Here is a 142,279-nt window from a genome sequence, read left to right on the forward strand (position 1 = left end):
ATGGGTATACTAGTATATTTTTTAAGCAGACCTGGGAAATAGTCAAGACTGATGTATGTGGGGCTGTTTTGAATTTCTTTGAAACAGGTAAGCTTTTAAAGCAAATAAATACTACTTCTCTTACTTTAGTCCCTAAGATGGCTAGTGCAGTTGCTGTTACTCAATATCGACCTATAGCCTACTGTAATGTGATATATAAGATCATTTCTAAGATGATATGTACCAGACTAAAGGAAATCCTTCCTGATATCATTAGTGAAGAGCAGGGGGCTCTTATTTCTGGCAGAGCTATCATTGATAACATCATGATCTGTCAGGACCTTCTTAAGGATTACAAAAATCAGAGAAAGGCTCCTAGATGTATAATAAAGGTGGATACTAGGAAGGCTTATGATTCTTTGAAATGGAAATTTATTAAGAGAATGTTAAAGGCTCTTGGTTTTCTCCTCAATTTGTTGGATGGATAATGACTTGTGTTTCTTCCCCCTCATATTCAATAATGATCAATGGGGGTAGTAATGGGTTCTTTAGAGGTGCTAGAGGGATTAGACAGGGGGATCCTCTCTCTCCCCTATTGTTTTTTATCTGCATGGAATACTTGATTAGACTTCTCAAGAAGATTGAGCAGAAAAGGAGCTTCAAGTTTCATCACAGATGCAATCCTCTAAAGCTAAACCATCTGATTTTTGCTGATGATTTGATGCTTTTCTCTCATGGTGATAGGGCTTCCGTGTCTTTGCTAGTAAGAGCTTTGAAAACTTTTCACTTGGTTTCGGGGGTGCAAGCAAATGAGGACAAAACAGCCATCTATTTTGGGAATGTGAATGAGGATATAAAACAGGATATTCTGTCTTTTTCTGGATTTATTGAGGGAGATTTTCCTTTTAGGTATTTAGGAATTCCTTTAAATTCCAAATATCTTAGAGATAGTGATTTTGATGTGCTCATAGACAAAATGATGGCTAGTATTACTTGTTGGTCAAGTAGGAATCTATCATATGTTGGCAGGGTGGTGCTCATAAACTCAGTTTTGATTAGTTTATACTCTTATTGGGCTCAGTGTGTTCTTTTGCCTAAAAGTGTTGTTGATAGGATTAATCAATTTTGTAGGGCATATTTGTGGGATGGGAGCATATCTCTGTCCAAAGCTCCCCCTATTTCCTGGGATTGGGTGTGTAAACCTAGAAAGATGGGTGGTATGGGAATTAGGAACTGCATTGCTTGGAATAAAGCAGCCTTGGGCAAGTATGTTTGGAAGGTAGCTTGTAAAAAGGATTCTTTATGGGTAAAATGGGTGCACTCAGTATATATCAAACATACTCCAAGTAAATGGGCAGGCTGGGCATGGAAGAAAATTTGCAGGATTAAAGAGGAAATGAGAGCTGGTTTTATCAGTAATAAATGGACAGAAGATGCTTATACTATTGCTACAGGTTATAGTTGGATTCTTGGAAGCATGCCTACAGTTAGCTGGACAAAATGGATCTGGAATAGGTTTAATGTCCCCAAACACACATTTATTGCTTGGCTTGCTGCCCATGATAGACTCAGGCTGAGAATTAAACTGTACAGAATTGGAGTGAGTAAGACTCATCAGTGTTTACTATGTGGTACAGCTCCTGAATCTTTATAGCATCTGTTTTTTGAGTGTTGTTACAGTCAGGCTTGTCTAAATTGTATCTGCCCCTGGATTGGAATTAAGCACAGAAGACTTGCAATAGATACAGCCTGGAAATAATGGAAGAGAGTGTTTGCAGACTCAGTTCAACAGAAAGTAAGACTATCTGTTCTTATTGGCCTTGTTTACCACATATGGCTTGCTAGAAATCATGTCTTGTGGCACAAAGCTGTGATCCGGCCAGAGAAGATCTGTAAAGCAGTGTGTATGGAAGTAATGGACAGATACCATCAACTTATCAATGTTTCTTGGTCAAGAAAGCAAGCTAAATGGCTGTTTAATCTCAGGAACAGTATACCCTGTAACTAATTCTTCTAGTGGTCTGTTTTCTGGGTTTGGTTTTATTGTCTGGTTGTTTTGACATGATTAAGTTGTAAAGGTTTAGATTGATGTAGGCTTGTACTTTATCTCCTGTTTTGGTGTTTGTTTAGCCTTTTGGCTCTTGTAGTTTGGGTGAGGTTTTTTCCTCCTTCTCTTTTTGGTAATAAAAGCTTCTTACTTACCACAAAAAAAAAAAAAAAAAAAAAAAAAAAAAAAAAAACAAATTCAGTTGCTATCATTGAACTAACCAAGCATATTTTTGTAACAAAGGAACCAATAGCAGTCTTCAGATCTCCATCCAAAAAGACATAGTAAACCAAATTTTCTAGATTAGAAAAGTTAAAAGATAGAAAGACCAGATGAGCAAGATAGGGTCATCTACAATCAGATCCTGTTAAATCTATAAAGCAATATAGAGAAACACAATGCACTTCAAGTATAAACTTTGAAGCCTTCAATGGTTTGCTATTCTTGCAGATTCCTATTGCTTCTTGACTTTTGTAGAATGGGTTGTCATTAAGTCTGCCACAATTACATGGGTTCTTAATTATTCCAGCAATAAAATGATCATATAGATACCAACAAACAGCTGAATCAATTCAAGATTAAGACAAACCAAAAGCAATGTATACAGTAGTACTTATAGAATGTTGTGACTGTATCCTCCTAAAATAAGTTCTTCAATAAAATTATTCGCAAATCTATGAGGCGAAGCTCACTACTGAAGCCGATCCCAATATTGACAGTGCCATTGAGTAGGTTGTTTCTTATTAGTAACCTGTTGTCAGACACATAGAATTAATTTATTAGTAAAATTACAATCACTTTGTTGATTAATTTCACATTTAGCTTCTGAGACAAAATCACCAAAGTAAGGTAAAAAAAAGAAGCAAAAGGTTAAAAAAAATGAGAGCGATAATCATACACGGTTTGCAAATTGGATTGGTTGAACACAACTGCAGGTAGTTTCCCACTTAAGCTAGAGTTTTCCATCCTTCTATGCAACCTCAACCAGTAAATTAAATCTACACAAAAGGGTGAGAAAGAAACAGAAACAATATACAAAATACAATCTACATATCCCGTCTTTGATCATGATATTCTTGAATTTTGTGAAATGGAAAGAAAAATGAGAAAGCAATTCAGAATCAGCATAAGCTTGCAATGAACACTTTTTGTCCTTTGTCAATAGATTTATAGTTCTAATGACATATGAACCTATTCAGTATTTTCCCTTGGAAAATCAATCATTTCTCTTTGAAGCTCATAATTTCACCTTATTCAAGTTGCAAAAGACGAGCTTAGCAATCTCATGAATTATGAATGGCAGTGTCTACCATTGTCATATCCAGAGACAAGTAATTTCACTAACAACAAGGATAGACTCAAGCTAGTCTGTGTTAAGGATCTTATATCTACCATTGTCACTGGTCAACATGAATTGCAAATATATATTTTTGGCAGTGTCTTTTCTCTGTTGATCATCTCTGTTGAATATGACTAACATAGCAATCACACACGAACCAAAATTCAATAACGGAATTTATACTAAAAAACAGCACCACCAATGAAACTCACCTCCCCTGCTAATCCCCTGTTCCACCATTCACACCAATATACCTCCCCTGCTCCTCTCAATTACTCACACAGCACCACTTCACGCCCCCACAGCGCCACCACCATTTCAATTAACGAGCAGCTTTCCACCTCACCGCATCACCAACTCTAACTCCCACGCATTCGCACACCCAATTAACAAAACTAACCAGCTTAAACCATATTAAATAAAACAACAAAGGACTAACTAATGCATATTCATTACCCAATTGAAACTCAAATATTGCTCAGTAAAATTGAAAAACACAACTTAAACCAAAGTCATTAAGTTAAGACATGCAAATCAGTAATCCTTAGCTTAACCTCAATCAAAAATCGATCATCAATTATGTACAATTGATACTTACCTTCTTTGTTCGTCGTTAACATGTTGAAGAATGAGTTTAACATCCCACATTACATCCTCTTCTCTACAACCACTCTCAAAATTCACCCAACCAACCACCGGAAACTCGCACCGGTGCTTTGGCACCTTCATCGCATACACTGTCGCCATAAGGTACACCGGCGATTCCACGAACATCCGCGAAATCTCATCGTTCTCATACATCAAATCTATGACATCGCAACAAACCTCGATGCTCACCATCTCACCAACCTTAGCCACCTTTCTAAGCTTCATCATTAATTCTTCAATCACCAAAAACACCGAATTCTTCATGGTTCCGACCTCGAAACTCAGGGATTGCAAAAACAGTATTTCGGCGTCTAAGAAATCGGTTTTTGTGAAATGCTAATCTTTGATGCATTGATCACCGATTGATTTTAGGGTTTTGAGAGAAAGAAGGGGAGAATCGTAGGTTTTTCTTGAAATCTAGAGGAAGATGAAAGAAAATAGCTACAATTGAGGGAAATTCATGGGTTTCTTCAGCAATGATGATGAAGGAGGAGAAAGAAAACGCTTGATTTTTTTTTTTTGAAATTATGTTTGACCGGGATAAACGTTAGCCATTGGATACAATTGATCCAACGGTTGTAATATGTCCTCACATATACCAGGTTCTCACATAAGGGATGTGGTCTCCTATGATCCCATATATATATATATATATAAAGCCCGTACGATGCACGGTTTGTTTATATTTTTTTCAAATAAAATATTTCACTTTGAAATGAATTGTTAATTTTATTTCTCATATATCTTGAAAAAACTCTTTTTTATGTAAACATTTATCATAATGTTGGTTCATTAATCACCCAAATAAATCATTTAATTTTTTTTCATGATAATTATTAAAAATTAATAATGTGTCACTCTGATTTTTTTTTATTATTATTATAATCCTACTTAGTGTTTTAAAAAAAAACTAATCTGATGTGGCATACTCCTATTGTAGCGTTTTTAAAATATTAATCTTACGTGTCTCTTTTTTTTATTATAATCCTACGTAGCAATATTAATATTCGAAAACTTTTGTTCACGGATCATAAAAGGCAACCACGATTAAGGAACAACGAAAAGTAACAACAATTGACCCGTGAAGGTTACACCCCATTCATAATTCATGAGATTACTAACTCTATATGGTTCGGAACCACGAAAGGAGGATCGGGGATGATGGTTCGAAGTGAGTCACGTTGTCACGTTCGCCCGTATTGGCCTCTACTCGATTCTTATTACGAAAAGTATTCCTGCAATCTCAAAGGCATGCAAACAAAGATTCAATTTGCTCCAAACTATTATTAGGCTAAATTGGTTGAATGTTAATGCAACACATAATTCTAATTATTAGTGATCACTTCAATTAACAAAAAGATTAAAAAGGAACGTAAACCGATCGTCCAAATTATCTTATTAAGCGTTATTCAACTACATATTCCCTTTAACATGCAATATGGTGATCATAAATATAACAAAATAAACATCAACATTGGAAGCAATTTAACCATAAATCCAACAATTAATATATGACAAACAAAATAAAAATCGTTAGAGATATAATAAGAACAAAAGGAACATAATTCCTTACTTTGATTGCGTTTGCTTGCAACTATAAAACAATAAACGTGTTAGTAACTTCAAGGAAAATAATAAACAATAATGGAAATTATATTAAATTAAAGTTATTGATTTGAGGCCAAACCCTCAAACAGTTCTACCTTTCACGTCTTGGTTTAAGTGTGGAATTTCGGGTAAAGTATGGACTCCGGGGAGTGCTTAGGGTATGTATGGTGGAAGAATAGGGTAGGCTAGTGTTTAGGCTAGAGCATAAGAGAGAGAAGAGAGAATGATTTGGTGCCCTGAAACTGAGAAATCAACCTCGTATTTATAGAGGAAATGAACAGGGTGATGCACAAAACCCTAAAAATAAAATGCGCCGCGGAGGGAACCCTAGAAATTGCCGCGTCACGACAGGATTTGTCGCAACACGGCGCCGTTTGCCGTGACACGGCAAGATTTTCCGTTGCACGACATTTCTGTCGTGACACGGCAAATCTGTTTTCCAGATTTCCGTCCAAATTCATTTCTTAATCATTAAGTACATGATAATTTAAGCGTCGTTTCAGCTGTTCCGGGCTTATTTCAGGTTTAGGCTTTTGTTATTTTATTAATCGGGCTCAACACGAAATGAATTAAAAAGGGTTTGGGCTAAATGAGAGTTGGACTGAGTTTGCATAAATATTTGGACTGATCTGTTGACTGATTTGCATGCTTATGTTCGATTGAATGTGGACTTTTAAGTACTCCCGAGATTAAATACTCGACCCGACCAATAATGGCGGTGAAAGGTTGTTCATCATCGGGTTTGGTTTTGGGGAGACATTTTTAGATGTCTACAGAAATGAATTTTATGATAGAAATAAAACCGAGTCATAGGATATTTATTAAAATTTATGATTAATTTTGTATATATAAAATATTAGAAGTATAGTGATGATAAAACTCTATGCAATATTTTTATCTTAAAAAAATCTATCCAAAAATCGCTTATTTATCTTCACGTGTGTCACAATAATACCTATTTGTCGCCTACGTGGTGTAACACTTGGTGAAAAATTGGAATGACAAGTGTCGTTGTCTCGTGATCTGGCTGTGAGACCGACTTTATATATTAGTGATATGATATTAGATTAGATTGTATATGATACCAAGTAAGCGAATATTAGATAGATTTTCTAAGATAAAAATATTGTATAAAGTTTTATTATCGATATACTTCTAATATTTCATATATACAAAATTAATCCTAACTTTTCCTATAACTTGGTTCTAAATCCATTATAAAATTCGTTTTGAAAAGTTTGTAAAACAAGATCCATTTAGTAGTATAATATATTTAATTTATTTAAAAAATAATAGAGAACTAGTAAAAATAATTTTTAATTAATAAAAATAACTTCAAGTACACAATAACATAGATATCTATATACAAACAAAACTACAAAAATTACACTATTATATAAATAAGCGATATCTTCTTTCTTTTCTCTCTCCTCTGTTCTTCATCTTCCACCCCAATATTCTCTCTCTTCTCCCGATCTGCATCTTTATTTTTTTCTTCTCGCTACTGTGCCCCATCTCTCTTCTTCTTCGCTAAACTAGGCTAGGTATATTTGATCTTATCCCTATTTCTCTCCTCATATTCTCTGATTTGGGCTCTCTACTACAAGCAAGAGTTATTCGATCTGTCATCAACCGAGTCTCAAATCATGAAGAATATGTTCCCATAAGGTTCACAAAAAAAAATCTAAATCTGGGGAGAAAGAACTCATATCTGACCATCCTATTGACGAAGATGAATTTGATCCTTTGTACTGATTAAGCTTTCAGAGAAATTAAATATAGCAGAAGAAATAACCAAAATGATTAGAAAGTTGTTCTCATAAGGTTTAAATTTTGCTTTGCTTCCCTGGAAACAAAATTTCAGACCTTACTTTACTCATATTACCCGTGTTGATCAATGGGTTAAAATCCATTTAGTAAAGTAAGGGGAAAGTGAAAGGAAAAAAAAAGAGCTGACTCTAATGCTTCTAAGTTAATTCAAGAAGAAGAAAAAAAAGAAAGGTGGACCCAAAGATTATAAAGGCAAATTGATTCAAAAAAAAAATTGATCGTATTTAACATTCAAACCAAAAAGTTTATTATAAAATTTTATCAATAATCTTGACATCGTAGCACAAAACTAGTAATTATATATATGTCAACAATGTGTAATATAATATAATATAATGTAGTTTCACGTAATTTGTTAATTTATGAATAATGTTAATATAATTATATATGTGTGTGTTATCGTTCACGCCTTCAAAGAGATGAAAAATTCTTTTTTCACCCATTTTATTCCTATTCCCACGTCACTTTTCAGTTTTCCAACTTTTCGCACCTTGACGTTACTTCCATTAGCTAATCTTTACCCCTTTGGTGGTTGTCTTCTGAGACATGTCTTGATTTCTCCTACTAAGATGACAAAACCAATGATGTAAAAAATATATCGGTTGAGTTTCCCAATTATCAACGCAATAGCGATTTTTAATTTCGGACAAAGTGAAAGTTTGGAGATTTAGTGGCTGTACAGGTTGCTTTTCATCAATGTTGGGCCACTCTCCTCCACAATCAACATAGTTTTTTAAATCTTTGAACAATTGATCAACTTGATCACGATACCCTAAAAAACTGTAAGACTTAAACATAAAACAGGATGATGTTTAGGCTAAGTTAACAAGTGGGGTTTTCAAGCAATTGACGTATATTTTGTGATTTATTTTTTTCTTTTTTATATTGAAAAAAATAAATGCATAGAAGGAAGCACTAGAGCAGAAAAATAGAGAGGAAGTAGATGGAGATGAGAGTTGTGAGAGATGAGCGGTGGAATGAAATTAGGGGATTTTGTTTTGGATCATTGAGTAAAGGAGAAGCCAGAAAAAATAATATAGGGTTTAGAGTAAGGAAGAAGCTGGTTGTGGCCCAAGTCCAATCCGACAGTCTATCAAGGGCCTTATTGATGATGGGTAGATTATTAGGTACCAAATACCAATAATGAATAATATACCACTAGATTAGGTGCGGTTAGCACTGTCAAAAACCGAACCGAACTGGTGAAATCGAATCGTTTCAACCGATCCGAATGAGAACCGAATCGATTAAAAATCAATTTTATGAAACCGAAAACTGACCCGAACCGCATGTTAGTAAAACCGAAACCGAACCGATCCGAGTAAACGTTAAACCGTTTAAGAACCGAACCAAATCTAAACCGAACCGTTTCTAACCCGAAACCGTTTAAACTGGCATAAAAACCGTTTACACCGAACCGTTAACAAATTGCAACCCGTTTGCACTGAACCGTTTATAAACCAAACCGCTAATAAACCGAACCGTTTATGAACCGAATCGCTTATAATTCAAACCGTTTACAAACCACTTCCTACTAGGAGTATTTTGAACGACTCGATAAAAATCCGATTTTTTTAAATCAAAAACAGACCCGAACCGTAATTTAGTAAACCTAAAATAAAACTGATCCAATTAATGTTAAATCGTATAAGAACCGAACTCGTTAGCAAACCGAACCAGTTATAAATCGAACTAAAATAAAACTGAACTAAAAAAGAATCGAACCGTTTCTAACCGGGATAAAAACCATTAACAAACCGCAACCCGTCTGCACCGAACCGTTTACTACCCGGACCGTTTACAACCCGAACCGAATTTAAACCGGGATAAAAACCGTTTTCACCGAACCGTTAACAAACCGCAACCCGTTTGCACCGAACCGTTTACTACCCAAACCGAATTTAAACCGTTCAAGAATAAACCGAAACCGAATCGAACCGATAATTATTTAAACCGAACTGAAACCGACCCGTAAGACATTTGAACCGATTTCAAACTGACCCGATTTCAAACCAAACCGAAACCGAACTGTCAAACCGTTTTGACAGTACTAGGTGCGGTGGATTAGTTGAGGTTTCAATCTCTAACTTTGCAAACGGTTGGTTTATTATTAATAAGTTTACAAACCCTATTGATAAAGCAAAATTTTGGGACAATAGACCTTGGTTTGTGCAGGGTTTAAATTTTGCTTTGCTTCTGTAGGCGTCATTCGAAGCGCGCCTACTTAAGCATGTTGTGAATATGCTTGGTACTCATAGGAAGTGGGAATTGACATACAATTAGGGACACGATTAGAGACCAAGCAAACTAGGGAGCCGCCAACAAGTTTTTAAGGAACTTGTAAATCGTTCACGGATCATTTAAGGCAACTACGATTAAGGAACAACGATTGACCCGTGAAGGTTACACCTCATTCATAATCCATGAGATTGCTAACTCCATATGATTTGGAACCACGAAAGGAGGATCGGGAATGATGGTACGAAGTGAGTCATGGAGTCACATTCGCTCGTATTAATTACTCACGATACTAATACAATAACGTTAGTCAAATTATAACATAATAATAATAATATTAGCAATAAGAATAACAATAATAATAGTAATTAAGTGAATTAATTACTCACATTCCACGCTTCTTTAAATTGCTACATCATGAAATAAAACGTTAGTAACTTCAATAAAAATATAAATTAAATTGAAATTAAATTAAATAAAAGTAAAGTTGATTTGGTCCAAATCCTCAGTCCGTTCTACCTTTTACGCCTTGATTTAAGTATAGAATTTCGAGTGTTGTATGAACTCCGGGGAGTGCTTAGGGAATGAATGATGAAAGAATAATAACTAGGAGAATAGATTTAAGGCTTAAAATAAGAGAGAGAGGAATTAGAATGTGTGTTAGTTAGTGCATAAGAGAGAAAGAGAGAATTATTTGGTGCCCCGAAACTGTGAAAATCAGCTTCATATTTATAGAGGAAATGTGAGGGGGTGAGGTACGAAACCCTAGAATTGAAGCGCCGTGGATAAATAAACCCTAGAAATTGCCGTGACATGGCAATGTCTGCCGTGTCACGGTATTTTTACCATGGCGCGGTAATTTCCAGTTTTTACTCGTTTTTAAATCTTCTATAACTTTTGATCCGTAACTTGAAATAAGGCATATAATATATCGTTGGAAAGATATTTAAGAATAATTTCCAACCCAATTAGAATCAAGTAAAAATTATTTTGTATATTTTAAGATATGGCCGTTTTAGTGCAAGGTTGTCGGTTTTGGGCCGAGGTTTAGTGTTTTGCTCATATCTTCTTTGTTTTAAATCGGAATTGGGCTTATGATATACCGTTGGAAAAATTATTTCAAGGAATATCCAACAAAATATTATTTGGATAAAAATTATAGGGCCACAAAATCATTTTAGCTCAGTTTTGTGATGTGGATACGAAAAGTGGAAAATAAGTTATGGTTTGGGGAAATGGGATAAGAATTGGGTTGGTTTATGAAATGTATTAGATTTAATATGGATTTAAGCATTCCAAAGATTAAATACTCAACCCCACCAATAATGGTGGTGAAAGGTTGTTCATCATCGGGTTTGGTTTTGGGGAGACATTTTTAGGTGTCTACAGCTTCCTTGAAAACAAAATTTCAGACCTTACTTTACTCATATTACCCGTGTTGATCAGTGGGTTAAAATCCCTTTTTTGCCTAATGAGTATTGATCCTGAGTTAACTAGTTGTATTGGTAAGTTTGTTAAGCTTGATAAATTCACTACCCAAAATGATGGGAAAGCTCAATTTGCTCGTGTCTACTGTTTGAACATCAAGATAGGTTTTTTTTTCCTTGTCTTATGAGGGTGTGCATGAGGTTTGTCCCTTGTGTGGTAACAAGGACCATTCTCTAGGCTCTTATCCGAAAAAAACCTTCTTCTTGCTTGGATTTAGTGATTGCTCAGTTTGAAGCTCGCAACTTAAACTCCACTGTTAATCACTCTCCCTCTCATCCGAATGAATACATTTATGTCAAGCCTCAAAGAAAAGGTAGAGTCTTCTTTGCTGGTCGAGGTGGTAGGGGTAGGGAGAGGCGTGGCTCTCATTATTCCCCGGCCCTAACAAAACTACCCCTCAACCAGAGGAGGCTTTTCCGGTGTTTCTGGTTCTGCTCATGTGTCTCCAACACATGCTATTAGCAATAGCACTTCTTCTGCTTCTGATGCAATGGTTCATGTCTCTAATGCCTTCGCCACTCTTGGTGAATTTCAAATTACTGATGGTCATCCCATTACTTTGATGCCCCCGCCTTCCACATCCAATGATATTCTGGAAAATGATATTGATGCTTCTGGAGATGACCTGGATGATGCTTTTTTTTCTTTCTCAGTTTTGATGTTGAAATGATTGTGTCCTCTCCTGTAGCAGAGGTCTCTACTTCTGATTTTGAGCTCGGCCTTGTCTTATACACCAACTATTCAAGATCAAGTAATCAACGTCATTGTTGTAAATCGTCGAGGTGCCATGTTTATCAATTCCGACGAGTTCAATGGTGTGGAGAAAACATGGGTAGTCATAGCTGATTATTTGCTCAAAGTAATTGAAGAGATTGGCCCCTCAAATGTTCTCCAAGTTGTGACAGACAATGCCAAAAATTGTATCGCCACCGGAAGAGAAATTGAAAAGGTACATAAGCACATATTCTGGTTTCCATGTATGTGTCATACTTTAAAAAAATTAAGTGAAAAATTTGAGCAATCTTTATTCTTGTTGTAAAACCGATCACAAATTATTTTAATAATACAATTTTTTATTTATAGTTGCCCAAAATTTTTTAAGAAAGATTTATGAAATATATATATATATATATATATATATATATATATATATATATAATATTATTCTTGTAAATGATTTGTTTCCTTAATTAATAGGTTTTTTTAAAAATTAAAAAAAAATTAAAAAAAAAAAAACTAAACACACTCCAGGAGATAAAACGTGCCATGGCTGGTGTGTTTTTTAGTATATTATTATTATTATTATTATTATTATTATTATTATTATTATTATTATTATTATTATTATTATTATTATTGATATTGATTATTGATTATTGATTTTTCATCAATATATAAACATGGCAGAATTGAATATAGGAAAAATTTCAGGAACTACTTACTTAACAGGTCAATTTGTTAACAACTACTCGCTAAAATGTTTTTTTTAAAAAAAAAAAAAAATACCCCCTAAATTTAAAAAGTTTGAGTAGCAATACCCATTTTCATTTTCCGGCAACTAATTCCGGCGAGTGGGGCCCATTTGTTATTTTCTCTCCAAAAAAACATCTCACCCTCGTATATATTAAGGGTGAGCAAAGATCCAGGGTACCCGGTACAGGACCCGGAACCGATTAGGACTCGCCGGGTCCGGACCCAGAACTGGTCTCACCGGTTCCGGGACCGGGTCCAAAATTTCGGACCCGGATGTAACCGGTTTCGGTTCCAAATCCTAAAATTTTGGACCCGGTACCCACTGGGTACCCGGTTGTATATGATATAGTATGTGGATTGTTTGTATTTTTAAGAAACTAAAGAGTTATGTACAACCCAATTTAATTTCTAAGCTCAATTGCTTATAAAACTCTCAACCCACTATCAAACAAAACCCTAAAACTTCTAGATTTTTCTCTCCGCTCTACTATACCGGTTACCCAACATATATTGTACAAAATATATTTAAAAAAACAAAAATATGTTGAACGTAACTAATTAGTAGAATAAAAAAATATATTAATATTTAATATAATTAAAATAGCTTAATGTATATAAAAATATAAGTATTAAACGCTAAAAGTATAAATAAACCAAAAAAAAATTATGATTTGTATTATATTTCAACACTTATATAGATAAGTGAGTACCCGGAATCGGAACCAGTACCCGGTGGAACCAATTCTTTAAATTAATTGGTGATTTTCACAAAGATTTGGTTTTTTAGATTGAATCTTTGCAAAGAAGAGGAGGGTTGGTCAATATATACGAGGGTGTTATTTTTTTGAAAAAAAAAATAACAAGGGCCTCGCTTGCTGAAATTAATTGCCGGGAAATAAAAAAAGGTAGTGCTACCCAAACTTTTTAAATTTAGGGGTAGTTTTTTTATAAAACTTTTTAGCAAATAGTTGTTCACAAATTGACATGTTAAGCGGGTAGCTCCTAACAATATTTCTTTTAATATATTGTAAAGTAATTAATTTTAAAATTACTACACTCGTTGTGTGCATAAGATGCTAGTATTGTATAAGCCAGTAGCTAACATGTTAGTGTCCACATAAAAGGTCAATTTATACATAATCTCAATGACTTAACTTGAGATTTGATTTTCACCAGAAAATGATAATAACTTGAATTCGACCTAAAACTTTAATTAACCTAACTTGAGTTGAATCCAACTCAATTTTAAACTTGAAATCAGCTCGACCCGAACTTGCTCTGACTTGAATTCGACCTGATTCAAAATAAACTCGATTAGGTGATGACCTAATTTAACTCTAAATAACTCTAAACAAAATTGATCAAATACTAAAAAATAATAACTATCGTCTAAAACAACCTTGTACCAAATTATCCCTTAAACAACAAATAATTTCTTTGGTTTTTATTTTTATTTTTACTAGCAAAACTTTTTTATTTCACGCTTGTTTCTTCAATGCATAATTTCAATTGTCAACATCTTTAATTACCAATATGTAAAATTATAAAGATTTAATATTGGGATAAAATAAATCGAGACAAATCTAACAAAAATATATGGCTATTTTAAAAAAAAAAATTATAAATCATCAAATTTAGTCAAAATAGAGTAGAAGAGTAATGACAAAGTCCAAATGTTAATGTTGCAAATTAAATAAAAGAATTTCCTAAATATATATATATATATATATATATATATATATATATATATATATATATATATATATATATATATAAAGAAAAAAGTATAGTACTCCTTTTAATTTTTTAAGTGAACCAATTTGACTTTTTGCACTATTCATCTAATCCACTTTAACTAATGTTAGTGATTTACACACATAATATATAGTATTGTAACTATTTGTTGGAATTAACATGCAATTGTTATAATTTTTACTCATTAATAATTAAAGAAATTGTTGTTCAAAGTTTTGCATTTGCATACATGCACAAAAGAAAAGTTTCACTTACAAAAACGGGGGGAGAATATTTATATGATATCATGAATATTTCATTTTTAATTCACCTGCCCTATAGGCTTGAAATCACTCACAAAGTCAATTTGACACTTTGATGGTAAAGATTTCCTTTAAACTTCCACCAATTTTAATTTTTTTTTTTATTATTATTTTATTTTATTTTTACGGACCCTTCCCTCTGCTTTAATTTGAGAGTTAGTAGGGAAGAAAGGTTAGAGAAATCCTAGAGGTAATCAATAATGGCCTAGCTCACTAGCCCGGCCCAAAAATATGGCGAACTTGGACAAGCCTAAAATGCATTTTTAGTTAAAAACCCGAACAGTTAGCATTGGCTGGACTCGCGCCCAGCTAGAGCTAGCTGGTCCTGCGACCAAAAATGAACATTTACTATAACGAAAATGAACATTTTCTACCTGAAAATATTTTACAATTTTGTTCATAATAAAATCAATATATATTCATTCTCATATGTTTTATGCTCACTTGTGAATAATTTACTATTGAAGAGTATATTAATAATGTTCAAGTTAATATTAGCAAAATGTTCATAATCATAAAACTGTATGTTTATTTGTATATCACGTTAATAAAAAAAATTATATATATATTTATTTCAATTTTCAAAAATATGAAATTAGATGTTCATTTGCATTACGGATGTTTTTTATTTCTCAATAATTAGATGTTCATTTTCATGCAGTATGATATTCATTCTTATAAAATAAATATTCATTTTCATGCAGTATGATTTCACTTGAAACTTAAAAAAATGTTGATTATTAAGCAACAACATTATATGTTCATTTTTACTTACAACTAAAATGTTCAATTATATAATATTAGATATACAATTTTATTTTTATTTTCTGTTTTATAGTCTCTTGATTTTACTCTTATGTTATAAATATTCATTTTTATATATTGCAATGTTAATTTCAAGTTTTAGATATTTCTTTCTTTAAATTTGGAATTCATTTTTCATTAAAAAAGTGTTCATTTTTATTTATCGAAATATTCATCTCAATTGTCTGATATACATTTGCAGTTGTAATGTTAATTTTCAAATATGTTCAATTACTAAATGTCCATGCATTCCAATATATATATATATATATATATATATATATATATATATATATATATATATTACTAAATGTTCAATTTTTTTTTTAATTTCTAGTAAATGTTCATTTTTGTTGGGGAGGACCAGCCACTTTCAAATATGTTCAATTACTAAATGTTTATTTATTTTTTATAGTAAATGTTCATTTCTGGTCGCGGGACCAACTAGCTCTGGTTGGGCGCGAGTCCAACTTAAATTTTGCAAAACTCAAACCCTGCCCGAAAAAAATCGAAAAGTCCGCTTTGGCCCAACAAGCCTGCTACTTTTTTGAGGGTTTGGGCACGAGATATGATTTAAGACCCGGCCCGATTTTTAGATCATCTCTTGGAAATCCCTACCTTCAAAGTGTTTGTAGTGGGGATTGTACTCTTAACCTCAAGGTTGAAAAACTTAACTCTACTCATTATGAGAGATTAGCGTACCAAATACTTCGTATCAAAATTTAGTTTTTTCTCGTCTTATACTCAATCTTAATGGATAATTAATTGCATAAGTGTGTGATAAATTTTATTATGTTTCAATACTAGATTAATATCCATGTGACGCACTGATTAATTTTTATGTAAAAATGTAGGTTTGTCTTTTAAAAAAAGTTGTAATTATTGTGGAATTGAAAGGTATGATGGTAAAAGAGAGATTACACCTTTCTAATCAAACAAGATCTCATATCAAGAGACTACTTAGATTTCAATGGTAATGGAATACACAAAGATATCACAAATATCAATCACATAAAAACAATAACAAAAATCATAATCATTACAGATTTTGGGACTTTTTTTTACAACAACAAAACCTATCAACCTTAACAAATTTTTTAAAAAAATAATTAGAAAAGGAAAGAAATCAGAATCAAATTAAAAATAAACTAGATAAAAGCCTGTGCGATGCACGATTTTTCATACATATATCTCAAGAAAAGATATTTTCTTATATACTCTAATTTTTTTTTTTCTTTTTATATAATTATTTGATTTATTTTACAATTTAATAATTTCAGACAAAAGAAAAAACCAAATAATAATTTAATTAAAATGATATTGTCAATTACAAAAGTATAATTTTTTTAATGTAATTTATAATGCGACTTAATTTATTGTTATTTTGTATTTTATTCATTGTTGTTAGTTATATGAAAATAATATGATCTTTCAAAAAAAAAATTGTAAATATGATATTTCATTGATTAAATATTAGGATAAAATCTTTAATGTGAAAAGATAATAATTTTTTATTTTTGATATAATTTAAATTCTAAATCATTATTCGTTTTTTTTACACTTAAAATTAAACTCTCAAATCTATGTATCATTTTGTATATTTCCGATTTCTTGATCTCTAACAACTTATCTGTCTTTTTAATTTTTTTGACATAAAATGTTAAAAGAAGGTAAAGTTTTTTTTTTATTGCGTTATAAGTTTTAAATTTTTTTTATGAAAAAAACATCTTATTAATCGGGTATTTAGATAAAACTATTAATTTGCTTGGTTTGGTTTTGTATTGATACGAAATTTTTTTGGTATCATATGATGCGTCAATTTATAATGGTAAATGTCATAAATTTTAATTTAATTTTAATTAAGGGATAATTTTTATTTCTTATCATAAACACTATCAAAATTTATCTTATAATAGTAGGTATGTAAATCCTATATTTAAAGATGATTATTTTAAAAGATAATTTTTAGTTTTTTAAATAAATTAAATCCTAATAAATCAATATTCGTTGTTTTTACTTACGTGGCAAAATTCTTAAATCTCATTCGTCACTTTTGTTTAGGTGCAAACGAATTTTTTAATTCCAAAATAAAATAGAAATCTAATTTTTAATTGGTCGAAAATATACCTTTGCTTATGTGGCGCTCCGAACGCTCTCCAAATATGCCTACTTTATATATATATATATATATATATATATTAGATTTGTTGATTTGTTACCTTAATTAAAATGAAAAGAGAAAGAAGCAATAAAAAAGGAAACAGATCCAAAATTCCCAACAAAACAGATTGTAACTGCCATTGCTGTTCGTTAGTTGTTGAGTGTACGTCACACACTCTCTCTCTTTCTCTCTCACACACTTTTAAACATTATTTTCAGTCAAGAGACCAAACAAAACGCAAAGATACGCCACGTCATCATTCTTAAAATCCTCAAAAATAATCAAATGATTATTAAAAAAAAAAAAAAAAACAAAACAAAAAATCACTTTTTCTTTTAAAAAATATATCCCCTAATTCGAAACGCCCACGTTTCGGAAAGCTCAATACTATAAATTAGACTCAAATTTTCCTGACTAATTCCACCTTCTGTTTTATTTCTTCCTCCTTTTTTTTCCTTTTTTTTTTAATTAAAAAAACCAAAAAAAATTGGTGGAAGAAAAATTCTTTCTTTAATCTTCCATCATTCCTTAATTAACTGGTCCAAACCCCAGAAATTTTTCAGCCATATATCAGAAAACCCTGACTCATAATTCTAAAATTCTTGATAAATTTTGATCATAATATTTTTTTGTATTGTAAGTGATTTAATATAATTTAGATGGAGACGGCAGTAGGAACCCAAAACCAACCCTCATCACCCGTCGTCGTAGCCGGTCAGGGAACAACCCCGGTAGCGAATACCGAGGTGGGGGGAGTGTTTGGGAATCTGTCATTGTATGTAGGTGACTTGGATGCAACTGTGAATGAAAGTCAGTTGTATGAACTGTTTAATCAAGTTGCTCCTATTGTGTCTGTAAGGGTTTGTAGGGATCAGAACAAACGATCCCTTGGTTATGCTTATGTCAATTTCTCTTCGCCTCAAGATGGTTTGTTTATCTTAATCTCTTGTTTACATTGCCCTTAATTTTACCAAGTATTTTTTTTTAGATTTTGTGTTTTTTAATTATTTGTTGTAGATTGGATTTTGAGTTTATTATGAATTTATTATTTGGGTTGTGTAAATCGTGTTAGTATGTATTATTGATACAATGTGATAAAATTCTCTGTTTTGATTTTGTTGGATTGATTAAATTTTATCCTTTTAAGGGTAAAGGGAAAGTATAAAAGTTGAATCGAATTCCTTTATTCAATCTGTTGTTAGCTCTAGCTGTAATGTTGTTTCTTTCACACAGTATACTTGTTGAATGTAGATCATGGCGTCGGAAAAGTGACAAACACTAGATGATATGATAAGGGATCCAAATCAAAAAGACCAAATTTTATAATGTACCATCGTAAGCATTTAGTAGAGGAGAAGATTAGATGATTTGTATGATTATCATTCTCATAATATATTTTTTAAGAGAATTATATTGTTTATAAGAATGTCTATTTCTAAAATTTTCCAAGTCTCCTTGTGCCCATCTAACTTTTCCTGTGGTCCTGTCCTGTCCTGTCCCTGATTTGTCTTTCTCCAACAATGCGGCCGTATCATGGTTTATCATCACTGCCCGAATCAAGCCTGACATTCCTTTACTTTAACTCACTTCCGCGATTCTTATTATAATTAACTATGTGAAACTATAAACTTTGTAGAAAGGGCAGTAGGAAAGTGTATTGTAGATACTTCAAATCATTGTTATTAAATTGAGCTACTTTATTATGTTATATACTTATATCCCTCCCTTTCCCCCCTCCTCAAGACAAAAAACATAATAATGTTGATAAATAAAATAAACAAAATGATGTTGCTATTTTTTTCTGTTGCTTCATTTGGAATTTCTTTATGCAGCTGCAAGTGCCATGGAGGTTTTGAATTTCACGCCTGTAAATGGCAGGCCTATTCGGATTATGTATTCTCATCGAGATCCTAGCCTGCGAAAGAGTGGATTTGCTAATGTTTTTATCAAGAATTTGGATTCCTCTATTGATAACAAAGCACTGCATGACACATTTGCTGCTTTTGGTGCCATACTTTCCTGCAAGGTAGCTATTGATAGCAGTGGCCAATCTAGAGGATATGGATTTGTACAATTTGACCGAGAGGAAGCTGCACAGAAGGCAATCAATAGTTTGAATGGCATGTTGTTGAATGACAAACAAGTGTATGTTGGATCTTTTGTTCGGCGTCAGGAAAGAAACGGAGATGGATCACAAAAATTTACTAATGTTTATGTGAAGAATTTATCTGAAAATTATACTGATGAGGACCTTATGAAAGCTTTCAGCCCATTTGGTTCCATCACAAGTGCTGTTGTGATGAAGGATTCGAGTGGAAAATCCAGATGTTTTGGTTTTGTGAACTTCCAAAGTCCTGAATCTGCAGCAACTGCTGTTGAAAAGTTGAATGGAACGGTTCAGGATGACAAGACTTGGTATGTAGGGAGAGCTCAAAGGAAATCAGAGAGGGAAGCAGACTTGAAAGCTAAATTTGAACAAGAAAGAATCAGTCGCTATGAAAAGCTGCAGGCTGCTAATTTGTATTTGAAAAATCTTGATGATAGCATAAATGAAGAAAACCTGAAGGAATTGTTTTCTGAGTTTGGAACTATAACATCATGCAAGGTATCTCTAAGCTAAAATTATATATCGTTAATATTTTTCCTTTTGTTGAGTTTGCTAATTTTCGGGTTTATACTGTTATTGCTGTAGATCATGCTTAATCCTCATGGTGTTAGCAAGGGCTCTGGTTTCATTTCGTTCTCAACCCCAGAGGAAGCAACAAAAGCAGTATTCATCTCGTCTTTCATTTCACTCAGTTTGATTTTAGAAGTTTGGATATTTAAACTCAGTTCTCAACCCAAGGCTCAGGATATTAACATGTTTTTTCTAATCTTTTCAGTTAAATGAAATGAATGGTAAGATGATAGGAAAGAAGCCTATATTTGTTGCTATTGCCCAACGCAAAGAAGAACGGAAAGCAAGGTTGCAGGTAAATCTGTTTGCATGACCACTTGCTTGAAATTTTCAATGAACATCTTTGTTTTTGGTTCAAAATTATGGACAGATGCACAGTTAAAATTATTAAGAATATATGCAGCTGTGTTTTAAATTAACATATTATCTCATTTTTGAGATTCTGTGACTCAAGCCCATACATTATTTGATGTGTGCTAGAGGAGCTGAAATTTCTTTATTCTTAGGAGAGATGGTTTGGGACAAACTGCAAACTGTTTGGAGCTTATAGAAAGGCAATACTTTTTTTTTACACAAGTATTGTATTCCCGTTAGCTAGAATTGCTGATAGTGCAGCAGTTGCTTATACTTTAAATGAGCTTAATAATTAGCTTGGATGTGCATATACTTCTCTGGCCGTTCTCCCTATTCTCTGTTTAAGTTAAGCATTCTAAGTTGACCTGTTTATTAAGTTATTATGTTTATACTTAATTTGGTTAATATATATCCCTTTAAATTGGCATCAGAAATAACTCACCTCTCCTTTTTCAGGCTCACTTTGCTCAAGCTCATCTGCACGGAGGAATGGCACCCCTGCCGACTGGGATGCATGGATTCTATCCTGGGTCACCTAGACTTGCTCCTCAACAGCTTTATTTTGGCCAAGGTGCTCCAGGTATGCTTTCCCCTCACCCTGCAGGATATGGGTTCCAGCAGCAAATCTTGTCAGGGATCCGTCCAGGAGTTCCCCCAAACTTTGTGATGCCTTTCCCCGTCCAGAGACATGGGCAACCTGGACAACGTGTAGGTGGAAGGAGAGGTGGTAATGCTCATCAGTTGCGGCAAGAGCAACAGGTGCTTTTATCCCTTCTTTTTTTCTCTTTTTAATCATGTCATTCTTCAGTCTTTAGAAGGCATCAGTTTTACGCCATTATTTCTGGGTGATTGTAGACTGCAAATCGCAATGGTGGTCAGAGTTTCAGATATATGGCTAATGGACGAAATGGCCTTGATTCGCCTGTGGCTCCTCAAGGTCTGGGAAGGCCATTGATGCCAATGACCTTGGATGTTTCTGGAATGCCCTTAAATGCTGCTGATTTTGCAAGATCTGGCTCACTGTCAGTGCCAACACTTGCTTCTGCCCTGGCTGCTGCATCTCCTGACAGTCAGCGTATGGTATGCTTTTAAATAACTGCTAATGTTTGAGTTTAATGATATTTTCTATTGGCACATCTTTCCTCCTAAAGTCATTATCACTTTCTTCCATTGAACTTTTACATGAGTTGCTTCAAACTTTTACATTGTATTCTTTGTTCATAAAGTTGCTTTGACATCGTCACAGATGCTAGGGGAACAATTGTATCCATTGGTGGACCGTCTTGAGCATGATTATGCAGGAAAAGTCACTGGCATGCTGTTAGAGATGGACCAGACAGAAGTACTGCACCTTATTGAGTCTCCTGATGCTCTCAAGAAGAAAGTTTCTGAGGCCATGGATGTTCTCCACTCATCTACCTTAGGTTCTGAAGCCGGTGACCAACTTGGCTCACTTTCAGTTACTGATTGAGCCATTCATAATCTTCTCATTGATACTCTTTTGCTGGGAAGGCCCATATTTTTGAGGGCAGGTTGAACTGTCAGTTATGGGCTGTACTTTAAGAATATCTTTGAGATGTTAGACTAATTAGGATTTCATTTAGGTTGCTTAACTCATTATAGCACAGGATTTGCTTCTTTTAAACTGTTTTTTTCAGAACACAGTTGACAGAAGGTTATTCTGGTTATTATAACTTGGGATTTTTGGATATTGTCATTTTAGTTTCATGGGGATATCATAGTTTAGGTTTCCTCATGGTCATTTTGGATTTTTGATATGAGGATATCATTATTGGGGTTTTGGATTTTATTTTTTTTATTGATAAATTTTAGTGATGGGATTTTTCTAAATGCTGTTTCAGAGCTGCAATATTTTAAATTTTGACACTTTCGTGTGAAGTTTGCTAATACTCTCTGCTTTATACATGGCTGTGAGTTTGTGACCTGTGAGCCTCATAATTTCTGCATGGAGGCATAAGGCCTTTATGATCTGATGATGAGTTTGTAATGGTTGATCAGACCTACATGTTTTCTGAGGCTAAGAAGAGGAAGGGGATGATTTATTTCATCTATTATCGTTAAATATGTGCTTTCTTCATTATATGCAATTAGATCATGTTGATAAGAGATGTGCAAAAAACTCGTATATGTCACAGTCAAAGCATTTTGACAAGGCACTTTCTATGCAAAGTTGATATTGGTTGGTAAAAGGTCTCATTTTTCTTTGCCATACTTGACCTAAAAAAGTCACATGTATTGATTCTTTTGTCATTCTTTCAGATTTTGGATCAAACAATTGTGCTTAGGGACTTGGGGTTTTAATTGGGCAGGCTCATATCATGTTTTTAGGTTATGGAAAAATGTTGCCAGTTACTCGTAAGCAATCCACCTATTTCATGATGCATGATTCCTTTGCACTTAAGAACAAACTAGTGAGTAGCTCGGGTGTTGTCCCGGGTTACTACTTTTATAGTTGTGCAATTGCTAATTTATAAGAGCATTTAATAGTTTGTATATAATGTGTCTTCAATACTTTGTAGTATAATATTATTTATTGTATAATGTTAAAGCATAATTAACAATTAGCCTAGATGGTTATACAGTAATTTTTCTTCTAAGAGGTCAAGTGTTCGAACCTTTCGCCTTTTAATATATTAATATAGATTTGACAATCAAAATCACATGTTGCTTAGGAGAATTCTTTTTGCAAAAAATGCTAATTATTTCTACAGTCTAAATTTTCGAGCAGAAATTAAGACTACAAGAAAGTTTTTTTTTTTACAGTTCAAAGATCTCCCAATAACATTTCTTTCTATGCACTTTTCAAAATATCTATCTACATACACTTGAATCAGAAAATATCCATCAGCATATAACTGTAACAGACTAACAGCCAAATAAACATATTTCTGAAATCTGGAAAGTTACCTTCATCCTCCAATTTACGAGACATATTGAATGATTGAACAACACTACGAACATCTTTGGCTTGGTAACTTTGAGCATAGATCTTCGTTACCGATTGCTTTTGATTGCAGACCACACAATTCCATTTATTGCTGCTCTTCTTCTGCTGCTTCACCTAATTTACAAAAAATAAAAAAATAAAATAAAAAAAATTATTTCATTTTCAGCGAAATTTGATCGTCTAAAAAATGTACAACTATGAGAGCAAGAGAGTACCTGCATTGTGGAGCAATGGCAGCATTTGACGGCGATGAATAGCGTAGACTTGAACATCGCGGCAGCGGCAAAGCGAAGGTCCGGCAAAGATTGGAGGAGTTTTGAAATTGAAATTTATAATTGAGTTGTTTTTTGAAATTTCTTGATTATTTGAATAATTTTTGGCGCCTTTTTAAAATTGGTGTTTGGGGAAAAATGGACTTTTATAAGGGGCCTGGCCCAGCTTTGATAATTTACCATCTAGCTAGAAATCTTGATACGCTGATATTCACTCTAATCCACCCCAAAAAATGAATAAATAAATAAATAAAATAAACTAATGTATAGTCTGGCATTCTGGTAATACCCCAAATGTACTCCCTCCACCCCATTATTAAGTGTTCGTTTCTCTTTTTTTTTTTACGGGTTTTAATGCAAATGAAAGAAACATAAAAAGCATGTGTGAAGTACATTGCGAATAATTATAAAAGGTATAGTATTTTGTTTTTAAGTGGAGACTGAAAAAACATTTATGAAATACATGTGAGCACCCATTATAAAGGATATTTAGGGAATTTTATTATGTTAAAAAGGTATAAAGTGAGGGTATGTAGGTAATTATACATAAACAAAATAGAAATATGCACTTAATTTTGGGACACCCAATTATAAAAACAGACACTTAATAATGGGACGGGGGGAGTAGTAAACAATTTGTTCCGTAAGAACTAATGAGAAAAACAAAATACTCTCTCTGTTCCTATATAGTTGACACCCTTCTTTTTCGTCCATTTTTTAATAATTGACACATTACTAAAAATGACAATGACCTACTAATATTTAATTATTTTTCTATTTTACACCATGGCCCACCATTTTTAAAGTTTATACCAAAATAATCCCCACCCTCCACTCAAATATTCCACTAACTTCACTTTACAATGGCCCATGCTCTATTTTTATGAATAAACTAACATCTCACTAACACCAATTTACAATAAACAGTTTAATAAAACTACTATACTAGAACATTTCTCAAAATTCCGTGTTCATTTCAATGTGTCAATTAAATAGGAACGTAGAGAGTATAAAATATACCTCCTCAGTCAAAATTAGATATGTTTTGGGGTTTTCTGGATGTCCCATGAGAGTTTACAACACTAAATTTAGCCCATCGGATGTGATGTACCTGCAAAATAACGAAAATTAAACTGCGGTTTATCGGAGTTTCACCTCTGACAATTGAGTTAATTAGTATTGAAAAGAGGGTTGTAATAACTAGAAAGTAAAAGATCATAGTAATTTCCTCTATTTTCATGTGAATGTAATAATTATGTAATGTATATAGTTCATAAATGAACAGTAGGGAGCCTTTATTAAATGAATAGTAGGGAGCATTCATTTTCCTTTATAAAATTTGATCATTTTCCTTCCCCTTACCCCCTTCTAACTTGCTCTTTCATGGTTTTGTATATCACATAAATTACTTAATATGTTTTTTCCATGAAACAAATCATAATCTAACAATGTCTTTTAGTAAAAAACACTCAATGTTTTCTATGCAAATTTATCTTTAAGATAATCATAAGAGTGTTTTTCCTTTTATCATTCTTTTTCTTTTTTTTTTTTTTTAAAGTTTGTTGGTCTATAATGATATATAAAGAAAATAGGTGTTTTGGGTGATACATTTCACTATTCTAAATTACCACGTTTCAAACTTTTTTTAAGAAGAAAAAAATCTATTATCCTATCCTATTTTTCAACATAGTACAATTTATCAACCCTTTCAAATTTATCAATAAAAAAGCAATCCATCACTTCATCAACAGCTTCATTTTTTTTTTTTCTTTTTCATTTTTTAAAAAATTCTTGTTTACTAATATTTATTAATCTTAAATTAATCAACAGTTTTAAAATTTCGCACGCATTGCGTGTATTCTTGGCTTGTATTATAATGTCAATTCTTACTACAATTCCCACCTCCTTTAGTCCTTGTTATCTCTCCCTCCCTCTTCATTGTCTACTATCATCTTTCTCATATTTTCTCCCTCTTCCCTATCACAAATCTCCTTTCTATCCCTCTCCCCCCTACCCTGTTCTCTCATCCTCCCTCCCTACAACTTTTTTTTTATAAGCTCAACATTTTAGTAATCCTAATCCTATTGCCCCCCGTCCCCCATTTATATATAGTAAGTTCTTTTTAAGTGTTACATCCTCAACTCTAGAGATAACTCTTAAAAACAATCATGGCGGTTACTTTATAAAGACCTCGTTAGCTATACTACGAGAAATTTCAGGTTAAGGATGGTTTATAGATCATGAAATTCCCACAAATGGAATCGACTAAGCTCCGGCAAATATCTTTGCTGATTAATGTAACAAAGGCAAAAGGTTACATCTTCTCTGATATCTGAACACTAATACAAGTATAAGATCAATTTTCATAACAGTATAGTCCTCAAACTAAGTTCAATGAGTTGGTCGATTTCTGTTGCTGCTGCATATCTAACAATAATCAGCTATCCAGTAAATAGGGACTTCCCTTTTTCGACAGGATGATCACAAGTAACAAATTACTTTCCCGTTTCAACAACATACACACAGCTAGCATATTTAGATTGTACAAGCAAGAAGTGAGCAAAACAATCCCAGTATTATTATGTCGCAGTTAGTTTAACATACAAGATGTGAGATATATGATTGACAATTTCCAAGTATTAACCTTAAGGTAGCAAAAATTCTATTTGATGAAATCGAACAAATTATCATTTCATATCTACAAACTACTTCGCACAAAAGTGCACCAGTGTCATTTACTAAAAATAACATCTTCAAGCATTGAAGAGGCTCCAATCATTGACTTTGAAGCTAGAAACAGAAAGCTTGAAGACCTCAGCCATTGGCATACATCCAGATTGTTCAGCGGGCGATACTACTCCAGCGCCAACAATACCAGCACTCTCACTGAACGGACCGAAATATTGAAAATTAAAATTTCTTGTCAGTTACAACAAACCCCCAGATAACTAGTTAAGATACAGTTATTGTCTTAATTTTGGTAGAGGGCAGTGAAGGAGGTGAGATTTGGCCCATTTGGGTGTACTACCTCCCAATATAACTAGTAGCTAGTACCTTCAAGATACTATTTTTGTAAACCCCTGAAAGTCTGAAACCAGTATATATGAAGTTCCATCCAACAAAAAATCAAAAGAAAGCACAGTACAGCACAGTACAGTGTTATCTGCTTGGATGATTTGGATATAAGGCATGGCTGTTGAGGTTTGTTGAGAAGTATCAGTATATATCGGAGAGCATATCTTGTTCAGGAGTTCAGCAAAGGATGGTGTTTGCCTGATTTTGGAGCTAAGTAGATAAGCTCAGATGCAGCTAAAAGAGTAAAAGAGATTGGGTGCTGCTGCCAGAGTGTGGAAGAATAGGAAAAAAAATAAAATAAATATACAATGAAGGTTTGCCAAGCTTACCTAATAACAACTGGCTCATAGGCAGTGATCAAGATATCTGTGCCAACTTCCTTAAGCCGCAGATTGGCCAAATAAACCTGAATTGGCCACAGCACCACACAATGAATAGTCAATAATTTATGAATTGTAGATCTGTGCTGACATTAAACAAAAAAATAAACTATAATAATAGAATCCCTTACCCTTACTATATTTTGTGCCTCTCTTCCTTGACGCCCCTTAGAAATGGCCTGCAAAATCATGACAAAACTAGAAATTAGTAACCTAGATCTTAGAGATTACAAAGTCTGTCTTTCATTTTCAGCAACACAAGAAGGGCTTCACATTAACAATCACCAAAACAACTTGAATCTGAATATTGCAGCCCATGATCCTAAATCATAAAAACATCCCAGTTAAATACGATAATGCAATAACAATGAAGCTCAAAAGTTCTATCCAAAGTTTTTCAGATCTAAAATCAAAACTAGGCAAGCAGGAGATCAATGCAAATTTCCCATCAGATATTTTCAGACACTATAAATAGCATGTAAAACTAAGCATATAAAAGTACCAATGGAATGAGGTCCTGAACCAAATGTAAAACACAGTGTTACTTAATATTTGAAGATTGTCCTACAAACGAAGACATCATTTCTAAAACTAAAAAATGGAAGCAAAGTGAATAAAGTAATAAATTAATTGCACACCATTTGACCAACAGCACTGGTGACGACAGCAGGTGTGCTTCTGTAGCACAATCCCGGAACCTCCAAGACTCCTGATTGCTCAATCAACTGCACTTGACACAAGATCAATCATCAACATATTTTGTTAGTTTCGAATAATGGAAATTTAACAATAACTTTCAAAATTTTAGGAAAACAAAGATTAAATGATGATAAACCAAAAAAACAAAATGAACAAGCCACTAATGCCATTTTGAGGAATTAACTAGCGGAATCGAATAATGCCAGAACCACTGAAACCTTTGGCACTATTGAACTAAAACTTGCATGAATTCCTTATACTCAAAGATCAAACAATTCAATTCAAAGACTATATTAAGGAGGCATAGACTGCTCAAGAGCACATATCAGTATCAGTTACATGCACATAAGACTTTGTGCCATAAGCAACTCATCTGCATGGCCCAGCATATTTCACTAGCAAAATTTTAAGACAGGAATTAGATAAGTAATGGTGATATGATGATATCTACTTTAAACACCTGATTCTCCCTAACAAAGAAATTAATGAGCTACTTCGTCATTCTTTAAGTGGCTTCAATAATGTTAAAGAGCGCTGCAATGTGGAAAGTATTCCCCCTCCTACTTGGATTTTCTAATTGCAGGTCAGATCTAAAACCCATCTTTCATAAACTTCAATGCAATATACTACGGCAAATTTTGGACAGCTAAGTTGCCAGCTTCGGATTCCTTGCATATTCCAGTCCATAAATCCAAGTGACGTATCTAGCATCATTAACAACTATAGCTTCTAATGTCACTAAATTCATCATGAATCTATATTCATAGATATAATCAAAGGAATTTCTCGCACCCACTAATCCTAATTCACTTTCAAAAACAACAAATCCATCATAGGCCAACTTTCAAATTTCACGAAACTTGACAAACTCACCATACCGCCTTCGGCATCCTGTTCCCTAGCAAGGTCTTGAAGGAACCACACAGCACTACCTTCATCAGCAACCTCCTGCTTCAACTCTAACAATTCAACAATGAGACTTTCGTCTCGACTAGGATCAGCAAACGCTTCCTATACACAGAAACAAAATCCACATTGACCCTTCCATTAATTTGTAAACACCCACAAAACCTATCACAACAAATAATTTAGAACTCCTAAAAAACAATAAAAAAAAAAATAATTAGAACTCAACCTGATGATCAGGAACTTCCCGTACATTGCTCAAATCCTATATATATAAACCAAAATTGCACACAACAATAATCCAAAATATTGTTAATTTCCCACAAATATAACTTAAATAAAAAGCAAGAAATTGGGAAATTTGGCATGTTAAACCTGGAATCTAGCAGGAAAGGTCATTGATATAGCACCACCAAATAAAGGATGCTCAGTACATGCAGTTTCCACCATTTTTAAGCAAAAAACTGCATTTCAAACAAAAAGAATACACAAAAATCAACGAATTTAAAGGGAAGATGATGAATTAAACCAAAAAACTGAATATAAAAATTGTTATTTGCTCACCTTGGATATGATAAAATGTTCTAAAAACTCCAGAAATTTGAAGAAGCGAGGATGAAAGGTAGAGAAAAATATGGGTTTTTCATTTGGAGCGAAGCAAAACACTTATTTTGAAAGAACAAAAAAGGGACTTGTTATTCATCGCCCGCAAATCTCTACATAAAGCCCACATTTTATAATTTTTTGACAAATTTGCCCTTTTTATAATTTTAACGGAAGATAAATTTTTCGCACTAAAAAAATGTGGAGCAGCACCGGATCGCCGAGGATCACCGGAGAATCGCCGTCGTCATCGGAAAACGAGGTTCGTAACGCATCGTAAGGACGAAATGGTGGCTGGCGCCTAGCCAAAAGGCCATGCCGTGGTTGTGGCGCCTAGCCAGGACGCCGCCACTGTGGTCACGGCGCCTGGTGGAGAAGCCTCGACCATAGTAGTGGCGCGTGGCCAGGACGCCGCAGCCACGGCCAAAGCGCCTGGCCACCACGCCGCCACCATGGCGGCGGCGTCCTGACCAGGCGCCCCGGCCGTGGCTCCGGCGTCCTGGCCAGGCGCCAGTAGGGGAATTTTTTTTTTTTTTTTTTTTTTTTTTATTTTTTTTTTAATTTAATCCCCTTTTTTTTTTTTTTGTTTGTTTTTGTTAATTTAATCTTAATGTAATTATATTTATACGTTATATGTTATTGTTACAGGATTATGGTGGAGACGGAAATGATTACAGTGGGATTTTTGTACATGATGGCCTGTTCGAAGATGCTCAACAAGCGATTGATTGGGCAAAACAGGTTGCAATTAGATCAGGCTTTTGTTTAGTAGTAGCAACTCATAAATCTCAACGGGATGGTAGAATGGATCGCATTTTGAGATGCGACCGTTATCGCAAAAGAGAAGAACGAGATTTCAGTAAAGCGATTCGGTTTGACTCAAAGCGGAAAGGTTGTGGGTGTCAGTTCCGAGTTAAGGTTCGACAACATCAAAGGCGTGACGGTTGGGAAGTGAAGGGTTACGACAAATGGGGATATCACAACCATGAGCTGATAGCATACAAAGTGGGGCATCGGCAGTTAAGCGGCCTAAGTCCAGCTGCGAAACTAGTTGTAAAAGAAATGAGTGATGCTCAAGTGAAGCCCGCTAAAATATTAGCGTCTGTGTTAGAGAAATTCCCCGAAGACCAGCCAAACCGAAGACACATCTACAACGTCAGACAGAAATTGAGGTTTGAACGGTCAGAGGGAAGGAACCCTATACAGCAGCTTCTGCACCAGGCACAAGCACGTGGTTACCTTTACTGGTTTGAATCTGACGAAGACACATCGGAGGTAACTCATTTGTTCCTTGTCCATCCTGATTGTGCTGATATGATTTCGTCTTGGCCATCTGTGATTTTGATCGATTCAACGTACAAGACAAACAAGTACAAGTTCCCACTGGTTGAGATGGTTGGGATGGCTCCAACGAACCAGAACTTTCTGATTGGTTATGCAGTCATGAAGGATGAGACGGCTGCGAGTTACCGTTGGGTGTTGGAAAAGTTGAGAAACTACATCGGCCCAAATGTACAGCCATCGGCCATCGTAAGTGATTGTGAGGGAGGTCTTTTTGCCCCTATAGCGGAGCTGTTTCCGGAGTCGAGCCATTTACTGTGCACATGGCACATCAACAACTGCGTGAAAGTCAAAGCCTACAACCTTTTCAACAAGAACTTAGATTCAGCAGAGAGATTGGTAAATGGTAAGTGGCGGAAGATCCTGCAAGCTACCACGGAGGCAGAGTACGATCGAGCCTTGGAAAACTTAAAGGATGCGTACAAGTGGTGCCCGCCAATCGTAGACTATGTGATGCATCAGTGGGTACCTCAGAGGGAAAAGTTTGTCAAATATTGGACGAACCAAGTTCTTCATTTTGGGAACACTACGACATGCAGAGTCGAGAGCGCTCATAGAGCTTTGAAGGACTGGATTGATTCTTCCACGGCTGCTCTGGATACACTGTTCGAGAGAATAAACAAGGCTATTGATACTCAGAGGAACGGCATCAAGAACTATCTCGAGGACTCCAGACGACGACATGGCATGTTGTATGGCCATTTCATATTTAAGATTCTCCACGGTCGTGTGTCACACCACTGTTTGGGGTTGATTCTGAGCGAGTATACCAGGATGAGGGAGTTGGGCGATGAAGTGGCTATTCGGTGCGGATGTGCTATATCAATGACTCATGGATTACCTTGTGCATGCACCATTCACCGCGTAATTACGCAAGACAGGGCGTCGTTACATGTCGATCAGGTTCATCCATTCTGGCGGACGCTCGTTATCGGAGAGCATGCTGTTCCGCATACGGTTCACCGTGAACAGGAGGAGTTGGAGCAGTTTCAGATGATGTTTGACCAAGTGTCCTCCAGTCACCCTTCGATCATTCGTAGTGCTACACACATACTTCATGACATGTTCAATACATCGTGTTTGGATACCGAGGAACCGGAAGGGGTCGAGCGACCTAGGGGTCGACAACCACGGCGGAACAAGAGTGCGTTTGAGTACATTCGCGGTCGTGGCCGTGGCCGTGGTCGTACATCCTCATCAAGTGGCAGCCAATCATCGTCGTCGGTGAATATGCCCGGCACCGGTAAGACATTCGACTTCAATTTCTTTTGTTGACTGTTTGATTAGTTTACTGTTGACTTGTTTATTGTGTTTATTGATGTGTGTAACAGGGAGAATGGACATTGAACATTTTCCATATAAGGACAGGATCCCTAATATCATGATGCCATTCTTGGACGGGTGGAATGATGTCATTGCAGATGGTAACTGCGGATTTCGGGTTGTGGCGGATGTGTTTCAAATGGGTGAAGACAACTACGGTTTAGTGCGGCAGTTGATGTACAGTGAAATCGCATCAAACCGAGATGTGTATGGCCATGTGTACGGCGAGGACTTGGATAGGTCTCTGCAGCGTATCCGGTGGGGAGGGGGACCTTGCGGTCAAAATCATTGGTTCGATGCGCCACTTGATCTCTTTGCCGTTGCAAACATCTACAAGTGTGCAGTCATGCATTTCGGCCTTGGTTTACATAGTCGAGCCTATTATCCATGTACAACGGTTCTGCCCTGGTGTTCGCGCGAGACCGTCACCAGACCGGTAAGGGACGTTGCTATTGGATTTCTTGGGCCGTCATACAGACATTTTATCCGATTAGACATGTCACCCGATTTTCCGGTCCCAAATATCATACCGAAGTGGTATGAAATTCGTAGAGCAAGCGTGGAGGGTTGGGATGCTTTGTACCATGCTCGCGTGCAACAGTGGAACAATTTAATTGCCATGTAGTTTTTGTTGATGTACACCTACCTTTTACTATGAGGCCTTGTATTGTCAATACTATGTCATTTCTATGTGTTCATTTTTAAAAGATAATGTTTCATTTTAAAAACTAACAACAATAATTTCAAATATTACAAACTAAAATGATAATATTGAATTTTAAAAACTAAGAACAATAATGTCAAATATTACAAACTAAAAAGATAATGTCTAATTTCAAATATCAGTAATCCCTCTGTGACGCCCACTGCCACTGCTCAAGGGTCCGTTCCAGATCGTCAATAACAGCTCTGCCTGATGCACTCGTCATGCAGTCCCTTTCCTCAAAAAGTCGGTGTCCCAACTGCATAATCTTGCCCATCCACTACACAAAACAAAAAACATGAAACGACGTATTATACATATATATATTAAAATAAGAGAACAACAAATAAAAGATGAGACGTACCGCATAAGAGGCAGTGGCAGGTGGCACATCGTCATCATCTGCGTCGTCGATGTCTTTGATCAACCTCGGGTGCGAGTGCCGGATGTACCATTCCATGTAGTGCTGGTCACACATGGCAGTCACCCCACTTGGCGGCCGCTGCAGCTCCGCCGTCCATAGGCGGGCAACCATCGGAAACTGCTCCCACATGGATATCATGTTTGACGGCCATTGGACGACGTACTCCTTCGACGACGCAGATCGTACCGCCTTACTGGGCCATGCCGGTGGAGGTGGGACAACTTGGACAAATCCAAGCTGGCGAAGACAGCGCTGCGGCATGTACGCCTCTACGATCTCGCGATACTGAATCAGTCCAGTGTAGAGGGTCCTGGGTACCCTATTACTAGGGTTCTGGCCGAAAGGCATCCAGTTCACTTGCACATTATTTAAAATCAGTAACAGTCATAAAATAAAGCATCAGATTGTAAAAGTAGAAATAATTTAATCACTGTACCTCTAAGGGGGACATCCTGTCAAGCGATAACCGTATGGAGCGCAGGCGGTCAACGGACTTCTTCTCGACACGCGGACTCCACGCACAGGCACGTGGCTGGCCATCACCAATGGGAACCGGGTCGCGGTGTGGTCGAAACGCAGGAAAATACTCGTATATCCAAGTCTGTAACAACGTCAGACATCCAGTGATACCTGCTGCATCAGCCCGGCTCGAGAATCCTAACTGGCGATACAGATACGCCAGCGTAGCCGACCCCCAAGAAAACTGGCCTACTCTGTCGGGCTCACACGCGTCAACTATGTCGCGTGGCCTGAGCTTGTTCCCGCTCTTATCCGGAAACAAGGTACACCCGAGAAGAAGAAAAACATATGCAGCCAGCTGTGTGTCCTGCGTCCTACGTGCCGTAGGGTGCAAACATCGCTGCAAGACGGCTGCGATCTTAACGCCGCCGTGATCCCACACACCAAGTGCCGATGTGTACAGCGCAGCCCTATCCACCGCCAACAGCTCCGCTAGTAAATCTGCCTGATCCGCATCAGTGACGACAGATGCTCGGTTTCCCTCCACGGGAATCCCAAGGATGGCCTCGACGTCATGCAACATGATCGTCATCTCACCGAACGGAAGGTGGAACGAGTTCGTATCCGGCTGCCATCGCTCAACGAAAGCCGTGATCAGCGTCCAGTCAATCCTATCGTGCATGGTGGCAGGAAGGTGACTCACTCTAGTGGCCCTCAATCGCCCGACCATCTCGCTCTCCTCCGGCCAAGCATCAGCCCAGCTACACAAAAACCTACAAGTCTTTTCCCGGGTTTGGCATTTTAAAATGCCTGTATCCAAAGCCCTCTCCTGGTCCTCCCAAATACGGGTAGCGATGTGTCCTAAAAAGCTAGGAATCACACTCCCGTCTATAGGTCCCCCGGCCACCTCACCCCTCACCATCCAAGAATCATTAACGGCCCTCGACCGTTTTCTGCTACCCGCAGACACAGTGGACGCAGATGATGTGCCAGATCTACTAACAAACCTACCATCTCGACCCTTACGCACATCTACCCTATGCGTCTCATACGTATCATCAAGTCTCTGACTGAATGGACCGTAATCATCATATGGTCCACTCTGATCGTCGACATCCTCATCTGCATCATCCTCGTCCTCGAACTCCTCCTCCTCGACCTCCTCCTCCTCCTCCTCATCATCATCATCATCATCTTGATCGTCCGCAGAACAGTGCACCCGTTCTCTGCGGGCCGAGGCCGAAATACCACGGGATCTAACGTGTCTGGGCCCCGAGCTCTCCATTGAGTAGATCGTACTCCTCACGACGTCAATACTCTTCCCCGCACCAGGTCTAAATTGCGATGCCTAACTCCAAGTAAATAACGAAACATAATAACGAAAACAAATTAAAAAAAGTCGAAAATAAACACAAAAGCAAATAAACAAGTCACGGAAATAAAATTATAAACATAAAAAATATAAAATTAAAACAAATAAAAAAACAAAATTTAAAAAAAAAAAGATAAAAAAAAAAGGGAACATACAATTTAAAAAAAAGAAAAACAAATTTTTTAAAAAAAAAAAAAAAAAAATCGAAAATAAAATTTAAAATTAAAAAAAAAAACAAAAAAAAAATTTAAAAAAAAAAAAAAAGAACGAAGCGCCTAGGCAAGGCGCCTGTACGGTGGTGTCGGCGCCTAGCCCAGACGCCACTACCACGGCCGTGGCGCGTAGCCTCTGCGCCGCCGCCGTGGTAGTGGCGTCTGGGCTAGGCGCCGCCACCACCGTACGGGCGCCTTGCCTAGGCGCTTCCGCCGTGGTGGTGGCGTCTCGCCTTGGCGCCCCACCGTCGCCGGAGGTTTTTTTTTTAAAAAAAAATTACAAAAATTAAAAAATTTACCTTCTGGCCGGCAAACCGCCTTCCGCCCACCGCCGGTGCCGCCACTTCCTTGCCGGGCCGCCTCGACATAGCTTTGGAAATAATTTAGAGAGAGAAAGTGGAAGTAGAGAGTAGAGAGAGAAATTGTGTGTTTTTTAGTATGAGGGCAAAAGTGTCATTTCACTCTTATTTTGTGGGCTTTATGTAGGAATTTGCGGGCGATGTTTAACAGTTCACAAAAAGAAATACTCCCCTCTGTCCAGAATACTTAACACAATCAACAATGCAGATATGAAAATGCACTGATCTGACTTTATAGTATGAAACTTTATATTAATACTTATTTAACAACATATTTTATGATATATGAATAGTGAAAAAATGTCCAATGTCTCTTGTATTTTGGGGCGAAGGGACTACATAGTAATTGAAATAACAATTGTAGTTATTCACTTACTACGTATTTGTAATGGGCACTTCTCTGTTGGTTACAAAGAATTCGGTCAAATTCATTTGACTTTACTATTTGTATCGGACATAAGCTGCCGGATACAAATAATTAGTTATTTGTAACGAATAATTAGTTATTTGTAATGGTCACTTCTTTGCCCGTTACAAATACTTCTTTTCCTACGCAATTTACCCGCTTTTTTGTAATGGACATTGATTTTGCCCGTTGCAAATAATGTTATTGTAACGGTCAATCACTTGTCCATTACAAATGAGCTTTTTTCCACTAGTGTAACTTCATTTTAATAAAATGGCTCATGCTCTATTTTTAATAATAAAATAACATTCTACTAACTTCCCTTTACAATTCAATAAAATTACTCTACTAATTAATACATGTCTTAAAACTCCGTATCCATTACAATGTGTCAATTAAATGGGAATAGAGAGAGTACAAAATAAACCCATCGATCAAAGCTAGATGTTTAATAATTATTATACATTTGTTGTAAAATTGTCCTAAAATGATTAAAAGTTACTCAAATTATATAAATAAAAGTTACCTTTGTTTAAATGAATGTAAAAAATGAGTCTTAGTGAGTAAAAGCAAATACATCACTCTTATAAAACTTATTTCATTGTTCATATACTTTAAAATCATACTAAGTTAAAAATTACCTGAAAACTGTTTGATGTACACCGATATTATTTGTGAATCGGGGATACACAACATTTGTTGTGTATTTAATCAAAGTTAATTTTTTAAAAAATTAATCAAATTATGGTAGTAAACTACTCCTGTAATCATTCTTCGCTAATCACTACTCCCTTCCTTTTCCTACCTTTTAAAAAGTATGAGATAACTTTATGAATAGTGTTTAGACAATTATAACCCCTAAAATGTTTATTTTACTTAATTGCCCCCATTAATGGTAATTAGCTCTTATTTAAAGCTCTTAAGAATTGTGTGTGGATATTCATACCCCTAAAAATATTTGTTTACATATTTTTATTCATTAATCCTACTAACAAATAATGTTATTACGTAAGACCAAACTGAAATAGCTTCCCGAGTATTGCTAGCTATAGTGCGTACATCGCGTGCGTTAGTCACACTAGTTTTTTTTAAAAGCTAGAGTTGAGTTTGTACGGAGTTTTTGGAGGTTTAATGTAATAAGATGTTAATGGGGTAGATAAGGTTATTATTTTATTGAAAAGTAAAGTGGTATAAGAAAGAGTGGAGACCATTGGAGAAGTGCGAAATGATAAAATAAGAGGGAGTATTAAAATATAAATATATAAAAAAAAAAGTATAGCTTTATTCAAAAAAACGAACGAAGATAGCAAGTGTAACTTTTAAAAAAGACGGAGGGAGCACTATAGAATTTTCAATCATAAAATACAAAAACTTTTGTACATTTATATCAGGGTAACTTATATATATGAAGTAAATTTTATTCATTACATGGTAACTTTTGATCATTTTAAGGCAATCTTATATATTTTTTTATTTTTTCTTAATTTTTTGATAAGTAACCTTATATCAAATGTACATATTTTATTGTATTTCTGATTTTTTTTTAAATGTTTGTCTATAAAGTAAGTTTACTATTCTCTCCATGTTTTAATAAGTGTTACACTTAATAAATCCAGTCGTGTTTTAATAAGTGTTACACTTATTTGCATTTAAATATGATATATCTCTCCACCTATGATCACCACGTAAACCTACTACTATATTTTTTTATTATATATTTTCTCTCACATTTATTACTTGTTAACAAATTATTAATCCTATTATCTTTCTTTTATAATTTATTTAATAATTTAACTACTCTACTTACCTCTTATTGTATTTAAATCAATTAAATTATGTACTGATCAGAGTGTAACTTATTAAAATAAAAAGGGAGTAGTTTAGGAGGTTGGAATCATTTATTTATTCATCAAATATTGACATCCCCACAAAACCACAATACACTTTCGGTTGCGGCAAACCTCTTCCAAGAGTCCACGACCCCACTCTCTCTTTCTCTCTTCTAAACACAGATTGAAGGCTTTTCAATGGAGGATGACATTGATAAAATACTATGGACTTCCGAAGATATTTCAAACAGAGTCTCCGAACTCGCTGCTCAACTCACCCACGACATCTCTGCCACCGAATTGCCGGTCTTCGTCGGCGTTGCTACCGGTTGTTTCGTCTTTTTAGCCGATTTAGTCCGACGAGTATCGTTACCGGTTTCCATCGATTTAGTTCGTGTTAGCTCTTATGGCGCCGGTACTCTCTCTAATGGCTCCCCTTCTATCTCTTCTGACTTGAAGCTCGATGTCACCGACAAACACGTTGTTTTGGTACTTTCTATTTTTTTTTTAATTTATTTTACTTCCTTTGTTTGTTTTATCGTTGCAATGTTTAATGTTTGTCATTTCGTAATTTCAATCAACAATGACTTTAGTTGGTAACAAATTATAAATTGGGAAAGAATAATTTCAATCTCTCATTATTAATATGAGTGAGAAAGTTTTGGTATTGTAAAATTATAAATTGGGGCGAATAGTGTAGAAGTCAAACTGTAACAATTGTAACAATATCAAGACTTCCAACACGTTTGTTCATACATAACTTTAATATTACCGACTACTTTTAAGCATCTAATAATGGTATCACGTATTGTTATGATTAATGTTTGAGTAAGACATTTTACAATGTTATTACACTTTTGGCTCTTTTGCAACTCTTATCTTTATTCTTTGAATGGAGCTGTCAAGGGATTTTCCAACACGTCTATCATAATCTGAAACAAACACAAGTATAACACGACACAACGCACATGTCTCCTATAATATACTACGCATATGGATAATAATTCCCGTGTAGGTGAAGAATTTAAGTGCCATCCACTCACTAATCACTATGGATAATAAAAGAATATACAAGTATATGTTTAATATGAATTTGGGTCTATTTTTATGCAGTTTTTTTTTTTTTTTTTTTTTTTATTATTATTTTTTTTTTTTTTTAGAATGACTCCTAAACAATTAGTTGATTCCATTTTTAGGATAATATGCATATATGTGTGTGTAAAGTGAGAGAAAAATGTATGCTACTATAATCCATTAAATAGTTGTAAATACTGTTTTTATGCTTCTCGATGGAAGTTTTGTCATTAAATTAGTCCATATGTATTGTAACTCTGTTGATTGGACTAAATTAGTGATAATATTTTTGCAACACCATTTTTTGTAAATATGATAGTTTGGTCAGAATAATATAAATCTGGTTTAGTTTGGTCTGATTTCATCTCCACTTTTGACTCTATTTGTTATCGAGTGGAGTCTTGTTAGATTTGTCTTAATGTGTTTTTTTTCAAATATCTAAGTTAGAACTTTAATTAATATGACGATTCGTATATTTGGCAGTAAGCATACGCCAATAAGGTCTAGTTAAGTCTCGTTTGATCTGATTTGGTTGATTCGTTCCTACAAAATAAGAAATAAAGTTCCAGAGTATATGGCCTAAGCTACATTACTCGGACTCGGGTACCCATGTCCGACACGGGTATGTGTCCAAGTGTCCGACTCGGCTATTTTGTGAAAAAATTCTATGATTTTGAACTAAAATGAAGTGTCCAAGTGTCATACCCACGTCCGAGTGTCGAGGGTCCGACACGGGTACTCGAGGTAAAATAAAGAGTCCGAGTAACGTAGGGCCTAAGTCAACTAATGAGCGTATTATTAGGATACCTTATACAACATAGTTTGACTTACCTCATTCTTTGAATGGAATAATTCTAGCAAAATCCTGTTTATGTTGTTGAATGTTGTAGTTTTGTATGGTGAGACTTCTTTTTGAAGATTTTTTTTTTTTGGGAATAAAACTTAATGATCTCTAGCATTTAGTTTTCAAATTTTCACTTGAAATTGATGGGTTTTTGCTTTCGTCTCCCACTCTCCCCCCAAGCATTATAATTCCGATTGATAGAGGGTGATTGATTCTGTATTTTTGATCTTTAACATCGCCCTAGGATTTTATAAACTGTAGAGACATCTCAACAGATATATTTCTAAAGGCAAAGATGAAACAAAGATGCATCATAGTGTGAAAGTAATTGACTACCAAGGATTTTTAACCAAATTCATCAGTGTACATAATTTCTTTGCTTATGTGTTCCGCATTCTTCCATTGGATTCAGGTTGAAGACATTGTGGATACAGGAAACACCTTATGTCGGCTCATTGAACATTTGAAATCGAAGGGAGCATCTTCTGTGTCAGTATGTACCTTCCTTGATAAGCCATCAAGGCGGAAGGTTAACGTAGAGCTGGTGGGGAATGGAAAGTTCTATCGAGGCTTTGAGGTAATATTGCTTTGGTGTTTGGTTTTCCTAGGTATCTCTGAAAGATTGCTTGTGGTAAACAAAATAATTGTTATTCAATTTTTTATGCATATGGTGTAAATTCCTGAAATTGAATCAAATTTATCAAAGTTGAAGGCTACAACCAACCAAATTGTCTTCCTTTTAACATCTTAATTTAGAGTGCATTGATATGGTCCAGATGATGACTGTTACCTAAACAGAAATGATGACCTAACCAGATCAGGAAGGTACTATAAACCTTTTGAAAAGTGATAAACGATCTGGTTCATCTCAGGTCTCTCCAAGGTTAACGGAGTTCCACCAAAGCTATTGCTCTATTCTTGTAGCTAATTTTTGTGGTTTTAGAATCAATGCATGCAGCTGGCAATTGCTGCAAGTGCAGTGCGTTTGATGCATTGTCCAATTATCAGTATTATGAAAACAAATCGTCAAATAAAGAAAAGCTTATCATTATTTTCTTTTTGTCTAAATCTTTATTTGATTCTTAAACCTTAGTTGATTCAGTATCTATGTGAATATTCTGGTCACTTAAATACTTAATCAGAGGAAGTAATTCAAGTCATTGTTTGATTAGATTTCACTTAACTCAGTGGTATTAGTTTGACTAGGCAAGATAATACTGATTAAAGTCATCACTTTGTTTGACTAGGACAGTAAAGCTCATTCCGTTTATTCATTTGAAACTTATAATACTGATTAAAGTCATCACTTTGTTTTTTCCTAAGTTGTTCATGGTGCATTGATATTGAAGTTTTATTGTCTCTATTGTGCTGTGTAAATTTTGAACTCAATTGAATTTGATCACTAATATTAGGACCACAATATTAAATTGCTTGGTTGTATGGGGCTGCTGCCTGCTAGTCTTGTGGTTGTTTCACCAGAATGCTCAATATTGAAAGGCTGTGGCCTATTGTTTATGAGAAGATGCTCCTATAGTTTATAACCATCCTGGCTCTTATTAATATAACCGGTGAATTAACTCTTAAAAACTAAAACGATGAAAGTTATGTTCTTTACTTCTTTAAAGATGCTTGAGGCTGTTAGTGTCGTAATGTTCCTACTATGAATTAGAAGAATTATTTTTGATTCACCAAAGATTAAATGATCAACTTTCGGCATTCAAGATAATTCACCATATGATTTTAGTTAAAATTGTGACTGCTTAAATTTAGGATATGATGTCTAACAGTCTTAGTTTTGGCAGTGTCCAGATTATTTTGTGGTAGGCTATGGAATGGACTTTGCTGAGCTTTATAGAAACCTGCCATATGTGGGCGTTCTGAAGCCCAGATGTTACCAAGGAGTCAAAGAGGAACTTCCAAAGAACTGAGGCTAGAAAGTTGTATGTCTACATTGTTAACAAAGAGATAGTATATACATACGTCTGCAATTCCTTGCTGGATGTTTTGAACATCAGCATTGTGTCTATTCTCTTGCTGTAAGTTGTAAATGCCTTCCTAGTTGAATAAAAGTGCAATTCTTCTTACCATTCTTGTGCAAATGATGATCATTGACATCTGTTTGAGTTAAACGTACATAGAATTCATACTTGACTGTGAATTAGCACATTCTTAATTGTGTTGGAAGATCATACACCCTACGTCACAAAATAACAGTCTGGGACCGTTTTAGGAAATATAGCTATTTAACTTCAACCATAACTTTCCTTCGTTATTCAAATTTTAAAATCCACCATACATATATACAGCACTTCTCTTTGGAAATTCATGTATCATCAAGGATAATATGAGAAAGCCTTAACTATTTGCAATAGGTATCTAACCAAGGACTCGAAGATCGCTGAACTGCAAGATGTGGCATAGCAGTTAGATGCATATCAATTTCCAGGGTTCCAAAGTTGGTTTAGTTTAGGGGTAAAACTTATGTCCCATTGTATATCAAATCTTATCTAGGATTAGCTAGTTACCATAGCGGCGTAGCAAGCTCATTAGCAAGGGGCATATCAGTTTTCCACATGTATGCTGGAGATATGATAGACATAACAAATTCATATAAGCATTCTCATATATTACTATAATAATTTCGGGCTAAATGATTAAATTTTGAAAAATTTGTTAGAAAGGTCCTTTTAAATAGGTTTTTTTGTTGTAAAGGTACTTTTATAAAAAAAAGGTGGCATAAAAGGTCCTATTTTGTGAAAAAAAAACAATTATCAAACTCCAATTCTAGTGCCTCACCTTAAAATTGAAGGCAGTTGAAGACAAATCGAACCTGGTCAGAGGGTAAAGGGGGGAAAAAGGATTTTAAGTGGTGCATGTGACTTTTTTTGGTCTGAAAAAAAGAAGTCAATACCGGTCAAAGGACCTTCGCCGCAACCAAAGTGCAATAAAAGGACCTTTTGTGTCATCTTTTTTATAAAAGAAACTTTGCAACAAAAATGGCTACTTAAAAGGACCTTTCTGACAAATTTTCCTTAAAATTTAGCTAGCTAAAAAGAGACAAAACTACTCTTACAATTTGTGTTAGCTCTTCATGTTGTGAAGATTTTACTGACGAAACGACTCTTACCAGTTTGTGTTGGCTCTTCATGTTGTGAAGACTTTACTAGTCTGGGTTCCTGTATAGCGTATCTTTTGTAGTTGTACAAGGATGTGATTTATATTCTGCTCATTTGTAGCTCTCCAAATGAGTAAATGGGGTAATAATGGATTTTGTACTTATCGTATGAATTGATGACAAAAAAATTATTACTTTTTTTCCCTTATTGATGAAATTGAATAATGTTATACATAAAATACCTGACCAACGTTTAACAGACTCTCATGCGGGACATTAAAGATCACGCTATGCTCTCTACAAATCTTCCTAAGAAACGCATAAATATAATCAACAGCAATCTTTTTATACAACCTTGAATCTTTTCTTGCTTTCACCACAGTGTTGCCCAATATATGCACCACCCCAGCATCTCTACAACTATTCAAGAACTCCAATTCATCAATTTCATTTTGGCTGCTAGTCTGCCCGGACGACCTTGGCCTAAATTGTAGTAGTCGCAAAGGAGAATTGACAGGCATAATGGAATCTCCTGATTCAATTGTGTGCTCGAATTCAGTCATTATTGTTGTGCCATTATCCAACAGGCAGTCTCTAGACTCAGCTGTTTGCTGACCATATATACTGCTGTACTCTTCAGAATCAGTACACCCCTCCATCATAGACTCAAGGCGAACAAACGTGAAGAGATTATGAAAGAGCTTCTTCTCAAAATCATCATCTTTCTTATGGAGATCCTTGTAACCATACCTCGCAACACAACGGAACATATGGAAGTTCTTAGGTCCAATCCGCTTCACAAGAAATCTCTCATCTTCTGTGACTGTATACACTGGAAGGTATTTTACACATACAAAAACAACTACTGAATGGATGGCCGGCAAGTTGGTGATGAAGTGAGAAAAAATACTGGGGACACCACTGGCTAGCTCGGTGTACACAAGTCCAATTCCTGGTACCCTTACCAACCCTAAGCTAGGGCCAAGGCCAAGAATCCAAGCCATCGAGACCTTACTATGCATTTCAAACTCATAGCGCTTCACAGTTCCATAGTGCCAAACCACCATGACAATGAGAAAGGCAGCTGCAATGACAAGGGGGACCCATCCACCTTGATCAATTTTGAAGAGAACAGCTGAGAAGTAGGTTAATTCCACCAGTAATGACAAAGCAGTGAAGATCAAGACGAGTATCCAGTGCCACCGCCAAACCAGCAACATGATTAGAATCATGAGGAATGTGGTGGCTAACATGACTATCACAACTGCTGTACCTGTCAACACATGAAGATGCACCAAGTTTAAAGTTACTTTGATGAGAGACTGGAAGACTGAAAAGCACTATTCTGTTCAGGTGCAGCAATATTGTCAAAAACAGAACTTTTACAGAAAACAGAATGACATATAGCTATCAATGTATCCAGTCTTCTGGAAATTCCCGATCACATTTTACAAAATTTTGATTCTCAACAATTAAAGAAGATGCTGAGATGCTGATACCAAAATGCATAGATTTTATATGGTGACACAGATTAATTTAACACCCCTTACATTATATAAAAGTTGGAAAGATACAGAAATTTCAGCTGGCTATCAGCCAGAATTATTCTAGCTCAATCATGGTCAAAGCACTGTTAGACATTAGAGAAAATGTCTAGCACACCTCCACAGGGTAGGCAATAATCTTGAAGATATTGAAACTTACATTACCACAAAGCCTGACATCAGAATTCAAGAGAATTAAATTGTTGATTCTTATTGACAGTAAAGATGCCAGTAATTTATCTAAAAGCTTTTGAAAAGATACTCAGTATATTTTCTAGTAGTCCATTAACCACTCAAGGATTAGCTAAAGGAGTTTTCCTAATATTATTTAGCATATTATTTGTTACAGTTTGTGATAAGAAATGACTTATGTTTATTTGTCATCCCTAATACGCAGAACGATATTTGCTAGCTTATTATGTTAAATTAGTCCAAAGTGTTCCACCAAACCAGTATGTGTGTTCCATTATCAGAGTATTAGATAACACTGGTCATCTCATTTACAGTTAAGTGGAATTTTCCTGAATCGTCAATAAGTTAGATTTAGAACCGAGGCAATGCAAAAATAATTCCCTACAAGGAAAAGCCAATGGAAAAGAGAAGCCACAAGCACACAATAACTTCATAACAAATGCAAAAAAGGGACAAAAGACAAAAGAATCAAACTCACCATAAGCATTTCCAATCTGATTTTGGTTCCTAAATCCAGCAGTTACAGCTATGCAAAGGACCATAAGAATCCAGTTGATATCTGGAATGTATACTTGCCCGAGAAATTTCTTGGAAGTGTGTACTACTTTAACTCTTGGAAAACATCCTAAAGCAAGAGCCTGCTTTATAATTGAAAACGTTGCAGATATGGTTGCCTGACTTGCAACGATGGCGGCCAAAGTTGCTATGACGAAGACTGGCCAGTAGATGCTATCTGCAATTTAAAAAAATATCTCAAGCATGACAATCAAGAAAGACAACTGTATCTTTATTATATCACAGACCTCATTTGAATAACACAAATTAGTTTATTTCCAGTTGATTGCGATTTTACACTTGTCTAGTTGTCTTGATATTTACAATCATAGTCCGAACCCATGGAACGACACCCAATTACCCAATAATAACTAAAGAACCTGTAATGGTCTTTTATTCTCTCCCCTCATGTTCTTTTACAGAAGTCAATCCTTCTAAAAGTTACCAAACTATGTGTCCAGGCTTGGTAAATTGCTGTTTTTCAGATTTGGGACAATCATTGTCACACCCTGACACTCATATCTACTATTAGCATAAATTCATTAACATAGTATATAGATACATAGGCATCCTATGTATGGCAACTCAGGACTACTATTACAAAAGACAATCATTTTTTAAATGTTCTCTTCATATGTCAGCCAAACTACTTTATTAAAAACACCTTTCTTTTCTTTCTAAAGTGCACTATCAGCCCATTAATAATAATTGTGCTAATTGGATATGCAAAGTCCCTTGTGAATATCTAAAGGTCATGCACGTCCTTTAGAAAAATATTTGTTTTCCATTATCACTCAAATCTCTAAATGTCAATAATTAATTATAAAAAGAAAAAAGACAAGTTAATTATAATTGAAATTCTAACTTTATGCCACTCCCTTTATTTCTAATTTAAACTTAACCAAATTAATATAGTTGTAGTTACTATATGCAAGTATAGTTGTAGTTACTATATCCTGGTCCTTTGAGTTGTACGTATATAACCCCACAAACTGGCAACTTCACAAAATTGTGGAACCCGCCCCCTACATCAATCCCCTTCATCCTTACATTTAATTTTTTAGGTTATATAATCTGATATTATTATTTGCAAATGTATATGAACGGGAAGAAGAAAGGTCGAGCTGAGTAAACCTGGTATTGAGTGATAGAATGCATCTACCACATGGTCTTGATGATTTACTAGATAAGCAGCTTGTCCTGAATATGCTAGAAGAAGGCAGGGGAATACAATTACTGTGAATGCTATTTGTACAGCCAACACCGGAAAGTGAGCCAAGTCAGCAAACAGTGCTTCTGTCCCTGTCATTTTTACAATTGAGGATTGAACAGCAAATCTTGTATTAAATTTTGAATCTTTGCTATCAATTTAAAAAAGCATGAAGACATAGCAACAACTTTTTAATGAGATAATTTGCAAAGCAAGGGTTTTTTTTTTTTTTTTTTTTGGTAGTTTCTTACCAGTTATACTTAACATGATTCCTCCTAAAGAGGTCCATCCATCTTTTCCCCCTCCTTTGAGATAGCGATACAGATAGACTGGAGAAAAAGCTTTCAGTACACTGCTATCATATTTCCATATGTTGAATGCACCAATGCCTCCAATCATGAGAAACCAGAGTAGCACAATTGGTGCAAAAAGCCACCCAACTTTATCAGTACCATAATGTTGCAAGCTGAACAAACCCACCAGTATCACAACAGCAACAAGCACAACCACATCTGCAAACCAGAAAAAAAATGTAAAAATCTGGAAATAATTGCTGCTCAACATTTTTCCATAAAGATCACATTAAAAGAAATACTAAACAAGTCAAAGAGAGGAAGAGGGGACAACCGTTACTCAAATTGGGGTGGGCAACCTTAATCCCACCAGAAGCTGAAAGAACTACAAACAGAAAAAGATTTAGTGGATGAATATATTCGTAGAAGAGTGTAAAGATGCTATAAAATGTCTTTGACAACGTTGATAAATCTTAAAGGAATTGATTTTACGGTAATATGTAGAAACTAAGAAAACTATATGAATCCACATTTAGTAAAATAAGTTGGAAAGATTTAATAATTTTTTTATTCAATAAACTTAATAAACACAAGCCCAAGAAGAAAACATATAAACATTTATGACTTCCTGACAGATTTCTTTCTATTCTGCTGCGCATCCTGCTCCATAAACACCTTTATAATCATAGTTCCCAGAATAATATCTTTTTAGTTTTTAAACCATTAAGATATCCTTCTCCCCTCCCCCCTGTTTCTATTTTTCATTGTGAGTTCTAAAGGGGAAATAGCAAGGATAACATGGGACAAAGTTGATGCCAAATAGATGGTTGAAGTAAATCTTAGGCTTTTGACAGCTTCATGTAGTGTTCTTCAGGCAAAAGAGGGGAATTGATGAGTCATCATCATCAGTGACTTGCATCATCTAATAGCAATAACTACATACAAAATACAATGGCTGAGGTCACAATGTCACATCTATTTTGGTCAAGGACTAGTTTATTAAAAAGGGAAATCCAGTCTCAGGAAGTCACGAGAGGTGTTGAAAGTATGTGCCAGCAAGTCCAGCAAGTAAAAAAAGATCATATATGAGATGTCATTTGAACATTCAAGATTCAACCCAAGAAAACTTTAATTTCACAAATTCAACACCTCTGTCGTTGAAATTAGTCCACAATTTCAGTTATATGATTTCATAGCCTCTCAAGTCTCAAACCCTATAGTGCATTAGCTGTCAGGTCAACAACTGCATCTTTCAAAGAGAAAGAGCGTAGTGAGGTAGACTACATAATCAACCATTTATTCTCCATTACTCGCTTATATCTCAACATGCATTAGTATACGTTCTTGGCGGCATTGGATTTATATCCTTACACTTAACATGTAAATATAAAATATCCAGAATGCAATGGTGTGTTAGGAGTTCAGCATATACCTGATATTGCTGGAGTGAGGATTCCATCTCCAATTACCATGCAAGTACCAACAAGAACAAGGAGAAGTAGAGTATTTTTTCTGGATGAATATTTCTCTAGCCATTGCCTGGTTTTTGAGGCAAATGATTTTTCTTGGAGCTTAAAGCGACTATATGTAGTTAAATCTTCATCTGTTCTATGCCGGTTCGGAATTGTATTTACATCAGCATGTCTACATAGCAATGAATAAAGAGCAAATGTACCCCCTGCACCAGATAAATAAATATTCCTTATCAATATTAGATGAATAGAGCAGAAATTATAAATTATATCAAGTAATCAGTCCCTCGATACTATTACTGGCTTACTGCCACTAAGTACACCTTTGACATGCAGAGTAGTGGACCCCCAGTTCTCAAGAAAGCGCTTATAATATGCACCAGTAACATCAACAAAATCATAGCCTTATACCCAAACTTATAATATATGCAGCTTAGATGAAATAATCACAATAACATTCAATAGGGTAACACAAACACATATTATTGCACAGTTACACTTGTCCCTACTGGAGAAAAAGAACATATCAGGTATTTGCTGCAAATGTTTTAGGCATCTCAATTGGAGTTTAGAACCAACATTATCTCAATAGAAACATAAACGATTGATTCTATAATATAATTCCTATACGTCGTAAGACTCATAACTATCAATCTTAGCATGTTTTACATATTGAATAGATTTAAAAGTAAAGTATAGATTATGACTGAGAATTCCAATAGTAAATACCAGAGTAAGAGAAATATGCTGCAAGGACCTAGACATATTGGGCAATGGATTTGCAAGCTGCAATTTAGGTTAAGTACTTGAGATTTATGAATATAGTAAATAGCATTTAGTTGTCTGTGAGGGCAATCCACATTAGTAGTACCACACTACCACATATCCAATAAGTAGTGTCATGAAACTAAAGTGATAGTATAAAATGTCGAGAAAAGAGACGGATTGTGAAAATATAACTAAGAACATTTGGCATCTTCCTTTGAGTATTAAATTCAGCAACCCCATATTAATAACATTACAAGAACTAGATATGTCTTGTCACTGTGCAAAGCGTGTCTACATTTGTAGCATTACAATATGAGAAGACAATCAAAGTAGCTTTAAACAAAAGTATGAGATGCGTATTGTGCATGAATGTCATCACTTCAGCAATTTATGACTTAAATCATAATAAAATGAAAGCCACAGAGAGGTTTGATTAGTACCTTGACCATTATCATTTGCTCTGCAGACAATGAAAACATACTTCAACAGTGGGACAAGGGTGAGGGAGTATATTATCAACGAAAGTGCACCGATCACGTCATCATGATGTTTCACTCCATGCGGAAATGTATTGTAGAAAACATACAACGGGGATGTGCCCAAGTCTCCATACACTACCCCAAGACTTTGGAATGCCAACCGTAGAAGCACTAGCGTTGAAAATTTCTGCAACAACACTTCATATTTCATAAGGTCTTGCAGTAAGAAGATACCACACAGTTATTTACTTGGTCTAGGTAAACATCTGCCATCCAAGTATACATGAAATTGCTATGTAAAACTTCATATAAATCATGAAAACAAGCATACAAGACCTTTAGTGAGGTAACAATCTCATTTAAAAGTACTGCAACATATGCTCTATCATACCTTTTCTCGGTATGCATTCTTAAGCTTTCCTGCCTCTTCATCCATGGGCTGATCGAGGGTCTGATCCAAATCCCACATACTCCCTTTATTCTCGGTATCCTCATTAACCGAAGCCATTGATTAGTACTAGTACCTAACAATCTTAATACCCCTCTTGAATTGTGTATAAGATGTTGTTGCTGCCCCAACTTCCTCAGCAAGTACTAGTACCTAACAATCTCAATACCCCTCTTGAATGGTGTATAAGCTGCTGTAGTAGCCCCAACTTCCTCAGCACAATCGCGAAAGACCGAAAGTCCAAAATAAATACCAAAGGACAATGGAAAACCAGCAACTATAGTGGCAATGGACAGCAACTTTCACAATATGCTTCTATATACAATTATACATGCTTCTCCAATTCTGCAACATTCAAACAACTTATAAACAAACCTACACACAAGCTCAGCCTCGAATTCGACTCGAAAACAAATACCAAGTATCAATGTTCAAGTTGGCAACAGCTATAATTGCATGAATTCAGTTCAAAGATGCTCAGAACACTTCAATCCAATCATTGAGAATTTGAGATCAACTACAGTAGCAAGTTCGAACATAATTCAAGTATATACAAACTATACTCCAAAATCCAAATTTAACTCACATCAATAATTGCACGAATCAGTTCCAAAATTTCTAAAGAGATTTGGAAACAAAGAAATTCCAAAAGCTCAAAAAATAGTGCAAAACAAAATAATTATACTTCCATATCCAAAACAGATAGAATTAATATAGATCACAATATTTTTTTCTTATTGCGTAATAACAATTCTCAACCACAAAACTTAAATAACCCAGATATTTTTTTCCTTTTTTCTACATATAAATAAAACCCAGAATTTTATTTTTATAAAATCAATTTTTCTTCACATACCCATCAATGAAGGCGGCTAAAGAATTCTCCTAGAAGTTGCAAAATTCCATTTTGAGCTCTTCAAATGATCTTGAATCACAAAAAAATTGAGCAAAATTTAGAGTTTCTAACCCAACAAAATAAACTATTTAAGCAACTTAAATAGTTAAGATTTGAGAAAGAAAGATAACAGGTCTAATTTGACAACCAACTTTGTACAGTTCTGCTATACAAGAGTGTTTTTTTTTTTTTTTTTTTTTTTTTCCAACTACAAGACAGAGTTAAGCTCTGAGATACTGCCAGCAGACAACTACTGATACCTTTTTTAAGAGAGAGAAATCGAAACGAACGGTTAATTTTTTTACTCCCTAAAATTTCTATTTTAGATTTCCCAACACTTTGATTGGTACATAGCACATAATGCCTTATTTAATTGACAACATAAAATGTGGGAAGTAAAAATTTATGGTTTTTAATAAATTAAGGAATTGTTTGGTCGATACAAAAAGGCAAAAATGAGGGACGTAGAAATTCATGGGAATTTCAACTTTCACAAAATAAGGGAAATAAATTACCTAGCCTCCCCTAGATCAATCAAAATTTATGGAATTTCTAAATTTCCACATTGTCAACTAAATAAATTTAAGAAATTCCTAGGAATTTCATTAGGAAAATAACTTTCCATGAAATGCAATTTCCTATGAGAATTTAATTCATATATCAACCAAACAAGGCCTAAGTTAATATGCAACTATGACCATTAACTTTTGCATAATATAAAAGTTGATATATAAAATTTTACTTAAAGATTAGTCCAAAGTCATTTTATATACCATTAATAGTTTTTTGGTATATTGGTATACAATATACTCCGCAATCAAGTAGTTATATGAACACTTAAACAGTATAAAAATCAAACTTGCGATTAATCTGAACTAGAGATTATATTACGATTATACTTTTATTACTGAGTATTAATATTACAATTGCTAATTAGTAAGAAAAAAAATAAATTATTTAAGTAATATTTATTGAAATACTCTGTAGTTTATTAGAGATCTTTCAAAAAAAAGGTCAATGAAAAATAAGTGAATATACAAAAGTCAAATTAAATTTAGTAAAAATAAACATACGAATCTTTAAAGTTTGAAAGTATTACTCACCTAATACTAAAAATTGAATTTCATATACACCGCTTTTAAAGTTAATATTTACAGTTTTATTTTCCACTTATAAAGTTATGTTAAAATGTAAAGATATTTTTTTGTGTATAAAGTCGTTTTAAGGATTTAATTTAATTGAGTTATCACTTAAAAAAAAGTCTCTTAAAGTATACATGCAGATTTACAAATAAATCAATATTTAATAGTACAACATGTAGAATTAAGGGGAAGTCATACATGTAGGTAAGAAATTAATTTTTAATCAAGGAATGATTGAGATCTAGGATACTCTAATTAATATTATGGCTGCTTATAATAATAAAGTATAAATATGGTGGACCCCAGAACTGATTAGAGTCTGTGTAGTAATCTATATTCTGTGCATCACACAATCACACATCAGTTATACAACTCTTTTTTTCTTTCTCTTTTTTTTTTTTTTTTTTTTTTTATGGTATAAAAAACAATTATTGTTTTTTATTACTTAGATTAGATTTAGGCCATGTGTGCCTAAATCGTGAATGAATCAAACTAATGCTCCGTACTTTCCTCTCCAAAGACATAACCCAATTAGCAAGAATACAAATTCATTATTGATTATAGGATTGGAGGAAGGTGAGTGGTCAATTTGTGTACATCAAGCAAGTCTTAGTGCTCACATGTAGAGCTCTAACGTTAATTCCTTCCTACTTCCTAGAGGTATTAAACCGGCATGAGAAACATTCGTTATAAGAGTCCACTTTATAAGTCCAATAAGGTTTCACCTCAATATTATACGGCGACTCTCCTGGCCTTATAAGGTGAACATAACTTTTACTTTTCTTCAAGATATCATGTTAAACAGGTTTAGGTCACATCCGTCACTAGATTCCTCTTTATTAGTCCAAGATGGTTCCTCCTAGCTTTAAAAATAATGTGTACATAACTTTCTCTTTTAATTTATTCTATGTGGGATACACATTCCAATACTCTATATTTCTTTTACGTTCTCTTAATGTGAGACAACACTTTTCATTCATATGTCGGTTTGTTCATGGACTCAATAGTTTTATGTATAAATCTTGGTCAAGTGAGAGATTTTGAGGTAGACTTTTTTTTGTTGGACATGGTATTCTATGTATATAGAGTTTGTGTTAAAGGTACTTCGTATGAATCTTATCAATTAGTGTATTGAGAGATAAACCTAGTTATTAAAAGGATGATCGAATGTGTATACGGTTTGAGTTAAAGTAAAGAGTTTTTGTTAGACAAGGTCAAAATGATACAGTAGCTTAATTTGATGAATATAGGCATTTATCTATACTAATATATTAAAAGGCGTTCCTAAGAAAGTATATGTGTCACGTATACCCTTTCAATTACGTCACGTCACCTACTCAATCTCTCATTATGCCACATCATTACTCAATCAACCCTAATCATTATGCCACGACATTATTACTCCATATAAAAGCATTAGGCTAAGTAGATTTGAACACCTAACCTCCTGTAAGGAAAGATGGTTATTTAACCATCTATGCCAATTAGCAACCATGTTATAAATATGAAAATAAATGTATATAAGTGCAAGTCACAAGGACTAATAAAAATGGAACAAAAAAAAAAGACACCAAAAAAGTTGAATATATATAATCACAAGTTTAATTAAAGTAGCAAACTGGTAAACGCCCGAGCCACACACTAGTTGTTAATTAAAAAATAGCATGTATAATTTAGTAGTGTTATACACGTGTACTCACTTTTTTCTCTTAGTCTCTCTCCTTCACATTTTGTTTACTTGCTCATTTATAGGTCCACTTATCAAATTAAACCATGACTTGGATTAATACAAAAGTGACCCTCTTTTGACCCTACCTATTTTCAACCCACATTGGCCCTAATTCAATATGCCCAATAACTACGTACAACCTACGTACTTGGAGGTGATGATCTTCTTAACCCTCCCTCTTACTTCCAAGTTTGTGGCCTACGAATATTGGACCAAAAAAATCATGAGGTTTGAGATATGGCTATGGTTTTTCTTAGGATGTGTTATATTCACCTGATTTTTACTTATTTGAACTTATTTGATCTTATATGAATTTATCTGATCTTATCTAAACTTATTAGACCTTATTAAAAACTTATTTTAGTTGTAAATTGAACTTAGGCAACCCTTATCATAACTTATTTTTCTTGAACTAAGCTTATTAGACCTGAAATAAGTGAAAATAAGGTGAACATACCAGACCCTTATTTATGAAATGTGGTTAATTTACACGAGTTTATTTTTAAATAAAATCATAGTAATTTAAAATTTTGCAATAAATATTCAAAAGTTTGAAATTTTATGTAATTTGAAAATCCAATATTAAAAATTTGGTAGGTGTATTAAATAGTGTCAAAAGTTATACAAAGTATTTGTTAACATTCATCGTTGTGCTTCCTTGAAGAAAAAAGGTCCCCTCCATGTGATCCTATCCTACTATCCTATTCAAACATTATAGCATATCATATTTTCAAATTATAATTAAATGAAAATATTTTAGTAACTCCATTTAAGGAAATCATTTTTGTGTATATCATGCAACGCTTTAATTTTGAAAAGCATTGCAATGGTCACGACTAATAAGCAAGTCATACAAAATGAAAATGTTGTTCTTTTGGTAAATAACCCTGAATCAAACAAATAGTCAAATAGGTGCTCAACTTCCGAAGGCTCATTTCAAAAAGAACGTATTCAAATACAAGCTAGTTCAACATGGTGTAAAATTCGTCCAAGGCTTACATTTGACAAATTATCCAATTATTAGCCCATAAAAGCTTGTAAGAGTTTGTATTTGCCTTTATCAAACTTGTATAATTTAAAACTTAATTAAATTACCCCAAACTTAATCGGGATAGATATAGGATCAAGTTCCAATGAGAACCAATTCTAAAATGAGAATTTCGAACCAAATTCATACGTTAAAAGTAAAACAAAATATTATTAAAATAAATTATTTTACTTCAAAAGTAAATACCTATCTTTCCAAAAAAAAAGAACCTAATTATCCAAATCCCTTGCACAACTTAATTTTACTTTTAATGAATAATAAAATATATTGATTATCATCAAGTAACAACTTTGATAACAAAATTTAATTTCAATCTCAATGCATGATTAAAGAATTGTTTTGCATAAATTTTCATTAATTTAATGTTAAAAGAAAATGAAAAATAAGTAAAAGTAAATGAAATTGCTTTAAAAGTGAATAAACGGTAAAAAAAGTTTGAAAAACTGCAGAATTACGAAAATGTCATTAATGAGCCAGGGAACACCTTATCCACTCGGTTATGATGATCTAAGGGTCCATATTGATTCCTTGTTCTCATTTTAATATTAGGTTCTCACATGATTTTTTTTTTTAAAAAAAAAAAAAAGTAACAATAGAAGAGTTTAATTGCTTGAATTTGAGTTTTCATATGAAACACGATTCAAACATGATAATACTCATTTAATTGATGTACCTTTATGGCTTCATGTGATGAGAAGAAAGATTGAAATTAGTGGGTTCAATTAAATATTTCAAGATTGAAATTAGTGGGTTCAATCAAACACTCTGTACATATAAATAAATGAATTTACGGTTTTTAATGCCACTAATCAAGGATTCGTTTGGCATTGTTTTTTGTTTTCAGTTTTTTGTTTTTTAAAAACTGAAAACTGATTTCAGTTTTTTATTGTTTGTTTTTTGAAACTATTTCTATTCCAGCAGTTTTGAGTTTGCAATTAACTCTTATATACTACCTACTTCTATTTTATATAGGTATTACTTCAATCAACTATTATTATTATAGAAGAACCACTGTTAACCTTGAGAAAAGAATCCATGAAAAAATAATTACAGAGTAAAATAAAAAGTTCCAAATTCAAAAACAATAACCCCTGCTTTTACACGTCGTGCAAAAGCCAGAATCACCATTTTCTATCCCCTCTCTTCAGTCCCTCTACTTAATAAAACTTAGTCACCATTAAAACTTAGTCACCATTAACAATGGTAATAGTAAGAAGATTAAATAATTGCCCGTATTCGAAAATTTACAATGGCGATAGTACCAACTATAAAAAATTTCCAGTGGTGATGAGATTAAAAATTCATACCTTCTCAAGAACCAAATCTCATCACCACTTAGGCGATTTTATTCAATGGCAATAGTACTGAACTTTTATGAACCCAAATACAATAATCCAAAATTTGTATAAAAATTATACAAAGAACAATTAAAAATTCAGAAAAAATTAAGAACAAAGATAAACAATTTTGATCAAAGAAATTCAATTCAACCAATTTCACCAACAAAACACATAGTAAGAACAATGGGGAGAAACGTATGGTAATTACAAAGGAAATTAAGATAAAAGAGAGAGAAGGCTCCGTAATTGATTGCTCCTTGAATCTAGAGAATAATTAGGGTTTGAGGAAGAAAGATGAAATATTGAAGGAGATATGAGCGTGGGTTTTGATAGTGTTTAATTTTTTTTTAAAACAGAACCTCCAAAACTGCTTTGAGATTTTTTAGGTTTACCGTTTTAGTTTCTCCAAAATAAGTGTAACGTTGTTTTCTAAGCTATTTTACCAAACATTGTTTTGTTTTATTTTGGGAGAAAAAAACAAAAAACGGCAATGATGCCAAACACACCCCAAGTTAATGGTTTTCATTTGCCTCAATTAAAAAAAAAAAAAAGACGCAATTCAATAGCTGACAACCTAGCATGGTCTCTATTTAAATGAATTATTATTATTATTTTTTTTTTTTTTTGTATTGTATATGTTTTGATTAGTGCATCACTTCGACTTATGCATGGTTTACTAACTAGCTTTGACTTTTGAGTATGTAACTATTATTGGATTAATCCCAAATTTTAAGTGCATTTTATAAATTATAACATCAATTCTTTTTTTTTGGGTGATACTCAACACCCGTGATCAAATATTTTTTTTTGGGGGGGGGTGTTAAATACCGCCAACAATTTTTATCAAAATCACCAACATTTAAGGTGAATGGACACCAATACCCTTACTATACCCCCACCCCATCTTCCTCTTCCTCTTTTATTTTTTTCTCTCTCATCACCCATAAGGGCCACAACCACCACATCCAAACCACCATCAACCACAAATAGCAGTTGTACATCAGAGGTGAAGAGAAGCGACGACCGAATGTTGGAGGTGGAAGGATAGCGGCGACGAGGATTGGAGGTGATGAACCGGCATCACGATGATTGGAATTGAAAAACAAGTTCGTCACTTTGCTCTGATCTTTTTTTTTTTTTAATAATCTCCGGCGTTCACCGTGGTCAATCGGCGTGTTAAACTGGTCACCTGAGACGGTAACCGGTTTTGGACGCTGGTCTACCGTGGTCAATCGGCGTGCAAAACCAGTCACCCGGGATGGTAATCGGTTATGGACGCCGGTTACCATGGTCAACCGACGCTGGAAAACGATTATCGTTCCGGGTGACCGGTTTTGCGCACCGGTTGTGCAAGTCGCCGGATTTAAAAGACAATCGCCACCCTCCCGCCGACGAGGGAAGGTGGTGGGTCGTATTTCCGATGACTGATGATTGTTGTTGGTTCTTTTGGGATTTCAACAACAAAAAAGAAATCTGGCACCTCTTGGTGCAGTGGTTGTGGGCAGTGATGGTGGGTGGTGGTGGTCTTGGTTGTAGTGGCGTGGGTGGTGGTCGTGGTGGTGTGAGTGGTGGTGGCAATGGTGGTTGCTTTTGTGGTGGTTGAGTTTGAGGCTTGATGCACTTAGGAGAGAGAAAGCAAAGTGGGGATGAATAAGGGTAATTTTGTCTCTTCATCACTTTTGTTGGTGGTTTGATAAAAAACGTTGGCGGTATTTAGCAATCCACAATATTTTTACTCCCTCCGTCCCTTATTTACATACCTATTTTTCTTGTTGGGGTTTCAAAATTACATGCCTATTTCTATTTAAAGAATGTACTTTTTGACTATATTCCCCTTTTTTATGAGTTGTCATTAACTTTTTTCTTTTTTTTGTATTTTTGATATCATTTTCCAATACTTTATCTCTCCGTCTCTTCAATGATTACCAATTACCTTTTCTTTCTCCCTATATCTCTCTAACCCCACATGCATATTTGTACTTTCCAATAATGACTTTTAAGTTCCTTAATTCTCGTGTAAGATGAGAAGTAGGCATGTAAAAGGGACGGTGGAAGTACATGATTGCTCTTACCGCTCTTAAACTTTAAAACTAGGTTAAATAAGGTCAAAGTTCTAGGAGTAAAAATGTAAAATGATGTATTGGTCTAAAAAAAAAAATATGAAGAATTGGTGAAGGGATGACAAAGAAAAAGCTCACTCTTAGCTCTCATCTATAGTATCATCGATTCATCGTGGTACACATAATCCTCAACCTGCAAACGAGGAAGAAGCAAACATGGGAGGAACAGGAAGAACCATTCTCACACTTTCTCTCTCCTCCAATCTATTATCTCGCTCCCTTTTCTCTTTAACATCTAAACATTGTTGCTCACTTCGCAAACTCACTTACCCTCACAGGGTTTTACTAGGGTTTAGGCCTCTTTGCTCCTCTTCTTCTTCTTCCATTACCACTGTTGAAGCTGCTTCAGAACTCTCTAACCCCACCAAACAATCGATCCTTCTTGAAAAGTTAAGGGTTAGACACCTCAAGGATGTCCCTAAAACCCCAGAAATCAAAACCCCATCTCCAAAATCTGCTTCTAATTTGGTTAATAATGGTGAATTTGAAGAGGGTTTTAACCAAAATTCAAAGAAAAAAGGGGGTGGTGCTAATAGTTTGGCTTCAAATTTTAGTGAGTTGGGGTTGAGTGAAGAGGTAATTGCTGCTTTGGAAGAAATGGGTATTTCTGTTCCTACTGAAATTCAATGTATTGGTATTCCTGCTGTTCTTGAAGGGAATAGTGTGGTTTTAGGGTCTCATACTGGGTCTGGCAAGACTTTGGCTTATATGTTGCCCATTGTTCAGGTGAAGATTTTAAGCTCAATTTTTAGTTTCTTTGATTGTTCTATTGGTAATTTGATGTGGGTATTACTCGAAATGATGTGTTTGATTATTGTACGGTTTACAACGGGTGTATTGCTTACTACAAAATTAGCCACACCCCTATTTATATAGAAATCACCTCCTCTGTGAGGTTTAGTTTATGTGAATTGGGAATATTGTATGAAGTATAATACACCTGTTGTATTACTCTAAGTTTTTGCTATTTGTTTAATGTGCAGTCATAGAGAATTCGGAATGTCATAGTTAGTAATTTTTATAGTCCTAATTCTCTTAGTTTAGTACAGTGGACGGTTATATTTGATGGTGTCATGGTGCTATTTGTTAGAATTGTGAAACTCATTAATTGGAGTGTATTGTTAGATATATAAATACTATATCTGTAACAAGAATAGCTTATGATTTTGGGGGGGGGGGGGGTGGGGGGGGGGTGGGTGGGAGCAGAGGGCAGAGAGGAGGTCTCATACTTTGTATTAGTTTCTTTACAATGCTTTCAGTAGGTAGATTTGTATTTGGGTTTGATGAGACAACAGCAAACACTAAATTGATAAACCCAATATTTGGGGTTTTGATGACACCTTTTCACAACTTTTTTAAAACAGAATTTTGTTACCTTTCTAAATGGCTTGGTACCAATACCAAGATTTGACTACTCGTTATCCTTGATTATAAACTTTTTTGACCCACAGTATATCTGTATCTTTTTCATGTTACCGAGAGTTTTTCTAATTCTGCATTATGCTGACCAGAAGTCATATTTGCTTCAATTTGTGAATTATGATGCAAGTTTAGCTGTTTAGTCCAATTTTTTTTTTTTCAGCTAAAGTGCTACATGCTTTATGCTATTATTGGCTAATGATACTAAAACTTATTAGCTATTGAGGCGAGATGAAGATATCTCAGGCATCCGGATTAAACCCAGGCGTCCACGAGCTGTTGTCCTTAGTCCTACAAGGGAGCTTTCTGAACAGGTACTTCATTCTCTAACATTCAGAATTTTTGATCACTAAACTAGATTTTGAATGATATATCTGTTCTTATGAGTATGGACTTTTATTCTAGACCTTGGGTTGGTTTTACAGGTATTCCGTGTGGCAAAGTCCATCAGTCATCATGCTCGTTTCAGGTCTATTATGGTAAGTGGTGGTGGTCGTTTACGACCCCAGGAAGACTCACTTAATGTCCCCATAGATATGGTAGTTGGCACCCCAGGGAGGATTTTACAACATATTGAGGATGGTAATATGGTCTATGGTGATATCAAATATGTGGTAAGTATATTTATATAAATGAATTATTGACTTCCTTGAGTTTAGACTCGCTTATAACAATGACTTTAACAAATATGTCAGGTTTTGGATGAGGCAGACACCATGTTTGATCATGGCTTCGGTCCTGATATTCGTAAGTTTCTTGCCCCGCTCAAGAATCGTGCATCTAAACCTAATGACCCTGGGTTTCAAACCGTCTTAGTTGCTGCAACAATGACAAAGGTATGTTCTTTATTGATGTTACTGGGTTTGTTAAAAGTTCCACTGTTCACTTTTTCCTTTTGGTTATTGATGTTTTCCTCTGATGCATGGAAAATTAATGTTGATATCTTAATAATAATAAAAAAAAGGAGTTCAAATGATTAAGATATCATGTAAAAGCAGCCAAGATAGTTTTGTGAAAATTGCTTTGCTATCCCAACAACGTCAATACGCCATAGTGTTAGTGTACCTTCCTTGACTCTGGATGATTGCTGCGTTAAAGTTTGACTATATTGTTGGTTGAGTTTTGTTACAATGTCTACTTTCTGGAATTTGTTTGGGGATACACAAGTTAACAGCAAGTTATGCAACCTTTAGATTCATATTGTTTCGCTACTAATAAGTTATTGGATTAAAGGCAGTTCAAACGCTGGTTGATGAGGAATTTCAAGGCGTTACACATTTGCGCACTTCAACGCTACATAAAAAGGTTGCATCTGCTCGTCATGATTTTATAAGACTTGCAGGAGCTGAGAACAAGCTGGAAGCGCTGTTACAGGTTTGTTTTTTCATGTGATATTACCTCCCTCTTGATGATATTAATTCTGCATCTTGCTTTATATAAGGTTATATAACTTATGTTAGTATTCCTACATTTTTTTTGGGGTTTTGTCTCTCAAAATTATGCATCCCACTGGCTTGCTGTAAATATCAACATATGTTTTTTTTGATCCTTTTGTTTCCGAAGAATAAGCTGTTTTAACATTCTTTGGACTTCCCTGCAAAAATGTGATCATGGAAGCCCAGCTAACTTTATGTGTAAACAAACTTCAAATTAGTTCCTGGATTTGGAAGACTTGGGTTGCTCTATCTAAAGCAATGACATCCCTTGAGCTCTTAGTGATCACTTAAGTTTTTGCAAATTAAAAAACCTAGGGGTATACTGTTTTTTCAGACTTAAACCTCTGTAGGAGGTGCTACTTGGAGTCTCAGATTCTTCACTTGGCAGAGGGTCTTGCGCATGGTACTTATGGGATATGACGTTTTGGCTGTATTTGGCATGATGCCCTAGATTCTGAGGTCTGGGAGAGAAAAAAAGACAGCGCGAAATGTAGTACCTGAACTCCAATTATGAGTGAGGCATGTTGTCAGGTGGCATAATGGGAAAGGATTTAAATTTTGACCTTCAAGTCTATTCTAGGAAGACTTTAAGATGTAGAAAATCCAAAGTTGGGCCCAGTTATGATAGGTTTTATCCATGTAAACCTAAAGAATTATTTTTATTAATTATTGAGTTACAAAAAATTTTGGGACTAAGGCTTTGTTGTTGTAAATATCATTTTAGGAATTTGATTCTTTCATTCTTTATGTTAGGAACAATATGTCGTTATTTTATCTAGTTTATCTTGGTTTAGGGAACGTTTTATAATAACTAAATCATTTAAATGATTGCACGAAGGTTATTGTTAGGTTAGAGGTACCACGATACCACCCAAAAAAAAAAACACTGTGATAGGCTAATAGCTAAAAGTTTGCGTAGTTAAAACAAATTTGAAATTGAGATTTCTTCAGGTTCATGCCGTACATTTCATTGTTTGTAGCTCACTTATTTATGTGCAGTTTTCCATTTGGTCTTACTTTGCTTGTGATTTACTTGCTTTCTGCTTTTTTAGTGCATCAATCTGCTTTATGAGGTCTATAAATGTGAATCAATTTGAGCTTGTGTAATGCATTTCTTTTGATTGTGTAATCATGAACAATGACCTCAAGTGCCCTATGGTGGCTGATGACAATGACCCTAATTTGATTTCATTCTATTATTCTTGCTTTGAACATGATAATCCCTTTCCACATACTTATAATTGTTTCTGATGTTATTGTTACAAACATGTCCCATATGTCCAAAAACCCACCTGCCCAAAGCCACACAAAAGTATTCAATGTATGTGCATGCATTGCTTGCTGTAGATTTAAATTCTAGGTGGGTGGAACCTGGAAGCATGTGAATGCTCAAAAGCCAAATATCATTTCCATCTTGCCAGTTTGAGCGCTAAAAAAACCCGGCATGGATTAGATCTCGTTGGGGTTAGTCTTGTACACACTTTTGTTTCTTTGTGGCCTATGTCTAGTGGGCACTAGTGAAAGTTTGAGAGGGAAATTGAAAGGGGCTAATATGTGAGAGTTGAGTTTGAATACATCAAAGTCACAAGCTGATAGGAAGGCATAGATTTGATCAAAGATCATATCTTAGTTGATTAAATGGTGACTGGTAAAGAAGCTTAACTTGGATGTGAAGGCTAAGTAAAGAGGCTTATTTGATGTTATAAAGCATGGTGCAAGAATTGCTTCAAGGTGCAACAATCATTATGTTAGAAAATTGATCTATGTCACTCTTAAAGGTCACCGTGCGAACAAGCATGACTAAAACTAAAAGGCCTAAGAAACATTAAAAATTTTACGAAGTAGATAGGGCACTAGACTAAGAATTTATCACCCGTTTTTCAGCTTACATTTTTTGATTTAGTGAGATTTGTTTTTTTTTTTTTTTTTCCCACTGAATAATTTGTAACAGAAGGGAAACTTTTGTTGTTCATTTTCCTCTGAAATGGAGGATTACAAGTAGCCAAAGTAGGTCTCATGACTCATGATGACTTCAAATTTCATCATCTATCAAGTGCCTTTTTGGCTATTATGCTCTTGATCATGCTTCCCTAGAGTAAACTTTATGGCGTTCATGCAATAATTTCAATCCTTTAGGTGTAAGATGTTAGCATTTAACCTTTTTTTCTACTTCCAAGTGAATGAAATAACAGATTTTTTTTTTTTTCGGAAGATAGGCCAGCACAATGATTCTTAGAATAGCTGAAGAAAGGAGATTTTTCACTAGAGGATAGCCTATTTTCCTGCTTACCAGCTGGCCTGCCTTTATTTTTTCTCTTGGATTTTACTGCTCTTATGTAAAGACCTCAAAGGAATAAACTATTTGAGAATTTTTGGGCCTTTTGTGGGGATGGGATCTTAAGTGCTTAGTTGTATATCTGATACCACATCTAATTCATCTGAATTCAGAAGTGTTGTAATGGATTGCACTCATTTTTCGTTTTATTGTCAATGCAGGTTCTTGAACCTAGCCTGTCCAAAGGAAATAAAGTCATGGTCTTCTGTAATACTTTGGATTCAAGTCGTGCTGTCGATCACTTCCTTCGTGAAAATCAAATCTATACAGTTAATTATCATGGAGAAGTCCCTGCAGAACAAAGGTAAGGCAAACAGTTCTAACTTTGGAGTAGATATTTGTAATTAATGGAAGTGCATCATCATATGACTAAACATGAAAAGAAAAAACCTTAGGTTCTATCTTAATTAATAGCAGTTTTCATAAGTGTCAGTTTCTTTTAGTGTATCAAGTGGTTGATTGTATGACTTTGTCATGAGTTTGCTGGAAGCTCCTTTCTGGAGCATCTCTATGTGGCCAAATTGTCCATATTCCAGCATAATACAGATGGAATTAATTTTCTGAAGCCTATTTTAGTGATTATGCTCTTGTTCCACTTCATTGGGTTTATTGAATCATTTGATGAGAATCTAAAGCTGAAAATCGCTTGCTACACCAATACTTTGGGACAATGTTTACAATCTGGGGATATAAACAAGACATGCTGCAACCAGAAAATTTCTTTGCTTGTTCCTCCCATATTTAATTTTTTAGGGAGGGGTGGATTTAGAATGGCAAGTAATGCAAATATTTTTTTGGGAATCATTTTTGCGCACACTTGGAAGGCTTGATATTCACAGAAAAATAGTGCTAGTTCTACCTTTTTTCCTGAATATTGTATATGCTTTCCTTGAATGCATTGTCTAGGTCTCTAGGAGGGAACTGTTTATTCTTAGAGGCATTGTGATATTGACTGCTGAAAAAAATATGCTTTTTATGGAAGAATCTAAATTCAAATGTTCTTTGGATTCTTATTTTAGGCAACCCAAACTAGCCTACCATTGCTCATCACGATACATGTATAGTTGTTAGACTCAGTTATTTCATGAAAAAATTGTATGTTTGGGCCCATGATGAAGTGTCCATACTTGTGTCAATTCCCCACCCACAATTATATTTCTTGCTTCCAGTTTTAGAACTGCCATGTTAAACTCGTACATTAATTGGATTATTCACTCATTTCTTTGATTCTTGATCTAGGGTTGAGAATCTCAAAAAATTTAAAGATGAAGATGGTGATTGTCCCACTTTGGTCTGCACTGATCTGGCTGCTAGGGGACTGGACTTGGATGTGGACCATGTTATCATGTTTGACTTTCCTAAGAATTCTGTGAGTATGAGAGCATAGTGTTTGCTTTCTATTTGTTATTTGGAGTCTCTCTTCCCTTCCAAATTATTTAATCTCAATCAACAATTGTGCAGGTTGATTATCTCCATCGCACTGGAAGAACTGCACGTATGGGTGCAAAAGGTACCTAAAAACTGTAACTGAAATTGATAATTGATTTTCCAATTTGATGAATGTTTTGCCTAAACGTGGAAAGGCCTGTTCTCTTGTATATATCTTAGTATTGATTTTCATTCATGTTGTTACTAGTAATATCTGTTTAGTTGGATGTGTGAAATACATAGGGGAAGGCCTTTAATCATATGGCCTTTCAATATTGTGGATCTGTTGCTAGCAGGTAATGACCAGAGGTCAGTTCTTATTGTCTATGACCATTTGGATGGGGATTGAGGGATGCTGCTTCTAATTGTTTGGTCTTTCAAGCCGGAGGGGTCCAGCCTAAAGATTTTTTGTAGGTCTCTGGCTGACCTGACTTGGCCACAGGCTTCCCACGAAGCTGTCAAGTACACATGTTTTCTTTTAGAAAGAGAAAAAAATAATAGCTAAGGACAAACCACCTTTGAGTCCAAACACCATCTTAACAATTACGTAGTATATAGTGGATTAAGTTTTACTGCTTTTGAGTGAATAATTGAATATTGGGTCTTCAGTTAGCTTTATCCCTTTATTGTTTGGTTTAGTTTTAGCCCTTTATTGGAGAATGTGCCTGATTCTCTGCTGTCATTTCAGATTGTTTTGGGTTTAGCTTTTTGTCCAGCACAACAAATTTGTAGTGGAATTATAAAAATATAAATTTTGAAACTTGAAAGTTGGAGCTAACTATGGCAATCATGGCCTAAAAAAAGGACCTTTTAGAGGACTTGTGTTCTTTATATCGTTGTACTTGGTACTCTTGTAAACAGATTTTCCTCCGTTCTCTTGTAATCTATAAATTAACTTTTTTAAATCTAAAAATAATTATGAAACCAATGGCCAACGCTCTACTTCATCGTTACATGCACTCAACCACAATAGTGGTGTTTGGACTGTCCTATTTTCTTTTGGGTTCAGCTAAGTATCGAAGTGATCCACATTACATAATTAAAAATTTAACAAGGGTATCTGAGGTTAAACATGGTGCTGCATCAAGCAGTCCATGCCATATTCGTTAGTGTCCTATGAGTAAGAAGCTCAATGCATGGTTTTAAGGTGTGCCTTACTTGAAGGGGCTGAGTTTTAAATGATCATTAGATTAGGCATTCTATTGGATAGTGTAGAAGTACAATCAGTGGTTCTTGTCTTTTGGATTGCTCAATATTTGATATATGGCTTGATTTTCCTACGACTGTTGCAAGGACTTGACAGAACCTAGAAAGTGTGATCTTGATATGAATTTATAAACTTGCTTTGCTTATGTTGTTATGTGGATACCTGGATATTAATTGTAGTCAATTATCTGATTTGCTGATGAATACTCTTGCGTTCATCCCTTGTTATCACGGTAAGATATTCTCTCTCTTGCTTTGTGTGTGTGACTGTGTGAGTATGTTCAATATAACCTTGATGATGATTGATCTCATTCTTATTTTGTACATTTTCTTATTAGGGAAAGTAACCAGTTTGGTTGCCAAGAGGGATGTGCCATTGGCCACGCGAATTGAGGAGGCTATCAAGAAAAATGAGTGCTTGGAATCCCTCAGTGTAGATAGCGTAAGGAGGGATATTGCTAGGACGCGTATAAGTCAACAGCTAGGAAGTAATGTGAAGGTCATTAGGACTTCTGCTTTGAAAAGCAGAGGCCGAGCTGCTCCAGAAAAATCCACAGGTCCTGGCAAAAACAGTAGTAGAGCTGCTCCAGCAAAGTCCACAGTTGTGCCTGGTAAAAGCAGTAGTAGACCTGCTTCTGCAAAATCCTCCGGTATGGCGGGAAAAAGGTTTGCTACTCAGGCATCTGAAAGGAAAAGCTCCGGTGGAAAATTCGGAAAAGCAGCTATTCAGTCTAAAGGAAAATATGAAAAAGCAACAAGTCAGTCGAAACCAAAATCTGGTAAAGTAGTTGGTCAGTTCAAACCTACAAAGAAAGCTGTCAAGGGTTCAAAGTTTACAAGCGCAACTACCTCAAACAGACCCTCTAAGATAAGTGTTGTTGGATTTCGAGGACGAAGTTCTTCCTAGGTGACAAAAATTTGATTGAAATTTTGTTAACTGTAACTTTTTGGTTGAGAGACAGGGGGTGGGGGGGGGGGGGTTAAGGTAGTTATAATGTTATTTGTAAATTAGAAGAATTATTGTCAAGTTATGGGTTAGAGTTTGCAACATACTTCTAGCAATTCGCTATATAATACAGAGTATTGGTTCAACACTAATCGATATATAGATTATATCAGCGTAAAATGATTTATTGCTGATGCGGCTATTTTTTAACATCAAGAACAGCTTGTAAATAAATACAGAAGAGATTTCTGGGTGAAATGAAATACAGAGTTTCAGTGTTAAATGAAATTGATTAGCATGCACATCAAGTCTCATCAGTTTACAAAGTTGATAGCAAACGTTTACTTCCAAGTTAGAGCAAGTCGAGCAGGCTTGTTTGGTGTGACGGTATTTCCAGCAGAGTCGTAAATGATGACCCCAGAATAATCAGGTAACTGGCATTTGCCTCCCATGAGTATGTTCTTTTGCCAAACAGGTCCTGATACATATTGGTTCTCCCCTGCCTCTGTGGGACTATATATCATCCCTTCATTGTGAAGCTGCTGTATAACAGGCTCATTGCCCCTGTTCGTGTAGCAAGCACTCCACCGTCGCCACCTCCTGGAGTGAGATGCACACATAAAAAGCGTAAAGGCACAGAAGAAAAGGGTGAGAGCAGCAAATCCAGTTTGAGGCATACTGAAGGAAAAATTCACTGCTGAGAGAAGGCGAGCCATGACTAAGTCTAAGAGGGTAGAGGTGTATCATATGTCAAGTTTATGAGTTTCTTATTTATAATGATGGGTGAATCAGAGGTTCCATATGCATATAGTATTGTGGCGTAGTTGCTATTTTTAAAAACCAACAAGTGGGTTTGTTGAAGTATTAGGAGTTTGGATAAACCTAACTAATTTAAGATCAAACTTTGTTATTTATTTTTTTGTTTGTTTATTTATGTGGATTAAGTTCCTATGAAGAGTGGTTTTGGTACAAGGTTTTGGATTTGTTGCTAATCACCTAACCACGCTAGATAAAGGGTGAGTGTACAAGGTTTGGATTTGTTGAATATGATAGAAAAGATTGATAACAAGATATACACAAAAACATACATAATTTTCTATGATGGATATCAAAACAAACATATCACATACCAGATATCACCATCCTTTCTAGTATTTTTTTTTTTCCCTCTTTTCTTTTTTTTTTTTGAAGAATTTTTTCCCCCTCTTTCTAAACATCAATATCACATATTACCAAAAAAAAAAAAAAAAGGTGGGGAAAAGAAAAAGAGAATGTCCGGCAATAGGAATCGATCTGGAGACAACATACTCATGTGTTGGTGTATGGCAGCACAGCCGTGTTGAAATAATAATCAATGATCAAGGAAACAGAACGACACCATCTTGTGTTGCTTTCAATCAAACCCAACGTCTTGTTGGCGAGGCTGCTAAAAATCAGGCTACTTCTAATCCTATTAATACTATTTTTGGTTCGTTTTTACTATCATGTATTCATGTTACAATTTAATTTTGCTTCGTTTTGATGAACTTTTGAACATTAGTTTTGGTTACGGTTGATTTTCTTAACGTGTGCAATGTGCCAAATATATGAATAGCATGATTATTGTTGAAATTATTTTCATTAAAATTTTTTTAGGGAATTATTTTCATTAAATAAATACAAATAAATATTTAATGTACACTAGCATTACTAAACAATCCATAATTATGTTTTACTAGACTGATTTTCTAATGTGTGCCCTTATGTCAATAGCATGCATTTTAGAATAAACTAATTAATAACAGTTGATTTTTGTTGAGGGTAAATAATCTTAATTATTATTGTTGATTAACTGAAACTTATTGTTGTTGATTATAGCTAATATTATTTATTGTACACTAGCACTACTGCACGTATAATCTATATGTTGATTTTTCTAATATGTGCCCAATGTATGTAATATCATCTACGTTAAATCAAACTAACCCAAGTTAACAATCAGACGATCTGTAATGGGTGAGAAGTGACATATACTCTAAAAAGCACATTAACTACTTGTGTATTGTTACAAAAGTTTATACTTTTCTCCGTTTCATAAATATTGCAACAAAAGCTCTCACATTTTGTCAAAGTTTTGCAATTTTTTTTTTTTTGAAGACAGTTTTGAATTTATTTTGATACAAACGAAGTATTTCAAATATTGATGCAATAGCTGTGATTATATTTGTCAATTTCTAATATATATTTCACTGAAATAAATTACAGATGCAAAGAGGCTTATTGGCAGAAGATTCACTGATGAAGTAGTGCAGAATGACATGAAACTCTGGTCTTTTAAGGTTATTTCCGCGTCTGAAGACAACAAACCTGTAATTGTAGTCACCTATAGAGGCGAAGAAAAGCAGTTTGCTGCTGAGGAGATCTCTTCAATGGTCCTGATGAAGATGAAACAGACTGCAGAGACCTACCTTGGCTCGGAAGTGAAAAATGCTGTTGTCACTGTCCCTGCTTATTTCAATGATTCCCAGCGTCAGGCAACAAGAGATGCCGGTACCATTGCTGGACTCAACGTCATGCGCATTATCAATGAACCAACGGCTGCTGCCATTGCCTATGGTCTTGACAAGATGGGCAGTGATAAGAAAGAGACGGCTAAGAATGTGTTAGTTTTTGATCTTGGAGGTGGGACATTTGATGTATCTTTGGTTAGAATTGGTAAACAGGCTTGTGAAGTGAAAGCAGTTAACGGAGACACCCATCTTGGTGGTGAGGATTTTGACAGTAGAATGGTTGATTACTTTGTGTCTCAATTTAAAAGAAAACATAACAAGGACATTAGTGGAGATCGCAGAGCTATTGGGAGGTTGAGATCTGCTTGTGAGAGGGCGAAAAGGATGTTGTCATCAACTACCGAGACTAGTGTTGATGTTGATTGTCTCTACGAGGGTATTGATTTTTATTCGACCATCTCCCGTGCCAGGTTTGAAAGGTTGAACCTGGATTTGTTTACTAATTGTATAAATCCTGTTAAGAAATGTCTGGAAGACGCCAAGATGAAAAAGACTAGTGTTGATGATGTTGTTCTTGTTGGTGGGTCATGTAGGATTCCAAAGGTTCAGGAATTATTGAAAGATTTCTTCAATGGGAAGGAGTTTTGCCAAAGCATTAACCCGGATGAGGCTGTTGCATATGGTGCTGCGGTTCAAGCTGCAATCTTGAGCGGTACACATAACAATAGGGACTTTACTCTAGTAGATGTAACTCCTTTGTCCCTTGGGGTTAAGCTTTATTATGGTGAGATGTGTATTTTGATCCCAAGAAATTCTAGCATTCCAGTGAAAAAGTCGACTACTCTTTACAATGCAGATAACGATACAACCGTTCATGTTCGTGTATTCGAAGGTGAGAGACCCATCGCCTTAGACAACAACTTCTTAGGTATGTTTGAACTGCACAATATCCCTTCAGCACGGATAGGTAGCCAAAAATTTGATGTCTGCTTTGAAATGGACAATGATGGTATCCTTACAGTGTCAGCGCAGCATATAGGCACTATCAAGCAGGAGAGTGAGACCCAGAAATGCATGTTAATAGTCTTGTTTAATGCCAACAATCTAAAAAGACCGAAAACATACTTTCAGAAAATTAATCTGTAACTACTGATTCATCTATATGTGCACCGCGCACGGCCATAGACAGAAGATTATACATGCATGTTAAGTGTAGTCACTCGCTTGCCATCACAATCTAACATATCAAAGCTAATGATTTAGAGACCTAACGAGTAACAACATGAAATAACATGGAAGCAATTCACATTTATAGGAAAATAATTTCTTAATTATAGACAAAACAGATCAGTCCTTTCTGACCACACCATCAATTACTTCAATAAGAAAAAATAAGCTTAAAATCCGCAAATATCCTTAAAAATTCAAGCACAATAACACTAAATATGATATATAAATACCATCTTAAGCACTTTTTATAGCCATGTCAATAGATTGGGGGTTGATTACAGTATCTCTTGCTGGTAGCAGCACCTTTGTCAAGGCATGTCTCCAATTATAGGGTCCAGAATGGTCTTGAGCTCATTCAACTTTTCCTCATATTCAGAGACTCGAGTGAGATTGAAATTCCAGTCGAGCCACTGGATTGTCTTCTCAATTGCATCCTTCATCTTTTTAGCATCCTCCTCTCGAAACTTGTTCCAACAAACTTCCACCATATCCCACATACTTTCAGCATACTTCTGTAATGCAAGCTTGGCGTTAACAACTTTTTTGTGCTCCTTGTCCTCTGCCTAGTACTTGTTAGCCTTCTCTACCACTCGATCAATCTCTTCTTTGGATAACCTACCACTGTAATTTGTAATACTAATTTGGTTTTTGTTATTAGTGCCTATATGTTGCGCTGACACCGTAAGGATACCATCATTGTCGATTTCAAAGCAGACATCAAATTCTTCGTGACCTTCCGGTGCTGCGGCAGGGATATTGTACAGATCAAACTTACCTAGCAGGTTGTTCTCTAAGGCAATGGGACTCTCACCTTCGAATACATTAAATGACACCTCTGTCTGATTGTGCACTGCAGTACACATCATTTTTGACACATTCACTGGAATGGTAGAATTTCTTGGGATGAAAATGGCCATCTCACCACCAGTATTAATCTCAACTCCAAGGGACAAAGGAGTGATGTCTACTAGTGTAAACTCTTTATTGTTACGTACACCGCTCAAGATTGCAGCTTGAATCGCAGCACCATACGCAACAGCCTCGTCCGGGTTAATGCCTTGGCAAAGCTCCTTCCCATCGAAGAAATCTTTTAACAATTCTTGAACTTTTGGAATCCTGGTTGACCCACCAACTAGAACAACATCATCAACATTAGTCTTTTTTATCTTGGCGTCTTCCAAACATTTCTCAACAGGATTGATGCAATTAGTAAACTAATCCAGGTTCAACTTTTCGAACCTTGCACGGGAGATGGTCGAATAAAAATCAATACCCTCAAAGAGAATCTACATTAACACTAGTCTCGGTTGTTTTTTGTTGTTAGTGCCTATATGCTGCGCTGACACTGTAAGGATACCATCATTGTCCATTTCAAAGCAGACATCAAATTTTTGGCTACCTATCCGTGCTGAAGGGATATTGTGCAGTTCAAACATACCTAAGAAGTTGTTGTCTAAGGCGATGGGTCTCTCACCTTCGAATACACGAACATGAACGGTTGTATCGTTATCTGCATTGTAAAGAGTAGTCGACTTTTTCACTGGAATGCTAGAATTTCTTGGGATCAAAATACACATCTCACCATAATAAAGCTTAACCCCAAGGGACAAAGGAGTTACATCTACTAGAGTAAAGTCCCTATTGTTATGTGTACCGCTCAAGATTGCAGCTTGAACCGCAGCACCATATGCAACAGCCTCATCCGGGTTAATGCTTTGGCAAAACTCCTTCCCATTGAAGAAATCTTTCAATAATTCCTGAACCTTTGGAATCCTACATGACCCACCAACAAGAACAACATCATCAACACTAGTCTTTTTCATCTTGGCGTCTTCCAGACATTTCTTAACAGGATTTATACAATTAGTAAACAAATCCAGGTTCAACCTTTCAAACCTGGCACGGGAGATGGTCGAATAAAAATCAATACCCTCGTAGAGACAATCAACATCAACACTAGTCTCGGTAGTTGATGACAACATCCTTTTCGCCCTCTCACAAGCAGATCTCAACCTCCCAATAGCTCTGCGATCTCCACTAATGTCCTTGTTATGTTTTCTTTTAAATTGAGACACAAAGTAATCAACCATTCTACTGTCAAAATCCTCACCACCAAGATGGGTGTCTCCGTTAACTGCTTTCACTTCACAAGCCTGTTTACCAATTCTAACCAAAGATACATCAAATGTCCCACCTCCAAGATCAAAAACTAACACATTCTTAGCCGTCTCTTTCTTATCACTGCCCATCTTGTCAAGACCATAGGCAATGGCAGCAGCCGTTGGTTCATTGATAATGCGCATGACGTTGAGTCCAGCAATGGTACCGGCATCTCTTGTTGCCTGACGCTGGGAATCATTGAAATAAGCAGGGACAGTGACAACAGCATTTTTCACTTCCGAGCCAAGGTAGGTCTCTGCAGTCTGTTTCATCTTCATCAGGACCATTGAAGAGATCTCCTCAGCAGCAAACTGCTTTTCTTCGCCTCTATAGGTGACTACAATTACAGGTTTGTTGTCTTCAGACGCGGAAATAACCTTAAAAGACCAGAGTTTCATGTCATTCTGCACTACTTCATCAGTGAATCTTCTGCCAATAAGCCTCTTTGCATCTGTAATTTATTTCAGTGAATAAGAAACTAAATATAAGTAATTGACTAATATAATGATAGCAACTGCATCAAATTTTGAAATCCAAAGTATAAACTTTTTCTAGAATATTGTCACATAGTAACAGTTAATGTGCTATACTCTTAAGACTTATGGTGTAATGTGTATATCTCATTCATTACAGATCGATCATCCTATTGTTTAGCCACCCTTTATTACATCAATAACGCGTATTCAAGTATTTACCACTTTTGTATATTATACTTACTAGATTATTACAAGTACAATGCTATCTTCTCATGAGAGTCTGAACTCCAACATTAACTTTTCCACATATAAATATGGTGTGATTTGTGTATCAAACCTATTTGTCTATGTTATCTTTACCGAAAAGGGCAAATATTGATAATTTTAATCTATAAAAAAATCTAATCTATAAATATATGTTCACAGAGTAAAAATTACAAGTTGTGTCGTTTATATCAATCAGTAATCATTCCTGTTGTTTTATCCCACCAAAACTCCCCCTGCCTTTTTTTTTTTTTTTTTTCCTATTTTTAGTTTTATTTTTGTCAATGCCATCAACTACCTAAAATAAATTATGTACAAAATTTTCAACAAGTCATATTATTATGATATTTTTTTATTCACATATTTACCTAATCTATCTTAAAATATTTTCCATATCTATTAATTCTCAACTATAAATATTACTCCATATATTACATACAATACATCATATACAATACTGGTGGGTCGGATATAAGGTTATTATTGTGTTTATAGATTTGCTGAATCAACCGGTAAAACATGTATCAAATAACTTAAATTACTATTTAAATTACAATCCTTTATTTTTGTATCAATCATTAGCAAATAAGCCCTTCATTAATAATTGAATTATATTTGTTTTTTTCCTACTAAATTAATAATTTGATTTATAAACCGTGCATCGCACGGGTACTATGCTAGTTATTAACTTATAATGAAACGTAATTGTGGATTATTATAAGGTAGTGTTAGACAATTAGTGTACCACAAATACAAGTATTAGTATTAATCCACAACAATAAGTTTTAATTAATCAACATTAATATTAATTGTAAAAATTACTTTTAACTTATTAGTTGGGTGAGTTTGATTTAACATAGACTCTATTTACATAACCATTACCAAATAAATGTTGCAGAAGTAGTTGTCATATAAGAAAACGAAGCAAAATTAAATTGTAACATGATAAAAATTATATGAAGATAGGAGGATAGAGAAAACGAACCAAAAACGGTATTAATAGGATTAGAAGTAGCCTGATTTTTAGCAGCCTCGCCAACAAGACGTTGGGTTTGATTGAAAGCAACACAAGATGGTGTCGTTCTGTTTCCTTGATCATTGATTATTATCTCAACACGGTTGTGCTGCCATACTCCTACGCAAGAGTATGTTGTCCCGAGATCGATTCCTATTGCCGGCATTCTTTTTTCCCTTCTTCCACCTTTAAAGCCCCAAAGAAAATTGTTTTTTCTTGGTGATATTGCTGTTTAGAAAGAGTGGTAAGGGTGTTTGTTTGAAGGAATTTATTACTTCGATTGGCAAAATAAATTATGGGAATTGAAATTTCGAGTGAAAAGTAAAGCAATTACAGGGAGATCCGACAGAGTAGACTATTAAGGATATTTTTTTAGGAAATAGAAAGTGTAGACTACTTAGGATTTTCTATTTTACTAAAGTATTTCATGCAAGTAACCACTCAAGTATCAAATTCGTCGACAAAACCTAAGCTTATAAACATAGAATAATCTTTCTAAAAGATATACTATCACAACCATATATCCTAAATATATATTAACTAGATAATCACAAACTCTTATATGAAAAAATATCTTAACATAAATAATCTAAATATATTATTTTCATAATATATAATATCAATATAGAAAATATATCACACTTATATTTATCTCGTTACAACTCTTTAAAAGTGAACAATTCACGGAACTGTTCCTTATGAACAGTAGGACAGTGTTCTTCCGGAATTACCGGTTTTGTCCTTTTTCCCCTTTTCTTCTGTCCTTTTCTCTCTCTTCTTCTTTACTCATTCTATCCTTCTTTTCTTTGTCTGAGCTGTTCCCACGCACGCAGAACGGGCTCCCCCACGACGCATAAAATCCAGATCCAGAAAGACGAAGGGCCGGTGGTGGGAAAAGGCCATTGAAGCTTATATTAAGTGTGAATCTTCTGAAATTTTGGTTTGAGCTTCATAATTTGAGTTTTGAATTTCGATGTTATTGATGTTGGTTTTTACTGATTTCGATTGTGTTAAGGTCTCTGTTCATTTTTCATTTCTGAAGTTTTGTGATTGATTTTTATATCAATTATGTGTTTTTTGATGGAGTGAATTTGGGTAATTTTGTTTTGCTTTTGAATCTTGGTGTCCTGTTGGTTTAATTATTTTTTGCATGTGATATTAGGCGAGTTTGATTGGTTTCGTTTGTTGCTTGAATTCGTTAAGTGAGCTTGATTGGGTTCGTAAAGTGTATTTTTGGGCTTAACATGTTTTATTTAGCTGTGTTTTATTTAGTTGGTGGATGTTCTGTCTGTATTAAACCGGCGTTATGCTTAAATCTTGCAACTTTATTCTCACTACTTGCATGTTTAAGAAACGCTAGGCAAGTAAAATTAAGTATACCTGCCAAGAAAATTCATTTTGTTTTGGGGTTTTGCAGCTTTTACTTGTACTGTTATTGTTTTTGTTATTGTTCAGGTGATATTTGATTTGCATTTGTTTATTGTGGTAAGATTATCCTATAAACCCTAATTATTTATATGGTTCAACCACTAATTATTTTCGGGATTTTAATTTGTTCAATATTCTCCTCGACTATGTTCAGAGGTGGTGGAGGTCTTCAATTATTTGCTCCATTAGGTAAGATGTTATTTTAAAAGTTGTTTTTTAAAATTTTCCTGCATTTAAAATTTTGTTTTATGCTGCTCTTTAACCCATTTCCCTTTTCATCATTCTTCAATTAAACATTAGAAATTGACATTTTATTCATTTTTAAAAATGTTGGTATATTGAGTAGAAATTTTCTGGGTCGTTGAGTTTTAATTCCGATTCGATGAATAGAGCTGTAGAAACTCAGATTTCACTCTAAATTATCTTACTGTTTTCTTTGTTGCTTGTATTTTCTGCATGTTATTTACTTGACTTTTGATGAAATTTAGGATATAATTTAGCATATGTTGGCTAAAAAAATGAAATTGGATTCTATCATATTAAGCCATTGGCTTTTTTAGAGAGCAATTATTTTGGGGTTTATGATGAGTGATTTTTTTTTATTTGTTCCTGCTTTCTGAGTTTTGCATTTTTCTAATTGGTTTCTGTGGATTTGAGGAATTTTGGGTACTACTATTTTATTAATAACTTATGTTACTGGAACTCATTTTAAGTCATACTCACAGGAGGTTACATTATACCTCTGGATTTAGTTCTTCATCTGTTCTTTTTGTTGGACATTAGATATTATATTATTAATACATATATCTGCTTGATTATTTCATAATGCTTCATTGGTAGCAAAAAATCCAATCTTTTGAGCTACGCATAAAAAACTATTAATAACAAATGCCAAGATTATAATGGAGTTTGATGAGGGGCTCACTCGAGGTCTATACAATTATCATGTGTAGCACAAAGATTTCTTAATTATTTTTGAACTTTCATTGTGGTTTATATTTGGAATTTAGTTTATATAATGTAATAAATTGGTTTTAATGATGTTCATGCTGCTCTATTCTTTTGCAAATTTGCAAATGTTTGATGTGATATATCGTGTCTGGTTTTGAACTGTAATTTTAACAGATTGCAAATATTATACGAATGGTCTTATTGATTGTGTTTTGAATTGTTAAATTGTTATTTTGGCCTGTAATTTTGTTTATGTTTATGTATTCAATTAGACTGAAATTATGGCCAAAGAAAACAAACAACTGTCATGCAAGCAGATATTTAGTTTGGCCAAACCATGAGATTGCTTTTGTTTATGTTTATGTATTCAATTAGACTGAAATTATGTTAATGGATACTGTTAGATTTCTGGTTTGAGTGGGAAAAAAAATTGAATTTACTTTGTAATTAGATTAGATCCAAAAATGGTCTTTGTAGTTTTTACTCGGATATTTAAATCTGATTTCCTTTTGATGTCTTTATTCTCCATGGTATTAGTGAAATTTGGGGAAACGATTACTCATACTTTACTGACCATTAACTAAAATTAGTTTAACCTTGAATTGAGAATTGGAATTTATTCTTTTGCTTTTGCAATTTCAGTGAAGTCGATGAGGAGAGAGAAGCTGTGGAAGCAAGAGAAGGAAGAAGATCAGAAAAATAGTGCACTGTCAGATTTTAAGTTATTTGCTAATGTGGGATATTGTAAGAAATTTGGGTAGCATACAATTGGTCCTCATTACCAAGCCATTTTCCCATGAGATAATGTAATGTTTTAATTTTTTTTGTTTTGTATCTTACATGTTCATATACTCCGTAGGATACTTTTAAACTACCAACAATATTTATTTTCCGCCTTGCTTTAAGGTTTTTTCCCATCAATCACGCACAAATTTTCAACGTAGGAATTATGAACAACAGCAACATTACGCGCAAAGAGGGATGATGCAAAATCATCATCAGCTACAACATCAGTTTCAACGGCAGCAACAGACAGCAGCAACATCAACAACATTTTCAGCATCATCAGCAACAATTGCAGCAGATACAACAGCAACAGAATCAGCAGCAGAAGCAGATGCAGCAGCAGCAACAACAACAGCAGCAATGGCTTAGGAGGGGTCAGTTAGGGGGTATAACGGTGGCCGGTGTTGACGAGGTTGAGAAGACAGTGCAGTCCGAAGCAATTGACACGAGGTATTGAGAATATTTAGTTTCTTTTTATGGTTGTATTGGTTGTTACTATATTATTTTTGGTTGTTGATGTTTGTATTAGTCGAATGTTAGGATTTTTTCTACACATTATTCAAGAGAGGGAAAAGAATTGAGGTTTATCTTTTGAAATTTTTGGAGAATGCCGGTTTTAGCTACGGTGTCAGGAATGCTTTTTTTGCCTTATTTCCGTGGAAATCTAGCTAAAAAAAAGGGTTCAAATATGAACTTTTAGAAGAATTTGTATTAGTAGAAAAGGAAGATACTTAATGTTAACAGAAAATCCCACATAAAAGAAGTGTTGGGACGTTCTTACTATTCAATCCATATACATTGATACCACTAGATTTGACCATAAGCCATTTAATAAATTGAAACCTAGAAATTTATGTGGGCTGGGGTTTGAAAGAGTGTTGTTTGAAGATTGTAGATTGATAGTTGAAACCTGTGCCATTAAATGCTTGGGAATCTGGAAATTTTAGTCAGATTTACAAATGGTAAGTCTTTTGCATACCCATGATATAGTCGAGCTTTTTCAATGTGACATTATAAATTAGGTGTTGATGTGATTAGTTGTTTAGGATATTGATACATCAGGTTAAATTGAATGTGATATCGAAATTGAAAGGTTTGTTTTCAATTTTCACTTTTCTTTCTAGCTTTAGAGTTTTTGTTTCTGGGTTTTTGATTTGAAAATTTGGGTTTTGATTTGGAATTATGGGTTGTTGTAGGGTGAAGGGTGTATGAATGCCCAAGCAATTTTGTGGAGGAGAATCAGAAATTGGCGGCTAAATGTGTGAATTTAGTGAATCAGTGTTTGATTATTCATGCTCTTTCAAATGTGAGATGCATTGATTTGGAATTATGGGTTGTTGTAGGTTGAGGCCTGTATCAGTGTTCGAATTTAGCGAATCAGTGTTGGATAACTACAGTCATCAATGTGAGATGCTTTCGGTAAGTATTTCTCCTCAATTTCAGTCCATGCTCTTTTAAATTCATCCTCTTTCATTTTGATTTTTCGACTGAGATAGTCCAAGGAGGAGTAATTCAGGGGAATGTGAGAAAAAAAAAAACCTAAGGATTAACATAAGTTAGCGCGCTAAATTACTGACAAACAATCCCATAGCCTATTGTTCTGTTTTCTCTTATTTTATAAAAAAATTTGTGAAAAGTTATTTTTTTCATGGAAATTGCATTTTTTGATAGATACTACTGATTTTACTGGAGTTGGAGTAAATTAGGTCACAGGGAGTTGGAAAATAGACAATTATGAGTTATGAATGAGATTTATAGGTTTGATCCTACCTTTCCATGTAATTTTTATTATAACATCCACTCCTAAAGTTATACAATTATTGCTTATTTATAGAACGAAAGAAATCGAGCGATAAGATGCAAACTCTTTTATTCCGATTCTATAAATTCAGCATTCTTCATTGAAGCTCAAAGTTCTGTACAATATTGATACTCATGTTTATCTCTTTTCGGATTATTATTATTAATTGAATGACTTGGTCGTATTTATGAACTCATGAGAACATGATTCTAGGCTTTCTCGATTATACTTAGTTAGAAATCGGTAATTATGATAGTTGTGAACCCTTGTGCCGAAGGAGTTAAAAGCAGCCGGGTGGTTCTTTCTGTTTCCTGTAACCAACATATGAGGTATCTTATCTTCTTAGTTCTTGTTCTCATGTTGTTTATGTATTAAAGTGATCTTGTCAAGGTATAATATTTCTTTCTTATTTTTGATTTGGAGTGCTGATATTAATTTCAGATGCATTGAAATATATATATTTTCTGATTTTTAATTGAATTCATCTTATGGAATTTATATGTTAGACAAAGTAATTAACTATTTTGCTTTTGGATTTTGTAAAATTTGCTAATTTCTATGGGAAATACTACGTATATGATCGTTGTGGGCAATTGTATCTTTGTACTGGGGCACGTCAAATATATGATCATTGTGGGCAATTTGCCCTGTTCCATTTCCTTTTCAATTCCTATATCTTTTATCTAAATTTTCAATTAGTTTCTTCCTCCGCACCTAATCTAAAGAGAATAATAAATCTTTGCCACAATGTTAGTTTGACCAGTTACTTGAATTGCCAAAAAAAAAAATGTAATAGTTTGGAACATGATTTGGGAGATTTTTGGGAGAATCGAAGGTGGGTGTTTGGTATGATTGGCTTAAATGTACATCTAATACCTAACATTGCCTATTATAATAATATAGTTGTTAAGGGCTGTTAAAGTACAAATTCTAACTGTTATATTTTGTTGTTTGATGGGTTTTTAGTATGAGAACTTTATAGCTTAGATACATTAATATGCTCTTTTTTCCTCTTTTTCTGGTAACCAATTATCAGTAACACCCTCCATTATTGTATAGAATTGAACGGAAAAAAATGCTTTGGGGGCTCTGAACTTTTAAAGTTTCTCCTCACAAGTATTTCCAACTCTGTGAGTAATTACTGGTTTTTTTAATTGTGTTTTGGAAGATATGCGAGCTCTCGACGAGTTGAGGAAGCTGAAATTGTTCTTTAAGGATGAGAGCAGCCATGGTCTTACAGTTTCGGATGTCTATGAACTTATTCAGCATGCTGACAATGTGTTACCGAGGCTGTAATGTCTATGAACTTATAGGTGACTACAATTACAGGGTTGTTGTATTCAGACGCGGAAATAACCTTAAAAGGCCAGAGTTTCATGTCATTCTGCACTACTTCATCAGTGAATCTTCTGCCAATAAGCCTCTTTCCATCTGTAATTTATTTCAGTGAATAAGAAACTAAATATAAGTGATTGACAAATATAATAATAGCAACTGCATCAAATTTTGAAATCCAAAGTATAAACGTTTTCAAGAATATTGTCACATAGTAACAGTTAATGTGCTATACTCTTAAGACTTATGGTGTAATGTGTATATCTCATTCATTACAGATCGATCATCCTATTGTTTAGCCACCCTTTATTACATCAATAACGCGTATTCAAGTATTTACCACTTTTGTATATTATACTTACTAGATTATTACAAGTACAATGCTATCTTCTCATGAGAGTCTGAACTCCAACATTAACTTTTCCACATAAATATGGTGTGATTTGTGTATCAAACCTATTTGTCTATGTTATCTTTACCGAAAAGGGCAAATATTGATAATTTTAATCTACTACCTCCGTTAACTATTATCTGCAACATTTACCCGAAAGGGGTGCTACCTATTATTTGCAACAAACTGATTTCTTTCTTTTTTTAGTAACTTTTTTAAGTGTGAAATTACCAAAATACCCTTAAAAAAACTGATTTTAAAATAACCATATTTTTAACAACACTTCATTAAACCTAAAATAAATCCATCTACCATAATCATTCCCACCAAAAAAACCTACCCTATTCCAATTTTCTCAAAAAAATCAGAAACCTTTCATCTCCTCAACTACCCCATTCAATGTTCTTCCACCCACCACCATTAATGATGGCTCTTCATCTAGGTTGCTTCCAGAAACAACACAGATTTATTCTGTGTTTTCCCTTTCCCCTCACGCACTCTCTCTCTTCTCAGGAAAATTCACCCCTTCACCTCACTCTCTCTCCTACTTGAAACCCTAACTTTTCTAGATCTGGCTGTTGTACTTCGTATTTGTTTGAAAACCCTTCAAAAATGAGTTCCCCTAACCCAAAAAAGCCAGATCTAGGCGTTGTTGCGACGTACAAGTGCCAGAAATGCACCGGAAAATGCGATTAATTGGTACGCGTACTGCGATGTACCTTGATATGAAGCGTAGGGGAGGCTATGGTGCAAAGCTTACTCCTTGCTCCTCTGATGAGGATCCTGGTGAGGTTTTGAAGCCAGATCTGGCCAAAAATGTTGAGGGTTCCATCACAAAACCTCCTGAAATCGTGATTCTAGACAGCGATGATGAAGAAACCCCAGTTGCGGCCCCGTTGGTGGCGAAATCCGTTGAGCAGGTGGTGGATTATGGTGGATCTGGGTCTACAAAAGTTGTGGCTGGGAAAAAACGCCACAGATCTGAGTCCCCTATGCCTGACGATGTTGAAGGTGAAGGGGATTACAACCCTTTCACCTCTCGCTCCCACTAATCTCGCAGCGTAAAACATTTCTAACCCTAGATTTACTTCAGTGTTCTTTTTCATGTTTTCTGAAACCCTAATGTTACTAGTGGCTTGATTGTTATCCTAATTTGAGTTTTCATGGTTGATATGCTTTGCCTTGATTCTCCTTGTTTGCATGCCGATTCCATGTGTTGGATCTGTTTCTTATACTGACAAATTTTGCTTCTAATTGTTGGTTGTTGTTTGAAGAATATGTGAAGTTGATGTGATTTTGTGACTTTGTTGCCTTAATTATGCTGTGTATGCTATGTTCACATCTGTTGAGAGTTATTTTATGCTGGTGATAGTTGCCCTATTCATAGTGTATGTTGATGGCCCTATTGGTATTGTATGCTGGTTGCCCTATTGATAGTGTATGCTAGTTGGCCTATTGAGACTGAGTTTGCTATGTTAATACTTGGTGGGAGTTACCGTGTGTGTGTTGATGGTGGGAGAAGCCATATCTGGGAGTTACTTGTATGGTTGTAGGCCTATTTAGGCTGCGTTTGTTTTCTTGAAACTGGTGAACACACTATGTATGTTGTTGTATGTGTATGGTTGGTTTGAGGTGAATGCTGTCTTGTTTGAACTTATTTGGTTGCCCTATTGATACTATATTCTGTGTTGGCCTATTGAGACTGAGTTTGCTATGTTAAAACTTCCTGGGAGTTACTGTGTGTGTGTTGATGGATGGAGAGGTTGGCTGGGAGTTACTTGTATGGTTCTAGGCCTGTTTAGGTTGTTTATTGTTGTATGTGTATGGTTGGGTTGATGTGAATGCTGTATTGTTTGAACTTATTTAGTTGCTGGATACCCTATTCTGTCTTTGGGTTTGTATGTGTTAAGTTGTGGTTGTGTGGCTGAATTACTTCAATTCAGTTCACAGACTGGTTGTCCCTAGATTGTGTTTTGTGTTGGTGTACTTGGATCTTGAACAAGTTAGGCATTTGGCATTGGGGTTTGTGCAATGGTGAATGATGATCAACTTGTGGCATGCATGTCTGTTACTGTGTGAGTCCCACTTTGTGATATGTGTCCCTAGGTGAAGTAAGAGTCCCTAACTTTCTTGTGTGTGCCTGGAAAATCCATGTGATGAAGGGACTCATTTGATACATAACATTGTGTAATTGGTATTTCTCCAACAACTCCTTATGTGAGTTGTTGTTGAGGGAACCAATTATGTATTGTCTGTGAAAAAAAAATAAACCCTCTAATGGATTCACGTGTTAGTCTGTTTGCATAGTAACCTCATTTAAATTTACACTACTTGTAAATAAAACAGCCACATTTGATTTCATAAACTGAACCAAAAACTTGTACATTTTCTAATTAGAAGTTGTTAAGGCTGCCTTACAATATCAGTAGCCATCATCTTAAACAAAATACACCTAACCAATGATTGTCATACTATAAATAAAAAACAAACCAGAAAACATGACATACTATGTTGCATGCTGCTTCCTTGCTGTTCATTGGTTATGTGTGGCAGTCTCACAAAAATCTTGTTCACATGTCTGACTTGTGCTCAGTCTGCATCTACTTGCATGCCTTCATCTTCTTCAGTCCCTTCACATGTTGAAAGGAATATAGAGTTGAGATAATCAACAACTTGTTGAACCACATTCTTGTCCACCTCTAGTTAATCCTCTCAAGCCTTTTTTTGCCTTTGTGGGGTGGGGTAAAGTTGTTCCCTCCTAGGTGTTTTAGTATTTCCTCCATGCAACACTGTAAAGTTATCCAACAGTGCTTGTTTGACAGTGGGTTGAACAAGGCATAAGCCTCTTTCACTTTTTCAATGAGTTCCAATAGATTCTTGGGGAAAGATTGGTTTTGTATGGATTGAATTACATTGAACAGCCCTAGATCAAGGACATTTAAGTCTGGGGACTGAGCTGGCTGGTAAATGAATTGAATGTTGAATCCACCTGAGTGACAGGCTGTTTCAAATTCCTCATCCCTTGGAATTTGGTGAGGTCTGGCATTATCCCATTGAATCCATATGTCCTTAGGGAGATGGGAAGGCCATTTTGATTTGATGCCTGGAATGACATTATGCAGTAGCATTGTCCTGATTGCTTCTTTGTTTACATTCTGTGTTGCCTTGATTTCCACAACCCCAGCCTCCCTATTTTTGCTTTTCTTTTTGGCTGTTCTTTCATACACAAATGGAAAAATACCATACTTTCCATCATGTAATACCACTCCATGGGGGTCAAAATGGGCTTCCCTATGGCACCCATGAACATCCCTTTCACTTTGAACCTCTTGGACTGTTGGCACCTATATGGGTTAGGTTCATTTGGTATGAGGTAGAACTTCTTAGTTTCTGGGTTCAAAAAGAACCATTTCTCATCAATGTGAACAACTTGTTGCATGTCCATAAATTTTGGGTTCCCATTCTCTGTGGCAGGAAGTAGATGGTTTAAAACCTATTTCAACCTTGCTAACTTGTGGTTGGCTGTGAGTACTGGGTGATTTGTGCTTGTATGTGTTCTGAGTCTACCTTGTTTCTTCAGCTTATGTATGGTGACATGTGAGATGTTGAGAGCAGCTCCATAGCTTATCTTAGTTCCCCTTTTGTACAAAGGAGCTGATTGCAGGAATTCATCTGTGTATTCTCTGGGTTTGGGACCAGTTGTTGCTTCTTCTAGAAGTTCTTGGGATGCATTTTTTGTGGCTTCTCTTGGAAGCTTTAGATGGGAAATCTTGTGGTAAACAAGTGATCAAGTGAGGCAGCTAGGAGCTGGGCATACACAGACAAAAATTAGAGAGAGAGTTAGTGTTCTTTCTTTTACAAGAGCTTCCAACTTCGGAGTTTTCTCGGCAGCCTTCATAAAACTGGTTGTTGCCGGAGTTTTCACTGTTGGATCGTGCTCAAATTTTGGTAGCTTGTTCCTGACATCAAGGCTTCATTTTGGACGGTTGGATCGTCGTTTTGAGCTCTGGTTTGGTCGCAATCGTCTTTAGACAGAACTGTTGTTTTTTGGGTGAATTCTACTCTTTTGCTCTCTAATTTTCGATCTCGTATTGTTGTTGTTGGTGGGTTGTAAATTGTTGTGAACTATATTGAGTTCATTTTACCCTCAATTTTATTATCAATAAGAGAATATTAAGGGTGGACTCCTCAAGAGGTCCCGTGATTTTTATCCTTCACATCGAAGGGGTTTTCCATGTATAATCCGTGTGTGTTGCTTGTATTTTATTCCGCTTATTATTGATGCTTTGTGAGTGAAATATTACTCTCCATATTTCATATTCTTGTTGTGTGATATTTTGGGTTGATTGGTTTGGATATTTGGTTGATTGTCTTGAGTTGGTGATTTAGTGAGTGTCATAGTGACCTCTTCCGATCCCTACGCCAAAAACGATATTAATAGTATTAGAAGTAGCCTGATTTTAGCAGCCTCGCCAACAAGACGTTGGGTTTGATTGAAAGCAACACAATATGGTGTCGTTTTGTTTCCTTAATTATTGATTATTATCTCAACACGGCTGTGCTGCCATACTCCTACGCAAGAGCATGTTGTCCCGAGATCGATTCCTATTGCCGACATTCTTTTTTCCCTTCTCCCACCTTTAAATCCCCAAAGGAAATTGTTTTTTCTTGGTGATATTGTTGTTTAGAAAGAGTGGTAAGGGTGTTTTTTTGAAGCAATTTATTAGTTCGATTGGCAAAATAAATAACGGGAATTAAAATTTCGAGTGAAAAGTAAAGCAATTACAGGGAGGTCTGACGAAGTAGACTACTAAGGATATTTTTTTAGGAAATAGAAAGTGTAGACTACTTAGGATTTTCTATTTTACTAAAGTATTTCATGCAAGTAACCACTCAAGTGTCAAATTCGTCAACAAAACCTAAGCTTATAAAGATAGAATAATCTTTCTAAAAGATATACTATCACAAGTTCACAACTATATCCTAAATATATATTAACTAGATAATCATAAACTTTCATATGAAAAAATATCTTAACATAAATAATCCTAAATATATTATTCTCATAGTATATAATATCAATATGGAAAATATATCACACATATATTTTCCGATATGATTGATCTCATATCTCTAACCTTTGTACTAAAACACTCTAGCTATAGTCAAAGCCTTTCAATTATAGGCTCTTTTAAGAAAATAATAATAATAATAATAAAAAAAATCCTAGTTTGGTTTGTCTAGTTAGCTAATTGTATAAGTTGTTTATATAGATGTGTTTGGTAAATATTTTTATAAAATAAAAAAGTACTCCTATCGTTTTGTAGTTATCGTAACACTAGTAGCACGACTTGCACAAAATTTTAGAAAACTTATAGGATAAGGAATATAGGGTGAATTTATAATATAAAATATAGTTAGTCAATGTGATGAGTAGGATAGTGGGAGAGAGAAATAATAAAGTTATAGTGGTTCATCTATACTCATAAATTAAACGACGTTTATAAAAACGTCCATGTGTCACGTAGATTCTTTTAAATTATGCCACATCACTTCACAAATACTTCATGATGCCACATCACCTATCCAACATCTCTTTATGCCACACCATCACTGAATTAATCTTAATCGTTACGCACTTACGCCACATCACTCAAGCAACCCACATTACTTCATATAAAAATATATATATGGTTAGGGGATTCGAACACCCAACTACTTATAACAAAGTTGGCTATTTTACCATCTTACCCATTATCAAGCATGTGATAAATATGAAAAAGAAATGTACATAAATTTAAACTACATGATTTAATTATTAAATAAATACACATTCAATAATATCGATTTCAGATTTCAAAATCCTTAAAAAAACCCCCAATTGCACGATTACAAAAGTAGCAACCCGGGGGAACGCCCGGACTACTCACAAGTTATCATATTAAGGGAACGGTTGTAATTGTAATAAAAGCTTTTTAAAAATAATGTTGGAGTTATTACAAAACGGTGGGAGTATTATTTGGTAAATATTAAAAAATTGGACATTTAAAGTTCTTACTGTGCATGTTTTTCATGTACTTTCGCCATATATATTTTAATTAACTTACTAATAAAAAAGTATAGCAATTAAATATTACTAAACTAGATTGAAACATGTGTATGTGTTACACGATTTGCCCATATTTTTTAAAATCTAACATCTTTTATATTTAATAAGGTGGCTAACGTGCGTGATACATACATGTGCCATAGCTAATCATATCTGGGGAGCTCTTTCAGTTGTTGGTAACATAATAAAGGAAAATATGTAAACAAATATGTTAGGAAAAAATGTCAAGAATAAAATGACCTTTTAGTAGTCTTCCAAAAAATAAAACGACGTTTTGATTATTTCATAATAAAACGACATTTGATAACCATATGCCAAAAGTAGAACGCTAGTGGTTGACAACCTATTGAACAAGTTAATGTGACACGTGTCGCAATGTAAATAGGTTGGTTTTCTTTTATTTTATTTTATTTTTATTTTTTTGTTTTTGTTTTTTTATAATTTTCTTTTTTTTAACTAATAATTTATAAAAAAAATCACCACCCCCTTGTCATGAACCCAGCCTCCACACCTTGCCACGGTCAGTGAACCCAACCCCAGCCAATCAGCCCTAGCCCCCTATCGTCGTCGCGAGCCCAACCTAGCCCCATCCCCCAGTCCCCCACCCATACCGTCGTCGACGAAAACTTAGCTTGTCCCACACCAGTGTATAAATCGGTGAACCGCACTCCAACCCCACCATTGTTTGCTTGGGATTAACAACCGGGGTTTGGGTTGGTTAGTGGGGTTATTTCGAAGTGTGTGAGGGGTTTTGAGGCGGTTTGGAAAGTGGGTTAAGGACTTAAGGTGTGGCTATAAGGACGATTTCAAGGGGTGTGGAATTGGTGAGGGGGTTTAAGGCGTGACAGTGGTCGAGGGGGTGGTTGCGGGGATGATTTCGGGGGTGTGGGGTGGATTTAGGGTGGTTACAAGGTGGGGTCTTCACTGTCGTGGATGGTTGAGTAGTGGGTGGGGGGAAGCGGAGGGGCGGTAGGGGTGGCTAAGGGAATGGAAAAATCAAATAGGGATGGGCTATGGTGGTGTTGTGGGTGGTAGGCTAACTAGGAGGGGGAAGGGATGAGACATAATTTTTTTTAATTTTTTAAAGGAAAAATTGTAAAAAATAATCTCAACTTACTGTATTTGTTTTAATAATCTCAACTTTCTTCAATCTCAATTACCGGTAACCGGTTAAATGGGTTAATTTTTTGTATTTAAGTGACACGTGTCACAAGTTTATTGGTTAAAATAACTTCAAAAACACAAAAAAAAACAGCCACAAACCCTTGACGCCAGCCGGCCACCCCAACTGCGCCAGTTTCCGCCTCCCCTCGCTAGATCGTCGTCCACCCTTTCCCCTCCTCCCGCCGGCCAATTGCCCCCGGCCACAAAACTCCTATTCATTTTCTCTCCTCTCAATTGCCCTTCCAGCCACGAAATTTGGCCACCTTTACGCCGGCGGTTGCTGCTTTTCCCCATCCCCCCCTGTGCCGCTAATTCCCCTCCCCATGCGCTGGTATCCTCCCTCCCCTTGCGTCGGTGCTACGACCTCCCCTGAAACCTCCATTTTCCTTCCCCGACTTTGAAATACCCAGAGAAGCGTTGCTGTGGGGAAGTGTGGGTCTTCGAATTTGAGGATGAAATCGGTATTGTGGTGAAGTTTAGGGGGGCCGGTGGAGGAAGGGGAGGGTGGCTGGATTTTTTATTTTTTTTTCTTACCAATTAGGACTTGACACGTGTTAAGTGACCTAATATGATAGGTCATTGACTTTTGTTGACCGGCTTGGGATTGAATAAACTAAACAACCCCTAAAGTTCGGATTATTCCAAAATAATCCAAAGTTAGGATAATTAAAAGAAAATACAGCAAAGTTGAGATTAATTTTTTTTAAAATAAATCAATTCTGTAAAAAGAAAATTGAAAAAGTAATCCTAGCCAATTGTTGTACAACACATGTTCGAGTTTAACCCTTTAAGCAGGTTATCGGTTTTTATTCTATTTTGAGCAAATGCATGTCAAAGGTCGTTTTATTATGAAAAAAAATCAAAAAGTCGTTTTATTTTTCACCCAAAGTTCATTTTATTTTTGACAAATTTTCCATTTTATTGGTAAATGAGACTAAAGGTAAAAATCGTGTCGTGCCAGGAGGTGGGTCATGTCGAGCCTGGGCATTGGCCGGGCCTCGAGTAGCCTTTAATTTTTTTCCTTGATATATTTTTTAAATAAAATAATAATGTATATTTATGTTCTTTTTATTATTAAATTATAATAGTTTATTGTTTTTTTTTTTTTTTATTATTATTATTATTATTATTATTATTATTATTATTATTATTATTATTATTATTATAGTTCTATATTATTATTTACGTTATTTTTATTATTATAATTACTTTTATTTTATATTATTATAATTTTATTAATTGTGTTGGCGAGCCGTGCCGCAGGAAATAAAGATTCGTGCCGCCAAGGCCTCGTGTCGTGCTTGGGCCAAAATTTTCGATTTGTGTTCACGGCACATCACGCTGCCCACTCTTCGGTCTTCATGCCTTGCCGGGGCGCTTGCGGGCTCGTGTCGTGCCCGTGCCGCCCTCGGGCCGGCTCGATCCATGCCCAACTCTAGATGAGACTGCTACTACTAATTGAAAAAATGGCATTTACAGCGTACTATTTACAACACACCCATGTCAATTCGGATAACCAAATGGAGTTTGGGTCGGGTCTATTCGGGTCGGGTCTGTTCGGGTCAAAATAATTCTTTTAACTCGGATCGGGTTGGGTCAAATTCGGGTCATGGTCTATCGAGTCCAGGTCGGATATGGGTCCGGTAAATTCCAGATCGGTTCATGTTCGGTTCGGATAAATTCGAATCGGGTTCAAAACGGGTTTGACCGGATTAATTCCGGGACGGATGAATTTGGTTCGGGTTGATTTTGGTTCATATGATTTCGGTTCGGTCAAGTTCGGTTTGATTAAGATAAAGTTGATTTAGTATTTGGTCAATTCCAATTCAAATTATTTCCGTGTTTATCTAGATTTTGGCCGAGTTGACCAAATTCAATATCCAAATAAGGTCCTTTTTAAACTAGAGTAATTATTGAATTTTTCCCTGATTATTGGGTCGATATCAAGTCATTCATGTGTCATTTCTCATATTGCGTGGTAAACTATTACGAAATGCGAAAAATTAGTTCTCTCACTCAATCAATTCTTATGTAATATTTATCTTGGAGCCAAATTTAAATTGAATAATTATCAATGACTTATCATACCTACGTACGTAAGTGAGACAAATAGTAATGAACTAGTGATAGACCGATAGATTGATAGATGATAGTCACATATGGTAATATACAAAAAATAATGTCCTCTTTTTAAGGTACTACTGTTCAATTGTTTAATCTCATGAGGCAATGACCTATGAGTACTATTAGTTTGTTTTATTACTAATTCAATTTGTATAAGATATTTGTTAGAGTTTTAGACTTTCTAACTTACCAATAATTAGTAAATTTGTAAATATATAGTAGTATAAGAACTTGAAAAAAAAAGTCAATAGTTATAGGTTAGGTTTAAAATTATGGCTGGGTTAAAATTGGATCAGGTTAAAATCGGGTCGGGTTAATATCAGTTCGGGATAAAACAGATCAGATTAAATCGATTATTTTCGGGTCATTTTCGGATTGGGTCGAGTCAAATCGAGTCAAATCGATTCGGTTTGAGTTCAAGTCGGGTCATATCGGGTTTGAGTTGAGTTCAAGTCTGGATAAATTGTTACCGAGTTAAGTTCAGATCGGGTTAAATTCAGATTCGGATTAAGTTCGGGTCAGGTACAGATCAAATTGAATTGGTTACATTTCAAATGGATAATTTTTTTTTCGAATGGGTTCGGCTTTGACACCTCTAGCTACAAACAACGCGGGTAAAAAGTTTAGTGAATTAATTGCAGCATTCTCAGTTTCTCACTCTCCCCTATTCGCTCTCCTTCTTTTCTCTCCCATTCTCGGTTTCTCACTCTCCCTCTTCGCTCTCCCATTCTCAGTTTCTCACTCCCCCGCTTCGCCTCACTCTTTCTCAATTCAAGGTTCTCCTTGTCGCCGGAATAGAGGTACCGCCAGGTCGCCGCTGGTAAAGAGCTCCGCGTCGCTCTTCCTTCATCTTCTCTTGTTGCCGTGTGTAATTCAACCTTTACTTAAGGTACTTTTTTCTTCAATTTCTTCTGACATTTTTTTGTCGTTTGAAGTTCCTCAGTTTGCATTATATTCAAGATTTGTTTGGATTTTCTTTTCTTTTTTCTGGGTTCTTGTGTTTTTTTTTTCTGGAATCTTCCCATCATGAAGTATGTATATTTTACCCAAGTTATTTCTTGTAATTTAATCCATATGCATTGTTGAATTTTAAGGTGATTTGGATGATTTTGTTATATGGGTTTGTTTTTGTTAGGATTTTTGGTGATGGGTTTGTGATTTTTTATCAAGATTTGATTGATATTGAAATATTTGTTGTGATTGTTCTAAATCTTTATTTGATTACAAGTATATGATAAGCTGTAAATGTCTGATTAAAACAGCTTAATTTGTTTGAAAATGCTGGTGTATGAATGTTAATTCCACTGTTCTTTGTATGATTCTGGGGATTTGTATCTAATTTTTTCTACCATTTGGAATTGCTGAGAACACACCAAACAATTTGTAATGCTGAGAACACACTCAACGAATATTTATCTTGTTCTGTTGCGAATTTCTTCTGTGCAAGTTTCGATGAAATTTAATTCCAAAATAAATATCTGTTGTGAAACTTTTAGCAAACTGGAATAACAGTATGTGTGTAGCCTTGTCCTGCCTAGAGTTTCGTAGTATAATATTGCTCCAGTTGATCTTGGTAGGCAGGGCTGTAGGGTAGAAAGATTAGATACTTCTTTTTGCCTTTGAGTGATGATAATGATAAAGCTCTAAGGAGTAGGCTGATGACTTTATCTTTTACATTGGGTGCTCTGCATTGCATCGATTGTTTTTTGACTTTAATGTTGGCTCTCTATTTATTTGATTACTAAACATGTGTAATTCGTAAGCATAGCTCCTTAGCTTCTTACTAATCACCTGATAACCTTGGATATAATGCTTAAAAATATAGCATCAGACTAACACAAACTTAATTTAGACTTGATGTTGATTATATGTAAATATTGGAAATGTCGGGAATAGATGATGGTTGTTAATAAAGGGGGGAATAGCTTCCCTAGTCTGGAGCGGGGGAGTGATAAGTTGGTCGGTGATGGTGGGAGTATGGTGGGTGAGTTTAGAGATGATTGGTTCAGAGGCGCTAGGGCTGCAATTTTTGAGTAGTGGTTCGAAAGTTGGGTGTTGACAAAGCTTCGAAGGAGAGTTCTCCTCATGCTCTTGCGATTTTCCTCCGAGCGACTTGGGGAAAGTGGAGATTGATTTGTCATTGTTAGCTGACAAAACAGGAAGGCTAGAACTAATAGGTTTTGAGGTTGAAGGAGAAGGCAGTAAGAAAGAGGGATTTAAATTGAATTATTAGTTGAATGCTTCTGCTTAAGAGAGGGGCTAAGCCTAGGAGCCTGGCTAAATTCATAAGTATTCCTTCCCGAAGCCATGCTCCTCTCTGTGCTATTAATTCTCTAAATTTTTTTTCCATAAGATTTGTATTCTTTCTAGTAATTTATTTCCCGAGGTGCCTAATTCTTTTTCTTCCAAAGCTAAGACATTCCATTTATTATTATTCTAATTCTGATAATTACGGCTTCCTTCCTCCCCTTGCCTTTTCCCTTTTCTGTTGGTGCTTTTTGGAATACTCTAATTCTTCCCATTTTTGTTTCTTTCATCCCTTTTGAAGTTGTTAAATCTTTTTCTCCAGCCGCCAAACTCCAGGGCCCATATTCTTCCAACTCCTCTTTATTGCTTTTTACTGTCTCTTCCTCTCCTTTTACAGGGCTAGAAACAGAGGGCTATATCCCCCCCCCCCCCCCCCTACAATAGCCTCCCTGAATGATACCCTCCCTTTAGCCTTACTGAGACCTTCTTCATTGTTGGCGCTGTTTTCAGCTTAATCTATGCGCTCTTATCTCCATGTCTTCTAGCTGAACCTCTGCATTTCTGGGCTTATTACTAGATGGAGCTTCCACACCAAGTTGTATGCCCTGCTGGATGCTCTGACTGTCATCATATTGACTGACCTTTCTAACAAATCCAACTCTTGCGTGGATACAATGTCCATGTCTGATGATGCTTCCATTTGAACTTAATACTAATCACTTAATGAACTAGATGAGCAATGAAAACAAGAAAGACTAAATGAATGAGCTTCTTACTAATGAAGAAGAGGCTCATAAAGAGACCACCTCGCTCTGACTAAGAGTAAGCTCCTAGAGCCCCTATCACCAAGGTGATGGGGTTATTCTCCGATGGCTAGACTTCTAGAGAGAGAGAGAAATATTATGATTCTTAGTCGATTAGCATGTTTGTAAAGCCTATATAAGGGCTAATAGGTTTGTTTTATTTGCATCAGCAAATAAATAATTTGAGCATTATGACTTGATAATCATTAAAATATTTGTTTAATAGCTTGAATTTCCTAGTACTGAGCTGTAATTTGCAATCAAATTCCATGACTTTTATGATGATTAGGTAGAGTAATAAACCTTAAATTAATTGCTATTTGCTTTGAAATTGTAGGTAAACTTAAGACATGGCTGATCCAGGTGGTGGTTGGTGGTCTTGGGTCAGAGGTATTTTGGACAAAATTGTATCATGGATACTCACTGGAAATGTAAGTGATAATTCTGTCAAAATCGCTCGGTTTGTGTTTCTTGGGTTGCTCTATTGGAGCTTTATGATGGCTTTGTTGGTGTACATGATGGGTTTTAGTGGGAAAACTGTGATTTTATCTCCATTCACATTTCAATTTAATAACTTGGGCTATAATTCTGAGACAAGTTCAAGTGGGAGATATGTAAGGTATAGTGACATCAGTGGAGAAGTTACTAAGGTTTACAAGGGCTTTGATGGAGTTGTTGGTATGGGAATTTCATGGAGTAAGACTGATTTGACAGAAAATTTACAGAACAAGGTTTTTCTTGAGGAGAAGTGTGCAGAAGCTAATATGATGAAGACTTATGATGCTGATAATATAGTAAAATGCTACCAGTCTTTAATTGATTATGAGGGAAGAGTAATCCATATGATTACTGAATTTTTTCCTTTAGGGAATTTGGTACAGTATCTTAGCCAATATAACTCTGAAGGCTATACTGCAATCAAGAATTGGTGTAGTCTGCTTATGGAGGGGATTAAATTTGTTCACAGCAACCTATTGCTTTATCATTGTGACATTAATGGTGATAACATGGTAATCACTGGGAAAACAGCAAGGGTCGTTATTGGAAAATTTGGCTTCTCATTATATGTGGAACAAGGGAGCTGTCTAAAACATTATGGCTCATACACTTTTGGAATGTGCATACTAGAGAGGGTAACCAGGGAGCCACTGTACAGTGAATGCACTACCAAACTTGAATTTTTGGCACACTTCAAGTCTCGTGCAAAGCATCTTGTGTTAAATAATGTGACATCGACAAAAATTCTCCAAGTCTTGAGCGAATGCTTGACTACAACATCGGAAAGATCTAGTATTTGAGCCTGGAATATAGCTGCATAGTACTGAAATATAGCTGCATAGTACTGTGGGAAACAGTGTAATTGATCAAATGTTTGAGTACAACATCGGAAATGATTGTATGTACATACATAGCTTGAATGTTTTAGATCCAGTGACAACTATCTTCTTGTGGAACTGTCGATATTTTTTTGTGTTCCTAATACTGTGGGAAACAGAGTACTTGATAAGTACGAAATGTATCATATATCCTGCGAATTTTTTTTTTCTTTTTTTTTTCCCTCATATTTGGGGTACATTTAGGGTCGTTCGGGATTAGCCTGGTCAATTAAGAGGAAGATTAGGAATAGACGCCTGAAATTGGACCAGGTAATCCATTTCTGGAGAGTGGTCAAGTATTTCTGTTATAAACAGTGACTTCTTTCTCCATCAGAATCCTTTCTGTGAAATCTGAAGGGATGTAAGTTTAATAAGCTTAAAAGTAAGGATTGTTAATATGGAGTATATATTGCCAATGACTGGTGATATCAATGGTATATAGATATCCTTGGGAAGAAATGTGTTGAACTGAGCTCATTCTAAGTTTGGGTTTAGCTTGAAGTTCACTGAACCTCAATAGCTTTAACCTAGATTCAGACTGGTCATTTATAACTCAGCTGGAAGTGTTAAGTAATTTATTGAGTCGGTCTTTTCTGACATCTATTGTGGAAAAACTGAATGAGTATACAAAATGTGATTCAATCATTGTGGAAAAACAGAATGAGTATGCTTCTTGCAAGTGGAGATATTCTATCTTGGTGTTTCAGCTTCAGTCACTTCTTTTGCCATACTGCGGATTTAAAGCCATAATAGCAACATTATTAATCTGAATGTAGCGACATTGCTAGATTAGGTCATTAGGACGATCTTGGTGTAGGGTTTTTATTTTTTTTTATTATTATTTTTTTTCATATTTGGGGTACATCAAGGGCCGTTCAGGGTTTTCCTGATCAATTAAGAGGCGGATTAGGAATAGATGCCTGAAATTGGATCAGATAATCCATTCCTGCAGAGTGGTCAAGTTTATAATCCTATATGTGAATTCTAAAGGGATGTAAGTTTATAAGCATAAAGCAGGGATTGTTAGCAAACTATGGAGTATATATTGCCAATGACTGGTGACATCAATGGTATAGATATCCTTGGGAAGAAATGTGCTAAACTGAGCTCATTCTCAGTTTGGGCTTAGCTTGAAGTTCACTGAACCTCAATAGCTTTAACTGAGACTCGGACTAGTAACTTGTTACTCAGCTGAAATCGTTAAGTGATCTATTGAGTTGGGTCTTTTCTGACTTCTCTGGCCGATCATCTACACATTGGGTTGTGACAGTTTGGTTCAGGCTTGGGGCTAGGGTTGGCTCAGGCTTTGGTCAATCTGAGCATTTTTTTTAGTCAGTCATATACATACAGTTCATGGAGCATTTTTTGGCAACCTATCCTTATCCTTTACCGGGAGTACTCTAACTGCAACAATATATACTTCACATGCAAAGTTCAATACTCAGTTGTGCTATTAACTGTACTTTAAAATTTCTGAATCTCTTGTTTCAAAAAAAAATAAAAAATAAAAAAAAATTAAAAAATTAAAAAAAAAAATAATTCCTAATGTCTGTCATCCCAACTATCCTATTTTTTTTTTTTTTACGAGACCAACTATCCTACTTTATTCTTCCATCAATCCCACTATGTTTATATTTTATTACTTTCTACGAAATTCTATTTATCAAACTTTGCACATATAAAATTGAACAAAGTAATAATTTATAGAGGGTGTTATATGTTCCGTATAACTTTACGCAATATTTTTTGGTTACACCCGTGTATCACATTGACACTAATCTAGTCTTCTTATGAATTAGGTCATCTTCCTCCCTTTGTTCTTACATTCTCTTTTGCACCCAAATTTTTGAATTCAAAAAATCATGCATAAAAAATCATCGATTTCGATCTACAACCTACTTCGCAAAAACCCTTTTACCCAATCTACAAAACCCAATTTTTTTTCTCTTTTCAAATCACTTGCACCAATTTCTATTCACAAATGTTCACTCTCAAAACCCACAATTTCTTCCAAACCCACTTCAACTTTCCCCCATTTCAACCACCCATCATCCTTAATTTCTCAATTGAGGAGTTACAGTGGAGATTCAGCTGATAATTTTGACAAAAATAAGATAGTGGATGAAATTAATTTGAAATTTGCTGAAGCAAGGGAGGAAATTGAGGCAGCTATGGAGTCTAAAGAGACTGTTTATTTTAATGAGGAAGCTGAGTGTGCTAGAGCTGCTGTTAAGGAAGTGTTGGACATGTTTCACGGCTTGTTGGGGAGGTTGAAGGATCAGGAGAGAGAAGCTTTGCAAAGGTCTATGGGACTCAAGATTGAGCAGCTTAAGGCTGAGCTTCAGCAGTTGGATGATTGATTTCGATTTGATTTTCGAGGTTCGAGTTTTTTTTTTTCATTTCTCAATGACAGTCTTAATTTTGTTGAGATAAACATTTTAGTGTTAGTTATATTGAGTATAATACTGCAAGGACTTATTTCAGTAGCTGAGGAAATTGTAGTATGATCCTCATCTCTTATGTTGCAGTTTTAATAAGGAATGTTGTGGAACATAAACAGTTTTGTGCTGTATATCATTGATACAGAATTGATGATGTTTAGTTTAACAGAGTCTACTGAATTTTTTTTATTGTGTACTTGTTTAGTTGATGTTGGTATATCATTGGTTTCGATGGCTGGTTCGAATAGATTTAAGTCTTGAGCGCTCGTGTTTTTTTATAGTCTTAACACGCTCTTGGGATTGATAATTTTGACATTTGAGGGAAGACATCATGATTTTTTGTTGAATGTGTTCTGATTCGAGCTTATGCTTTCGGATAATATGTCATTTCTATATGACGTCTTAAGTTTCCATAAATTTTTATCCTTGGGTTTACTATTAGTGGTTCACTCTGATTGTCACCATAGTCATGAATTAAAGTAACAAATCCTAGTATATTTATGTGCTGGAATTTGATGGGATCCTCAAGAGCTCCCTCAGTTTAAGTTCATCTGAATTTCAAAGTTACACTTTATTTAGACTGTAGTTACCAGTCAAAATGATACATTCAGTGGTAATTTTATGACAGTGCTTATGATCCAAATTGTAGTTAGTCATCTGATATGTAGTGGCTAGTGCCATTGTATTTTTGAAAATAAATTATATCTTTCCCAGCCATTAATACTTCATATCTCTGAGTTATCTTTGCAATCCAACATCATCTTGAAGGACTACCAACCTCTAATATATTGACATCACTCTTTTCTAGTTGTTGTTACCTACTGATGGGCTGAAGTGATCATGTTAATTCTTTAGTTGTTCAAGATTGGACAATTGTGATATTAGGAAGTGAACAACTTTACTTCGGTATGAATAAAACCGGTAGATCCTATGTTCATGAGGTACATATTCCTCTTCCGTCAATATAACTTTCTGATATGATCTAGGTAATATTATATGACTGATTGATCACTTGCTCGTTGATATGAGAATAAAAAACCAACCATCTTGTGCAACTCTTGGCAGAAGAAATAATTGTATATGCATAGCTTGAATTGTTTATATCCAGTGACAACATTATCTTCTAGTGGAACTGCTGTTGATATTTCTTGTGTTCCTGATACTGTGGGAAACAGGGTACTTGATAAGTAGGTAATGTATCATATATTCTGCTATAATTATTTGCCTAATCTTCCATATCTCTGCATAGCCTGCAATGTTTTTGAGCTCTCTACCTGTAGGGTTCCTTCTTGGATTTTCAGTTTTGTAATGGAGTTTGATGAAAATAAGGGTTGTGCTTTATTGATGGAGGAAAAGAGAGGGAGTGAAGATAAAAGACAGCTACCAGTTAAAAAGCTGTTAATTTGGATTAGAAGATTAGAAACACCCTTCCTCTTGTTCTTCCTTTCTATCTGTGCTCCATAACCACCACCTCCTCGATTTAAACTGTCAACTGACCACTCTTATAAGTGCCCTTAGCTTACCATTTTCTCACCTAGTGTTGCCTTTTCTTCTAAGTAAGTGATGCTCTTAAAGTCCGTCAGTTGTAAACTGGCAATGGCTTGAATATGTATACAAAATGTGATTCAGTCATTGTGGAAAAACAGAATGAGTATGCTTCTTGCAAGTGGAGATATTCTATCTTGGTGTCCAGCTTCAGTCACTTCTTTTGCCACACTGTGGATTTAAAGCCATAATAGCAAAGTTATTTACCTGAATGTAGAGACATTGCTAGATTAGTTCATTAGGACAATCTTGGTGTAGGTTTATTTTTTATTTTTATTTTATTTATTTTTTTTTTTTTTTTCATATTTGGGGTACACCAAGGGCCATTCAGGGTTTTCCTGATCAATTAAGAGGCGGATTAGGAATAGACGCCTGAAATCGGATCAGATAATCCATTCCTGGAGAGTGGTCAAGTATTTCTGTCTTCAACAGTGACTCCCTTCTCCCTTAGAATCCTATATGTGTATTCTGAATGGATGTAAGTTTATAAGCATAAAGTAGGGATTGTTAGCAAACTATGGAGTATATATTGCCAATGACTGGTGACATCAATGTTATATAGATATCCTTGGGAAGAAATGTGCTGAACTGAGCTCATTCTCAGTTTGGGCTTAGCTTGAAGTTCACTGAACCTCAATAGCTTTAACTGAGACTCGGACTAGTCACTTGTTACTCAGCTGGAATCGTTAAGTGATCTATTGAGTCGGTCTTTTCTGACTTCTCTGGCTGATCATCTACACATTGGGTTGTGACAGTTTGGTTCAGCTTGGGGCTAGGGTTGGCTCAGGCTTTGGTTTGGTCAATCTGAGCATTTTTCTTAGTCAGTCACATACATACAGTTCCTGGAGCATTTTTTGGCAACCTATCCTCATCCTTCACCACCTATCAAATTAGCCTTTTGGATCTCACTGGCACCATTTCCAAATTTATTAAATATTTCCTTTGTTTCCATTAAATTGCAAAATATGAGTTGTATTTATCATTTATGAGTGCTAAATTTAATTTGACCCACGTATTTCTTACTAAAATGTACTTAAAATTGTTTTAATTTTTTTTTTTTAAAAAAGGTCTTTCTGAAAAGATGTTGATTTGGTCTCTATTTTTACTTTCAATGTATCAATGTTTAAAATGTTTACTAAGTAGTTCAACATAACAATGGTCACGAAAATTGTGCATTATTGACAAATGTGTTGGTGAAGTAGTAATTTTAAGAAATTGGAGGAAAGTATAAATCAACACAAATTTGAGTAACATCATCCCATGAAGGATGCTCAAAATCTTGATCCTTGATTACCAAAATTTAACATGTAAAACAAGTTTTACCGTCTTTTTTTAACTTAAAAATCACAACTGCCATTATTCAGTAGGTCAGAATGAGATGCAACAACCGTTTGAAGTTTACCTCTCCCCTTTCACCAAAGTCCTTTCCATGTCATAAAAGTCCATCTTTACTTGGTATATAAACACATCTACATAGCTTTGATATCCTAACCAGAAGAAAAATGGCTAATCTAAGGTGTGTTTGCATGCTATATGGCATGTTTCTTGCCATAGCACTAGCAGAAGCACAAGCGCCAGCAATGTCACCAACAAATGCATCACCAGCACCACCCATACCTCCGTCAAACCCGACAACTACAACACCTCCAATACCCTTGTCTACTCCACCAGTGTCAAATCCAACTTCCCCACCACCTCCCACAGCTCCTTTAGTTAGTCCACCACCCCCACCTGCATCAGTATCGCAGTCACCACCACCTGCACCGGTATCGCAGTCACCACCACCACCTGCACCAGTATCGCAGTCACCACCACCTGCACCAGTAAACCAGTCACCACCACCTGCACCGGTATCCCATTCACCGCCACCATCTTCCCCAATAACCCAGTCACCCCCACCTGCACCAGTATCACAGTCACCGCCACCACCTGCTCCGGTACCCCAGTCACCACCACCACCTGCACCAGTACCCCAGTCACCACCACCACCTGCACCAGTACCCCAGTCACCACCACCACCTGCACCAGTACCCCAGTCACCACCACCACCTGCACCAGTACCCCAGTCACCACCACCACCTGCACCAGTAACCCAGCCTCCACCGCCACCTGCACCAGTAGCCCAGTCACCACCACCACCTGCACCAGTACCCCAGTCACCACCACCACCTGCACCAGTACCTCAGTCACCACCACCACCTGCACCAGTAACCCAGCCTCCACCGCCACCTCCACCCGTAACCCAGCCGCCACCACCAGTACAACAGGCAATTCAACCACCAGCCCAATCGCCAGCTCAAGGATGAAAAATTGGAAGGACTTATTAGCTGCTCTGCTTCCTGTATTGCAATCTCCGCTTCGGATTATATATAAACAACGGATTCCTTTCCTTTCATCTATTTTTACTGGCCTTTTTTTATGAGATGAGAGTTCTGAGGAGTTTTCAGTTATCATTAAAGAGAGGCAATTTAGATGATTCTCATGAATTGTTCTAGTTCAAAAGCCATCCTCTTCTAGCCAGTTTTATAACCATTTTTGCTACATTCTGGTCTATATCTGCAGTTTTCAATGTTTCTTTCGCGCTGTATTTTCTCACTCTTCTGTTATTTTGGAATTATGACCTTATGGTCTTATAAGGTTTGATCCTTCTTGTGTAATACATGCTCCTTTGTCGTTTTAAAATAAAATATACAAGTAATTGAGTACTTAAATACACCAAAAATTATTTCAATTACATGCAAATTCTTATCATGAAATAATTATTTCAATACATACAAAACATTCATCCTAATCTTCTTAGTATCATTCCGAAAGTCATACTCAACCAAAAGAGCGAGGTTGTCAACTAGATTTGTGATGCTGGAGACACCCTGCACACTGATGAAAGCAGGTCTAATAATTGACGAATCAGCGAAAAAATACAGGAGTATTTGACATTTACAGTTTATGCTCTGATTTCACGAAGCTTTCTGAATCGTGAAATCATGGTAGAAGCTGAGTACATACTAGATGACAATGTAGAAGCTGAATACAGACTTAAACCTTTCACATTTACTATTACAGACATTACTAAAAAAAACTATGTCTCACTAAACACAAGTTCAAATAATGAAGAACAAGACACCTACGTATTGTTGTTGCTTTTCCATATGTAAATGAAAATTGGTATACTTTTAAACAAATTATGTTCACACAGTAATCCTCAACAAAATACACAGCTATCTTGGAAATATAAATTTGTTCAAGATGCCTGGACGAATGCAGTTCCTCGTTCATAGACTCGACTATTTCAGTCATTTTGTTCCTTCACCATAAACATCACCTAGGGCGCTGCATGCATACTTGGTTTACATCAAAGAGATGACCTTGATCATAAGAAGCATAAGTAGATCTAGTAATGGTTACAGTCTACCAAAAGATGAAGCACCGGTATCATTTTCATTTCAATAAGAAATGAGATCACGACAGTAAACCTTTATGACTAATGTCGAAATCAAATTAAGTTCTCCGTCTTCCTCCTAGATCGGTTCCAACTTACAGCCCAAAGTGGATAGCTACATTTAAGAAACAACCAATTTATAGATATGTCTAATGACTGGTTTGAACATTCTCCTTGGTTAGATATTAAAGCTTCCTTGTAAGAGTTTGTACACTTTTATCACATCATGCAACAATAAACCCAGCTTGTCACTGGAATAGCTATCAAGAAACTGTCAAAACTTCTTCAGAGAAGTGCTTATATACCACACACGAGATGAACTCGTTGACATACATTCGGAAGTCAAATCACAGAACCATATTTCGTTCACAAAACCTTATTTCATATTATCTAGTAGAGACTTGACGTTTATTATGTAAAGAGATTTTGAACGGCTTGAAGAGAGAGAATTGTCCTTTTAAGTGATTTTTGGCTTGGACTTGTGCAGTATATATAAAAGCTTTTGTTCCGGCCTAAGTCAGCTTGAGTTTTGAAATTCCTAGAGAGAAAATGAGAGAACACAGTTAGGTTTTTGTAAATAACGAAGACTTAGGGAAAATAGTTCCGAGTTCTATTAAGTTTGATTGACAGTAAGATCACTTAAGACTCGAATAAAAAATTGGCAGGACCCTATGATGATGATCAGCCCAGATAGGCAAGAATCTGCTATTAGTTCGAAGAACAAATTCCTCAAATATCCAAAAAAAGTTCTCCATCCTCCGATAAGGTAGGCATCAAAAAGCTCAAAACAAAAAGAAAGAAAGAAAGGACATCAATTAGGTATACGAGATGCCTGAAGAAGTTTTACAAAAATACATCAGTGTCATAACACTAGCAACATCCCTCTTAATACTCTGCTACTCGTGTCATAAAGCAGCATAAATACGAACATTGAAAACAAAATTGAAAGAGTAAACTCTGAGAATGGCCATTTGCCACAAAGAAGTTTCAAAGGAACAAAAACCATGCACGGTCTGGACTGTCTGATTGCAACAGAAGTGGTCAGAGAGCTTAAGAACCCCGAGCACGAATTGATGACCAAATGGGCCTTGAACAACCCACACTCTTAGCCACACGGATCATCACCAAGTGGGCCTTGAACTGCCCCCACCTGAACCACGGCGATCAGTACTTCGCCACCTATCAGCAGTTGGAGCTGGGGCTGGCACAGCAGCGTTCTCCCGCAAGTGTCTAGGAACATATCTTGTAGGTGCTGGAGCAGCAGCGGCAGCAGCTGGAGCAGCAGAAGATGCTGCTGCTGAAGCAGGTACAGCCTCTGCCTGAGGCCTGGCAAGAGGAGAAGCCTCAGAAGACCGAGCAGCCTCACCAGCAAGAATCTTCTGTCTTCTCAACCTCTCCTTTTCTTCAAGTTCCCGCTCTCGTTGCCGTTGCTTCTCTGCAATTTCATCCAGCTTAGCTTGGTGCTCAGCATCTTCCTTTCTTCTTCTCTCAGCCTCTGCAGGTTTGAATGCCAAAAATGGTAAATATATAAGCAACAAGTGGTCAGTATATACATATATTGACAAGGTACTAGGTTAGCAAGAAATTAAAGGGTTGTAAGCTGACAGAAAATTGTTATGCCATTAAAGCTGTTCAGACCTTCACGCTTCCGTGCATCCTCCTCTTCGCGCAGCCTGTTCAATTTTTCCTCTTCTGATCTCAAATAGAAAAGCATCTTCCGCTGAGCTACCCTTTCCTGTTTACGTGCCTCGCGAATTTGATGGAAATGCTCCTCCCGTTCTTGTCTCAATCTTTCGAATTCAGACTGGCGGTGACTCACCACTCTTTCTTGGAAAATTTTCTGAGGATAAGAGGGATGGTGAGAACAATCATAAACCTCATATAACATAAATGACAATACAAGACAAGCAACATCTCATCTACTTCAATAATTCTTCCTCCTTTTTATTTAGTAGCCACAGTTTTAACTTTTGCATTATTCACAGTCCACTTTAACTCTATAACTCTATTTAAAGATTACAACTTAAGGAAAAATATAATCATGTGGGGTCTTGAAAGATTCAATTTACGCTCTCCTAATATCAAATTTTCATGATTTTCACACACTGATAATTAGAGATAGAAGTTATTGAAATTATGCATTAGAAAACATGAAATGTGAAACCTTGCAAAAAAAAAAAAACCAGAAAAAAAAAAGAGGAACTGAGGAAGTATCTAAGGGCAAAACCAAGTTTGCCTGATAAGTGATAACAAGCAGAGAACAAATAAATCAATTGTATTTATTATGATGAGCTACTAACCTTGTTTTCCATTACACGAGCAAGTCTATTCTTCTCCTGAAGGTCACCATCATGACGCTGCCTGCTGAGCTCAACCTCAAGCTGTAACATTAAATTCAAGACTGATTAGATTATCTGAAACTGGCCAAAATAGCACATGCCCTTTAAGCGGTAAAGAAGAATTAAATATAGTAAGACAACTAAGTAATTTCCTGGGCATCTTAGCATATAGATATCAAAAGTCTCCAAGCCTGGTGTGGCACACTAACTAAAATTGAAGATATGGACTGAAAGAACACAGTTGAATATCTGTCCCATACTAAACAACATATATTCCCATGATCACAGTTTTTAACCAAAGGAGGATAAAAACTAAGTACCAGAAGACCTGTGTTTTTAAGGAATAAAGAGAGCAGCATAAGCATTTCATAACTATGACTATGACAAACATGTGATATATCTATACGGTGATATACATGTCTGCTGAGCACATAAATAGACATGGCAAAACGGACTCATACCTGACCCAAGACCCGAACTCTACCCGAAATTACTGTTTCTCCCTGACCTATACCCAATCCAAGCTGATAATGAATGTTTCTAAAAAAAAATTATTATATTAAAATAAGCATATTGGCAATAGAACCGAAAATGAGCTGACCCGAACCTGAGATCTACCGGAAAGTCATACCGAAGAAAATCACCCAACCTGAATTAGACCCAAATGCCACATAAACTCATCGTTCAGTGTAAATCTTAGCTTCAACTTATCCCCCCCTACTCACTACCACCATACTACAAATAGGTACAAGGCCTACATGCTCCCCAAAATGTTTGTTGCCTACGCACCAACTATTAATCTGCTTGCAATCTCTTGAATTCTTGGAAAAAAAGGTTTAAAAGTAATCACAAGAGAATTAAAAATAAAATAAAATAAAAAAGAGAATAATTATATTGAAGATCAAAATTGACAGAGATGGTGGCACCCAAAAGATAATTTTAACCCCCAACACAGGTGAAAGTTACACTGTGAAGTTTAGAAACAAAAATAAGAAACCATGTATTAAAGCAGGTCGCATACAGCGATTCCAGGCACAGAATGTGCAAGGACTTGCAATACAATATCTAAATTGATGTTAACACAGGATAGGCCCCTATGTCCAGACTTAAGTGTCCAAAATGAAAAGCCAGAGTTTGTTCAAATTCAAAAGATATTTGATGCTAACATGTACATACATATTCCAAAACTTTATTTAAAAGTAGTTTAAGGAAACACTGCTTTCATAATTTTGAATTATTAAGTAAAAATGAGACACCCAAATCCAGACACAATATTCATTAATTGATGTCTTTTTTTTTAGTAGTTCATTAATTGATTTCTCATGCTATGCTTCATGTCATGGTAATTTTCAAAAGGAAAATATGTTAGCTAATAGGCAGTTAATTCTAATTAGGGGGTGAGCTATAGGTCTGTGCAAAATTATCCGAGAATTCGAAAATCCAATCCGATTTTTTGGATATCCGATCTGAAATTTCGGATCAGATTGGATATCTGATCCATAAAAACGGATATCGGATGCGGATTCGGATATTGATTTTCAAATTTTCGGATATACAATATCCGAAAAAAAAAAATAGGACATCGAATATCAAAACCGATATCCAAAATATTAAGCCTTGAATATATAAAATTTTCAATAGAATTGTCATTTGATGATGATTGAACTTAAGGACTTTATTATGTATTATCTACTGCCTACTAGACTTCATGTAACAATTGGATGGTCATTTGATGATTTTTTTTTTTTTTTTAATTGCAAAAAGACTTATTTTGTTAAAATATCATGTGCAACTTAGCAATAAAAAGTGATAAAATTAGAAAATAATCATTAAGTATTTAAGTTATTAACTAATTGTAATTAATAATTTATATCTGCAATATCCAATCCGAAAAATTTCAGATATCGGATATCAGAAATTTTCAGATTGGATTTGGATCAGTTTCTGATATCCGAACTGAAATCACATTTCAATTCATATATCCGATCCATGCACAGGCCTAGTGAGCTATGTATCTACATAATACAGTGCCAAGTATGTAGAAAGAATTCAAGTTAAAATCTACCTGTTGCTCACGCTCATGAAGAAGCTGTTCCTCAACCAAGCGTTGTTGATATGCAGATTCAATTAGTGGAGCTGCCTCCTCCCTCTTAGCTCTCTCAAAATAATCCATCTGCTTGCTCAACTTCTGCAATTTTTTCTCCATTTCTTGTTTCTCCTTCAGCTGCTCATTGAGAGCCAACTCCATCAATTGTTGTTTTGTCAAATTATCCTGAAATAGAGTACATAAAACACAAATTAAACACCAATTTGCACAGAATATCAAGAAGTATTATCAGGGGGAAAAAAACTCACCCCTTCAATAAGTGGTTTCTTCTTATTTTTGGAGAATTTTTCCTGAATCAGAGCTTTTGTTTCTTCTTTCTCACGTTCTTCAATTTCCTTTTGGATGCGCTGAATTTTCCTCTTCTCCAATTCAATAGCAAGCCTTTTCTGTTCAGCTTCCTCATTATTTTTCTGCTGCTGTAGTCTCTTTAACTCTTCCTCACGCTCCTATTAAGACACCAAATATATCAGTTCTAAAACAGGACTGCATATTACAAAGTACAGCAATTAATGAACATACCTTCTCCAAAAGCTGGCGTTCTTGTTCCTCTTTGCGCTGCTCAATGATTGTTTTACGAGCAAGAAGCTTCTTATGTTCCTTCTCCACAACCTCAGCTAAACCAGGTAAAGAATCTCCAATTTTTGATGCTCTATTAAGGGGAGGATATATCATGGACCTTGCTTTATTCAATGATTCAGCAAGCACTGTAAGGTGATTTCTCAAGGTATCAGATTCAAGATCCTGCATTAAACATCATGATTGGTCAAACTATTTACCAGGAGACCCTAAATATCTGGACACTAAAATCTTAACTGAGGCAAAAGGCCTAAAAGAACATCAAAAAATCTGAACGTTCAACAACTCAAAAGCCCTCAACAAGTAATCAATCAAAAAGTAGGATAAAGGTTCATAGTTTACTGGAGATAAGAATACCTGAACTGGCTATGCACAATATAGGTAGATGTTATTCAGCTTAGTCACATATCAATCAACTTAGGGTCAAAATCAGATCTAAAAATCAGAGCAAGGATAACAGTAGTTCTGAACATCCTGAACGACATTTCTTAATAATAGTGATTTATCTTATGGTAAAATGATATCACATGAAAACCGATCAGACAGTTATGCACTCTACCTAACAGTTATTTTATTCAGCTTAATCAGACATAAAGTAACTTAGGGTCAAGATAAGATCGAAAATTTAGAGTACAAAATTCGTTTCAAATTTCTAGACCTGATTGTTAACAAAACCCCCATTTTATATTTCACGTTTGGGGTTCTACTTAGTTACTATAGATACTCCCCCCAACCGCAAATAAATTTTTAAATTGCCTTTTGCACATGTTTTAAAGAGTATGAATAAAACATATGTGAGGTTTGGTTGATTAAAACGTGAATATAATAACAACATAGTGGGATTTAGTTGATTAAAAGTGAATAAAAAAAGAGATACAAGGGTTTAATTAATTAAAAGTAAATAAATATATAAAGGTAAAATGGGAATTATATTTACAATTTAAGATTTATCTTTTATTTTTTTTGTGAAATGTAACTTTATTAAGGATAGAGAAATACAAGCTTTCTACTTAAAGAAAAATAATAAACAAAAAATCTTATCTAAAACAATTTTTATCAAAGGGAATTAAAAGTTTCTTGTTAATGTTACTATTTGATGATTATCAATGTGTTTTCTTCTTTAAAAGTCTATAATTCAAGCATAGAGAGATCTAAATTGGATTGGATATTTACTTTTGGATCAATTTATTAATTCATTTACTTCAATGTATTTTTGTTTTACTTATAGGGGACGGACAAAATCAGTTCTCGATTCACAGTTCTCGTTCTAGAATCAGTTCTCATTGCACACACGACCGCACACACACAAATTCTAAAAAAGCTAATGGACATAACGTATAGATGCTAGACATGAGAGCTTACCAGAATATTAAACGAAACAGCACCATTCATATGATCAACCTTCATATTTATAAACCTATGTTTAACAGCATCTACAGAGATCTTTTCCACAGCAGAAAAATCAAAAAATGGAATCATTTGGGATAAACTCTCAATAGTCATTGTCTGGTATACTTGGGAAGCCTGCAACGTCAAAAGTAGGACATCAAATTATCAATGACACTGAAGGCAGCTATGTCATAGTTTACCATGGTACATTTGCAAAATACACTTGGTAGAGATGCAAAATATTATAAATGATGCACCTGCTGTAGCAATCTCAGAGTTGCTAGCTTTTCCAAGGCAAGACTATACTTTGACAATTGCACTTCTGGTACAGAAGAAGCTGAAGCAAGTTTCCCACCAAGCTTAGAAATTTTGTTCAACAAGGGCTGAACTTTTAGAGACAAATCCAAGGGGAGAAACTCGTGCTCTAGAAGATGATAAAGATCTTTCACTTCTGGAAGTACACAAGACATAACACCTTTGGAAACCTGCCAATTACATAAAAGAACTCAGGTTGAGCTGATGTAAAAGAGACTGAATTACTGCCACAAAATCTCTTTTGTTTTCAATACTAAATATTTGAAACAATGAGCAGTTGGGGGTCATACCAGTTCCAAAAGAAGAGCTGAGCGTGAGAGCTGTAAAAGTTTAAAACAATAGAACTATAAGAGAGGCAAAAAGTAGATATACACATATTAACAAAAACAAAACAAACTAATGGATAAGCAATCAATTACCACTTCTCTGCTCTCGGGTTTGGAATCAAGATTAAAATTAATAAGATTAGACATCCTCATATTACGCTCTTTCTCATTTTCAAGTTCCAAATGAGATGCACCACGCTTATGGTCATAAGGAGGAACAGAGAGGGCAGCCAAAACCACAGATGATGCTATCGTCTGCAAATCCTTTTGGCTTAAGTTCTTGTTAAAGTTCTTCTGAAGCAAGAAAAGCTTGAGCCAAGCATATGCATGATACAGATGGCTACCAGAAATCCAAAATATTTCAGTGAGCTTGGCATAGTAAACAACCATCAACGAAGGCTTAGGTGTCTTCTTAACCATACACATCAAGCCATGGATATCTTCAACCGAGCGAAATGCTTCCTGAAGGAGAAACAAATGCCTTATTAGGAAAAAATAAATAAATAATCTCCAATAGAAGACCAATATGAAATGAGAGCACAAAAACTTTTGTACATACATGCAGTAACTACTAATAAGCAAATAAAGGAAAATGACTCTTAAACTGTGCTGTGAAATAAAACACAGTAGTTGCAGTTTGATTAATAACCTAATGAAAACAAATCTATCCAATATTGTAGGTCTAAGATTGCATACAACTCAACCTTGTTGCGTCACCCATAGTACCAACCCCAACAGAGGCAGTGGTCTGATGTTTATGATATGCAAAATCACCAACTGCCTTTCCACTTTATCAATAATTAGTAAATAATCTGGAAAAAGGTGACAAAAAAATTTCATTCTTCAATTTGTAAAACCATCAAATATGAGTCAAAATCTATGTTATTTAGACTCCTCATTTTAACTCAAGTACCTATGTTAGAACCTTGACACTCGAACAAGGGTAGGAAACTTCAACCCTTCATTTTGGAATAAATTATGGAAAATTTTCAGAAATAGTGGAGTCTAGCAACATAGGTCAAAATTGCAAAAGTTAAGCTTTCTTTTAAGCAATTTTCTAATAAACCCTTAGAATTCACCAGCAATCACATAGGGAGACAGTGCTTAAAGAGACAACCAACTGTTATGTTTAACATTAAAGATACGATATCGTGACTCAGAAACCAGGCATATAATTCTAAACAAATTTAGTAGCTAAAAAACCTTTTTCTGCCACAGGAAATTCCTTGGCCATTGTCTCACCTGCCAAAGTTCAAGTTCAGTGGCAATCTTTAGTTGCTCAAATCTCGTGTCAAGATACAATTGCAGGCTTTCTGGAGCTGTCAGATCAGGCCTGTCTCGTTGGTCTTTGTATTTATTCAAATTTGACAAATGGTTTCGGATTATTTCACAGAGTCTTCGAAATTCTGTAGTCCGTTTGTATTGCTTGCAGAATTGAAAAGCGCGATGTGCTGTCATCTGCAAAACAATAGAGCAAAATTTAAGCCCCTAAGTAGTTCATGTAATACATACACATAAAAATATAGATATCATTACTGAGGCATCATAAGTCAGAACAAAGCACGAGATTCCTACTTATAAGCATAACTCAAATTTAATAATAATGGATCAAGAGAAGACATCCTTGTTATTTTATAGGATTACAAATTCCTTTAATTAAAGAAATCAAAGAATACATTGCATGGAATACAGCAAGTGTGATGTATGCAACGTCACAGAAAAGTTAAGTGCCAACACTAACAAAAACAATTTTCAACACATACACACCTTATAAGGCAAACTGGTATAGAAACAACCATCAAATCCCCTGGTCAATTACATTTATAGCATACTATCATGAATATTAGTCACTTAGCCCTCCCTTCAATCAATAGATGTATTTTTGTTCTAAAGCAAGAAAAAGAAGGCGTCCCATAAAAAAGGATTAAAACCAAGGGACCCAGTGTTCAGACCTTTTCCTAGATTATTTTACAAGTTGGACCCAACCTAAGTTAAACCCATAATTCAAAGAGCTTCACATCTGTGCTACATAGCACAAATAAAGAAGAGAAAAGGGTAAAAATGGGAAAAGAGGGAACAGCAAGTACGTTCAACAGTTATAGACGCTATAATTACACTCAACATAGTTTGCATTGCGGTCATATAGTTTCAAGCTATACATCAAATTAATCAAGGAAAAAAAAATTAACCCTTACTCAGAATGATTGATCAACAACCAGGACTCATATAATTCCATCCCAAATATACCATAATTATAAATCTCTGAAGCACATCAATTATATAGCATTGTTGTGCTTTGCAAATAAAAACAAGGCAAGCATAATACAATGTCAAAAAAAAAAAAAAAAAAAAAAAATTATTGAAATAAATAGATACTTACTGCATAAAGATTCTCCAATTTTGAATTATTACGTAATATTTCCAAAACAGTTCTGTATGTCTCCCACAAAAATTTGAACCAAGGTGTAACAAGTTCACGGTCAGACCTGTCTTTTCCCTTCTCTCCGCTAACATAGCTTAGCATTAGATCCTCAGGACGCTTATCTGCCTCAAGATCTTCAACATCAAGTGCTTCTTCTAATGCTTCTTGAGCTTGATTACGAGCAAGCTCAGCTTTCTCAGTTGATAAGTGCATGAAATGCTTAATTACTTCCTCTAAAGAATTCACATTCACTTGTTGGCATACAATTCGATATTGGATTAAACCGTCTTTGGCATACCTACCCTTCCTCATTTCAACACAGAGATCTATGTATTTGAACATGATCTTTTCCAACGTTTTTTGCCATGCTCTGTACCTTTTGGAGGTAATAAGGTCATGAAGAGCCTGCAGGGCATCTTGCTTCTGACCAACATTGATCAGCTCTACAATAAATGTAAGTAAAAAAAATGATATGAGAACCACGAAAAACAGCATAATACACCAGATAAACAAAACACATTTTGCACATTACGGGAATGAAATAATGCCCAAGAATCAAAGAGATGCATGCACATGTGCCAAAGAAAGACGGAAGGGAAGCTAATAAAAGGATTAATTTAACAGCAATTAGTTAATCAGATAATAAGATTCCAAAAACAAGAAATATAATATAGTATATAATACAGTATAATATAGAAGTAATAAATATAAGGCCATATGAATTGATGATAGGCAACCTCAGGTAGCAGAAATGGCCTTACATTCAGTGATAGAAGAACTTAAGGGTTATCATAAGAAACTATAGAGTCATAGAACAACTAAAGCAATAAATTATATCCCTAGGGTGAGAGTGCAATAGCTAGAAAACGCTATTTATTCCCCATCTATCTATATAATTAGTTAACAGAAAAAGTATACTAAATAGTCCGTACATCTTTAAACTTAACACCATAGCAACTGCAGGTTCTATCAAGACAAATCAGATCCAGCAGAGGAAGGCTGATAGTTCAAGTTATAACTATTGTAAGTGCTTGTTTAGTTAAATCTTAGTTGTGGAAAGTATTGCTTCCTATGAAGTTGTAATGCCCCATGAAGTTTTACTTACTAAGAACTGCCAGATTTTGCGTTGCTTAACATAGGAAGTTCTAATTCCCATGGGATATGTGGGGACTACTTGAGTGAATTCCTCTATTTTGTGGGGGGTAGAACTTCCAAGGATGTGCTACTTCCTATTTTAGTGTTAACCAAACAATTGCACATATATTTACATCCTAAGAAATCATCCACCCAAATATCCATATGACAACCAATAAATTAAGCGCACATGTTAAAAGGAAGCATCTTGAGTAATGGCAACTTCTAGAAGTGGGTCAAGAGGAGGCACACATCAAAGCAAACAAACAGGGGAAAAAGGGAAGAGGCACAGAGAAAACAATAATATTAAAAGTTACCAACCTTCCGCTCGCTTCAAAGCATTTTCTGGTTTCGCAAAGGTAGACATGTTGATCAACGGGTGCCTGCCTCTGCACAAGAAACGATTCGCTATGAATACAACAAGTAAATAATACGGTGATAGGTTATGTAAACTCCTACTTATGATCATGCAAATTTACAAAGAAGCTAAGTCAACAAACAAAATGTTAAACATATGCTCTTTACATAATGTCGCTCGGTCAGTCTTGCATTTTGTTTGGCACAGTTTAAATTCAGGCCCGACCCTGAGCCAGGGCACGTAGGGCGCCCAGAGAAAAGATCCAATTTCATAGTCCCATCTTAACATTAGAGGTAAATTTGATTCAATTATCAACTTAGCCACGAAAAAACACAAATTTTAGGGAGAGAAAGTCAAATTTCATAGTCCCATCTTAACATTAGAGATAAATTTAATTTACTTACCAATTTAGCCCCGAAAAATCACAAATTTTAGGGAGAAAAGGTCAAATATCACAGTTGCATCCTAACATTGACGGCAATCTATATTCAATTATCAAATTAGGCTTGAAAAATCACATAAATTTCTTCTCTATCAACAAAATCGCTGGTTATAATCTTTCATAACCTTAGTAATTATAACCCCAAGAGTTCAATGATCGACTTTATATGAACCTAGATTGAGCATACTGAGGATTAACTTAACGATAAACCCTAGATTCTAAAATTGATATTCGATGACTACAAAAAGAGAACAGCATCTTACCTCAGAAGCTGCTTCAATGGAGAATGGAAATATCAGAAATCGCTTCAATGGATTGAAATTAGGAAGTGAATGAATGAAAGAATAACAAAGTTTGAGTCTTTGAGAATCAACGACTCAAATTGTAGGGTTTGTGAGTTCGAGGGAAGAGATGAGAGTTGGATGATTTTTTTTATTATTAGGATGTTTTTTTTAACTACTTTTACCACTTTAACAGTATTATATATATATACATATATATATATATATTTTAAGTATTATTTTTAATTTGAGTATGATTAAAAAACGGAGTATTAGGATTTGTTTTTTTACTACTCTTACCACTTTAACAGTATTAAAGATTTTTTTTTAAGTATTATTTTTAATTTGAGTATGATTAAGATTTTTTTTCAACTTTTACCACATTTACAAAAACACAATGGTCTTGTTTGGTAATTAGCTGTTAGGTGGTTAATATAACTGATTATATTAAGTGGTTTGTATCTGATATTAGATGATTTGACTAGTTGGTTGTAAATAGCTAATTGTGTAAAAGTGTTTGGTGAATAACTGTTTATTTTTAGTTGTTTCAGCGTATTTAATACTAAAAAAGCTAATTGTTCAATAAGCTAATTTCAAAAAACTCTTTTAACAAGCTATTTACCAAACACCAAAATTAGCTTTTTAAAATACTCAAACCTCTAATCATCTAATATAATCAGGTCAAACGTATAATCATCTAATATAATAAGCTAAAAGCTTTTCAAAAAGCTCTTTACCAAACAAGGCCAATATCTATTTTCCTACGTTTTAAAAACTACTCCTTCTGTAAAAAGGGATGTTCATCATAGGGGTAAGATTGTCATATCAGTTAGTTACCATGGGTAAATAGGAAAAATTGACATGAATATTATGACATTTGCCCGATCCGCCATAAATAAAACTACCATTTAATAATCCCCTAATAAAACAGCCTTTGCACACGATCTTTCAAAAATGGGGCGAAACCGGTTGGTAACCTGTTTAATGGGTTAATATAACACGTGTCCCTTTGTAATTGGTTAATTGCCTTTTTTTTTTTTTTTTTTTTACAATTTGCTTATTTTAAAAAAAATAATAGAAAAAATTATTTTAATTTTTTTTTTTTTAAAAAAATGTTACCCCCACAGCCCCTACCCAGTGAAACTCCCCACCTTATTCCCACAAATCACCGACGCCAACCACTGCCGATGGGAAATCAAACAAAATCCTCCACGCGTCAGCCACCGTCGCTGGCACATTCTCTCTCCTCCTTCCGCCATACTCTCCACTCACCCCAGCCACCTTCCGCGCAACTCACTTTCTCTCTCCTCACCACCACCACCTTCGGCTTTTGGAGGGGAATGTAGGGTTGTTGGATTTGGGAGGGGAAGGTGGTGAAACTCCAACTACTTCACGATTCTCGTAGCTTGAAACCCCTCGATTTAGCGTAGGCATACGTTGGGCGAGGATGTCTATCGATCTAGGAAGGGTTGGTTACCTCGGGATTGGGGTTGATTGGTTGCGCGGTTGCGCTGCGGGAATGAAAGGGAGGGGGCTGGGTTGTTGCACTGCGGGAATGAAGGGGAGAGGGCTGAGTTACGCGGCGGTGTTGTGAGGGGAAGGAGGTTGACCAGGTTGCACCGTGGCAAGGGAAGGAGGGGTGTTGAACAAGCTTAGATCAGAGAAGGGGAGGGGGTGATTTTGTTTTTTTCCTTTTTTTAATTAAGTTTTTTAAAATTTCATGTTAATTTTTGAAAGGAAATATGTTAAAATTAAAAATCAAAAATTCTAATCAATCACAACATGACACGTGTCCAACCTTAACCTTTGAAACAGGTTACTGATTTTTAATCCTATTTTTGGAAGATCATATGCAAAAGTTGTTTTATTAGAGGGTTATCAAAAGGTAGTTTTATTTATAGCGGACCGATCAAAGGTCATAATATTCCTGTCAATTTTTCTGGGTAAATTTGTATTTTGCCTGACGTGGTGCTTTTCACACATGAGCCGAGCCTAGTCATTTGAGCTAAATAACGACGATATATTTATTTCAAGTAACGTCATTAACTGGAAAATAGTATTCGAAATTCACCGTAATGGCGGTGGTTGAAAAAGGGGATTTCATTTTTTTGTTTAATTTTTTTTTTGGAAACACGATGGGGATTGAGTTTAGATCTACTGGAGTATCCTTATTCAAGGGTTGAACATTCGAAGTGTTTTCGTATTCGCGGTTGGAATTCATATTCACAAAACCGTGGTTGTCTCCAAAATCCATTGTAAGTGCTTAATATCTTGTGCTAATTTTAAAAATTCTACTGTGAGTTTGCTGGTTAACCTAGTTGATGTCAAACCTGGTTTTCAATTTAGTTGCGGCGACCATTCTGTGGTTGTAGATCGTAAGGCTGACATAATAGGCTAACCATAGATAGTTCAATTTATTGTATTAATTTCTTCTTTATTTGTCATATTTGTGTAGTTGTGATTCTAAATTAAAATGGGTAAGTGGCCGGGAAAATTGGAGGGCAGTAAGCTCAAACAATTAAGCAGGAATTATTGTTTGAAATTTGGATAATTGATTTGAATGTCTGTTGATATGTTGAGTTCAAGCTAAATACACTGTTACAAGTTAGCTTAATTAGGTTCGACATATCTTATAAGAAGTTAATTGAATTGCATCCCGAGTTATTCAAGGTAAACAAAATACTAAGTTATCCAGTTGAAGGCCAGAGTAGGAAAAAATGATATTTGCATTGGTGTCATTGGTTATTGACAAGCTAAACTCGTATCAGATAATCAAAAGTAATTCCTAAAACCACTAACTGTAATGGATAGGGAAGTAGGGTCGAATCCACAGTGTTATTTTACTCTTAATTAATTATTATAATCTAAATTATCGAGTAACATATATAATTTTATGTGAATTAATCTAAAGGAAATAATTAAACTAAGCAAATAAAATCAAGAGAAATATCAATAAAATAAAAAGCGTAGGGCATAGGTTCACTAATAAATAATATTTTGGGATGAAAGACAACAATCAATTATTAATGCATAAATTAACCAGATTATAAAGGATTTTCGCTACGTATTACAATCACAAATTTAATCTAGCGTTATTGAATCGCATCTCTCGAATCTTGAGTTAACCATTTATAAATTAACCTGCCTATTGAAACTAAGCCTTAATATCAATTCTCATATGTTGAATCTCGAATCAATATTGCGTAACTTTGAATCAAGGGGAAGTGTTGAATGACTAATTCAAAGTTAGTTGCTATCAATAACTATATACTAAAAGACACACCAGCAATGACATGTGTCATTTTCTGGTGTGTCCCTTAGGGTTTTTTATTTTTTTTTATTTTTTTTATTTAATATCTATATAGGAAAGAAATATTATACATAATTAAAACATTGCAAAAGATTAGAAAATATTTAATTTATCCTTCCAAATATATATTGGTACCATAAACTTCTTAACCTAATTTATGACATATGTAGAGTTACGTACTACTTTACTATTAATAAAAAACAAGGATTTTTTTGAAAAAAAGATTTTTGTAGTTATTCATGTACGAAACGCTTGCCAAGAAAGATATGAAAAAATATTTTATGTCAGTTGATTATTGAGAAAAAAAATGCAACATACATAAGAGAGAATGAATAATAGTTTGCAAAAAAGAAATCTATTTATAAGTTAAATACATATTGTTAAGATTTTCATTTGATTAACAAAAACAAAACGATATAAATTTGTTAGCGAAATATATATATACGCATTTTAAAGTTTCTATTTTGCTATAAATAGACTTTCATAATAAATTCATTTTACAAATTAATAACTTAGCCAGATTTAATTTTTTATAATTAAATATAATGTTAATTAAAGAATAGTTATTAAAAATTATCGTGCATGACACGGGACCTAACCTAGTTATTTAGCTAAGTTAGTGTTAGCAGTAACTTAGGATGCTATTTTAGTGGTTGTTAGTGGGTTAGTAAGTTTAAATTTAGGAAGTGGGATTATGCTCCCTATTTTTTAGTTTGTTTTTGTTAGTATGCTACACTATTTAAATGATGTACAATGCTTCTCGTAATTCAAGTTAATCAAAATCATCTTTTGTTTTCTACTATATTATATTGCTTCAACAATAAGTTGTGCACTAACAACATAAGCAAGCGACCATTCTACCAAAAACTAAGTTTCAAATCTGAAATATAGTTTGTTAGTGTTCAGCAACATGGAGGGTGTGGGTAACACCAGCATAACTAGAACTACGTATATGAAGTAGAGCATTTTAGTTGGTCCAAGGGATCGCTTGACAACTCCAATTTTCACTGGATATGATCCCATCATCCCCAAATGCAAAGATGAAACAGCATGGGGGTTAAGGCCAATGTCAATTAACTTTGACAAAATATTGCTACTCAAGCAAGTACATGGCGTAGCTCCTGTTGATGTTGCGGAAGCTGAAACTGAAGGAGAAATCTCCTAGAGAAACTTGTTGTTGCAATGCCATATATATACTTGTCTCCAACAACAGATGATATCATGCCTCGTATCCTTGATGAGGATAAGGAATGTATGTGGGTTATGAACTTGTCTCCAAGTTCCCCACAGCCAAAGATGTAGAGGAAAAGGCTGTTTGGATACAAGAGGATGTGGTCTAGGGCCATGGGAAAAATGAAGAAATTAAATTAGGCAGTTAGAAATGGTGGAAGGCAATCCCAGGGTTTAAGGAGTCACGTACAAAAGAGGAATTTAGTGCACCAAAAGTCAATGCTGCGAAAATGGCGGATCTGTCATTATATCCGATACAGGAGGAGGAAGAAGGTGGAGACAAGGATGATCAGAAGGAGGAAGAAGGTGGAGACAACGATGATCAGGAGGATGATCCAAAATCTGGTAAGAACACAAAAGGGATTAGTTTCGGCAGTTGTTTCAGGTCATGAACTTCTCTTACCATTTTTATTGCAGTATTATATATATATATATATATATATATATATATATATATAAGGGCTAGCATTGCACAACTCTTTGTAACGTAGTTACAATGGTTTTACTTAGCAAATTGTTAATATAATGTGTTGGGTTAATGCTTTGGTCCTGTAACGCCGCTTTTGAGTATCATTGTGTTTTAAGTTTATAAGCATTAAGGCATGTATTAATGTTATATGAAGTTATTAATGTTTTATGGATTGTACCTCTCATTATGTGATGTGATGTGTAATGCCTATTTTAATATATGATGTTAGCCATATTTGAAAATATAGATAGACTATGCCTTGTAGTATACAACCTGATAGAGAGTATTAGTTTGGCCCATAGTGATCTGATTTTGAATTGGGGCCAAACTGTGCATGTTAAGTTTAGGCCCAAATAGTGTAGTTGAAGATTGGGCCCAAAGTGACCCAGTGTTTGATTTTGATTACAACTACGAATGAGGGGTGGCAATTCGGGTCAGCAGGTCGGGTTCGGGTCAGATTTCGGGTCGATTTTGGGCATGCTTAGAAACTATTAAAAATAGTGTAAAACTTAATATTATTACGAAATATGAAATTTGGGTCAAATCGGGTCGAATTCGGGTTGTTCGGGTTCGGTTTAGGTCGGGTTCGGGTCTCTCTCAGTAACTTCGGGTCGGGTTTTCGTGTCGGGTCAGGGTTTTCCAGTCCTACTACGAATGGATAGTAGTTAATAAGATAACTTCTCGGGTTCATAAGTTCAATTAAAAACTGTCCAAAGAAATGAAAAATTCGAAAATTTTATTTATCAAGCAAAAAGTACAGACTGGGTTGTAAAAGGTACTAATAATTAACTTCAACCTGAACACAGATTCATATTGCTGAATAAGATTTGATTAGTTCTTTAGAAAACCGTTTACAAAATGCAAACGAGTAGGGTACCCATAATGTTTGATTGTTAAATGATTACCCATAATGTTTTATAGGGGATGGGAGTTGGGAAGGAGGTAATCTAACTTGGACCCGAGTAACATACTTGGTGTCTGTTGTATATTCCTAATTCCTTCTTAGAAAGCAATATTTTCTATACTAACCATGTAGAGTAGACATTAGAGTTACACGTTCATGAAACTTTCATTATTCTCATATACTCCCTACAATACTAGGCTAGGAAGATGCTTATTTAGGAATGGGCCCAAAGTGTCCAACTGAAGATTGGGCCCAAAGTGAGCAGGGGTGTTCGAGTACTTTATGTTTGGTGAATTGTAAGCTACTTGGTAAAACTATTTGAAGCACAGAGATAAACACATACCTATGGGGTATTGAAGATACTTTGTTGAACATTACAATGATGAATAAAGCATACTGGTACTTAAACTAGCTAAAACAAAAGCCACGACGCCCATCGCTTGCCTAACATACAAGTGACCACTTAAGTTCATGCCCTCTGATAACTAGACACAAAGTCGCAAAATACATAATGTCATCTTATCACATCAAACTAAAACGAACATAGATTAGAGTCTAAACATTAGCTCGATATAAAACAACTGAAACAGTGGCACTGGCAATACATAAACAAATGATCCACATTGAAATTAGAACATGGGCGAAATACAAGTGGAGGTGCCTGCGACAAGACTAGCATCCTCTACAACGAACTCGACTTGGGTAGAATCTGGTATGGATTGCGTAGCAGCTTTGCGCCTGAACTGAAACACCGAAATGTCAATTATTTTATGCAACAAAGCTTGATAACCACGTCATACTAACATACATAGCATTACACAATAATACAATTGAAATTTCATTAACATACTGGCATCTTCTTTGGTTTGTTAGTTGGGATGCTTTCATTAGCACCTTTGGCCACATCTCCAGATTGTGGTACCTGTAGAAGTCAAAAAATATGTGTAACAAATATCAAAGATGAAAAGCGTATGCCTCAAAACAAAAAGCAGTTTATAGAACTACCTTTTCCTTGTTCTTATTTGCCCTTTTATACCCAATCTCAGCAAATCCCTTGTTACGCAATCCTTTCAGCCCTCCTCTTCCCCTCTTCTTAGGCACTGGGTCTTTAGGTGAGCAGTGAATATCATTTCCCTCTTCAACACTAGGCATAGTATTGAGGTTACTTGATCAACATATGGGTTTTGCACCGTAGAGTTTTTCCCATTCTCATTCGAGCAGGTGTGTTGCGCAATGGCAGCACCATCTTCCGGGAAGGTTATAGAGACGGTTTAGTCCAACTTGTGCTTAGTGCATCGGCTTACGACGGAGTGTAGTTGTTCCAGACTTGTCAGCACCGTACTCAATGTCTCATCTTCCACCATTGCTGCCTCCTCGCAGATTGGCTCAAATGCAGTCATCGTCGTGTTATACCTTTTCCACACCCCAGTCTTGGTTGGATCATGGTTGGAAACCGTAACTCCTATGTGTTTCCTTAACATGTCTTTTCACCAACGATAAAGGATATATATTGTTGTGGAATCTTGACGACTTGACTTTCAAATCGGATTCTATCACAATTCGTTAAGCCAACTCCGAACACCTTCTATAGCCTTTGTCCTGCTCAAGCGAGAGCCTATTCTGACTTGCTTTCCAACACCGTCATTGGATTGGACTTTCCGGATCCCTTTTCTTCGGGCCTTCCTTTCAGGGATACCCATTCAAAAAGCAGAAAAGCGATGTCTGTTGTCAAACTTGCTACCATAGCAACCACTTTCGTAAGCCGAGGCCCACTCCCTGTAGGATGAAACTTTATTCGGTTCTTTTGATATTGAGTCTGACTCTTATATAAATATAAACACCGATGATCCAGTACCAGACTTCGCCTTTTTGGCTACCCTTCTTCTATCAACAAACAGGAAAGTTTAGATCAAGAATACGAATGATGTTCCTACAAAATATCCCATCAGTCTCAAATTACGGCATAGCAAACAACTTTTATTTCGGCGTGGAACGTTGCTGAATAAAACCTCCTCCTATATGTGAGAACAACCTCATTCTTTCCCTATAGAACAATCCATACATGATCTTCTATAAGATACTGAACTAGGTTATCTGAGACTGTTATCTTTTCACAGGGGTAGCATTACATCAATCTACAGCATTCTGTTTGGACTTCTTGAAACTTAGTGTCTGTATATATTTTTTGGAATAACTTTTCCATCGAAAAACCACTGACCAGTCTTCTGCTCTACTTCCCACATTTTGCATCAGCATCAATCTCATCATCTACTCGCTTCTCCCCTACCTTTTCATACTTTTGTGGGAACTCAAAAACCTTTGTTTTTCTATTCAAAAATCCATCGAAAAAGTTGTTTATATTCTCGATCAACTTGTTGAGTCGTCTTCATACCTGCCCAGAAAAAGTCTCTCATGAAAGCCGGTACCCATATATGCCGTTCTTTGAATAAAATTTGAAGCCAATAATTGTTTTCTAGTTTATAGTTAACAACAAATTCATTCCATCTATTCTCGAATTCCAGGATGGTAAAACTTTCATATACCACACACTTTAGCTCGCTTTTGAATTCTTGATACCTGCATCACTGACACATAATTGAACCAGGAACATACATACATAAATTATTCATCAAAACTTTACACAAAATAATTCAATTAACTTAGATCAACATTTACCTAGCACATTTCTTAAGATTTTCCGAAAGCTTTCTCATTTTGTGCCATATGCACCAGCCGTGTCTCGTTGTTGGCATCACCTCCTCAAGGCAGCTGCCTAATCAGTGAGTATTGCTTTGGGAGTTTTTTCATTCATACATTATAACCATTGCTTAAACACCCACCGTAAAGTATCACAATCTTCGTGAGATACTAGAGCACACCCGAGCAAAATTGATTGACCATGGTGATTAACGCCTACAAAGTTGTCAAACTGAAGATCATACTCGTTTGTCAAATACGTTGCATCAAAACATACGACATCACCAAACTCCTCATAAGCAGCCCGACTACGAGCATCAACCCACAAAACATCCTTCAACCTTCCTTCGCCATCCAACCGTTGTGCATAATTAAAATTCTGATTCCCGGCTTGCATTTGTTGAAAAAATTCCATCATAGCAACGGAGTCGCCTCTCTCCATTTTCAGCCTCCTACATTTGTATACCTCATGCTCGAGATCCTTAATTGTGTACGGCAGAGGTTTAGAGCCAACCATCTCTGTGCCTATGCACCCATGAATTTGCTTCACAGTTACCCCTTCCTCAAAATAATGAAGTAGCTTCTTCCTTACTCTTGAAGTAAAGTGTTTCATTCGATACTCTATCACAAGATGAGCATCGCCAGGAATAAGTGTGTACCCATTGACCTTCCCGATTTACACTAGCATAAATATTAGCTTCACACTCACATTTCTTCGACCTTCATTTACTACGACTCAACTCATCCACTCCCACCACTCCACCTATGACTCCACCTGAACCACTCACATCCATCACTTTTGCCCTCTTTTTGGCTTCTCGTTGTGCCCTCATATCGGGTCTCCCATAACACTCACACCTCCATGTCTTAGATATTCAGTCCCTCCCCTCACCCTTGGAATACAAACCCTGCACCCTATTCACTTCAAATCAATTTTGCTTTGCATACTACTTATAATAAGCTTCGACCTCTTCCCATTTCTTAAATATCATCCCAACCTTTGGTGCTTCCACGTAACTAACTACACTAACATGATTATTAGCTACTACTATTTGTACTGTCTCAACCGTTTTTATTGGGGATACGTACTGCATCCCCTCATCATTGTCTACATTGGGTTCTCCCCATCGACATAAGGAACCAACACATAGCAGTTCTCTTGACACCCAATCATTCGATCCTCCTGCTACAAACTACTACAGCCCCGAACCCCACTACCCTTATCTTGCACTCCTACTTCATCCGATTCTTCATTTGTAACCAACTACTTGTTAATTTCAGTACATAAAGTGAATCACAGCCTTTTATAAACATCAGAACTGAATTTTTGATTCTACCGCAATATGAATGACAGAATTTTAAGAGAATAACATTCAACAAACAAATCAAGAGTTCCAAATTCATTACAGGAAACCCAAGTACCCAACCCCCAGTATATATATGTTCCTAATTCCTAATTGATTAACACAACCTCTTCTTCTTAAAGCTCACTAAATATTTAATACTGACATGTCTAAACTTAATTTATAAGTAATGCCTGATTTGCAGACTTGGTCCTTCACATTCAACTAACATATTTGTTGGTAAATATGATATTGATAAAAAAAATAAAGGAAATTTTCCATATTCAAAGCCATGATTTAAACCTTCAGACCCTATAATGTTTTACAGTAAACAACCAACTTAAAATTTGATTCACTCTAGATAAGACTCTAGCAGTAAATATTGCAATCAGGTAATCACCTAATTAGAAGCACACAGGGGCATCCACGAAAATGGAATATATCAATTTGATTCACTTTAGATAAGACTTACTTCCATTGACAATCCCCATTATCATCGACTACGAATAGTCGCTAGTATATATATCTGCCCGTTGATATTTAGTCTCTCCCAGAAAATGCTTTACTGATTTCCTTTCCACAAATTCATATTATTTTTCAAAAGATGACCGCAAAATAACATCTGGCTTTATGGCAGACAAAGTGTTAAAAAATATTATGAACTATCTACACTGTATATTCATATTAACGCGCATCTTATAATCAAATTAGCTAAATCATTTATATAACGACACCATTGACTTCTGCAATTTTGCACTTTTCTAACAAAATCGAGCTATAACTCAGCTATTGCAATCTCAATTAATTTTTTGCACAATTGCACTCTTCAAACTATATCCGCATATACTCCACTATTGCACAATCAAATCAAACTTACCAGAAAACCTGACTAGACCGGCGTCTTTGCGCACTTTTACATACCACCTTCCTCCTCATGTACCATTCGATCTTCTTAAACCCATCAACATTGTTCTTCATCAAGATTTGCCCTCCGCCGGGATTTATAAGACAACTACTAGCTACTATTTCCATGTGCTAATAAGTTCGGGCATTAAATGAGACCTTCACGACTTCACTGAATTGCTAACATTGTCAAAAATTAATCTAACAGAGTTTTTTCAACGTTGCATATGTGGCAACAACAACTGTAATACCCCGTATTTTTGAAACATATTTTCTAATTAATTAATATTTTTTAAAAAGGGTATTTCAGTAATTTATTTTTACTATTGGATTTTGGAGCCAAAATGATATTTGAATTTCGGTGCCAAAAAAAATTTTAAAACTCAATTATTATTTGGATTTTGGATAAGATTTATAATCCAGTTATTTTATTTTAAAAACCGAATTATTTATATATATTTCGGATATTTTAATTAAGCAAATTTATATTTTATTATTTAATTAATAGGGCCGAAAATTCCTAATTAATTAGCTATGATTCTCAGATTTTCTTAGTTAAATTATTTAGTGAATTATTGATATTTTTCTAATTTATTATTTTCTACAAAATATATTATTTACACAATCATTTTTATTCCTTAAAAAATAGCAAAATAATTGCCTAAATATTTAAAGGGAGGTCCAAAAATATGAGCTTAGGAAAGCTCAAATTTTCGGCCACCATATTGTATTTTGAGTAAAATTATTTTGGTAATTTTTGTATTTTAATTATCTTCCTTAATTCTTATTTTCCATCTTATTTCCCTACCTTAAATCATTCTTGATTATTCCCCAAGAAAAGTCATTTACCATTTAATATTTCATGACTACATACTTACCTTATTTCTTCATAACCTAATCACCATAACCTAGACTTTCCATAATTCTCTAGCTCTCTTCTCCAAGTAATTTCCTGAAACCAATTTACCATAATTCTTCCTACATTCTCGTACCATAATTCTTACATGAGCTAGCTTATAAATACCCCCTCATACCTCTCATAATCTTCACACCAAAACCCAATTCTCTTCTTCTCTCTTATTCTTCTTTTCCCTCAACCTTTCCCTATTTTTCTTTCTACTCTTTTCATACATAATCAGCCCGTATATCTTTGGAGCCAATTTTTGGACACTTCTGGTCAGTTTTGGGGTTTTTCTATTTCACAAAAAATTATTTCTCTCAAAAATCCTTAAGGTTAGGCTCAAGAATCATCTAATTTGGAGTTATATCGAAGGAGTTATGGCCTCTGCAAGTTCTGCCTATTCTTTCCAACGTAAATTCAATTCTCTTTAATCCTATTCCTTTATTTTCTTTATGGTTAGTTTTCTAAAATATAAATACCTATTTCAAAGCTATAAGTTTGTATTAAAGTATTATTTTTAAGAGAGTTTATAGTCCATGCACATTAGATTTGGGTTTATGTCTAAAGATGTTGTGATAACCTTATGATTATTTTAATTGCAAGGAGTATTCATGATTGTACTTTGAAAGTGCAAAGTGTTAATTGATATTCAGAACCAAGGTACGTTTAGGTGGCTAGATAACTTTGAAATTGATTGGATTGAATAAGCATGTTTTACATGATTTTTATGATGATTGAATTAATCATTATTTTATGCAATAAAGCATGTTTTAAAAATTAGTTTTAAATTGGAGGATTGATTTTATATCATGTTTTGAATGGTTTGAAATTATTATGTTTAAAGGAGTTTTTTTTTTTTAAAAGTATGTTGGATCGTTCTAAAAGAGTTTTTGAAAAAAAAAACAGTTTTTATAAATAAATTGGAGAATTGGTTTTATATCATGTTTTGAATAAAATTATTTATCATGTTTTAAAAAGGTTTGATTTGAAAGCAAATAGAAGGAGTTTCGAATTATGTTGGAATTTTGAAATTAGAAAAGTATTCATTGAATTAAAGAGGTTTATTGAATTAAAAGTTTTACAAGCATGTTGATAGTAATCCCACTATGCGGATTTGGTAGATAAGACTTTGGACGTTGTATGACCGAGTCTTTCCTCAAGAATAGCCTTGAAATAGTAGGAGACTAGCTTGGGGGTTATGCACACTTGGGTGACGAATTGGTTTTCAAAAGAGGAATTGGTTTTATAAACCATTTTATCGAATTATTGAATTATTTGAATTGGTTTTGAATCATGAGTTTTGGAATTATATTATTGGAATTGGTTTTGAAATTTTGAGTTTGGAATTTATTTGATTAACATTGGAATTGGTTTTTAAAAGCATGTTTGCAAAAATTTGAATATACTTATCTTGCACTTATCGTACTTAGCATATTTTGCTAATCCATATTTCCTATTTGTTTTGGTTCGCCCTATTTACCTTAATGGTAAGCAGTGTTGGCTATTTTCAGGTGGAGTCAATATTTGAGCATATGAGATTACGGGATGTTCTTCACCCATATTAGGAATGTTGGTCTTTGTTTATTTATGAGTACTCATGACAATGGTTTCTATTTATAGTTATTATTAATAAAGAAAGAGTTTGAATTTCTGCTGCAAATTATTGGTCTTGGTTAGTAGTTTTGGTAGCCTTGCGTAATCACGCGGCGGTAATACGCCTAAGTCTATCTCTACTGTATAATTATACGTATTATACTGGTATTTCCGTAGAGGGAGATTTGGAGGTGTTACAACAACTTAATCTGAGTCACCACTGCTGCCTTAGTATACTTGTACGCCTCCACTAGACAGCCTACATGTGCATTACACTGTTCGCGTTATTTACGAACATGCCACAAGATGAACAAGGAATGTTCATCATAAAGATGAATGGGGGCGCCTTCCTACTCCTTCTATCCCAAAATAACTAACACAATCAAACTTTGCAAATATGTAGTTTGACCTTATTTTTATATAATTTAATATAAATGAAAATTATAAATATAATTGTCATATTATGAAACTTTATATAAATACATATCTAACAACATATTTTATGATAATTTTTTTTTTTATTATGTTAGTAAAACTATAATCAAAGTTATTCTTTAGTGACTTTGATAACATTTTAGACAACATTCTATTTGTGTGTTCGTCTTTTGATTTCATGGGTTTGTCTCATGTAAAGCAGGAGAGTAATTTTTGTAACACATCATTTAGCTAGAGTAGTACCTTCCGGGGTTGAACAAGTATGGGTTAATCATTGCCCGGATGAAATCTCTCCATATGTACTCATGGACAATTTGGCTACTAAGTAATATAACTCTCTAGCTTTACTTAATAAATAAATAAATAAAAATAAAAATAAAAAAAAGTTAATATATGAATAGTGAAAAAAAGTCAAATATGTCAATTATTTTGGGACGGAGGGAATATGAGAAAACATTTATGAATAGTGTGAGGACAATTAAATTTTTAAAATGTTTGTTTACCTATATGCCCCTATTTATATGATGTTAATTGTATCTAATTTTTTCCTTGTGTGATGAAATAATTTAACGCTTATGAATAGTGTTTGGACAATTATACCTTGTAATGCAATTATTTACTTATCTGCCCTCTTATGAATAATTTTAATTGCCTTTTTGTTGGGAAATTCTTAAAAACAGTGCAAACATTTATACCCCTAAAAAACATCTGTTTACATATTATTCGTTTTCCCTCATTAATGTTGCCAACAACTAAAAGGGCTCTCTAATCATGACATGCTACGGTTCATGCATTGCGAGCATTAGCCATCCTAGTGTTTACATAGGACTGTATGTTTGACTTTACCACAATCCTCCAAAATCTCAATACTCAAATCTTATGTATTTTACTTTTTTTTTAGCAAACATAAGTAAAAAAAATTATCAATATCTACTCCAAAAACTTTTTCTACACCCGATTTACAATAACATTGGTGTACATCGAATACTATTAGAATAACTGTTAGGGTAACTATTTGCCTTTTTGGACAACTTTAAACTTGAAATGAGTTTAATGTATGGGATAAGTTTTATAAGGATAATTTAATTAATTTTTAGGAATTTTGATTTTTACTAAAAGAAAAAACCCTCGTTCCTTCCATCGACGTCATCGAACCCCATTAGCAATCCAAAAGAATTGGAAGCTTGAAACGACCGGTCAAAGGAATTTAATATATTGGCTTTCCCGCCTAAAATTGAATTCACCACCACTGTGGGGTCCACCACATACACGTGTCACTAATATATTAAATAAAAAAAGAAAAAAAAAATCCTAAACACAAACCTAGCCACCACCCCAATCACCTACCGGCAGCCCTACCCCCACCATCGGCACCCCTCTCCCCACCCCACCCCGGAATCCCCTCCCTGACCGACGGAACCACCCTAGCATAAAACCCGACACCAAATGGAAATTCCCATCAATTAAAAAAAGACTAAAATGTTTAAATTCTTGTCTATGACCCATAAAAAAATAATAATTCATCACGGGGTGACGGGCTCGACCTGATTCCAAGCCGAATTTTTATGTTTGAGACCGAAAAATTTAATTTTAAGAATCGGTGACCAGATCGATTAGACTAAGATCGGACCTGATCCGGACCAGTTTAAGAATATTTTTAAAAAAGTTTAATGATATAATTAAAAAAAAGTCGAAAAGATATAAAGGAAAAATAACTTTTTAATGTCTTTTTGTAAGTCTAATACAAAAAAGCTCATAAAATTAAAGTTTTCCTAACTTATTAAGAATAGTCTTAACCGTTTTAAAGATATTATGCATAATTTTAAGCAAAAAAATTGGTCCGGTCCAAGATCGATTTTTAAGGGGTTTTGAACCAGACCGAACCGAAGACAGAAAATATTATTTTCTTGAACCGAAGATCAAACCGGTTAATTTGGTTCGATTTGGGGTTAGTCCGGTACGATTTGGTCCATTTTTTTGGTCCAAACTGGTTTTAGAACACCACCCTTACTTATACATAATAACATACAATACATGTTTATATAATAATTTAGCAGTTAATTTTTCAACTTTTAATCACAAGCTTTCAAATCTTTGATTCTCACTAGTCACCATAGGCTCCCAAACCCTCTATAAGGCAGAAGATCTAAAACCCCTATCAAGTATCAAGCCCTCTTGATCACCTAAAGGGATTATTAGACAAACTTGATTGGTGATCATATAATGAAGAATATGAGGGAACAACAACACATTATTAGGGAATGAATTGAAGATCCTATTAAGAATTAGAACACTTTGGATCTAGAATTAGTGTTATATACCTGGGTGTACGGCACACCCAGGGTTAAAACTATTATTTTGCTTCTAATTTTGCTTGCATGCTATCTGTACGTGATCTTTTCAAGGTTTCTTTCTTCAAAATTCTTTCATTCTTCTTTCTCTCTCTTCCATTATTCTTTCTCTCTCTTTCTTTCTCATTTACATTTTCAAATTGGATTTATTTTCTTCAATTTGTAGAATTGTTCATCCACTTTTCTGATTTTTTGCTTTGAATTGCATTTAGTTGCAACAATGGTGAGATCTAGGTAAATTTTCTCTCTTTTTTTTTCCGATTTTGTTTGTATTTTTGGTTGCATAATTCTGAAATTCGTACTACACTATTGTTAAAATCTAGGTTTTATATGTTATATGGAGTATAAGAAATCGTTTCATGTATTTTTGTTCAATTTTACTTAGTATTAAATTGTTGTGTTTGTATTTGATCATTAATTTTGCTGCAATTAATTGTTCTTATTTTATGTGTCATTAATTGTGATCATTTTGCTCAATTTTTCTTGTGGATTTTCCGTTTTTTGTTTGCTCATTTTACGTATGTTTGTTCATTTTAAATTTTTCTGCTCATTTGATGCTTGTTTGTTCATTTTATGTTTGTTTGCTCCTTTATATTTTTGTTTGCTCATTTGATTTTTATTTAAGCATTTTTATGTGTTTATTTGGTTTCTCTCTTATGGTAGGAATGCAAATTCAAATGCAGTGAAATGTTGCTTGGCTAAATTGATGCATATGTTGTTGGTTTAAGTCTCTTTTCCTGATAGTAGTTTACTCAAATGATATACAAGTAACTTAATAGGAAACTAGCTTCTAATCTTGTAAATCTTCTGTAAAAGATTATTGGGTTTCATAGATTATACTACGAAGAGAAAAAAATTGTGCTTGTGAAGTGGTTCCCAATATTGTGAGTGTTGATGTTACTAACCTCACGAAAATGTCTAAAGGAGGTAAAATACATACTTTTAAATTTATTAATTTATTGATTGCATCAAGTATACAAAATTCATGTTTGTTCTGCAAATGATGGTCCATTGAGTCCACTAGATTGCTAAGTACCTTTGCATTCTTGGGTTGCCTTTTAATATGGTCAATATATTTGATTAATATATCTCTTTCTAGTCGTGTTGAAAAAAACTTCAAATGATACTATAATCTCTTGTGTGCATTTTCCTAGCAAAATATAGTTAGATTTGCTCATTTTATTCCATAAATACTATAAGTTACCTATATAGCTACTATCTCTTATGTGCATTATCTCTACTTTGGTGTGTTAGTAAAATTGTAAGCCTATTAGCTCAATTGGTTGAGCACTGTGTTTCTATATTACACAGAGGATGTAGGTTCAAATCCTACATAGGCTACTAGTTTCAAAACATTTATAATTCTACATTTGCTCACTACACTTAGCATGATAAAAAAAATATTAAAGTAGTTAATAAGGCAAAAAGCTAAAATCTGAACTTAGAGGAACATTTGCAATTGCATGTAGTTGCATGATAAATGTTGCTCATTTGATAAATGAACAAGAAATTATTGCTCATTTGATAAATAAACAAAAAATTAATAAAATTGAACATCTCACATACTTCAAACTTGGAATAGTGATCTCATTTTTATTTATTTATTTATTTATATTTTTTTTTATTTTTTTTGTGTTTTATACTTTGATTCATTTTCACCTTCATTGATAATCTCTAAGTTATTTTTTAGCTCATTACTTAATACAAGCAAATGAGCAGATTACAAAGTAGTCTAACGCACCCTAGCAGACTTAGGTCCAGCAACACCACCAAGCAAAATCTGCAAGTTCAGCACTGCGGCACTTGGACTAGCGCAGGTTGCAGCAGCCCCTGGTCCATCAAAACTGGTAGTAATCCCTATGCAGGAATCCTCACATATTGTGCTGCTAAGTGTGCTAGAATTCACATCGATAGGTCTTGCAATTGTAGGAACAACAGCAACGTACTTCAGGGGAAATATCCACCTTGAATACCTTCCATACTCCTCCATAAGACATGAAAAACCCGCTGCAACCATCACATAGTTAGGTCTCTCATTATCGAATATAATGCCATGAAGCCTACATTAGTGCACAAAGGGACATCATCAGCTTAGCATCTCCTAGACAAGATGTGTGCCAAGATTAAAATTTGGAGCTCAAGAAATTTGTCTTTTGCTGCCAGATTAATTTTGGTAAACTCTGTCTTAATGAGCATTCAGGTATATTGGGCACAAATAATGATTTTGCCTAAGGGCTTGCTTGAGAAGATAAATGCAGTATGCAGGAGCTTTCTATGACATGGTGATCTCGGGAACAAACCACGAAGTATAACCTGGGAGAATCTCTGTTGCAGGAAAAAAGAAGGTGGCTTAGGAATCATTAATGCAGGAAATTGGAATATGGCAGCCATGGGAAAGCATGTTTGAGCTATTGCCCAAAAACAGGAAAACTTATGGGTAAAATGGGTCAATGCTTTGTATATTAAAGGCAAGAATTGGTGGGAGTATACTCCCAATGCCAATTGTAGCTGGTATTGGAAGCAAATTTGTGGGGTCAAAGATAAAATGAAGAGTGTGATTTCTCCTGCCTCTTTTGGGAAGGGTCAGTACAAGATTAAGAAAGCTTATGAAGCATTTCAGGGTGATAAGCAGCATTGTAGATGGGACAAGATGATTTGGGAAAGATTAGCTCTACCAAAACATTAATTCATTGCGTGGCTTGCTATTCAGCAAAGGTTGAAGACCAGAGATAGACTTCACATGCAGCTGCAACAAACTGAGGAAGAATGTTTGCTATGTGGAAACTTTGAAGAGTCACATAGCCACATTTTCTTTGATTGTGCTTACAGCAAAAGGGTGTGGCAGGATGTTAGGAATTGGATTGGAATGGGGCCTAAGCACATACAGTTAAACTCTATGGTCAGAACCTACAACAGTCTAAAATCCAAGTTTCAGAAGTTTCTTGTAACAGCTTGTATTCTGGCAGTCACGTATTAGATTTGGAAAGTTAGAAACACTGCTTTCTGGGAAAAGAAGATTGTAAATGTTCCTATTATTGTAAAGTCCATTAAGTATAGTGTAAGACATAGATTCATAACTATAGGAGGAAAGAAAGTAAATGTAACGAATAGGGAGTGGCTTGAGAGCTTTACTGTATAGAAGTATAGGTTGTATAGCTGTTTGGGCTAATTAGCCTGCATAGTTTGCCTTCGGGGTTAAGTGTATTTTCGATTTTGGAAAGTAATAAAATCTACTTACTTACCAAAAAAAAACTTAGCATCTTACCCGCACCTTCATTCACCCTTTTTTTGCGAGTGAGTGCCCCGATTGACTGAGTATGCTCATTGGGTTTTAGGTACTATAGGCGAAATTGCATGAATCATATTCATACGCACCTAATCAGGATCTACAAGCATAACACATAAAGAACACATAATTGTAACTTTGAAGCGTGATTCCACGAGTGATCGAGCAAGAACAATGAGGAGATCTAGAACCCCAAACGTGATTCCTCTACTTGGTCCACGGGCACAGATTGAACCTCCACTAATGCTAGTTAGTCGGCCATGAACATTTCGAGCCACCTTCTACAAAGAGGAGAGGAAACGATCAAGCCACGAACCACCACCACCACCACCACCGCGAGCAACCACCTTGCTTGGGTGGTCCGCACGGTTATACAGACGAGGGGAGAGAGAGAGAGAGGCGTGTGAGAGAGAGGTTGAGAGAGTTTGGTTGCTTACTTCACAATTTACTGCTTAAGTTAATTGAATTGTGACTTGTATGTCAACCCTAGACATGACCTCTATTTATATATCACATATATAATTAGAGTCCATGTAAAGCCTAAACACTTAACCCAATTCTAACTACACTAGCCTTACTCCTTACATGGCTTGTCATTACCTCATGAGGCCCATTAATGGGCTTCATACATGTTCAATCCAATACCCTTGTGTGTGACATCATAGGATCCATTCTATTAGGCTTTGGACTATTTGACTAGCCCAAAGATCATTTATCATATCTAGAAACAGACAATGACAATCCAAAAGAATGAACTAATTATCTCCATAATAGTGATCCTTGATAAATCTAGTAATTGCACTTTACGAAGACATAAATCCTTCAATCACCCACTTGTCTAAGACAAGTGTGCAATATTCAAATTCCTTAAATCAATATGTGTCGATTTAGTAATATGATTGCATCTCATGTCGTGATTATATTAATCTACAAATCTTTTCTTGAAACTGAGTTAGAATTACAAAACAAATGATTACAATGTAATCCATTTGAGCATGAGCATGCATTTTTTGAATTCTCCCTTTTCAAAGGGCCATGACACATTCCTAATTAAATAGGTAGACTCAATCAAATCTTGTGGCAACCAAAGCTCCCACTAAACTTTTGAAGTAACTAGGAAACACCTTTTATAGCCCTCTTTTACGGAATGACGTTTGGGTGTACCATAGTTAAATCAATCATTGAATGAAATCGATGTTCCACTCATGTCAAAGGAATTCACTAAACCTGGGCACGGGCCGGGTTGGCCCGCGTGCCGCCCGGCACGGCCCGCCGTTCGGAGCAGCCCGGCACGGCCCGAAGTCAAGCACGGCACGGCACGAAGTTCGACTTCCGTGCCACGGGCCGTGCCACGGACACGGTGGAGAATTCCCAGGCACGGCCCGGCACGAGCACGGGCAAGGCCCGCCGTGCTGGCCCGCAGGCACGGCCCACAGGCACGGCCCGCGGGCCAACGGCTAGTTAAACGGCTATAAACGGCTAGTTTTTTGCCAAAAATTCTATAAATACTCACCTCCATTTCATTCCCAAATCACAAAATCACAATCTCTTCTTCTTATCTCTTATATTCTCTAAATCTCTAATAATCCTTATTTTCTTAAATTCTCTAATTATTCTCTTAAATTCTCTAATTATTTTCCTAATATCGGAAAAAATTAAAAAGTTCGTAATCGTAATTAGTGGAGCGTTGAAGCACGGCTGTAAGATCTAAACTAATCTTAAATTTATTATTGTTTTATTGTTATTATTAGAATAATCTTGTTTAATTATTATTGTTGTTAATTGTTATTGTTGTTGTTATAATTGTTGTTATTAATTATTATTATTGTTACAATTGTTGTTATTATTTATTTTTGTTGTTATTGTTATTGTTATAGTTGTTGTTATTAATTATTATTATTGATATTTTTATTGTTAAAATTGTTGTTATTAATTATTATTATTATAGTTAACCACTTTTTATTAAAAAATTAATTGTTAATTATGGCATCGAACAACCCATCATCTAGGTCTAGGGGGAAAGACCGACTTATCCGTAGTAGTAGTTCTAGGGAACCACCAAATACAACGAGCCCCCAAATTACGAGTCAAACCAATGACCCCATTTACTTCCCCCCGGGCTATGAGCCATATAATACGTCGGGATTTCCAGCACCACCACTAAACCAATTTCCACTACCACCATACCAATTTCCACCTAATTATATCGGTAATCAACAAAACTATTGTTCTAGCCAAGGTAGCCAAGAAAGTACCCGAATTCCCTCCTGTTCTACCCCTTCTACTGCCACTCCCACTAGTCCCCCTACTAACCAATACACACATCATGAATGGTTAACCGAAACTGAGATGCTACTTTTGAAAAACCGAAGGAGTGAGGTATGGCGTTATTTTGTCCTAAGTAAAGATGGTGAACAATGGGCAAAATGTAAAACATGTAATAGTGTATTCACGGCAGTTACCAAAAACGGGACGGGACACTTATCTAGACACATGAAAGCTTGTGCAAAACCAGCTAGTGATCCAACCCAGCCCAAAATTTCCCAATTCCATCCATACGGCTTTACATACAACTATGAGAGGGATAGGGATGAACTAGGAAAAATGATAGTACACGCCGAACAACCTTTTCTTTTCTCGGAAAGTGACGCATTCAACACCTACATTAACAAAGCACTACAACCCCAACATAAAAGAATCTCTAGGAAAACCGTTCGTTCCGCAGCAATGAAAAATTTCCTAGAGTACAAAGTCCGGTTACAAGCCGAATTGAGTAACCTTAACTGTAGAGTATCTTTAACAGCCGATTCTTGGGATAGTGGTTATAAATATCACTATTTATGTGTGACTTGCCATTGGGTAGATGATCAATGGATGTTACAAAAAAGAATAATACATTTCAAAATGCTGGAATACCCACACACCGGCATTAACATTGCTCACCATTTAATGCAAGCAATAGACGAATACAACCTTCGAGATAAAATGATGTCTATGACTTTTGATAATGCAACCTCTATGACATACACAGCTAATCTTATCAAACAAAACTTAACCGATGTACTATTAGACGGTGAAGCTCTTCATACTAGATGTGTTTGCCATGTACTTAACTTATGTGTACAGGATGGAGTTCGGGCAATTGGCCCATACTACAGCAAAATCAGAGATGCTATTATGTCTATTAATAGCTCTAACATGAGATACCAAGAATGGAAGAGTTTTCTAAAACAACAAAAGATAAGGGTAATAAAAATTAGAACCGATTGCCCAACTAGGTGGAATTCCACCTATGACATGTTAACAAAGGCAATTGAGTACAAGGGCCCGTTAACATTATTTTACAACCAAAAATTTTCACAAAATGCTTTGTATGACGATGATTGGAATAACTGTGAAAGATATATGCAATTTTTACAGTTATTATATAACATGACGTATTGTTTTTCTACTGTTTACAATCCTTGTGCTCAAAACTTTCTTTCTAATGCATGCTTACTCGCCCAACTTTTCGCTGATCATCGCGATCAAAGTGATTATGATCAGTATCTTCCAGCAATGGAAAAAAAGTGGCGTAAATATTATAGTCAGATTCCTTTGATTTATATTTTTGCTTCCATATTAGATCCTAGGCAAAAGTATGAAAACACATTTATGTTAGTTGACATTTACTTTCAATGCATGTTTCTTGACGATGATGTAGAAAACTATAAGACTAATGTGAAGGATCAGTTTTTTGCTTTATATAGAGTCTATGAAGCCAAATATGGCACCGTTCCTCGCTCAGGGCCTTCCCAACCATCTAAAAACGTAAGTAAGAAGGCCAAACATTTATTTTCACAAGCTACTAACTTGATTTCAAGGTTTTCAGGTGATTCATCAATCAGGAGAACGCAAAGCGACGTCTCGGAGTTGCAGATGTACCTGAGTTACGACTTCACCAAAGGCATGGACGACGATGAGATAAACAGCCTCGACCTCCTTGCATGGTGGAAACAACAAAGCTCGAAGCATCCAACTTTGGCGGCAATGGCACGAGACATTCTTGCTATCCAAGTTTCCTCCGTCGCCTCCGAACGAGCTTTCAGCGCATCCGGAAGGGTTTTAGACGATAGAAGAACAAGTCTAAAATCCGAAACACTAGAAATGTACGTGTGTTTCAAAGATTGGTTGGATGCGGAAAATCGCTCACAAGACCGTTCTTACGACCACAACGACAACGAAGAAGGAACCTCCGCTTCCGGTTCGGGTTCGGCTAGTTCCCAATCTATGCAACTAGCCGATGACCTTGAAGGCGAAGGCGAAGACGAAGATGAAGACGAAGACGAAGACGAAGACGAGCAAGAAGAAGGAGAAGAAGAATAGACAATTATTGTATATTGTACGATTTTAAAAATATCAATTTTATCATTTTCCAATTTTTGTTTAATACCATCATTGTATGATTTTTATCATTGTTATCATTGTACAATTTTCTCAACTCAAGTAATAATAATATAAAGTACGCATTATTCACATCCAAAGTCCAATTTGCCTTTTTTCCCCGTTTTGTTACAATTTGTAAATTCATATTAAAAAAAAAAAAATTATACCAATTACTAATAAATCATAAACATTAAATTTTAAAGTAATAGTATAAAGTAAATATATAAATATAAATATTGAATATACAAATTATAAAACATAAATATTCAACTTATAATTATAAAATTCATAACTTAATAACTTATAACTTATAAGTTATAAACTTATAAGTTACCTTATAAAACTTATAATTATAATTTTATAACTTATATACATTATAAACTTATTAATTAATAATGTTGTCATTAAAAAAAAAAAAAAAAAAAAAAAAAAAATGAAAACTGCACCAACCCGCGCAGGCCAGCCTGCAGCCCGGCACGTGGCCGGCACGGCACGAGCCCGCCAGGCACGAGGGCCGTGCCGTGCCGTGGGCTGGCCTGTGAAAATGGCCGGCACGGCACGGCACGAAATCCTGGGCCCGCCGGCACGACCGGCACGGCACGAACCAGCCCGCGGCCCGCCAGGCACGGCCCGCGGCGGCCCGGCACGGCACGGTGCCCAGGATTAGAATTCACTAATTTATCCAAAAGCTCTTTAATTGAGCTTCAAAGTAGGTCAATAGTTCGATCATGCATCATTCATGCATACCCATGTGATTGACCGAGCATCTCTATGCCCTTATAGCCCATGAAACTGCACTATCCAATCAATCTTACATGCTAGTCCATTTATTGAAATCATTTATGTCCAATTTAATGTTTTCGAACTAGGAACTTAAACAATGTATGAATTTAGTTCACCTGTGTGATTTCATTCACCAAGTCATCAACTTGATGATCCCATCAATTCATAATTATTTTGGACATTTTATTTAATATTAAACCATGATTAAATAAGAATGAAAATTTGTTATAATTGATAAACATAGGGAAACATGATTGATAATTTTGCAATTGTGACTCCTTAGCACACAATCAAAACCATCCACCATCATATTATTTCAAATAGGCCTTTTGTGTCTTTAGGCTATATATTGAAATAGTTTAGTTAGTACAATTCATGAGACATTCTCATAAACATGAATTTTAATACTTCTAAATTTTATAATAATCTTCATCTCCGTACACTAAGAATCTTCCTTCATCATTCTGCGAGGAATTTAGGAATTTCTAATTTGTATTCCAATGTTGCATTGGTTTTCGATTGAAATCTATCACCACATATATTTAAAACATATTAATCAAATAGATGAGTATAGTTCATGACATGCATGATGCATCCATTGCAAAATGCACAAGGAGCATCATTCAAAACCTTAATTTCATCAACCTTTCTCAAAGCATTGAATCTTGTTAAGCAATGTGCCATATTATATGGGATTGAAACTCCTTTCAATTTAATGTTGAACCTCATAAGAATCTTATCAATATAAGTTTCTTAATTAAGCTCAAACACCCTTCCAGACCTATCTCTATAGATCTTGATCCCAAATGCACTCATCTTCCTCTTCAAGGTTTTTCATACAAAATGCATTAGCCATCACTTGACCCTTCAAGCATGGAATAATCGCTCTTTGTACTAGACTAAGAAGATTGTATAGCTCCCACTAAAAATCTTGTATACACAAGACCTTTCTTTATTTTATGAGAACATCAAACAATTTTATTAACTCACAAAATTAAGAACATTAACTCCATGATGCTTACTTTAATCCATTAATGGATGTTTTACGCATCCATAAGATTATTGGATTTTTCAAAACCATTCTGATTGTATCACATACAAATCTTGTTTCATGAACCATTTCAAGAAGGCGTTTTGAAATCCATCTACCGAATCTCATAAGGTAGAAATCACTAAAATATCTTTAATAGATCTTGGCAACATGACTAATGTAAGGTTTCATCGTAGTCATAGTCATACTATGAGTTAGTTGAATCCTCTAAAAAAAAGTCTTTGCTTTGCTTAGAATGGGTTTTACCCAATTTGGCAAACTAATCAAGTGTCACACACTTGCTTATAGACTTAGAATCTATTTCAGATTTTCATGGTTTTTAAACCACTTGGAGTTTTAATTTGTCAAATCATCTTAATTACTTGCATAATCATAATGTTCCAAAATCAATATTTTAGAGCACTTAGTCTATCAAATCATATTTCTTTGGCTAAATTTTAGATATACTAGTCATCATTGTGGGTCTTTATGCAACAATTGAAACTTATACAACAACTTTGTTTAGTTTTCAATGAGAAACGACAATAGAGGGTGTGCACTTGGAATGTACTGCCTTCGACACATGGTTATTATTCCCATTACACTTGGTTATTATTCCCATTACACTTAATGAGACCACGCGTTGTCATTTGTAACATGAGGCGATTCATGCTCATATTGTTGCTTTTATTTGATTACTTCTCGAATTTCTTCGAGATTTTCGAACTCATTTTTCTCGAACTCCTTCGAGGCTCTTGAACTCTTTTGAGATTCATATACTCCCACTTGCCATTTTGGAGAGGCGCATTAGCATGGGGTGAACTAACCATGGTTTGAACCATGTTTGTTTGCTGCTTTTCTCAAAACTCTTTTGAGGTTTACACTACTCCCACTTTACCTTTTGGAAATGACATCCTTTCTAGAAGGGCATCTACTTAAGCAACAAACATTTTTTTGCTAAGTATGGCTTGTGTAGTAGTACCCCCTTCTCTATATAGGAATCGAACGTGCATTAAATGATTTAGTACAACTTTTATTCCTTGCTTTGTAGAAAGACTTTATAAGAAATTTTCTTATCCATATCACGTATGAAGCTTTTGCTACATTTTGATTTGAAGTGTATAGTTTGTTTAGTTTTGTAGCTCATCTTAAATGTATATCCCTTGAATAATGATTGGAAGATAGAGTATTTTCATCCATTATCAAAATATATCTCATATAGACTGATAACTCCTTCCATAGACACTTCACAAGTTTTTCTTTCAGAGTTTGTTGTAAAACGATTTCACAACTATTGAATGTTTATCAAGGTCTTGGCTTAAATTCTCATTATTACGATAATATCGCAATACTTTGAATATTGTGCCAAGTAAATGTCTTGACTCAAATTTTCACCATTACAATCATATTGTAATGTATTTATTATCTTGTTAAGTTGATTTTAAACTTCATACTGGACTTTTGACCTTTTCAAAAATTTCACACTTATGCTTCAACTAAACACAAGTGATCGTATCACAAATGAAGTTTCATAGTCCGTCTCTAATTACTAAACCTTAGGATTTCTTACATCAATATGTGTTCGACCTCAAGTTCACGTCATCATTTCTCTAAACAAGTATTTGTCAAAAAATTTCAAATTATAATGATGTTTACATATATCAATAGATTTATAATCTAATGATATTGGAATTCCATCCCTTTGGATCTTCCGTATGCAATGTTCATTTTTATTTGAACCATTTGACATTTTAGAGACAATTTATATATATATATATATATATATATATATATATATATATATATATATATATATATATATATATATATATATATATAGAAATGGTTTATCTTTATCTACCATATAGAACTTTTAAACTACTTAGCAATGGCAAGAATAAATAACATTTATTTAATTCTAGCCAATTACTAGGTAAGGTACGTGAAATGTAAGTTTTACTTGTAAAGTTGCAACTTTCGCTTCTATACTTGTAGATTCTACTTGTGAAGTAGAAACATTTGCTTCTAAACTTGTAGATTTATTTCTCCCTTAGTCATACTTCTTCTTTTAGTTCAACCACACTTTCAATGAGAGAACTAAACATGACATCATATGTCCAAGATGAAGTAATATGCTAAATCAATTTCTATAATATATTTCTTAAATTGGAACATTGTCATTCTCTTACCTTCCAACTATATGAGTGATAGGCCGTCGTCAAGCCTATCAAAGATAAAAACCTAACTTGGTCTCTCTAATGGGTAGAAAGGGCAAGTAAGGGTC

At 35.1% G+C, this 142,279-nt stretch overlaps 16 protein-coding genes, 2 long non-coding RNA genes and 1 pseudogene across 30 annotated transcripts; 8 read left to right on the top strand and 11 right to left on the bottom strand.

Moving 5' to 3' along the window:
• Positions 1-2,373: 2,373 nt before the first annotated feature.
• On the bottom strand, positions 2,374-4,277 carry LOC110735577 (cyclin-J18-like). The gene is made up of 2 exons (XM_021915767.1): positions 3,964-4,277; positions 2,374-2,521 (listed from the first exon to the last, which is right to left on the bottom strand). Exons 1-2 carry the CDS (start codon positions 4,275-4,277, stop codon positions 2,374-2,376), a joined length of 462 nt encoding a protein of 153 aa, XP_021771459.1.
• Positions 4,278-13,475: 9,198 nt separating this feature from the next.
• LOC110735636 (MRN complex-interacting protein-like) lies at positions 13,476-24,382 on the bottom strand. Its single transcript, XM_021915822.1, has 3 exons — positions 23,887-24,382; positions 23,632-23,785; positions 13,476-13,944 (listed from the first exon to the last, which is right to left on the bottom strand). The coding sequence occupies exons 1-3, from the start codon at positions 23,941-23,943 to the stop codon at positions 13,820-13,822; spliced, it is 336 nt and encodes a 111-aa protein (XP_021771514.1). The 5' UTR covers positions 23,944-24,382; the 3' UTR covers positions 13,476-13,819.
• LOC110735635 (polyadenylate-binding protein 5-like) lies at positions 17,735-22,763 on the top strand. Its single transcript, XM_021915821.1, has 7 exons — positions 17,735-18,599; positions 19,505-20,277; positions 20,365-20,442; positions 20,555-20,644; positions 21,160-21,462; positions 21,559-21,783; positions 21,950-22,763. The coding sequence occupies exons 1-7, from the start codon at positions 18,332-18,334 to the stop codon at positions 22,172-22,174; spliced, it is 1,962 nt and encodes a 653-aa protein (XP_021771513.1). The 5' UTR covers positions 17,735-18,331; the 3' UTR covers positions 22,175-22,763.
• Positions 24,383-26,499: 2,117 nt separating the features above from the next.
• Positions 26,500-29,704, bottom strand: LOC110735637 (probable ran guanine nucleotide release factor). The gene is made up of 8 exons (XM_021915824.1): positions 29,568-29,704; positions 29,379-29,467; positions 29,233-29,268; positions 28,971-29,108; positions 28,037-28,123; positions 27,530-27,577; positions 27,348-27,424; positions 26,500-26,829 (listed from the first exon to the last, which is right to left on the bottom strand). The coding sequence occupies exons 2-8, from the start codon at positions 29,451-29,453 to the stop codon at positions 26,697-26,699; spliced, it is 594 nt and encodes a 197-aa protein (XP_021771516.1). The 5' UTR covers positions 29,454-29,467; positions 29,568-29,704; the 3' UTR covers positions 26,500-26,696.
• Positions 29,705-30,519: 815 nt separating this feature from the next.
• On the top strand, positions 30,520-32,999 carry LOC110735638 (PKS-NRPS hybrid synthetase CHGG_01239-like). The gene is made up of 2 exons (XM_021915825.1): positions 30,520-32,190; positions 32,279-32,999. The coding sequence occupies exons 1-2, from the start codon at positions 30,669-30,671 to the stop codon at positions 32,893-32,895; spliced, it is 2,139 nt and encodes a 712-aa protein (XP_021771517.1). The 5' UTR covers positions 30,520-30,668; the 3' UTR covers positions 32,896-32,999.
• Positions 33,000-33,068: 69 nt separating this feature from the next.
• On the bottom strand, positions 33,069-33,989 carry LOC110735552. Its single transcript, XM_021915744.1, has 3 exons — positions 33,834-33,989; positions 33,338-33,754; positions 33,069-33,253 (listed from the first exon to the last, which is right to left on the bottom strand). The coding sequence occupies exons 1-3, from the start codon at positions 33,846-33,848 to the stop codon at positions 33,113-33,115; spliced, it is 573 nt and encodes a 190-aa protein (XP_021771436.1). The 5' UTR covers positions 33,849-33,989; the 3' UTR covers positions 33,069-33,112.
• A 4,120-nt stretch (positions 33,990-38,109) lies between these two features.
• On the top strand, positions 38,110-42,081 carry LOC110735639 (hypoxanthine-guanine phosphoribosyltransferase-like). The gene is made up of 3 exons (XM_021915826.1): positions 38,110-38,523; positions 40,365-40,529; positions 41,755-42,081. The coding sequence occupies exons 1-3, from the start codon at positions 38,233-38,235 to the stop codon at positions 41,878-41,880; spliced, it is 582 nt and encodes a 193-aa protein (XP_021771518.1). The 5' UTR covers positions 38,110-38,232; the 3' UTR covers positions 41,881-42,081.
• Positions 42,082-43,240: 1,159 nt separating this feature from the next.
• On the bottom strand, positions 43,241-51,190 carry LOC110735640 (potassium transporter 10-like). Of its 3 annotated transcripts, XM_021915828.1 has the most exons (9): positions 50,885-51,189; positions 49,972-50,373; positions 49,542-49,767; positions 48,294-48,539; positions 47,196-47,246; positions 46,820-47,080; positions 46,493-46,660; positions 45,282-45,536; positions 43,241-44,340 (listed from the first exon to the last, which is right to left on the bottom strand). In XM_021915828.1, the coding sequence occupies exons 2-9, from the start codon at positions 50,086-50,088 to the stop codon at positions 43,295-43,297; spliced, it is 2,370 nt and encodes a 789-aa protein (XP_021771520.1). In that variant the 5' UTR covers positions 50,089-50,373; positions 50,885-51,189; the 3' UTR covers positions 43,241-43,294. The 3 variants fall into 3 exon arrangements, with proteins under 3 accessions (XP_021771520.1, XP_021771522.1, XP_021771521.1); XM_021915830.1 differs by lacking the exon at positions 47,196-47,246 and having other exon boundaries at positions 50,885-51,190; XM_021915829.1 differs by lacking the exon at positions 50,885-51,189 and having other exon boundaries at positions 49,972-50,795.
• A 7,010-nt stretch (positions 51,191-58,200) lies between these two features.
• On the top strand, positions 58,201-67,360 carry LOC110735641 (DEAD-box ATP-dependent RNA helicase 39-like). Its single transcript, XM_021915831.1, has 9 exons — positions 58,201-59,028; positions 59,940-60,035; positions 60,147-60,335; positions 60,417-60,557; positions 60,955-61,095; positions 63,654-63,796; positions 64,732-64,861; positions 64,954-65,002; positions 66,465-67,360. The coding sequence occupies exons 1-9, from the start codon at positions 58,459-58,461 to the stop codon at positions 67,031-67,033; spliced, it is 2,028 nt and encodes a 675-aa protein (XP_021771523.1). The 5' UTR covers positions 58,201-58,458; the 3' UTR covers positions 67,034-67,360.
• A 53-nt stretch (positions 67,361-67,413) lies between these two features.
• Positions 67,414-67,788, bottom strand: LOC110735578. The gene has a single exon (XM_021915768.1). It carries the CDS (start codon positions 67,786-67,788, stop codon positions 67,414-67,416), a length of 375 nt encoding a protein of 124 aa, XP_021771460.1.
• Positions 67,789-67,851: 63 nt separating this feature from the next.
• On the top strand, positions 67,852-70,707 carry LOC110735579 (heat shock cognate 70 kDa protein-like). The gene is made up of 3 exons (XM_021915769.1): positions 67,852-67,866; positions 68,264-68,540; positions 69,317-70,707. Exons 1-3 carry the CDS (start codon positions 67,852-67,854, stop codon positions 70,705-70,707), a joined length of 1,683 nt encoding a protein of 560 aa, XP_021771461.1.
• Positions 70,708-71,088: 381 nt separating this feature from the next.
• LOC110735644 lies at positions 71,089-72,008 on the bottom strand (annotated as a pseudogene).
• A 27-nt stretch (positions 72,009-72,035) lies between these two features.
• LOC110735642 (heat shock cognate 70 kDa protein-like) lies at positions 72,036-75,128 on the bottom strand. The gene is made up of 2 exons (XM_021915832.1): positions 74,677-75,128; positions 72,036-73,402 (listed from the first exon to the last, which is right to left on the bottom strand). The coding sequence occupies exons 1-2, from the start codon at positions 74,870-74,872 to the stop codon at positions 72,078-72,080; spliced, it is 1,521 nt and encodes a 506-aa protein (XP_021771524.1). The 5' UTR covers positions 74,873-75,128; the 3' UTR covers positions 72,036-72,077.
• Positions 75,129-75,394: 266 nt separating this feature from the next.
• LOC110735645 lies at positions 75,395-81,321 on the top strand. 10 transcript variants are annotated; one of them, XR_002514142.1, is made up of 6 exons: positions 75,396-76,323; positions 77,728-78,321; positions 79,068-79,130; positions 79,215-79,629; positions 79,929-80,001; positions 80,841-81,321. It is a non-coding gene; the product is annotated as an uncharacterized LOC110735645 (long non-coding RNA). The 10 variants fall into 10 exon arrangements; XR_002514139.1 differs by having other exon boundaries at positions 75,395-76,323; positions 79,215-80,001; XR_002514134.1 differs by having other exon boundaries at positions 75,395-75,624; positions 75,722-76,323; positions 79,215-81,321.
• Positions 81,322-90,981: 9,660 nt separating this feature from the next.
• Positions 90,982-97,832, top strand: LOC110735646 (serine/threonine-protein kinase WNK8-like). The gene is made up of 2 exons (XM_021915834.1): positions 90,982-91,684; positions 94,183-97,832. The coding sequence occupies exon 2, from the start codon at positions 94,196-94,198 to the stop codon at positions 95,141-95,143; it is 948 nt and encodes a 315-aa protein (XP_021771526.1). The 5' UTR covers positions 90,982-91,684; positions 94,183-94,195; the 3' UTR covers positions 95,144-97,832.
• On the top strand, positions 97,084-97,581 carry LOC110735580. The gene has a single exon (XM_021915770.1). It carries the CDS (start codon positions 97,084-97,086, stop codon positions 97,579-97,581), a length of 498 nt encoding a protein of 165 aa, XP_021771462.1.
• Positions 97,833-100,639: 2,807 nt separating the features above from the next.
• Positions 100,640-102,504, bottom strand: LOC110735581 (glycine-rich cell wall structural protein 1.0-like). Its single transcript, XM_021915771.1, has 2 exons — positions 102,402-102,504; positions 100,640-101,376 (listed from the first exon to the last, which is right to left on the bottom strand). Exons 1-2 carry the CDS (start codon positions 102,502-102,504, stop codon positions 100,640-100,642), a joined length of 840 nt encoding a protein of 279 aa, XP_021771463.1.
• An 833-nt stretch (positions 102,505-103,337) lies between these two features.
• Positions 103,338-114,523, bottom strand: LOC110735647 (eukaryotic translation initiation factor 3 subunit A-like). The gene is made up of 14 exons (XM_021915835.1): positions 114,318-114,523; positions 113,576-113,643; positions 112,079-112,563; positions 110,941-111,156; positions 109,792-110,160; positions 109,663-109,692; positions 109,315-109,542; positions 109,031-109,192; positions 107,612-107,833; positions 107,341-107,538; positions 107,051-107,257; positions 104,947-105,027; positions 104,285-104,486; positions 103,338-104,141 (listed from the first exon to the last, which is right to left on the bottom strand). Exons 2-14 carry the CDS (start codon positions 113,619-113,621, stop codon positions 103,768-103,770), a joined length of 2,820 nt encoding a protein of 939 aa, XP_021771527.1. The 5' UTR covers positions 113,622-113,643; positions 114,318-114,523; the 3' UTR covers positions 103,338-103,767.
• A 5,707-nt stretch (positions 114,524-120,230) lies between these two features.
• LOC110735648 lies at positions 120,231-125,392 on the bottom strand. 2 transcript variants are annotated; one of them, XR_002514144.1, is made up of 4 exons: positions 122,925-125,392; positions 121,254-122,825; positions 121,099-121,170; positions 120,231-120,991 (listed from the first exon to the last, which is right to left on the bottom strand). It is a non-coding gene; the product is annotated as an uncharacterized LOC110735648 (long non-coding RNA). The 2 variants fall into 2 exon arrangements; XR_002514143.1 differs by having other exon boundaries at positions 121,254-122,833.
• Positions 125,393-142,279: the final 16,887 nt, after the last annotated feature.

This window comes from Chenopodium quinoa, unplaced genomic scaffold (genome assembly GCF_001683475.1).
Source record: "Chenopodium quinoa cultivar QQ74 unplaced genomic scaffold, ASM168347v1, whole genome shotgun sequence".
Classification (NCBI taxonomy): Eukaryota; Viridiplantae; Streptophyta; class Magnoliopsida; order Caryophyllales; family Amaranthaceae; genus Chenopodium; species Chenopodium quinoa.

Bases quoted from the DNA above. Each gene is read 5' to 3' on its own strand.
- LOC110735577 (XM_021915767.1), bottom strand. From the start codon at position 4,277: ATGAAGAATTCGGTGTTTTTGGTGATTGAAGAATTAATGATGAAGCTT. The intron at 2,522-3,963 runs GTAAGTATCAAT...TAATTGTGGCAG, and splicing joins GTTAACGACGAACAAAGAAG to ACTTAATGACAACCCATTCT.
- LOC110735635 (XM_021915821.1), top strand. From the start codon at position 18,332: ATGGAGACGGCAGTAGGAACCCAAAACCAACCCTCATCACCCGTCGTC. The intron at 18,600-19,504 runs GTTTGTTTATCT...TTCTTTATGCAG, and splicing joins TTTCTCTTCGCCTCAAGATG to CTGCAAGTGCCATGGAGGTT. The intron at 20,278-20,364 runs GTATCTCTAAGC...TTATTGCTGTAG, and splicing joins GAACTATAACATCATGCAAG to ATCATGCTTAATCCTCATGG.
- LOC110735636 (XM_021915822.1), bottom strand. From the start codon at position 23,943: ATGTTCAAGTCTACGCTATTCATCGCCGTCAAATGCTGCCATTGCTCC. The intron at 23,786-23,886 runs GTACTCTCTTGC...TTTGTAAATTAG, and splicing joins GCCATTGCTCCACAATGCAG to GTGAAGCAGCAGAAGAAGAG. The intron at 13,945-23,631 runs GTAACTTTCCAG...ATTTTGAATCAG, and splicing joins TCGTAAATTGGAGGATGAAG to GTCGAATTCAAGTCAGAGCA.
- LOC110735637 (XM_021915824.1), bottom strand. From the start codon at position 29,453: ATGGTGGAAACTGCATGTACTGAGCATCCTTTATTTGGTGGTGCTATA. The intron at 29,109-29,232 runs GTTGAGTTCTAA...TTCTGTGTATAG, and splicing joins GGGAAGTTCCTGATCATCAG to GAAGCGTTTGCTGATCCTAG. The intron at 27,578-28,036 runs GTGTGCAATTAA...ATGATTTTGCAG, and splicing joins CCAGTGCTGTTGGTCAAATG to GCCATTTCTAAGGGGCGTCA.
- LOC110735638 (XM_021915825.1), top strand. From the start codon at position 30,669: ATGAGTGATGCTCAAGTGAAGCCCGCTAAAATATTAGCGTCTGTGTTA. The intron at 32,191-32,278 runs GTAAGACATTCG...TGTGTGTAACAG, and splicing joins GGTGAATATGCCCGGCACCG to GGAGAATGGACATTGAACAT.
- LOC110735552 (XM_021915744.1), bottom strand. The intron at 33,254-33,337 runs GTACGTCTCATC...TGTTTTGTGTAG, and splicing joins CTGCCACTGCCTCTTATGCG to TGGATGGGCAAGATTATGCA.
- LOC110735639 (XM_021915826.1), top strand. From the start codon at position 38,233: ATGGAGGATGACATTGATAAAATACTATGGACTTCCGAAGATATTTCA. The intron at 38,524-40,364 runs GTACTTTCTATT...CATTGGATTCAG, and splicing joins CCGACAAACACGTTGTTTTG to GTTGAAGACATTGTGGATAC. The intron at 40,530-41,754 runs GTAATATTGCTT...TAGTTTTGGCAG, and splicing joins AGTTCTATCGAGGCTTTGAG to TGTCCAGATTATTTTGTGGT.
- LOC110735640 (XM_021915828.1), bottom strand. From the start codon at position 50,088: ATGGCTTCGGTTAATGAGGATACCGAGAATAAAGGGAGTATGTGGGAT. The intron at 49,768-49,971 runs GTATGATAGAGC...GTGTTGTTGCAG, and splicing joins AGAATGCATACCGAGAAAAG to AAATTTTCAACGCTAGTGCT. The intron at 47,247-48,293 runs GTATATGCTGAA...TTCTGTTTGTAG, and splicing joins CCTCACTCCAGCAATATCAG to TTCTTTCAGCTTCTGGTGGG.
- LOC110735641 (XM_021915831.1), top strand. From the start codon at position 58,459: ATGGGAGGAACAGGAAGAACCATTCTCACACTTTCTCTCTCCTCCAAT. The intron at 60,558-60,954 runs GTATGTTCTTTA...ATTGGATTAAAG, and splicing joins TTGCTGCAACAATGACAAAG to GCAGTTCAAACGCTGGTTGA. The intron at 64,862-64,953 runs GTGAGTATGAGA...ACAATTGTGCAG, and splicing joins TTGACTTTCCTAAGAATTCT to GTTGATTATCTCCATCGCAC.
- LOC110735578 (XM_021915768.1), bottom strand. From the start codon at position 67,788: ATGGCTCGCCTTCTCTCAGCAGTGAATTTTTCCTTCAGTATGCCTCAA.
- LOC110735579 (XM_021915769.1), top strand. The intron at 68,541-69,316 runs GTTCGTTTTTAC...AATAAATTACAG, and splicing joins TCCTATTAATACTATTTTTG to ATGCAAAGAGGCTTATTGGC.
- LOC110735642 (XM_021915832.1), bottom strand. From the start codon at position 74,872: ATGCCGGCAATAGGAATCGATCTCGGGACAACATACTCTTGCGTAGGA. The intron at 73,403-74,676 runs GTTCGTTTTCTC...AATAAATTACAG, and splicing joins TCCTATTAATACCGTTTTTG to ATGCAAAGAGGCTTATTGGC.
- LOC110735646 (XM_021915834.1), top strand. From the start codon at position 94,196: ATGGCTGATCCAGGTGGTGGTTGGTGGTCTTGGGTCAGAGGTATTTTG.
- LOC110735580 (XM_021915770.1), top strand. From the start codon at position 97,084: ATGCATAAAAAATCATCGATTTCGATCTACAACCTACTTCGCAAAAAC.
- LOC110735581 (XM_021915771.1), bottom strand. From the start codon at position 102,504: ATGACTGAAATAGTCGAGTCTATGAACGAGGAACTGCATTCGTCCAGG. The intron at 101,377-102,401 runs GTGTGAACATAA...GTACTGGTGCAG, and splicing joins GTATTTTGTTGAGGATTACT to GTGGTGGTGGTGACTGGGGT.
- LOC110735647 (XM_021915835.1), bottom strand. From the start codon at position 113,621: ATGTCTACCTTTGCGAAACCAGAAAATGCTTTGAAGCGAGCGGAAG. The intron at 110,161-110,940 runs GTGAGACAATGG...TTTCTCCTTCAG, and splicing joins CTGAACTTGAACTTTGGCAG to GAAGCATTTCGCTCGGTTGA. The intron at 107,834-109,030 runs GTAAGCTCTCAT...TGTTTAATGCAG, and splicing joins CTGTTTCGTTTAATATTCTG to GATCTTGAATCTGATACCTT.